This window comes from Pan paniscus, chromosome 1, assembly GCF_029289425.2.
Source record: "Pan paniscus chromosome 1, NHGRI_mPanPan1-v2.0_pri, whole genome shotgun sequence".
Classification (NCBI taxonomy): domain Eukaryota; kingdom Metazoa; phylum Chordata; class Mammalia; order Primates; family Hominidae; genus Pan; species Pan paniscus.
The window spans coordinates 29363868-29508046 of record NC_073249.2 but is presented as its reverse complement, the minus strand read 5'-3'; the positions used below and the strand labels follow the sequence as shown (position 1 = coordinate 29508046).

At 40.2% G+C, this 144179-nt stretch overlaps 2 protein-coding genes, 1 long non-coding RNA gene and 2 other non-coding genes across 8 annotated transcripts; 1 reads left to right on the top strand and 4 right to left on the bottom strand.

The window, feature by feature from the left end:
• Positions 1-2804: 2804 nt before the first annotated feature.
• Positions 2805-51187, bottom strand: SLC30A10 (solute carrier family 30 member 10). 3 transcript variants are annotated; one of them, XM_034947099.4, is made up of 4 exons: positions 49830-51187; positions 18664-18741; positions 9915-10154; positions 2805-7608 (listed from the first exon to the last, which is right to left on the bottom strand). In XM_034947099.4, exons 1-4 carry the CDS (start codon positions 50278-50280, stop codon positions 7109-7111), a joined length of 1269 nt encoding a protein of 422 aa, XP_034802990.1. In that variant the 5' UTR covers positions 50281-51187; the 3' UTR covers positions 2805-7108. The 3 variants fall into 3 exon arrangements, with proteins under 3 accessions (XP_034802990.1, XP_014198532.2, XP_054963991.1); XM_014343046.5 differs by lacking the exon at positions 49830-51187 and adding an exon at positions 19404-20772; XM_055108016.2 differs by lacking the exon at positions 49830-51187 and adding an exon at positions 19404-19702 and having other exon boundaries at positions 18664-18779.
• A 2382-nt stretch (positions 51188-53569) lies between these two features.
• LOC112438228 (small nucleolar RNA U3) lies at positions 53570-53779 on the top strand. The gene has a single exon (XR_003026691.1). It is a non-coding gene; the product is annotated as a small nucleolar RNA U3 (small nucleolar RNA).
• A 5734-nt stretch (positions 53780-59513) lies between these two features.
• Positions 59514-140455, bottom strand: EPRS1 (glutamyl-prolyl-tRNA synthetase 1). 2 transcript variants are annotated; one of them, XM_034947110.3, is made up of 33 exons: positions 139986-140332; positions 133823-133907; positions 128550-128649; positions 127128-127284; positions 126012-126151; positions 124013-124107; positions 118740-118866; positions 117875-118067; positions 115963-116134; positions 113621-113854; positions 112628-112712; positions 112084-112143; positions 111761-111781; positions 104466-104576; positions 100727-100863; positions 99631-99838; positions 98780-98892; positions 94684-94801; positions 90545-90904; positions 82153-82386; positions 80710-80972; positions 77772-77823; positions 76764-76973; positions 76346-76418; positions 74963-75042; positions 74338-74439; positions 73667-73822; positions 72998-73195; positions 72127-72300; positions 64171-64331; positions 63003-63081; positions 59972-60036; positions 59514-59870 (listed from the first exon to the last, which is right to left on the bottom strand). In XM_034947110.3, the coding sequence occupies exons 1-33, from the start codon at positions 140029-140031 to the stop codon at positions 59720-59722; spliced, it is 4560 nt and encodes a 1519-aa protein (XP_034803001.2). In that variant the 5' UTR covers positions 140032-140332; the 3' UTR covers positions 59514-59719. The 2 variants fall into 2 exon arrangements, with proteins under 2 accessions (XP_034803001.2, XP_003807230.2); XM_003807182.6 differs by lacking the exon at positions 111761-111781 and having other exon boundaries at positions 139986-140455.
• Positions 70170-72120, bottom strand: LOC134729175 (uncharacterized). Its single transcript, XR_010110059.1, has 2 exons — positions 70782-72120; positions 70170-70292 (listed from the first exon to the last, which is right to left on the bottom strand). It is a non-coding gene; the product is annotated as an uncharacterized LOC134729175 (long non-coding RNA).
• On the bottom strand, positions 81079-81182 carry LOC112438685 (small nucleolar RNA U13). Its single transcript, XR_003027062.1, has one exon. It is a non-coding gene; the product is annotated as a small nucleolar RNA U13 (small nucleolar RNA).
• Positions 140456-144179: the final 3724 nt, after the last annotated feature.

The following is a 144179-nucleotide window of genomic DNA, read 5'->3' as shown; positions in this document are numbered from 1 at the left end:
CTGCACTGCAGCCTGGGAACAGAGCCACATTTGATTGGCCAAAACTCGGTGACTGGCGCAAGTGTGGGCTACAATCTGGTTCCACTTCCACTAGCTATAGTTCATGATGTACAGAGAAACCTTTAGGCTGAAGTTAAATATGTAAGGAGGCAGCTTTAGGCTAAACTTGACTTAACAACAGTGAGTCCTTCTCTGATGGAGCTCAGCATCCTGGGCAGGACTGGAGATGCTAGTGGCTCAGTGCGTGTCAGGTGAAACGCTCTGTACAGAGCAACATAGAGCAGCTGAGGAAGATTTTTGGAGAAAATTGTCTTCTGAAAATATTCCATTCTTGGCATTTCCCCAATTTGCCCTCTCACACTCCTCCCACCAAAGCTTTAAGGGCAATTGCCTAAAGAATTAAAACTAAGCTCTCAATTCGGAAGGTCCTTTCCCTCTTTCTCCACTCGCTGAACCACTCCACAGCTGATTTCAAATGCCAGCTCTTCTGTGAAGCTGTCCTTGACTCTTCATTCTTTCTTCTTCACTTTCACCCTGTTGCTTATACTACCATTTAGTGCTGTTTAGCATTGATGTTTAATTAATTGACAAAATGGAGTTACCTAGATGGCAGGAGGCAGGATAAGAACAGGAAAAATATGAATGCCAGATTGAAAGTGTGAAAGAATAAGATCCATTGACATTTAAATCTGTTCTCATATGCATCGTCTCCTTTAATTCCTACAACCCTGTGGTAGGTACCACAGGTTTTCATCATTAGCCTCATTTATAAATAAGAAAACTGAAGCTCAATGAAGTTATAGAATTTGTTCGAAGCCTGTAACTACTAACACCAAGAGTTGAAATTTTCCTTCATTCTTGTGTTTGTTTCATTCATTCATTCATTCATTCAGTAAATATTTATGGAGCTACCACTATGTGCCAGGTACTGTTCCAAATACTGTGATAGGGGCTGAAGAACACAGTGGTGGATTATGTAAAGCCTTATCTAGTGAGAGAGACTGAAAATAAGTAAATGCATAACTTAATGTTACAACATAATAGTGGTATGAAAAAACTATTCTGCAGGGTAGGAGACAGAGGGTAGGTGGGATTCTCAGTGGAATAGAGAGTCTGTACTCTAACTCCTGGGTTCAGTCCTCTGCTTCATGCTACAGACTCTTATTGTTGAAAGAAACTGATAGTCATGAAATGTCGTGTAGCCCCCTTTTATTGCAGACGCTACCCAGGGGTTGGAATGTGCACATTTGAGCACCAGAACGCATCCAGCACAAGGTTATCTGAGCAATCACAGGCTATACACAGCTGCCCTTAAACTCCCACTAAGTTGCACGGCCTTACTTAACTTCACATGTGGACTATAAACTCCTTGAAGACAAGAATCACTTGCACACACTTTGCAATAAGTGTATGCTGATAAATCAATTAATTGATAAAAGCAATTGAAAAAACTGGAAGATTGTTCCTCTAATCCAACATTTATAAAGATTACAGTCAATCCATTGGAGAGATTTCAAATCCAGAGACCCTCTCCAAAATAAGCCAGGCCTCTCTATCTTCCCTGAATCCAAACAGCTTTCCCTTCTACACGAAGCCTACTGAGCCAAATCGGTCAGAGCCCAGGGCCAAAACGGTCTTTCTAGAAAACCAAATCAGGGCGGGGCATGGTGGCTCATGCCTGTAATGCCAGCACTTTGGGAGTCTGAGGAGGGTGGATCACTTGAGGTCAGGAGTTCAAGACCAGCCTAGCCAACATGGTGAAACCCCGTCTCTACTAAAAATAAAAAATTAGCCAGGCATGGTGGCAGGCGCCGTTAATCTCAGCTACTCAGGAGGCTTAGGCAGGAGAATCGCTTGAATCTGGGAGGCGGAGGTGGCAGTGAGCCCAGATGGTGCCACTGCACTCCAGCCTGGGTGACAGAAGAAGGGGTGTGAAGGAGACTAGCAAAACAGAAAAACAGAAATAGGCCCAAATTATTAAAACCAACCCAAGGAGTTACTGAATAATAAACTTACCAGGGTAAGTGACAAAGACAAAATGAGTTCTGCTACTTTCAGTTATCTGTTTAATTGCCACAGACATATCTCAGTCATGTTTCTATTTTTTAAAAAAATTTTATTTACAGCACCATTGAACATCTTTGAAAGGTATGCTCATGTACATACATTACTGGGGGATTCACATGCAATTATTAATGAGTTATTTAAACTTTATGTCTTAGAGTTTTGACAGTTCTCTCAAATGTGAGGATTGCAACTCTAGCAAAATTGCCTGTGAGGACAGGAGGAGAATTTTAAGCAACAAAACTCCACAATACTGTAACATAACCTCAGATCTCCAGGAAGAGGTCACTCTCCCTTGAAAATCATCCTTTCCGGATTGTTCTCATTAGAGTGCAGAGTAGGTGCAGTGTCTGGCATGGCTTTGTACTAAGAGGTGACAGTTGATCATCTAGCAAACATTCAAGAAAGTTCCATGTAAACAAAAAGGTACGAAATAAAACACATGAAAAGAGAAGCACCAGAAAATGACTCGTCTGCATTATCTAAACTCCAGATGGGTAAGAACATGCAGATTACATTGAGGATTATCTTTCAATGCAATTTCCACTTGAGAAACTATATTCCTGGTTTGACAACCTCATTTCTACCTGTGGCTACTCGAGGGTAAATAAACTAAGAAGCACAAATACGTGACACTTTATCAGGTGCATGACTTCTATAGAGCAGGCATGCAGTCCGCGATCATTCATCCAAACTCAAAATTCAAATCAGGTCATGTCTCTTCATTTTTTCTACATCAGTTTGTTTTTTGTTTTTTTTTTTTTGCAGTCTTTTACTACAGGAATGTGAAGATATATTTAAAAACAGAATACTTTGAAATCAGGAAATGTATTTTGCTCTCTTGAAGAAAATAGATATGATTTGGCAAAGGATAAAATTAGCCATAAATGATAAAGATTTTTTTAACATCTGAACTTGTCATTAGCACTAAGATGAGCTGCTTACCAGGAACTAAGAAGAATTAACAACATCAAGTTTAAAATCGATCATTTTAAATATGAAGGAGATTTAAACATCTCAACCCCATGAATCAATTGTGCTGATAACTATCCAGTCTCATTTGATAGTGGGCTCATCAAATTGAGGATATTCAGGAGTTAAAGAGATCAGCACAGAAGAGTGACACCAAATGCTTTTTCTTCATTTCATTTACTGTTATAATGACTGATAAGTATAAAGGGATTTATAAGGGCTTTTCATTTCAAATTACATTTTTCTTTAAATATCCAAAGTTCTTATGTGGAAACAACTGCAATTTTTATGAATAGGCTGGTCTTGCCTTTAAAAATATGTTTTTAAAGAGCAAATTCTGCAGAATTAATTATTAAAAAGACTATGGGACTTTGGAGAGGCTTTCATTAACATTGTCCCTAAACTATCCTTAGTTCTACCCAGTGGCTCAGAACTTGGGGCAATTTTTTTTCCCAGGTTATATGTGGCAATGTCTGGAGACATTGGTTGTCACAACTTGGGGGGACAGTACCGGCACTTATGCATAGCGGTCAGGGGTGCTGCTAAACATCCTACAATACACAACCCACACATCAAGAGCAAGAACACATCCAATTCAAAATGTCAGTAATGCCAAGACTGAGAACCCCTGGAGTAAGCCTCACAAAAGCTCTTATGACCTCACAGGGCAGCTGTCTTATTGTAATCCCAAATCTACCTCAGTGATTTCCTTGACATTCAAAACACCTCTCTCTACTGAACTTTAGAGTTCTTGATTTACCACCACTGGAATTTGCTCTGCCAATGGCAAAAAAAAAAAAAAAAGAAAAAAAAAAAAGAACTAAATATGGAGAATATTCTTAATTCTTCCTCAAATAATGTCTCCCTACTTTATTGATATTTTATCAAGAAGAGAGTAATTTTATTTTCTGTCAACAATGGAGCCTGTAGGTATTCATAATGGCCCAATATCATGAAAAAAATTAATTATATTTTCAAAAACAATGTTGAGATTCAGAAAATGAAGCAGACAGTATTTCCTATGGCCAATGCTAAAATAATGTGGAAAGGACTGTTTCTATAGAAACAGAAGTGCAGTAGGGCCGTGTAGAAGGCTAGGTTAGCACACAGGACAACTGGTCCCTGAGCTGACACACAAAATATGCCGTAGACTTAAAAATTATGTCAGTTCTGGCTGGGCGCAGTGGCTTACGCCTGTAATCCCAGCACTTTGGGAGGCCAAGGTGGGCGGATCACGAGGTCAGGAGATCGAGACCATCCTGGCTAACATGGTGAAACCCGATCTCTACTAAAAATACAAAAAATTAGCCGGGCGTGGTGGCGAGCACCTGTAATCCCAGCTACTCGGGAGGCTGAGGCAGGAGAATGGGGTGAACCCAGGAGGCAGAGCTTGCAGTGAGCTGAGATAGCACCACTGCACTCCAGCCTGGGCGACAGAGCAAGACTCCGTCTCAAAAAAACAAACAAACAAAAACAAAAAATTATGTCAGTTCTTTAAAAAAAGGCGGGGAGGAGGGGATTTTCTGTAAATAACCTAAGTATACAGGAGCACCAAACTGAGTGCCAGTGTTTTTCTAATCTTAAAGGAAAACAGTGCTGTTTTAAATCTATTTATCAGCTGCTACTGCCACCAAGCAGGGCTGATTTAAAGGGAAAAAGAAAACTCTTGTATTTCCTTGGGATAATTAAAAGGCAGGACAATTAAAGAGAGAGTGAAACCCAAGTGAAAATAGCATACAGCAGGCATCACGTGCCACAGGTGGCAAATGCAAGCCACTCAACCCAATACAAAATTATTGCACTTAGCATGATTGGACATTATTAAATGCAGTCAGCCAAACTGTCTTAAAAAGGTATTATTTCATATTGACTCCAGGCCATAATCTGGTATAACTGTCTATCAAGATACTTTTCTGAAGTTAGGTTTAATTACAGTGGAATTAAGTGCCTTTTCTTACCCAGAAAAATATTTTAGAGATTAAAGAACAGTGTTTAAATGCAAACTAATATCCATTCCTTCAGCCAGTTGCACAAAAACTGTGAAATTATAATTTTCCCTTTTAATAAAGGCAGAATGATGTGAAATCAAATTAGACCTTCAAATTTGGAAGTCAGAGAAAAATTTCTTTTTTGGCTCTAAGGAATTTCAACCAATGTTTATGTAGGAGAATCTGGCCCACTGATCTCCATGCTGAGTTTCTTAAAAGGATGCACTGTTTTGTGTGAGTACATGCCACACTTTTAATACTAAAAATAGAAATTCTTACTTATTAACCCCTTTGAGCTTATAAAGTGCATATAACCTAGCCCAATAAGCTCCTAGAAATAAAAACATTTTTAGGCATTTTTCTATTTACCTACTTCACAGCCAATTTAAACTCAGATAATACATTTTCAAGGAATAAAAAATTTCCTGGCCAGGTGCAGTGGCTCATGCCTGTTCTCCCAGTGCTTTGGGAGGCCAAGGCGGGAGAATCACTTGAGGCTAGGAGTTCAAGGCCAGCTGGGCAACATAGCGAGACCCTGTCTCTACAAAAAAAGAAAAAAATAATAATTTCCTATCCTACGGATCATAGCTGCTTATTTATTTTAGCCTTCAAATTTAGGACTAAGATATATTGTTTAAATATGATGTTTGTTCTAAAAAACTGTGGATGGTGCCTTCATTATCAACCCAGCACTTCTGAAAAATCCTGTGCAGATTCTGAACAGGACTTTACACACTAAGAGATGGTTATTTTCAGACAACCTTGAAGTCTACCAGAGATGATACTAGTTGTCTAGTGAGGCACTTCCCATTTTCTCATACCTGTGAGACTGTTCTGATTTAAATACTGATGTCTGAGCAATGTGTTAAATACATGACAGATGCTTCTCTACTACCAGCATAGTTTGGTTATGGGTCTGAATCCGATTATAAAAATTTTATTTGAACTTGGTAATATGGATCAGAGACATGAAAGAAAATTTTAAGTTCCTCAAAAACACATTAAAGGCAGCAATTAAGCTAATTCTCATTTCTCCCTTGGGCATCAACTTTTTCATTGAGTTACTAGTTGACAACTATAATAAATACTTTAAAAATATCTAATTAAAGAGAAGGCAGTCTAGCTTATTTATTTCGCAAGAATTAACACTCAGTGTTATGCATTCTGCTATCCCAGGAATACTCTTTTCTGGTAAATGCTGCATAGATCAATGCAATCGTATGAAAGAAAAGTCAAAGGAAATTTGGAAAAATAAGTAAATCATTATCAAAGCACTAAATGAAAACAACTCCAACTATACTGACTCTAAAAGACAGTATATGAGTATTTGTGTCATACTTAAGGAAGCTGAAATATTCCCTCACTTCCATGGAAAAAAATGTATTATATATTTAAGCATTTGAAACATTCTATAGCTGCAGTTCAGTTCACAGCAGAAAGTAAACATTAGTTTTCTCTCACCTCACAAAATGTAGAGATGGCCAACGCCCTCCTACTAACCTTTACCTCCTCTAGAATGTTCTGAGAATATTTTCTACCTTAATAGTTATTCATTTTATATTTATTCAAAAATGTATCAAAGAAAAAAGATATTTCTTCAGTGCCAGAAATACTTAACTTGCCTCTTTTATGATTGTTAAGGGGATTGGGAAAAATACAGCTATTGTGGTACTTTAGTTTTTTCAATGTATTTAAGCTATGATCTCACCTGAGCATTAGCTAGAAGTTCTAATCAGTTTAGAAACAAGAACTTCTTTGAACACTGTATCCGCAGCTATTGAGCCCCAGTCCCAGACTTTAATGTCCCTGATATATACACTAGTGCAGTTTGCTTTAGAAAATGCATGTTCAAGCTGAAACAGTCAAAGAGCAGCATGAGACACCCAGGGGAATGGAAAGGAGTTAGTTACATAAAAATTCACAGACACGTTTAACTAAAATCCCAAACAGCCAACCCCTAGTGAACACAGAGCATGCACGCTGCAAGTCTAGTCTGGGCCTACAACCCAGAAAGCTCTTTTTGTGAGCCAAGCTTGTGGTTCCAAAGTGCCTCGTCTATATGGTCTGATTATGTGAGTACCAGATTAAAAATGCGTGCTGTTGACATAACATTGGTCCTCCTGAGTTTTGTTAAGACTTTGTCCGTGGTCACTCAGACAGCCATCCAAAGACACTTCAATAGCCACTTCTCTTGCGTCTCTTCTACTGAGGCCATCACTTCCGTATGTGTCTAGAGAGGGCCCACCATTGTGCTCAGCACAGCCATTGACGTGGGCCAGAGGCAGTGCCCCGGGGGGACAACACAGCTGCTTAGCACAGCCCTTGGAGATGCAGGGTGAGTTGCAGAGCAACAGTAAGTCCTTCTGCTCCAGGGATTCCTTCAAGTCCACATTTTCAAACTGGATGGTCACATTGTGGATTCCCGCACGGTGGAAGATTTCTCGAATTTTTGTGCTGGCATCTTGATATCCCCTGTCCTTAGGATACTTGATGTGCAGGGTGGCAATAATCTTTCCACTTACAAGTTCCCAGATGTGCACTTCATGTACACTGCTAATTCCAGGCACAGCAGAGAGTTTACTCACTATAACAGAGAAGAGCAAACAAAAGCCAAGGTGAGCGCTGCATTTGAAACATGGAACTACAGGAGGGATATGGTTCCGTTAAGCATTCTCACCAAAATGGCTGCCTACTTACTAAGAACAGCTGGAAGAAATTAGTTCTACCTCTATGGGTACATTTGCCCTTAACCTTCTTTCTCCACACATTGTTAGCCCACACAAAGTCATTTAAGAAAGTAAGTCTAACAACGACAAGAAAAAAGTCCCCAGGGTTGCTGAGTATACAAGGGAATGGACACTTGAATGAACTTCCCATAGTAGTATAAAGTGCAATGCCTTTTCTTAAAAGGGATAATTTGGCAACATGGATCAAAAAAAACCTTTACTATCAATTCTAGTACTAAAAGTTTAACCTAAAAGAAATAACCAAATATGTATGTACAAGAATGGTTTGGACAATGCTCCTTGTGTTCATTAAAAAGATGGAACCAACAAGGAAATAGTTAAATCAATGATGTAATGGAATAGGATATAGTTGTTTAAAAGTAAGTTGCATATTTAAGGATATGAAGAAATGTACATAAGGTATTTTTAAGTGAAAAAGCAAATTGCTAAACTGTGTGTATGGTATGATCTTTCTTTTTACACCGCATATAGAAGAAAATATTAACAGTGGTAGTTTCCACGGTCAAATTATGAAAGATTTCTATTATCTCATTTAGGCTTCTCTGTATTTTCTATACTTTCCAAAATGAGTACGTATTTAGAGAGATGGTATTCAATGCTGATTTGAGCAAAGGTTTTGCAGTCAGCTAGTTTGAATCCTAGTTTAGACATTTACTAACTGCATGACGTTAGGCAATTACCTAACCTCCCTGTGCCTCAGTTTCCTTATCTGTATAATAGAAATGATAATAGTACCTTTTTGTATTATTTTAAGGATTAAAATGCATTATTATAAGTAAAGCACTTAGAACACTTACATTTCTAGCATGCAGTAAATGCTATGAAAATATTGCTATCGTTATTACTATCTTGCAGGGGTTTTTTTTTGTTTTTTTTAGAGACAGAGTCTTGCCCTGTCTCCCAGGCTGGAGTGCAGTGGCATATTTATGGCTCTCTACAGCCTCAAACTCCAGGGCTCCAGTGATCCTCCCACCTCAGCCTACTGAGTAGCTGGGACCACAGGCACACACTACAACCTTTACTTTTTTATTTATTTATAAAAAATATTTTTTTTTATTTTTCTAAAAATGAGGTCTCACTATGTTGCCCAGGCTGGTCTTGAACTCCTGGCCTTATGCAATCCTTCCACTTCAGCCTCCCAAAGTGGTGAGATTACAGGCATGAGTCACAAAAAGTAGCCCTCTATTTTTAAAAATATCTGTTTTTAAATATATTACTTTACTAAAAACATATCCAGTATATATCACAAATTTCTTTGTATATGTTTATCTTATTTCCTCAATTGGGAAATGAACTAGCTCCTGGGAAGGCAAAGGCAATGCTGTATGTCTGCTCTTCTGTCTCCTTCCCTCTCCTGCCACCTGCTCTGCCTGCAGCTCTGGGCAGTGTTGTGAGAGACACAGTGACTTGCATGCACGCATTAACTAGAAAGCAGGGTCTAGAATATGAATGATTTGTGTTTTTAGAATAAGGAGAATAAAATAAAGTTCTTGGCAGAAATGGCCTTATTTGAATTAAAATAAATCTTTGACACGAAAGTAAGTAGCCCAGGAATAGGTATTATCCAAGCGTTGCATTCTTTTCTTTTTTTTCTTTCCTTTTTTTTTTTTTTTTTTTGAGTCAGAGTCTCGCTCTGTCACCCAGGCTGGAGTGCAGTGGTGCAATCTCAGCTCCCTGCAACCTCCGCCTCCTGGGTTCAAGCGATTCTCCTGCCTCAGCCTCCCGAGTAGTTGGGATTACAGGCGTGTGCTACCACGCCTGGCTAATTTTTTTGTATTTTTAGTAGAGACAGGGTTTCACCATGTTGGTCAGGCTGGTCTTGAACTTCTGACCTCAGGTGACTCACCCATCTCTGCCTCCCAGAGTGCCAGGATTACAGGCGTGAGCCACCGCGCCCAGACCAAGTATTGCATTCTTAAAAATTTGCAGTTGAGTCAGAGAATCACGGATTGCAAAGGACCTTTGGTACTTGGAGCTGAGTCATCTTAATAGGCTATAAAACGTATGATGACGTCTCTACCTCCTGGTGATTTAAGGTGTTTCAGAATACATAACTCAAACACTGCTCTTAAATAATGCTTGTCCTTTGGCCTGAATAACATTAAATTGAGAGTGGTTCTGGATCAAAATTCAGTCTACTTACTCAGCTCTTCCATGTTGACTCCTTTTGGGACCATCTGTAGCAGAATGGCAGCGGTCTCCTTGATAAGCGGGAAGGCAGATGACAAAATGATGATGACCATGAGGACAGTCAGGCTGGGGTCAATGTAACACTGCCAGTTACACGGGTCCTCACTCTTCAGGGGAAGCACATAGAATATGATGGCCGTGATGACCACAACCACGGACCCCAGGGCATCTCCCATCACATGCAAAAGTACACCTGCCAGGAAGAAAGACTACTGCAGCACAGATGCAAATCTGGAAGCCACGTGACACTCACTGACTTGGATGTCCAGGTATATGAATATCTGTTACCATTTGGAGTTTTTTGGTTTTTGTTTTGGTTAGAACAGTAGGATGAATCAAAATAATGGCAACTACTTCTTAGGAAACAAAACCCCAGGCCACCATCTCAGGACTCAGAGTACCTTGGAAGAGCAACAGCCTAGGAAGATTCTGACCTGCAGGAAGAGTGACTGTGCCGTCTTACTGGGCCACATCGCTACCACTCACCACCCATCAAAGGGCACCAAGCTGGAAAACAGGGGCTGTGCAAATGATTTCTTTTTCTTTCAGACAAGCATCTGTGCTTTACGTTGTTTTAAACTTGTTTAAGGGGAGAGAGAACAAGTTGTATTAAAAGTGTTTAAAACAAATTGTCTTTTTTCTACCTTGATCCACTTTCCCCTTTCCCTGTAAGCATTTACCTACTTTGTATTTAGTCTGTGGTCATTTAAATGGCATTTGGTTTAAGAGGTGTTCAAGAACAGGGACTCTGGCAACATTTCCATTGCATAAAGAGCCATTTATCACAATAAAATAAAATTAAAATTCTACAGATAATACTAAAAATTGTGGGTGCCTTTAATTAAGGGAATTGTTTCTAAAGATATTGATTATGATATAGAACACATGCATTCCTCAGCAAAGATTTGAATGCCCAATTGTTAGCCAAAGACTAAATTGGGATTCAGTAAGTAAATTAGGTAAAAATTTGGTCAGAAAAATTATAAAATATAAACACAAAGTTTTGGGTTTTGGTTTTGGGGGATTTTGTTTGTTTTTTACAAAAAGCAACATCAGAATCTTGCAATTCAAAGTATAGTTTGCAAACCAGCAGCATCAGCATCACCTAGGAGCTTGTTAGAAATGATGCATCTCAGGACCAACCTCAGATCTGTAGAATCTGAACCTGCGTTTTAATAAGATGCTCAGGTGAGTCTGGGTGCGGTGGCTCACTCCTGTAATCCCAGCACTTTGGGAGGCCAAGGCAGGTAGATCATCTGAAGTCAGGAGTTCAAGACCAGCCCGGCCAATATGGTGAAACCCTATCTCTACTAAAAATACAAAAAATTAGCTGGACATTGTGGGGGCATCTGTAATCCCAGCTACTCAGAAGGCTGAGGCAGGAGAATCGCTTGAACCCAGGAGGCGGAGGTTGCAGTGAGCCGAGATAGTGCCATTGTACTCCAGCCTGGGCAACAAGAGTGAAACTCTGTCTCAAAAAAAAAAAAAAAAAAATGCCCAGATGATTGGAATGCACATACAAGTTTCCAAAGCACTGCTCTAGAAGAAAGGATATATATTAAGAAAGGTCTGCTTTGTCTCTCCATGTATTCCACAGACTTATGCAGTAGAATTAATAATAATCCAGATTACTAACAACTTACTCATGGCTAAGACTAAACAGTCTCATCTGGAAGGTGCTTTAATTGAGCTAATTCCTCCTCTTGGCAACAACTCCACAATTCTAAATAACATCATAGGTAAAATGGCATGTGAACACTAAATGTAATTTGAGGCAATTCCCTCAAATTTTCCCCAAAAAAATACAGGAATAAAAAGAATTCCCATATTTCCTTTTGGCTGAGTGTTTACTTATGATAATAAGATCTTGATTCAATATATACATTAACATTCTCATTTTCTAATGCTGTGCTCCTTTCTCCCAACACCCCACCCCCAAAGGAGCTTTTAACTCCCCAGTCCCTGTCCTGAACCACTGAAGGGAAACTCAAAAATACTTTGTTCCTCTACAAGGAGCTAAGAATCGAAGCTTTAACTTGCTTCAGGACAGTACAAAATGCTACCATAAAAATATGAAAGCCTAATATCTCCTATACACATGTGATGTCATGTTTACTGGGTGAGACAGTCTGTTATTCTCTGATTGTCTCATACATGTTAGGTCCATTTCCTCTGTAAGTAACATGAGGATCAGGGCCATACTCCAAATTGCCTTTGTTTATATAATAGCAATGTAGGCATTCAATAAAACAGTAGCTTCTGGTTGATTGTCATAAATCCTATGACATACAGTAACTCTTGTCTTTAATAATAATAACTATTATTATTATTATGCTAACTAACACATATGCTCCAGGCATTGTTTTAAGCGTATTATACTTACCCATTAAGTCCTTTTAAGGACTGTAAGGTGGTTACCCTTGTAAAAATAAGTAATGCAAAATCTAAGCTGTTGGAACTCAAAAGTATTTTGAGCCTTCAAGGAATGTGAATTACAGGGCCTGAGCTACGTGACAGGCAGCTGTAAGCTGTTGTATGTCTGAATTCAGTCTTTTTCCTTACCTGCATTGCTCTGTAAAATGTTGTAAATGGCAAAGGGCCCCAGGGAAGACCCCCTTCTCTCTTCCTGTTGATTTTCATTCTCCCTCTTACCTTTTTCATACAAGACATCATGGCTATTACAGTCCCTTAATATGGAATGTTAAATACACTCTTTTAAGTTGAAAAGGAAATGAAAACCAGCTATAAAGAAAACAAGCCGCGTGGAAAAGAAAACAAATTGTAACTAATTTTTTTAACCACTAAACCAGGCTTGTATACAAAATGTTGTAACCCTGCTAAATGTGTCTTACATATAAGCAAGAATTTAGCTTTTAACTTTGGAACCCTATCCCCATTTCTCTGGAGTGATGAGTCCCGGAATGGTCATTGCCAACTTTTCACTTGAATAAACTCTGGAAAACTGGAATCTGACCCTTTTGATTATTTATGGCTGGTACTCTCTTCATTTTACAAATGAGGAAACTGAGGCACAGAATACATAAGTAACTTGTCCAAAATCACACAACTAAAAAGTGTTAACTGGGGATATCAATCTGGGTGGTCTGACCAGAGATCTACTGTGCATCCTGCCTCATGTAAGTTCTAAAATTCAATTTCAGCTTTTCCTTCTGAGAAATCCCACTATTACTCCCTAAGAATTACATAAAATAGTAACTTTTGAACTTGTTTTTCCCATAATCCACAGTAAGAATTATGTTTTGCATCCTAGCACAGAGATACAAATTGCAACAAATAATTCATGGGAAAGCAAAACTCATCCTTATATATGACTTCTTAATATTATCTATTCTATTTCATTCAATTATAATTAATTTTCTACTAAACTAGTTCTAGGGCCCAAATTGTCGCAGCCTTCAGTTTGAAAAACTGTTTAAAGCAGTATCCCACTCAATTACTGACATTTAATAATGCAATGTATCTTCTGGCTGCCCATGCAAAGATGAAGAAGGCCTGGTCATGACCATTAACTACAGTGCACTGGCAAAATTCTGTGGGGTGTCTGTGAGTGTGTGTGTGTGTGTGTGTGTGTGTGTGTGTGTGTGTGTGTGTGTGTGAAAGAGAGAGAGAGACCGAGAGAGAGAGAGAGAGACCGAGAGAGAGAGAGAGAGACCGAGAGAGAGAGACAGAGAGAGAGAAAAAATGGGGTCTCCCTCTGTCACCCAGGCTGGAGTACAGTGGCACAATCATAGCTCACTCCAACTTCGAACTCTTGGGCTCAAATGATCCTCCCATCTCAGCCTCCCAAGTATCTAGGACTACAGATGTGTGCCACTGCACTGGTTAATTTTTTTACTTTTTAAAAGAATTTTTTTACCTTCTTGTTTGTGTGTGTGTGTGTGTGTGTGTGTGTGTGTGTGTTTTGCAGAGACAGGGGTTTGCTATGTTACCCGGGCTGGTCTCAAACTCCTGGCCTCAAGTAATCCTCTTGCCTCAGCCTCTCAAAATGGAAGATTCTGAGATAAATACATCGATAATCTCCTCAGGGAGGAAAAGAGTCTCCTGTGATGAGACATCTCAGGAAAGTCTTGTTGAGAGGTAGGTAATTTGGGCAGGACTCTGGAGAGGAGACAGACTTCAACAGGCAACCGCAGGAGAAGGCATTTCAGACAGAAACACCTCACGGGAGACTCGTGGGAAATTGAAGATGGAGGACGTGCTCGTGGGGCAACGCTGGAGGCTGACGCGCTAAATTTGGACTCACAGACCCTGACGCTGTTGCTATGAGCCAAAGACCTTATGAGAGTCAACCTCTTTGAGGAGCAAGATTCTCATCTGTGAAATGGGGTAGTAATAATATCTGCCTCACCTCCCTCAGAGGCTAGTTCTGTAGAGTATGTAAAAAAATGTCTGAAAACCCTCTGAGAATGACCAAGAGGTGATGATAATGATAACAGGCACCATTTGTTGAGTGGGTCCTCTGTGCTATTCTAACCACCCATGTGATCCGCACAACACAGTGATGTTGGTCCTATTACCTCCATTATATAGATGAGGGGACTGAACATTAAAGAGATGAAGTTCCTTGCCCAAGGTCACCTAGCTAGGAAAAGGGAGAGGCAGAACTCAAACCAGATCTGCCTGATCACAGGGTGTAAGTGCTTCTCACCTCACTACAGATGTACATTAAATGTTGATGGGTATGCTGGGAGACAGTGAAGAGCTGATGGGGGAGGTGAGGCCATGAAGGGGTGAAGAGAAGGGCAGAAATGTCTAGAAAGGAGTATTGGCACCGGAACAGCAAGCTCTGAATGTCAGCAGTGTTTAGACCATACCCTGTATGCGGCAAAGGCTTTGAGCAGACTCCGATGTGATCACATCTATGATTCAGAAAGATAAATCTGGCAGCATTATCTGAGACATAAAGAGCACCACTTAGTAGACAACTCAATCACCTGCTAAGTTACAATGCTCTCAAGGTAGGTTTGCAAAGACAGCAAACCTCTGTACTTGGCCCTCACTTGCTGCCTTTAGATTAAAACGAAACCCCCAAAAAACGGGCATATAACATAAATTGGCAATTTGACACAAGTTGAAATCTGATGTGTCCCAGCACTTAGGAAAGCCATCAGTGCTGTTGAATTTGTTGAATGACTGGAAATAGTGCATTTGCACTGGGCAAATGGTAATGAAAAACTGAGATCTTTCTTATTGGAATTACAAAGAAACATCTCATCAAAGGGGATTTCTTTTCAAGGGATGTCAAGATGGCTATTCATCTATTTATACCGAACTTTAAAAAGCTAATTGTCTTTCTGACATATTGTTACAACATTTTTAATACATCATGTTTGATCCTATTAAATAAAATTGACCACTACAAAGCACATTGATGAGCATTTTAAGAGGATTGTGTTTTTACCATACTTTACAGTAGAAGACAGAGTGTGTTCCTTAGAACTCATTTTTTTGCCAGGCACGGTGGCTCACGCCTATAATCCTAGCACTTTGGGAGGCCGAGGCCAGCGGATTACCTGAGGTTGGGAGTTCAAGACCAGCCTGGTCAACATGGCAAAACCCCGTCTGTACTAAAAATACAAAAAAAATTAGCCGGGTGCAGTGGCGCGCGCCTGTAATCCCAGCTACTCTGTAGGCTGAGGCAGGAGAATTGCTTGAGCCTGGGAGGCAGTTTGTGGTGAGTCGATACCACGACACTGCACTCCAGCCTGGGCTACAGAGTGAGACTTCATCTCAAAAAACAAAACAAACAAACAAAAACTCATTTTTTAAATTCCCATTGGAATAAGAGAAACAGTAAAGAAAGTGAAGAAATTGTTTTTGTTCACAGAGATCCCCGTAAGCTGTTACCTCTGCAGATGTGGAGAGTGGGACACAGTCCTGCTTTCTAAAGCAGTTGCTTAAATGTTAGAAATATAACCATTCAGTGGACTGTGTACTAGAGAAGCAAGCCCTCTCTGTCTGGAGTCTAGAGGCAATGTGTGATCATGGAAAGGGCCAGAAATGTGATGTAGGAGCCCAGGATTCCAGCCTTGTCTCTGCTATGAGCTGGGGTGACTTGGGGAAGTCGTCAAACTCTCCGCACCCTGCTTCCTCATCTGTGAAGTGAAAGGTTGAAGTCCAATTTCCCTAAGGTCCTTCTAGTTCTAACATTCTGTGATCCTTCCCTGAACTGTGGCTCCAAGATAAGAACACAGCACCAAAGGGGAGGCCAGCCTCACACTTAGCCGGGAATATGGAAAGGCTCCTATTAGCCACAGCACAGGTACTCATCAAAAGCAGCAGGAATGATCTCAGCTAACACGGAAGCACTGTGGATTGAGCCCAGCAATTCCACCCACTAATTAAACGATAATTGTATCCACTCAGTAAGATTAATGTGACTACCAGTTCACTCATTCATGAATGGTACCAGGGACAAAGTACATACTCAATAAAAATGTTAGCTAGTTTTCCTACTATAAGCCTAAACACTGTATATGTTTCATTTTTTTCAAAGCAATCCCATAAGGTGGGTACTGTTATTATCCTCATTTTAAAGATGAGGGGATTGGAGGCTTAGAGAGGTTCAATAACTTGCCCAAAGTCACATGGTTCTTAAGTGGCAGAGCCATGATTCACACTGAGGCAGTTTGAAGCCAAATCCCAACCTTTCAGCCACTGCACTATTCACCTCTATCAGAAGCTAAAGGTGCACTGGTGTCAGTCCCTGTAAACCAAAGGCCCAGCCAGGTATAGCAAGGCATTCTACTACTGACATTTTTCTACCAAGAAACTTCAATAGCTTAGGACTAAAATTTGGCAAGTTCATACAAGTTTCCCAAACAAAATCACCATAACTATGAGGGCCTACTCTTCTTCTTTGCTTCAATCCACCTACCTATTCTCTTTCTCAACTTTGTAACATAAGAATGAGGATAGTTGGCTGGGTGCAGTGGCTCACACCTGTAATTCCAGCACTTTGGGCAGCCAAGGTGGGCAGATTGCCTGAGGTCAGGAGTTCGAGACCAGCCTGGCCAACATGGTGAAACCCTGTTTCTGCTAAAAATACAAAAATCAGCCAGGCGTGGTGGTGCGCACCTGTAATCCCAGCTACTTGGGAGGCTGAGGCACAAAGATCACTTGAACCTGGTAGGCAGAGGTTGCAGTGAGCAGAGATGGCGCCACTGCACTGCAGCCTGGGAGACAGAGCAGGACTCCATCTCAAAGAAGAAAAAAAATGAGGATACTTAACAGAACAGGCTTTGAAAAGTTAAAGCCTCTGATGGTGAACTCCACCTTAAAATTCATGTGTGTGTGTGTACATATATATATATATATTTTTTTTTTTTGAGACAGAATCTAGCTCAGTCTCCCAAGCTGGAGTGCAGTGGTAAAATCTCGGCTCACTGCAACCTCCACCTCTGGGGTTCAAGCAATTCTCCTGCCTCAGCCTCCCGAGTAGCTGGGATTACAGGCGCCCACCACCATGCCTGGCTAGTTTTTGTATTTGTACTAGAGATGGGGTTTCACCATGTTGGCCAGGCTGGTCTCAAACTCCTGACCTCAGGTGATCTGCCCACCTCAGCCTCCCAAAGTGCTGGGATTACAGGCGTGAGCCACTGCGCCCACCCCAATGTATATATTTTTAAACTGGACCTTAAAAAAGAGAGATAAAGGATGAAGATTTTGTTTTCATTACAGATTCTCTTTTAAAAGCTCACTACTAAGCTCTTTCAGAGAGCAAATTCCCCTGTTGCCTTTAAATTTGTTTGATTAATTTAGAAATTTTTAGGAGCTCATATGTTATTGTTGTTATCTTCTGGATTTTCCCTATAGGTTCACTCTGAGAATTCCTTTGTAAAACAGATGTGAGACACTCAAAGTGAAGGTATCTCCTGAATTATTAATTTTTCATTGTATTATTTCCATCAAAGCCCCACTTACAGGCTTTCCCCAAACCACAGGAAAGTAGAGGGTTGCTTAATCCTTGTTGGAATTCTCAAAGTCAAAATTGGGGATTAACCCCTTCTGGGATCACTCTGAAGCAAAGTCTAAGCCCAAGAAGTTGGAAAGGAGAGATGTTGGCTACAGTGGTGTCCAGCGAGAAACACATCTCAAAAAGCCCTGGGCTGACCTTAGTCCAGTGCTTCCGACCTTGACCACATGGTGAGAGGCTAGCTAGGTGCTTGCCTTGGGCCTCACCAGAACACTCCCTTTGGTCCTGGGAGTGGAGGTTTTAGTGAGCCAACGGTCCCTTCACAAAAGCAGATTTCTGGCAGAAATAGCTGATGCAATAGGGTCACTCCAGCAATGCAAGATAGGGCACAACCTTGGATAGCAGCTCACCTACTCTTTTCCTACCTTTATCAAAATCAATTCAATTAAAATGGGTTGCATGATTTGTTAGCAATATCCACGGACCAGTAAAACCAAGTAAAGTAGTAACACAACATTAATATGTGCAGCTCTGGAGCAGGCAGTATTAGCATGGGTCTCAGTGGAGCTAAGATAAATCATTAGCAACCAGTTTCTCCCTCAGGATCAATGCAGTGATTACGAAAGAGAGTTGGGTCATAGTCTATGCATGTAACTGGCCTACTTTCAAACACACCTTTGCCTTATTAAAAATCAAACAGAAATAAACAACACAGTCCATGTGTGTCATAGAAAGGGATTTCAAATAGGCCCAAAGTCAATCCTACCTCTGATATTCAGAGCTTCAGACTTTTTCTCTTTTTTCATCATCTCTTCTGGCTCATTCTGGGTGTTGAAGGAATCACCTGCATTCAAAGAAGAAACCTTGTGTTGTGTATAAGTTCTACAAACAAACAAAAAAAAAACCAATGGACTCAAAATAAAGTTTTGTTATTTTAAATTTCTACTAGCTTAAGGGAGACCCTTCTGCACACCCACAGCTCAGAACAGTACATTTTGGCCTTGAAATAGCCTTGTGATCCACCTTTGGACTTCATTCACACATCCTTTCAAGTTAAAACAAAAAGAGGGTGAATGGGAGCCCACCTGCAGCCCCTAAACCCGTAACACCCAAGAAGACAAACGGATGGGCAAAGTGGGGGGGAGAACAACAAAATTCAGACAGCAAGTAATGAGAGGGAGGAGGGGTTGGAGAGTCCTGCCTGTTGCCCAATAATAGTGACTGATTTCCAAGAAAATCAATACTCATATACAGAGAATAGGGTAAGGGAAAAGAGGCCAGGGCTACCCGAGGATCCAGGAGAAAAAAGAAAGGATGGGGAATATGTTAAATTGGCAGAAGAGAAGTAAAGCGGGATTGTAAAGGGAATGGATTTATTAAAACAAAACAAAAAAAAACAGAAAAAAAGCATGCATAAGAAAAAGAGGGCGTGGGGTGAGAAGAAAGGGACCGGGTGGGAGGAGGAAGGAAGAGCCAAGCGGTCCAAAGGATGCAACCGAAAGGCACCTGCTACGTTTGCGAACACGGTCGCCCCCTTCTCCCGTTTCCTTTCCACCGAGGTCCCCCGGAGGGTTACGGCCGAGTCCGAGCCTGGGGCTGTCGGGTCCGCCGCGCGCCGCGGGTCCTCCGCGCCCTGAGGCCCCCCGAAAGCGCCGGGGGCACAGCCCTCCGCCAGCTGCTGCCGCTGCTGCAGGCGGCGACTGCGTCCCCGGAGGCAGCACGCGAACCAGGCGGCGCAGTCCTGGAAGATGAGCAGCCCCACCACGTTGACCAACAGCCCCAGGACGCCGACGATGAGCACCAGCTCGGGGTCATCGATGCGCTCGGGCCGGGCCAGGCGCAGCACGGCCTCCACGAAGATGGTGAAGCAGAGCGCGGTGAGGAAGACCGCGTTGCTCAGCGCGCCCACCACCTCGGCGCGGGCGTAGCCGTAGGTGGCGCTGAAGCCCCGGGTGGGGCGCCGGGCGATGTAGCCGGCGCTCAGGCCCACGCACAGCGAGATCAGGTCGGAGAGCATGTTGAAGGAGTCGGAGAGCAGCGCGATGGAGTTGCCCAGGTAGCCGGAGACCAGCTCCGCCACGAAGAAGGCGACGGTGAGCACCAGCATGAAGAGCAGCCGGCACGTCTTGCCAGAGTAGCGGCCCATCTCGCCAACAGCCCCGGGCGCCCGGCGCCGCCCAGGGGAGCGCAGCCCACCCCGCGCGCAGCCACAGGTGGGGGGCGCGGCGCGGATCCGTGAGGCCCGGTACCCGCCTCCCAGATTGTCTTGCCGGCCCTGCACCGCCGCTTTTTATAACGCGAGGCCGAGCGCCACCAGTCCCCGCACGTCCAGAGTCTAAAGGAGTGGCGGGGGCAGTATCTGAACAGCCCGTGCACCGCCTCCCGCGGCCCTTTTCCCCTCCCTCGCGGCCTGGGCCTGACTTGGCAGGTGGCCACGAGCCGATGTCTCTCTTTGTGGGACAGGACTGTGCAGAGAGGGGCGCTGCGGAGGAGAGGGGGCGTGTCTGGATGTCAATCTTCACAGACTCCCTCCCCATGCAGAGGTGGGATTCACCCAGACACCCCGCTTCTCCTGGCCCTCAGGGTCGCCAGTGTCCTGTTGACTCAGTCATAAGGGCCTTGGCTGCTGTGGGGTGTGTTGGCTTCTGTGGGGTGTGTTCGCTGCGGTGGACTGGGACACCTTCGCGTACGTGCCCATAGGCACCTTGCGGTGCAGATTCCATATTAACCAGGTGCAAGGCCCCGGAGCACAGGCTTGGGGCAACCTGCCCTTAAGGGTGCTTCCTGCTTTTCATTTCGTGAAATGTGACCTCATCCCCCACTCAGCCCTCCACCCTCATTCCACTAACCCCAGGATAAAGCTATTTAATCCTCTCTTGTTCCTCACAGCCATTATAAACGGTGCAGGATCGTTCCTATTACCCACTCATGGCACAAGATCGTCCCCGTTCCCCTTCAGGATCTTCGCTGTCAAGGCTTCCTTCCCTGGGTGAATCGCAGGCAGCCCTCAGGAGAGCAGACCCCACTTCTGTAAGCATGCACTCCTGCCTAGCACTCGAAGGCTGGTCTACTCTGTGGTAGACGCAAGTCCCTTGGCCGCCAAAGAAACCAGGGCTGACCTCCTCTGTGTACTTGTCTCATTCTTCATTGAAGAGAATATTCTACTCACCCCCATGTGTCCCTGACAGCATGACCTGATACGCAGTACTATCGACTGACCTACATGAAGGTTTATTCCAAATAAAGACTCTTTTTTTTTTTTGAGACAGAGTTTCGTTCTTGTTGCCCAGGCTGGAGTGCAATGGCGCCATTTCGGCTCACTGCAACCTCCGCCTCTCGGATTCAAGCGATTCTCCTGCCTCAGCCTCCAGAGTAGCTGGGATTACAGGCACCATGCCCGGCTAATTTTTTATTTTTTGTATTTCTAGTAGAGACAGGGTTTCACCATGTTGGCCAGGCTGGTCTCGAACTCCTGACCTCAAGTGATCTGCCCACCTCAGCCTCCCGAAGTGCTGGGATTACAGGCGTGAGCCACTGCACCTGGCCAAGACTCTTCTATTGACAACAGGCTGTGTTCCAAATAAAAGTTATCCAGAAGGTAACTGTCTCCAGGACTCTGGAAGAGGCTGAGGAAGGGACCCTTGAAGAAGGGTGTCTGCTGTTGGTCTCTTCCTGCTGTGGAGGTTTGAGAGGCCTGGCTCCTAGGTTTCTTTGTTGGTTTCTTTTGTTATCTCATTATCTCATCCCATAGAGGATTTGAAGGTGCAGTCTGGTCATCTCTATTCTCCTTCCCCATCCCTAGCCCCTGAACTTTAACCATTCCTGAAAAATACACATGTAGTTTTGGCTTGGAAATGAATAAAAATGTCTTATTCCAAAAACAACAAAAAACAAACAAAACAAAACAAAACAAAACAAAAAACACAGGTCAGGCGTGGTGGCTTACACCTGTAATTTCAACACTTTGGAAGACCGAGGTGGGAGGATCACTTGAACTCAGGAGTTCAAGATCAGCCTGGGCAATATAGGGAAACCCCATCTCTACAAAAAACAAAAATAAAAAAAATTAGCCAGGCGTGTGTGCCTATGGTCCCAGCTATTCAGGAGGCTAAAGTGGGAGGAAGGCTTGAACCCAAGAAGTCGAGACTGCAGTGAGTCGTGGTGGTGCCACTGCACTCCAGCCTGGGTGACATAGCAAGGCCCTGTCTCAACCCCACCTCCCCCCAACCACAGAACATCCTAACCTCTAGCCCTGTTCATTGTCCTTAGCCTTGTAAAACATAACCTTGTCTTTCAGTATTTCTGAGGTCCATAACAGCCATGCTAAAGCATCCTTGATCCAAGTCCCACCTTACACCAGATAAGCCTCCAAACTCAGAGCTTATTAAATATTTGCACCTCCAGGAAAATATCCCTATATTGAGAATTAGAGAAAATTGATCATTGGAAGTATTTTCTAAAAATCAACATAAAAATAATCAATAATGTAGAGGTAAGAAGATATAGACTATGGTATTTTTCACTAGTGTAAAATGGGAATAATAATAGTATAGGGAAGATTAAATGAGTTAATATGTGTAAAATGCTTAAAATAGTGCCTGGTACACAGTAAGCACTCAATAAATGTTCTATTATTGTTGTCAATAGTATTAATACTACAGCACATGTGTGATGGAATTACTGTTGAACAACAGATGACACACTCTAATAAACAAAAGAGATTTATGAGAGTACTGTAGCCATTACAGTTTCTGGCTTAGACTGTCTTCAAACTGTAAAGCTTCTGAAACATTTAATATGACAGCAAGCAAAACAGTCAAAATAAGTGAGGGAAGCCTGGTGGAACTAAACTTGACAAACTAAAGCATTCCTTGCTAATTGCATGTCTTTGTCATTCACCACTGAAAGAAAACCTGAAATCAGCAGAAATGTATCACTGGAGCAAATTGCCCAATTATTTTCCTAACCAAAGGCAGATAAGAATTGTGTCACTGCCCCAGGAGTGCAGTGGATGGAACCATAAAGCCAGTGGCTGAGGAAGCTGGAGGAGCTGGAAGTGGCAGAGGCAGCCTGCCTGGGGGCCCCATTCCTGACTTTAAGAAAGGGTAAGTGTTGCCAGATGGTGTCAATAAAAGGCACTGTAGAAAAATGTTTGTACTAAAACTACACACACACTCACACAGTATATATAATCTAAAGTTAATTGATAAAAATACAGGCTGCATTTTATTTTTATTTTTTTTAAGACAGAGTCTACTCTGTCACCCAGGCTGAAATGCAGTGGCCCAATCTCAGCTCACCACAACCTCTGCCCCCTCGGTTCAACTGATTCTCCTGCCTCAGCCTCCCGAGTAGCTGGGACTACAAGTGTGCACCACCACACCCTGCTAATTTTTGTACTTTTAGTAGAGATAGGGTTTCACCACGTTGGCCAAGCTGGTCTCGAACTCCTGGCCTCAAATGATCTGCCCGCCTTGACCTCCTAAAGTGCTGGTATTATAGGCGTGAGCCACCACACCTGGCCAGCATTTTATACTTAACAGCAAATTGTGAGGTTTAAATAGCTTTTGTTTATTGATCCCTTACTCTGCCCAACCCTGTGCTGAGAGTTTTATAAGCATCATCTCATTTCATCCTCATCACAGCCCCATAAAATAAGTACTATTTTATAGGAAAGAACCTGAGATTTTAAGTAACTTACCCAAGATCACACAAGCTGTAAATGATTGATAGATTTGAGCTCTGAACTAGGCATCAAACTCTAGAGCTTACACCCTTTGCTTCCAGATTATACTAACTCAATCTTCTTTTTTTTTTTTGAGACGGAGTCTCACTCTTGTCACCCAGGCTGGAGTGCAATAGCGTGATCTCAGCTCATTGCACACTCCGCCTCCCAGGTTCAAGCAGTTCTCCAGACTCAGCCTCCTAAGTAGCTGGGATTATAGGCACCTGCCACCACGCCCAGCTAATTTTTGTATTTTTAGTGGAGATGGGGCATGAGCCACTGCTCCTGGCCTTTAATGCTTCTTTTGTTCTAAACAAATGAAATGGTTTTTAAAAGTTCTCTTGGTATTGGTGCAAAACTTGATATGCTACAATTCATAAATTCAGAGATTATGACACTAAAAATTATTTTTATACTGGTATTTGACCAGAAATTAACAATTAGTTTTTTTTTAGAAACTGTAAAAGCATCTGTTTTTGTTTTTAGTTCTACTTGACAAGAGATGACATTGCCTTTGGAGAAGAGAATGGACATCTTTCCAAAGCACCAAATTCTTATTGTGGATGAAGTCAGCTCCTCATTGGTGAATTTATATAATGTGTACGTCTGTAACCCTTTGTACAAAGGTAATTTTTGTACCCCAAAAGTATGCATATTGACCCTCCAAGTTTTTTTAGAATCCATTAAACTTAAGAGATTCTTGACTTGAGTAACCATTCTTTTTTTCTTCTTCTTCTTTTTTTTTTTTTAGTCATGGAGGCATGAGATGTGCAAAAGATTAAAAATGAGGTAGTGAGGCCAGGCGAGGTGGCTCACGCCTGTAATCCCAGCACTTTGGGAGGCTGAGGTGGGCGCATCGCCTTAGGTCAGGAGTTTGAGATCAGCCTGACCAACATGGAGAAACCCTGTCTCTACTAAAAATACAAAATTAACCGGGCGTGGTGGCGCACGCCTGTAATCCCAGCTACTCGGGAGGCTGAGGCAGGAGAATCACTTGCACCTGGGAGGCAGAGGTTGCAGTGAGCCGAGATCCTGCCATTGCACTCCAGCCTGGGCAACAAGAGCAAAACTCCGTCAAAAAAAAAAAGAAGAAAGAAAAATGAGATAGTGGTCAATACTAATTTGAGTGGGCTATATTTATAAGGGAGTTGTGATTTGCAGCCCACCTAGAAGGAAGCAGCTCTAATATGAATGTAAAGCTGTGCCCATCAGCCTGCAGTGTCCTCACCCAAACACCACCTCCATGGTTTCTTCAAAATGCCACTTGTTCTTGCAACGAAAGAGTATGTCTCCTAATAGCCCTGGCCCAGGAAGTGTTAGGAGCACGAGCATAGCATCACGTGATACCACCTACTTACTGAGAAAATACCAGACTCTAAATAATTTTAATTTTGCACTCACTTTGAGAAAATTTAAAAGGCAGAGTAGCGCTGCAGTTAATAATTTGAGCTTTGGAGTCGGACAGATTTGGAACTGAATCTGGGCTGTGCTTCTCACTTGCAACTGCTCTTGTGACCTGGGGGACACGTTCCTTACTAAACCTTCTCTTTCCTCACCTGTGAAATAGGGATAATAATAGTATCTACTTCATGAGGTTGTCATGAGACTTAAGTGGGAAAAGGTATATAAATTGCTTAGGATAGTGCCAGGTTCATAAGAAAGGCTCAGTGAATATTAACAAAAAATAACCATCACCGGGAGTTTTAAATCCAAGTTTAGAGAGAGAGCAGAATATTTTCCTTCACCAAAGGATTCACTAAGGATTACTTTTAGAGAAAATACACATTTAAGAATTTGTTTACAGCTCCATCTTGGGAGCAGTGAAGTTTATGAAGACATAAGATAAAACATGTTTAAGTTTCTGCAATTAGAAGAGAAGTATAGGCCAGGCGCAGTGACTCACGCCTGTAATCCCAGCACTTTGTGGGGCCGAGGCGGGCAGATCACCTGAGGTCAGGAGTTCAAGACCAGCCTGGCCAACTTGGTGAAATGCCATCTCTACTAAAACTACCAAATAAAGGCCGGGTGTGGTGGCTCACATCTGTAATCCCAGCACATTGGAAGGCCGAGGCGGGCGGATCATGAGGTCAGGAGATCAAGACCATTCTGGCTAACACGGTGAAACCTCGTCTGTACTAAAAATACAAAAATTTAGCCAGGCATGGTGGTGGGCACCTGTAGTGCCAGCTACTCGGGAGGCTGAGGCAGGAGAATGGCGTGAACCCAGGAGGCGGAGCTGGCAGTGAGCCGAGATCACGCCACTGCACTCTAGCCTGGGCAACAGAGCAAAACTCCGTCTCACACACACAAAAAATACCAAAAAAATTAGCCGGGCATGGTGGTGGGTGCCTGTAATCCCAGCTACTCAGGAGGCTGAGGCAAGAAAATTGCTTGAACCTGGGAGGCGGAGGTTGCAGTGAGCTGAGATCATGTCATTGCACTCCAGCCTGGGTAACAAAAGTGAGACTCCATCTCAAAAAAAAAAAGAAGAAGAAAAGTATAGTTTGAAAGACAATAGTTCCACATATACAAAATATAGGAACCAAAGTTACCATCTGTTGATCGCATGGATGTCAAAAGATGACATCAATTTTTATATAACACCAGGATGATGCCTTTTTTTCTCGAAGTATTTCAGAATGCATTAAATTTAAGAGATTCTTGACTTGAGGTGAACGCTATTATTTTTCCATGAGATATGGAATGATAAAAGCTGGGTAATGGCTAACACCACTTTGAATGGGCTGCTGATAAAGGAGAAATACTTCCTTGGGCTATTAGATTCATTTGAGAGCAAAGAGGCCAACTGTGGTATCTGGGGTCATCTTGTCATTATTGACACTATAGCACTGCTCTCTGTGTTTCTTACCATCTCCAGGTCACGAGGACAACCCCAGAGACGCACTCATAGAGAAACCCTGTGCTTGGGGTTTGTCAAGGGGACAAGGGTAAGTGAAAACACGAAAATGAAAGGGGTTATGGCTACTAGGAAGAACAGGGGAAAGGGTTAAAGGCAGAACTGGCAGTTTAAGAAACACTTTTCATTCAGAGTTCATCATCATTTACTGATATCATTTGGGGTCTGAATCCTCCTGATGGGTGAACAGTGAGGGGAAAAAATCAGCTTTTAGACTATTTCCAATTCAAATGGAAGCAAAAAGAACTACAAGTTGCAAGAAATAGAGAAAAACCCCCTTGATGTTGATTCTAGACCTAATTGTTTTAACTGTAAGTTAAATTGTGTTATTTCGTAAGTTACAACAAGGTTTCCTATGTGTTCTTTGGTGCCATCAGAAACAATCCAACACAGATGGCAACCTTCTTCACTGCTAGATTTCGCCTTAATTTTTAGACTATATGAACATGAAAAAGGCCTTTTGCCCAAGAAATTGTGGAAATAATTTTGTGTGAAGGGGAGAGAGGGTCAAAACCAAACATATTAATAAATGTCCTTAACTTTATTTGCCAAGTGCACTGGTTGAATATGTAGTGGGACAACATAGGCTTTGGAGCCATGCACATCTAAAATCCAATCTTGCTTCTGTCAGCTCTTCGCAAGTGAGCAAGTCACTCAACTTCTGAGCCTCTATGTTTTCATTTCTAAGCTAGATATAGAGGTATCACTCTCTTTGACAGTAGTTATGAGAATCAAATGAAAAAGCTTATGTAAAGGGTCTTGCATAGTTCCTTTAGTGGATAATCAACAAACATTGGCTCCTTCCATTGATTTCTGGCTGTCGTCATACCCAAAACTATTGTTGACTTCCAGTTGTGGAATCTCCTTCATAGTTATCTAGAGTATCCTACTTTTTATAAAATCATGTATGTCCCCTTAATCCAAATAATCTACTTAGCTAATTATCTTAAAACAAATTAGCTATTGACTAATAAAATATTATATGAATATAAAACATTGATTAATAATGTTACAAATATAAAAATATTTAAAATAAAACATTTTGTAAATCTAAACCCAAATCCCCTAGTTTTATCATTGACATCCTTCTTTTGCCATCATGACCTACCTGCTAGTCATGTGGCAGAAAAGTAGAGAGAATCAGGGTATCTGGACTGGGAGACACTATTACTATCACAAAATGAAAGGCTGTTTTGAATATTGAAATGAAGTCTGGAAGAGAACTAAGATTCTTGACCTCTGACATGAAGTTATTGTACAACTTGGACCAGTTACAGAATTTCTGAGCCTTAGTTTCCTAATCTGTAAAATGCAAAGAATAGCCTCATACTACTTAGTGTATCTAGTTGGTTTGAATATCAAATAAGATAATGAAGGTACAAATATATAGAAAAATAAAAGGCATTATTGCTGTAATTATGAAGCCATGGACCCACAACCAACATGAGTTCTAGAAAGCAAGCACTGTATTTGTGGCCACCAGTATTTAAATGTGTCAGCTTAAGTTTCAGATTGCCTGGACCCCTCTCTGAACCCCTCCCTGCTTTCTTGTGGTAAGATATCCTGTCCCCTTTGTCCCCTTGGATACAGAGGTAGGCATGTATGCCAATCACAGTCCCTCATGCCCTGGTCACAATGCTTGGTTCAAGAGATGGGCACTTGACCCAAGATGGGCCAGAGTTCTTCTTTCGGAATTTTTCAAATGAACCTGGGAGAGAGGTTTCATTTCTTGTCTGGTCATTAAACATGAGGATGTGACTTGGAGCCCCTGGTAATCCTGTCTTCCCCTGCTTCTTTCCAATATCCTTCAAACTGCCATAGGAGAGGAAGCAGAAAGAGCTGAGAGACAGTGGTAGAGAATCTTTGCTTTCCTTCTTCAATTACGCTCCTAATTTGACTTTTGAATGCTGCACCTTCCTGGTTTTCCTTATATTTCATTGACAGTTTCCAAAACACTTACATTCTATTGTGTACCTGTAATTCTGAAAGTGGCTTAGCCACAGTTCTATATTTAAATTGATTTGATGCTCACCAACAGTCTTTTCATACCATGGCTTTCCGATTTCTGAGCTCATCTTGATTCACATTTTGGTTGACTGGATTTCATCTAGTCTTTTTTTTAAAAAAGAAGAGCTCTTGGGTTATCTACATATATATATATTTGTTAATGTCATGTTGCCATTCATAAATGAGCAAAACTTAGATTAGATGGGTATGAAATTCATAGGTTCGTGTTTTATTTTATTTCTGAGAACTGTATAGACATCTCATCATTGTATCTTGACATTGCATGTTGCTGTGGAAAAATCTGAATACAGCCTGATATTTGTCCTCAGGCTTTTTCTGCCTAGATGCCTGTAGGATTCTTTCTTTATTTTTGATATTTAGCAACTTCTCCAGAATGTATGTATGAATTATTCCATGTCAACTTTCCCTTTTGGTATGCAAATTTTTATCATCATTTAGTTCAGAAAAAAAATCTTCTATTATATCTTTGAATTTCTTTCATGGGGCACTTGTCTGCTTTCTACATCAGGAAACACCTAGTGTGTATATTATGCTGCATGTCTGCTCTTTGTTTTCCATATCTATTATCTGTCTTCCAGTTGCTTTAAATTCCTTTATGAGGCCAGGCACAGTGGCTCACGCCTGTAATCCCAACACTTTGGGATGCCGAGGCGGGCGGATCACTTGAGATGTGGAGTTCAAGACCAGCCTGCCAACATGGCAAAACCCCATCTCTACCAAAAATACAAAAATTAGTCAGGCATGCTGGTGTGTGCCTTTAATCCCAGCTACTCGGGAGGCTGAGGCACAAGAATCGCTTGAACCTGGAGGCGGAGGTTGCAGCGAACTGAGCTCGCGACACTGAACTCCAGCCTAGGCGACAGAGCAAGACTTAGTCTCAAAAAACTAGAATAATTCCTTAATCAATTTCTCCACCCTGTCTTCTAGATCATTGATGGTTTTCAGTGGTGCTTATTTTATGCCTCACTGCTTCCTATATGAGTTTCATTTCTGTAATGTTTGTTATCTTTTCCCTAGCCACCAGAGTTCTGACAGTTCATGTTCATTGTTTTATCTGAAAATTTCTTCTGTCACCTGGGGTAATTATTATTTTTCTTCAATGTATTTTTTCTTCTGCCTCTTTTGCTGGTTCCTTTTTTAACTTTTTCTTTGTAGTATCTCTATGTAGTTACCATGGTGGATCTTTGCTGATTAGCATGCATCTTTGAGTGGGGCACTTATATCCAAATCTGCTAACAGTGGGGGAAGGGGTTGAGGGAGGGAACAAAATATGCTTCTTCCCATCAGGATAAGTCACTCTGGAGATGGTCTACATGGTTCACAATGGAGCTGCCCAGTGCAGTTTTTGATTTGTGTTAGGGGAACACTGCATTCCCCCAAGCTTCACATTTCCATGAGGGCACCTCCAAAGGACCATCACTCTAGACATCTTTCTACCACTCCCCTGACTTTTCCCAGAGGCAGGATCGCTTCTCTGTCCAGTAAGCTTGGGAGAAAGAGTGCAGCATGCTCAGCTATCCTCTTCTGGGACTCCTTTTTCAAATTTGCCTTCCCCAGGGACCTGCAATCCTGCTACATGAGAGAAGCTAACTGGGGCAGGTTTTGCCCTGTGGAGGGAGGCCTGGGACTGGGTGAGGAAGTTTAATTCTGGGGTGGACGATTAGGAAGCTCTTTGCCACTACACATCTAAGCCATATCCTTCAATATCAGTAATCAGATTAATATTTTATGTTCAACTGTCATCCATATCTTATGTTATCAATTGCTTCCAAACCTAGAAGAGTAAGAAATGGGTATTATTTATGTGTCCCTGAAGCCCTAACATATTGGTAAGTTGGCAGGAACCTTGAGAAAGATAAAGATGAGTATCTACAGGCCAAAGTAACCCATGGAGATTGAGCCTGTGGTAAGCAGCTGCCAGGTTTTAATGCTTCAGTAAGAGTGAGTCAGGCAGTCAGGCAGTATTTCAACCTTGGCAGGTCGCAGCAGCTTATTGGCTACAGAAGAATGCTGCTGTCGTAGCTATGGGGCTGTTTTAACAGACCTTAGTGAGCATGAGTTTTTAAGACCAATTTTTATTACATGCTGCAGTATTACTGTGCAAAGAAAATGAGAGAGAGTAATTTGCTCTCAGAAACAACAGGCAGACTAAGCTAGAGGATTGGAGAGCTTTCTTGGGGCTAGAAAGATACAAAAAAGAAAAATGCCCACATATCTAAATACTCTTAAAAGGGGGATGAATTAGATGAGACTGGGGACTAGCAACCAAATAAATCTTTCAGAAGCAGGAGGGCAATATTTCAGATAGTTGCCTGGGATTTGGAATGCATCTCTACCATCAGTGGGATACAGATCCAGGCAGCTATTAAAAGCTACCCTCTCAAAGCTGTGAATGCCATCCAAAATAAATGCAATTGGGGAATACAACAGTTATTCCATAACTGTCCTATCATTATATGTTGGGTGTGTGGAGGGCAGGTCATGGGTTTCTTTTTTTTCTTTTTTTTTCTTTGAGACCAAGTCTCACTCTGTCGCCCAGGCTGCAGTGCAGTGGCCATGATCTTGGATCGCTGCAACCTCCACCCCCCGGGTTCAAGTGATTCTCCTGCCTCAGCCTCCCAAGTAGCTGGGATTACAGGCAACTGCCACTGCGCCCAGCTGATTTTTGTATATTTAGTAGAGAGGGGGTTTCACCATCTTGGCCAGGCTGGTCTTGAACTCCTGACTTCATGATCCACCCACCTCGGCCAGCCAAAGTGCTGGGATTACAGGTGTGAGCCACCACGCCTGGCCCATTTCTTTTTTTACTTCACAGATCTTCAAATCAAGAGGGAGATAACTCAAGGAGCTGTACCTGAGTAATTGTCCCAGAAGAGCCTCTTTAACCATGGACCTATTCAAGGTGACAAGATCCTGGACTTGGAGCTCATGCCGCATGGACTGAGATTTTAGGGATCTTGGGGAGGAGTGAGAGTCTTTTGCATGTGGAAGTGATGAGAATCATAGCCAAGGGGCAAACCGGGCAGATTGTTTTTCTAAAGATGGCCATAATCATATCTCTACTCCACGTTCTCCTAGTCCACATGTTCTTCTACAGGGTGACCTTGATACGCCTTGCATTCAAAGGCCGACTCTATGTGCTTGACACTCCTTCCATCTTGTCACTTGCTTGCAATCCACAGACTCGAAGATTGAATCAGAAAAGGCAATGGAGCTTCTACTTTGTTTGATGGAGCACTCATGCTTGAAACGCTGAGCCACCATACCCAATGTCCTGAGACCACCCTAGTGCAAGGAAGCCAAGACACAAGGAGCAGTCATGTGTAGGTGGTCCAGCCAGCAGTCCTATACATTGAGACCTTCCAGCCTGGATGCCAGACCTATAAGTGAATGAGCCTTCAAGTGACTGCAGCCTCAAGCCATCAAGTCACCCCTAGCCTTTGAGTCTTCCCAGCTGAGGCATCAGACATCGTGGAAGCACACAGCCTGTTCCCACTGTATGCTTTCCAAATTCTAGCCCACTGAACCCCTGGGTTCATAAAACAATTGCTATTTTATGCCATTACATTTGGGATGGTTTGTTATAGAGTAACTGGAAGAGAGAACCACCATGTGAAAGATTGGGAAGCCGTACAAAGGGTCTATAAAGTTTGGAACTATAAGAGAGGAGAAGACAATGGATATTGGCATAGAATATTTAGGGTATTATTAGATGAGCTTCAAAACAAAATAGTTATTGTGGGGCAGGGTTTTCCCATGTCCTGAGTGAACAGATTAAAAAACAGACAAAGGTAGGATTCTCCTGACAGGCACAGGAAGGCCGAGACATACTGAATGGGATCTAGGCAGGACAATAATAGTTTGAGTCCAGGCCTGGGTCGATTTTTGGTTTAATTGGAAAATGCCTTTCAAGTGAGACTATCTAACTCAGAGAGGTGAGGGTTGATCAGATTTGTTTGGACAACAGTTGCCTTTGGCAGACCCATAAAACCCTGACTTCATTTCTCTCACTGAGAGTAGAAAAAAAATCTGTTTGAATAATAAATATCTGACCCAGAAAACCATGACAAAGTAAAAGGAAGAAAGTCCAATGAAAACGCCAGCCTACAGGAGGTAGAGAAGGAAAGAGACCAGCTTACGAACTTGATTAAACCATTAACAACCTAACTGAGCCTTCCTGAGAGGAGAAGGAGAACACAGAAGGAAATAAAACACAAGAAGCACGTTCCAAACTTCAGAATGAGACATTCAGTTGAATGATATGCTTGCAACCTTCAAAAGCTGTGGAAAGATAATGTTTGGAGGAGCATAAAGCAGAAACAACAAGACAAACTTGAAGCCTTCGAAACAGCTTCAGCTCAGGAGTTTGCTAAGGCTGAACTTCAGATGAATGTGAGCATGAGGGAGCAGCAGGATTAGAAGCAGGATTCACAGGTCTAAGCAGTGCTAGAGCTACAGGCAGTCGCAGCAGTGAGTGTAGACGGTGCCCAAGTGTAGACAGAGCCCAAAGCAGGGGCTTCAAGTGGAAATGGAATTAAGGACCTTCCCTCCCTTCCTTCCTTCCTCCCTTCCTCTCTGCCTTCCTCTCTTCTTCCCTTCCTTCCTTCTTTCCTTCGTTCCTTCTTTCCTTCCTTCCTTCTCTCCCTTCCTCCTTTCCTTCCTCCCTTCCTTTCTCCCTTTCTCTCTATCTCTCTCTCTCCCCCTCTCCCCTTCTCCCTCTCTCATCTCTTTCACATGCTGACTGGAAATGTACCACAAATAAAATCTGCAGCCCAGGATGTCACTGCTGCACATATCTAAACTCTGCAAGCAAGCACGAATATTTTCAATGTCACTCGCTGGGAAAGGATACCATGTGTTTACCATATAGGAAAACTTGGTGCCATAATCGATCTCCTGTTGTGAAAGCTCTGCCAGTGGAACTAAGTACCCAGGTATTGGCCCTGGCCAGGTCTGGCAGATACTGGCTGGTATCTTTGAGAGGCAAAAACCAAGAAGACTTCTTTCCTTTCGGAGTCTCTGCTGTGGCCATAAAAAGCAATAAAGATGGCCTGGTTTATAGTAAGTGCTAAATTCTGGGAATCTAAATTTTCCTATAAGTGTTCTAGTTCTGGGATAAGGCTTCAGACTTTTTGAAATCTTCAGAAAGTGTGGCAGAAAATAAAAAATGTACTCAAAGGCCAAAAATGAAGTAAAAGTCAAAATCCAGAAAGGTAGGTTGAAGTCAGAATCTGACTTAAGAGCATCTGTCCAATAAAGACAAATGCTCTAGCCTTGAGTTTTGACAGCCACATGATCATGGATGTTATAAGAGACAAAACTGAGATCGATGCGAGATGGAGAGTTGGACCAGAGATCCCCTTACAAAGCTTGACTCCTTGGTCAAAGGTTGAACCAAAATGAAATGAACAATCAAATAAACAAACAAAAACCCGCTGCCCCAAAGGCAACAACAAGGAAACTTGAATCTGTTAGCCTTGGTTGTGGACATAGGGAAAACTACCTCCCATGGGAAGTTGAAACTATAATGTGGTCTTCATGTGGTAATGCAGTCTAAAGTCATGCTACGTATGTAATAATAATAACTCAGGCAAACAATTTTTTAAGTATTTACAAGTTGGTAATGCCCTCAGGCACCTGACAGAAGCAAATGCAAATCTTCTTGGAAAAATGTACCAACAATCTATTCTTCAAAGAATTCCCTCAGAGAAAGCTTTGTTGAACATTAATTCACAATCAAAAATCATGAAATGGCTGGGCAAGGTGGCTCATGCCTGAATCCCAGCATTCTGGGAGGCTGAAGAGGGAGGATCACTTGAGGTCAGGAGTTTGAGATCAGTCTGGCCAACATGATAAAACCCTGTCTCTACTGAAAATACAAAAATTTGCCAGGCATGGTGGCAAGGGCCTGTAATCCCGGCTACTTGGGATGCTGAGGCACAAGGATCACTTGAACCCGGGAGGCAGAGGTTTCAATGAGCTGAGATCATGCCACTGCACTCTAACCTCAGTGACAGAGCAAGACTCTGTCTCAAAAATAAAAATAAAAATAATCATGAAATACACAAAATGTGAGAAGGTAAACCACCTTGAGAGAAGCAGCAAAAATAATAAACAGAATCAGACACGCAAAAATTGCAGATGTTGAGAATACCAGATACACAATATAAACTAAGTATGTTTAATAGAAGGGAATAAAGGAAGGACTGGAAAGTATAAGTAAAGAACAAGTCATCATAAATGAAAAGTAGATTAGTTGAAATTAAAAACTCAATAGAAGGTGCCCCTGCTTCTTCTAGTCAGGATGCTATCAGTGAAGTCATAATGGAGACCCTGATCTCCCGCACCTGCTCAGCACTAATGAAGCACCCCCCATCTCAGGGTGTCAACAGAGGCCAAGTGGGAAACCTGGACTTCCATTCTCATCTTAAAATAACAAGCAGCACCCCTTCCACCAGCACAGTGTCAGAGGAGACCTGCTCAAACAGAAAATTTAATAAGATTGACAGTCTCAAAACTCAGAATGTCCAGGATTCAACAGAAAATCTACCATCATAGCAAAGCCAGGAAAATCTTAACCTGAGTGTGAAAAAAGACACTGACATTGAGGTAGCAAAATGTTACAAATTTTCTGGCAAGCAGTTTTAAAGTAGACATCATACAAATGCTTCAACAAGCAATTACAAATACATTTGAAACAAATAAAAATACAGAAAGTCTCAGCAAAGAAATAGAAGATAAAAGGAAGAATGAAATAGAAACTTTAAAAATGAAAGCTACAATAACTGAAATAAAAACTCAATGGGAGGCCAGGCACGGTGGCTCACACCTGTAATCCCAGCACTTTGGGAGGACGAGATGGGTTGGATCACAAGGTCAGGAGATTGAGACCATCCCGGCTAACATGATGAAACCCCGTCTCTACTAAAAAATATAAAAAATTAGCAGGGCATGGTGGTGGGCACCTGTAGTCCCAGCTACTCTGGAAGCTGAGGTAGGAGAATGGTGTGAACCCAGGAGGCAGAGCTTGCAGTGAGCCGAGATCGTGCCACTGCACTCCAGCCTGGGTGACAGAGTGAGACTCACCTCAAAAAAAAAAAAAAAAAAAACCTTCAATGGCGCTCTTGGCAGTGAATACAAAATTTAAAAATTAAAAAAAAACAAACTGGCGGGGCGTGACAGCTCACGCCTATAATCCCAGCCCTTTGGGAGGCCAAGGCAGGCAGATCATGAGGTCAGGAGATGGAGACCATCTTGGCTAACACGGTAAAAACCCGTCTCTACTAAAAAATACAAAAAATTAGCCAGGCATGGTGGTGGGCGCCTTTAGTCCCAGCTACTCAGGAAGCTGAGGCAGGAGAATGGTGTGAACCTGGGAGGCGGAGCTTGCAATCAGCCGAGATCGCACCACTGCACTCCAGCCTGGGTGACAGAGCAAGACTCTGTCTCAAAAACAAAACAAAACAAAACAAAACAAAACAAAACAAAACACTAAATGGATGGGCCCAGTAGCAGAAATGGGGAAGACAGAGGAAAGAAAGTATTTTATCTGAACAACAGAGAGAAAATAGAATAAAATAAGTCTCAGGGACCTGTGTAACTATAACAATTATAAATAGGAAAAGATAAAGGGAGGTAAGGTTTCTACATTTTATTCAAACTAGCAAAGTATTGACAGCATTAGCCAGTGATAAGTTATGTATGTGTAATCTAATACCTAGAGCAACTACTAACAAAGCTCTATAAAGACATACTCAAAAGCACTACAGGGAAATCAAAATGAAATTATAAATAATGTTCACAGAAGCCAGGAAACAGAAAATAGAGAAATAAAAAATAGAAGGAACAAACAGAAAATGAAAAGTAAAATAGCAGTCTCAAGCCCCAACCTTCAATAATTGCGTAAATGTAAATTGTCTAAACACACCACTTAAAAGACAGAAAATTGGCAGAGTGGCTAAAACACATCTCTAACTATATCCATACCATGGAATCCTTTTCAGCAATAAAAAACAACAACTGATACATGCAACAAGTCAAATTAATCTTAAGAGCATTATGCTGAAAGAAAAAAAGCCCATTTCAAAGGTCACATATGTGTGATTCCATTTATTTAACATTCTTGAAATAAAAATATTATAAGGACGGAAAACAGATTATTAGTTTCCAGGGCATAGAGATAGGGAGTAAAGGTAGGAAGGGTGGCTATGACTACTAAAGGGTACCATGAGGGATATTTTTGTAATGATGATTTTGGTGATGGTTATACAGAACTACACTTGTGACAAAAATCTCGTAGAATTATATAACTCATTGTATGAATGTAAATTTCTTGGTTTGGAAATTGTACTATCATTCCATTGGGGAAAACTTGACAAAGGGTACATGAGACTTCTATGTACTATTTTTGTAACTTACTGAGAATATAAAGTTATTTCAAAATAAAATTTTAAAAAACTGAATGGGCAGGTTAATGAGAACCGAAGTTAAAAAGCAAAAACTAGAAATAAATGAAGGTAAATCTGAAAAACCACGTAGAATGCAACACAGAACAACAAAAATGTGAAAACAGCAAAATGTGAAAAAAGAAGTTACAAAACATGGAGGACAGAATAAGATCAAATATTATCTAATTAGCATTGCAGAAGGAGAAAGTACAAGGAACAGGGGAAAGCCAAAACTAGAAGAGATAATGTTTGAAAAATCTTCTGGAATTTATGAAAGACATAAATGCTTGGATTTAATCCCCAGATGGGATTTTTTAAAAAGAGTCCACATATGGAAATATGATTACAAAACTGAAGAATATCAAAGACAAAGAGAAGATCTTTAAAAGGTGGAGAACATGAAAGTCTTGGTGCTAAACTTATGCAACTTTGGATGCCCTGAAGGAATGGCATCCATTCTAGTGGAAAACAATCCAGACTAAAACTGCTGAAGGAACTCCAACTCCACCAGGCATGAAACTATACTCAAACTGAGACTGTGCCCAAAAGAGGAAGCTTGGGGGTTTTGTGGTTTTACTTGCCTTCGGTCTTGCCTTTAGATTAATAACCAGTGGTTTTGATTTCTTTGGCTATTAATACATAAGTTCAAAGATATTTAATTTTGAAATTTAATATTCTGTTATAATTTGATAATAGGAAGGGATTCATATTGCTAAAATTTGGGGCATTTTTATATTGCTGACATTGAATTGTTAGCATATCTTGATACTATCACTTTGTGTCACTATATAATTGCCAATGAGCAATATTGAACATTTGGGGGCCTCAGAGTTAATTTAACTAGTATACTTACTCTTCTAACCCATTTCAGTCATTGAGGGTATCTAAATTGCCAAACCTGTTCCAAAGGATGAAATCCAAAGGAAGCAGTGGTTGATATTGGGAGCACAAGCTTTATGGAAATGCAGCAGTACAGTCCTGATAAACTGTTCATCTAGTCCTTCCAGGGGAGCCAGGAGTGAAGGGAACATAAATCTGGAGAGTGTTGGGGGAGACTGCCATTCCTCTTGTCTTGTGTTTCCATGAGACAACCACCAGTGTAGCCTCCATTCCCTCCCCAGTCCCCATGTAAGTAGTCACTCTGAGGGTGGAAAGGTCTTCTCTCACTGGCGGGTTAGGTTGAAGAAATGGATTAAGCCTGGCTCAGCCCTTCCTGGGCTTCCTCCTTCCAACTGCCTGCCCACTGAGAAGGCACATTCTCTCTGTTCCTGGGCCCACCCCTGCTCTTCCAGTTATTGTGCTCTGCTTGTAAGAGGACAGGTGAGTTTACTCCACAGAATTAGTATTAGGAAGCCAATTGTGACATCCAAGCTACATTCTCCAAAACAGCTTTTACCAAAAACACTGAGCTACTATTTTCATTGCTATTGGACTTTTATTCCTTATTTCTCAAGTAGTTCCAGATTTATGAATGAAGTTGTTTATTGGCCCCCAAAAGTCCCAACAATGTGCTCAACTGGCTCTGGTCAGCATGTGTGGAGCTAGTTGCTAGTTCTCCTCTTTCCTCTCCTTCATGACCTTAAGAGAGTTTCTTCAAGTAAAGAATTCTACAGAAAACAGATGGTCCATTCAGCCAGTTGCCCCTTCAACCTGACTTCTCTGCTGTTCCTTTGTAAGGAGCCAGCCCCTACCTCCCATTGACCTGATGTAAGGATCATCTTTATTTTATTTCCTATTAAGCTGATACATTTTTAAAGATCTCATGGCAGATGAAGAACAAGAGCATAGGTATACTTTATCAAAAACTACATCCTCAGGGTGCAATGGCTCATGCCTGTGATCCTAGGATTTTGGGAGGCCAAGGTGGAAGGATTGCTTGAGGGCAGGAGTTCGAGATCAGCTTGGGCAACATGGTAAGACCCCCATCTCTACAAAAAAATGAAAAAAAATGGTTGGGTATGGTTGGCAGGCACCTGTGGTCTTGGCTACTTAAGAGGCTGAGATGGGAGGATCACTTGAGCCTGGGAGGTTGAGGCTGCTGTGAGCTGTGGTCATGCCACTGCACTCTGGCCTGGGTGACAGAGCAAGATCCTGTCTCAAAAAAAAATTACCTCCTCAAAATTCTCTAAAGACACCTATTCAGGTGTAGACAGTATATATCAGGACATGGACTATGGAAAACAATCTAAGGATAAGGAATCTCCAGATATTATTGCCTCTCATTAAAAAACGATGTGGCCAGGTGTGGTGGCTCACACCTGTAATCACGCCTGTAATCCCAGCTACTTGGGAGGCCAAGGCAGGAGAATCACTTGAACCCGCGGGCAGAGGTTGCAGTGAGCCAAGATTGTGCCATTGCACTCCAGCCTGGGCAACCAATAAGAGTGAAACTCCGTCTCAAAAATAAATAGATAAAAATAAAAACCCCATTGTCTCAGCCCAAAATCTCCTTAAGCTGATAGGCAACGTCAGCAAAGTCTCAGGATACAAAATCAATGTACAAAAATCACAAGCGTTCTTATACACCAATAACAGACAAACAGAGAGCCAAGTCATGAGTGAACTCCCATTCACAATTGCTTCAAAGAGAATAAAATACCTAGGAATCCAACTTACAAGGGACGTGAAGGATCTCTTCAAGGAGAACTACAAACCACTGCTCAATGAAATAAAAGAGGATACAAACAAATGGAAGAACATTCCATGCTCATGGGTAGGAAGAATCAGTATCGTGAAAATGGCCATACTGCCCAAGGTAATTTATAGATTCAATGCCATCCCCATCAAGCTACCAATGACTTTCTTCACAGAATTGGAAAAAACTACTTTAAAGTTCATATGGAACCAAAAAAGAGCCCGCATCACCAAGTCAATCCTAAGCCAAAAGAACAAAGCTGGAGGCATCACACTACCTGACTTCAAACTATACTACAAGGCTACAGTAACCAAAATAGCGTGGTACTGGTACCAAAACAGAGATATAGATCAATGGAACAGAACAGAGGCCTCAGAAATAATACCGCATATCTACAACTATCTGATCTTTGACAAACCTGACAAAAACAAGCAATGGGGAAAGGATTCCCTATTTAATAAATGGTGCTGGGAAAACTGGCTAGCCATATGCAGAAAGCTGAAACTGGATCCCTTCCTTACACCTTATACAAAAATGAATTCAAGATGGATTAAAGACTTAAATGTTAGACCTAAAACCATAAAAACCCTAGAAGAAAACCTAGGCAATACCATTCAGGACATAGGCATGGGCAAGGACTTCATGTCTAAAACACCAAAAGCAATGGCAACAAAAGCCAAAATTGACAAACGGGATCTAATTAAACTAAAGAGCTTCTGCACAGCAAAAGAAACTACCATCAGACTGAACAGGCAACCTACAAAATGGGAGAAAATTTTTGCAACCTACTCATCTGACAAAGGGCTAATATCCAGAATCTACAAAAAACTCAAACAAATTTACAAGAAAAAAACAACCCCATCAAAAAGTGGGCGAAGGACATGAACAGACGCTTCTCAAAAGAAGACATTTATGCAGCCAAAAAACACATGAAAAAATGCTTACCATCACTGGCCATCAGAGAAATGCAAATCAAAACCACAATGAGATACCATCTCACACCAGTTAGAATGGCAATCATTAAAAAGTCAGGAAACAACAGGTGCTGGAGAGGATGTGGAGAAATAGGAACACTTTTACACTGTTGGTGGGACTGTAAACTAGTTCAACCCTTGTGGAAGTCAGTGTGGTGATTCCTCAGGGATCTAGAACTACAAATACCATTTGACCCAGCTATCCCATTACTGGGTATATACCCAAAGGACTATAAATCATGCTACTATAAAGACACATGCACACGTATGTTTATTGCGGCACTATTCACAATAGCAAAGACTTGGAACCAACCCAAATGTCCAAAAATGATAGACTGGATTAAGAAAATGTGGCACATATACACCATGGAATACTATGCAGCCATAAAAAATGATGAGTTCATGTCCTTTGTAGGGACATTGATGAAATTGGAAATCATCATTCTCAGTAAACTATCACAAGAACAAAAAACCAAACACCGCATATTCTCACTCATAGGTGGGAATTGAACAATGAGAATACATGGACACAGGAAGGGGAACATCACACTCTGGGGACTGTTGTGGGGTGGGGGGAGTGGGGAGGGATAGCATTGGGAGATATACCTAATGCTAAATGACGAGTTAATGGGTGCAGCACACCAGCATGATACATGTATACATATGTAACTAACCTGCACATTGTGCACATGTACCCTAAAACTTAAAGTATAATAATAATAAAATAAAATAAAATAAAAATAAAAATAAAAAAGAGAAAAATTGGTGTATTTCATAATCATCAGAGACAGTTGTACACAATGTTTTCAAAAAGCCACAATGACTATCATCTCCATCAAAAGAACAAGAAAGAGGCAAAAAATTAGAAATATAATGTCTCCATCTTGTAAACAGCTAGCCAATAAGAAAACCAAAATAATAAGCTTACTTTCACCCTACCTTCCTGAAAAATCAAGCTTCTCAGCAAAGAAAATGGGGAGTATCATTATTCACTAGACAGGACTGCAGGAAAATGTTCAAGAGGCAAACCATCTGTTGACAGAAGAGAGGTGCAGTAATACAAAGTCCAGCTCTAACATCAACTTTGGGTTAGCCATAAAACGGTTGATGCCTCAGTTTCTTCATCTGTATCTTGGAAATTACAGTCTCCTATATGAGCCACAATTGCATTATTTCAATGAGCTACATATTGACATTGCATTACCATTAAAGCAGTTTAAAATATGTAGTTTTAAAAGTACAAGTAATGGCCTGCTACAAAATGCCATCTTGAGCCCTGAAAGATGGGGAAGCTAACATTTACAAGAGCCTTCTTAAAAATCTGGCTGGGCGCGGTGGCTCACGCCTGTAATCCCAGCACTTTGGGAGGCCGAGGCGGGTGGATCACGAGGTCAGGAGATCAAGACCATCCTGGCTAACACGGTGAAACCCCATCTCTACTAAAAATACAAAAAATTAGCCAGGCATGGTGGCGGGCGCCTGTAGTCCCAGCTACTGGGGAGGCTGAGGCAGGAGAATTGTTTAAACCTAGGAGGCAGAGGTTGCAGTGAGCTGAGATCATGCCATTGCACTCCAACCTAGCTGACAAGAGCAAAACTCCGTCTCAAAAATAAATAAATATAACACACCATGAAGGTGTTGTTATTTGTCAAAAGAAAAACAGATTCTTATGGCTCACTGCAGCCTTGATAAGAAGGTGCATCTGTCCTCAGGCTCAGGTGATCCTCCCACCTCAGCTTCCCAAGTAGCTGGAACTATAGGCACGCACCACCACATCTGGCTAATTTTTCTTATTTTTGTAGAGGTGAGGCCTCGCTGTGTTGCCAAGGCTGGTCTCAAACTCCTGGGCTCAAGCAATCCACCCACTTCGGCCTCCCAAAGTGCTGGGATTACAGGTGTGAGCCACCGCCCCTGGCTGTAGAGTGATTCTTTAAAATAGGTGTAATGATACCTAAGATAAGGCTCAAAGTGCTTAAGTATCTTTTCCAGTGTCAGAACCAGTGGATGAGGGAGGACGTTCCAGAACATGTATTTTTCTTTTTTTAAGTTAATTTATTGTGTAGTTATTTATTTACTTTTAGAAACAGGGACTTGGGGGCCGGGCGCGGTGGCTCACGCCTGTAATCCCAGCACTTTGGGAGGCCGAGGCGGACAGATCATGAGGTCAGGAGATCGAGACCATCCTGGCTAACATGGTGAAACCCCGTCTCTACTAAAAATACAAAAAATTAGCTGGGTGTGGTGGCAGGTGCCTGTAGTCCCAGCTACTCGGGAGGCTGAGGCAGGAGAATGGCGTGAACCCAGGAGGCAGAGCTTGCAGTGAGCCAAGATCACGCCACTGCACTCCAGCCTGGGCGACAGAGTGAGACTCCATCTCAAAAAAAAAAAAAAAAGAAAAGGAAAGAAACAGGGACTTGGTCTGTCACCCAGGCTGGAGTGTAATGGCATGCTATCATAGCTCTTCGCAACCTCAAACTCCTGGGTCCAAGCTATCCTCCTGTCTTGGCCTCCCAAAGTGCTGGGATTACAGGCATGAGCATTGTGCCCAGCTGAAATATATATTTTGTTACTGGTTCATCCCACAAGAGATGCCACTAACCCATCATCAAAACAACACATGTTTTGTACGGTTTGTAGAAATAGTGATGGATCTGCTGTAACCATATATATGATTAACAATAATAAGAGTCTTGGCAAGGATAAGGTGGGCTGCCAGTTTGTGGATGTGAAATAGAGCAGAGACCTTGTCTGCCAAGGAATCTTACTAATATTTCATTAGTTCCTCTTCCCTTCAGCCCTTGGACAATCACTACCAGCCACCACCACCACCACCAATGTTACCATTTATTGAGTGTTCAGTGTATTCCAAGTACTGTGTTGAGTACTTTACACAAATAATATAATTTCATTCTTGCAACATCTCTAAGAGACAGATATTACCAGATTTACAGATGAAGAAACTGAGGTTTAGAAAGTTTAAGTGACTTTTTGGAGGTCATCTAGCTACTGGAATTAGGATTCAATTTATGGTATGTTCATTTGCACATTTTAATATGCCCTTTTGTGATTATTGCCAAATAACTTTCCACAGTCCATAACTGTTTTCCTCTCTGAGGGGAGCCAAGTAGAGTAGAGTCTTTAATTAAGGGCCTGGACTCAAAGTTTTAATTTCTTTGTACCCTACTATTAACTAGCTGTATGATTGTGGATTTGTCTCTGAACCTGTTTTCCTTGTCTAAACAATGGAAATAAATAGCAAGTATTCTCTCTAGCTAATTATTTTGTAAAACATACAGTTCTTCAAATGTATGTGATATGATGCTGTAATTATTCTCTCTATACTCTGACAAAGACTGACAATGCACAGATGTCAATATAAACTCATTTTTCATTAAAATTTACCTGATATCAGTCATAGCAGCCTCTGCACATTGGAAAAAAAAACTTACTAAGAACAAAGAGATGGTCTCTTTAACTTCTTTTGTCTTCAGTTGAATTTGGTTTCACAAATGTGAAATAGCACCTATTTTTCTATCTTCCTTTAATCTTTCTTATTTACTCCCCATAACTGATCCAGACCCCTTCACGGGACAACAAGAGAAGTGAGAGGTTAGGCAAGCTGTCAGGAACGTAGCAAAAGAGCTGTGAGGGAATTTATTAGGCCTCTACCAAGGGACAGATACTGCGATCTGTGGTGTGTGCATTCTTATCACTGAATCCTCATGTGGAAGTTAATTGATCAACAGCTGTGACGGTGCTTGGAAAACAATGGTTACTGTCAGATATAGATAAAATGCAAAGTAAAGCTGGTGGGAATTAAGCATCATGTTTCTTTAACTTATTTAATAATTATCACAAATTCCCAATCATTACCATTCTGCCTCCGATCTAGAAAGGGAACTCAGGTAACCTATGCCTAGAAAACCTTCCCTTTTCTAGTTTGAAAAGCCACCTTCAGGCCGGGCACGGTGGCTCATGCCTGTAATCCCAGCACTTTGGGAGGCCTAGGCGGGCAGATCATGAGGTCAGGAGATCGAGACCATCCTGGCTAACATGGTGAAACTCCGTCTCTACTAGAAATACAAAAAATTAGCCGGGTGTGGTGGCACAGGCCTGTAACCCCACCTACTCGGGAGGCTGAGGCAGGAGCAGGAGAATTGCTTGGACCAGGGAGGCAGAGGTTATAGTGAGCCCGAGACTGTGCCACTGCACTCCAGACTGGGTGACAGAGTGAGACTCCGTCTCAAAAAAAAAAAAAAAAGAAAAGAAAGAAAGAAAAGCTACCTTCAATTATGCAGCTTCTCAAATTTTATTTTATTTTATTTTATTTTATTTTATTTTATTTTATTTTATTTTATTTTATTTTTGAGACGGAGTCTTGCTCTGTTGCCCAGGCTGGAGTGCAGTGGCCCGATCTCGGCTCACTGCAAGCTCCACCTCCCGGGTTCACACCATTCTCCTGCCTCAGCCTCCCGAGTAGCTGGGACTACAGGCGCCTGCCACCACGCCCGGCTAATTTTTTGTATATTTAGTAGAGATGGGGTTTCACCGTGTTAGGCAGGATGGTCTTGATCTCCTGACCTCATGATCTGCCGGCCTCGGCCTCCCAAAGTGCTGGGATTACAGGCGTGAGCCACCGCGCCCGGCCTCAAATTTTATTTACTCCATAGTATTTGCTACTGGTAGAGAGACAGCAAATTCCCCTTTGCCTCTCCTAAAATTCTTGGCCTTGCCTACTCTGCTTGTCACTGAATAAAATTTCCTCTATGACAAAAGGAAACCTGACTTGTTTCAGCGGCTACAGGACTGTCCACGTGAAAAGCCCCTGTCAGGCTATAGTACTGAGTCTTAACTAGAAGCTTGCATGAGCAACTAATCAGCAGTGTGTTAAAACCTTCTGCAACAATACACTTTGCTGGATGCTGTGCTGTCACTGCCTCTAGCAAGTTGGTTGGAGAAACATAATGCCAGAACCATGATTATGAGAAAGAGAGGGAGAGAGAGGGAAAGCAAGCACAATTTGGAATCAAAACAAAACTTAGCCGGGCACAGTGGTTCACACCTGTAATTCCAGCACTTTGGGAGGCTGAGGCGGGTGGATCACTTGAGGCCAGGAGTTCAAGACCAGCCTGGCCAACATGGTGAAACCCCATTTCTACTAAAAATACAAAAATTAGCTGGACATGGTGGCGCACGCCTGTAATCCCAGTTACTTGGGAGGCCGAGGCACGAGAAGTGCTTGAACCGAGGAGGCAGAGGTTGCAGTGAGCCAAGATCACACCACTGCACTCTAGCCTGGGCAACAGAGTGAGATTCCATCTCAAAAAAAAAAAAAACAAAAAAACTTAAATTCAAAGGAAAGGCATTTTTTTTTAAGAAAAAAATACTTTAAAATAATTAACAGATATTTCTGATATAAATGTATCATTTGTACATGATATAAATGGCAGGCCCCATCTATCCCAGACAGAAAAAGATGCAAAATAGAGCAGAAGCCATCCTACTAGAAAAGTGAGCTGTACAAGGTTACCTTTAGCTTAAAATAAAAGCCAGTGTACAGCAAGGTTATTCGTACAGTACAAGGCAAGGGCATGGAGGATTTTAGTAGCTTGATTCTAAAGAAACTTCAGGTCTGAAAAAATAACTAAAAATAAGACTTAAACATGAAAGATAACAAGAAAATCAAGGAAAATCAAATAAAGTAAGCAAGGAATAGGAAAACGTATAAACGTTAACAAAATGAGTCCCTAAGCCTAGAGAAAGAAACTGGCTCATGACAAGTATCTCCTGCGATCTGGACCTACATGTTGTTTTCACCCCTTCAACCTTTCCCCTACTCCCTTCCCCGAAACATATGCACACACAAAGCCATCGACCATTGTGGACTTTAACCCTATTTTGTTTGTTTGTCTTTTACTTAATGCTCGTATTTTTTACTTTTTTCACTTTGCCTCTCACTTTAGCCAAAAATACTGGCTCTACCATCACCTGAACTTCCTCACACCTTTTAGAGTCAGGGGTGGCCTCCCACCAGCTAGATCTGGATCTAAGACTTTCAAGTTTTCTCATCTCAGCTAAATCTTCCAGACATTCTTTTCTCGCAGGTTTTAAAAATTTTCTGGTTCTGTATGTCTCATTCTCCAGTATAACTTTTTTCATGAATCCCAGGGATATTTAAAGTCTTACCTATATATAGTTTGTTCTATTATATTTAATTTAAAGTTAGTGGTCTTGATTTTTTTTACTTTCGATGATCTCAAACATCAAATATTATGAATTCAGTTTCCACACCAGATAGATAGGCAGAACAAGTAAAAGTTCCACAAAACCTGGGGGAGACTGAAGGCTTGTTAAGCAAAATCTCTAGTTAGAGATTCCACAAAAGAAGTGATACATTACTGGATTCTGATCATGAAGCCAGGCGGTACCAGGAGTTGTTTTATAGGCACTGCCATGTGCTATAAGCTAGGGTTCTAGACTTACAGAAATTCTTTATCCTAAGTTTAGGTTGAATCTTTTGAAATCAAGAGTCTTTCCCTCTCATAGTTTATAACTCCTTTTATAAATATGGATGGATTAATCATATTTGTTCTTAAAATGTGAGCCAATTGATATCAGGTTAATGTCAATTTATGAGGTTCATCTGATGCAATATTTATTCTTTTCTTTAAACTAATTTAGATGATGGGAAGAATACCAAAATGTATGGTTCAGAAAAGGTGATACATAACTGCAGACATAAATGCTAACAAGCCAAACAGCTATCCTAAAGGAATTTGGCAAGTTTAAACACTAAAATTTCTTTTCTTTTTCTTTTTTCTTCTTTTTTAGTGACAGGGTCTCACTCTGTCACCCTGGCTGAAGTGCAGTGGTGTGATCATAGCTCACTGCAGCCTCAAACTTCTGGGCTCAAGTGATCCTCCTGCCTCAGTCTCCTCAAGTCTAGGATTACAGGCATGAGCTGCTGTACACAGCCTAAAATTTCTAATAGAAGAATTTTACAACACCAAAAGCTGCCAAAATAATAATGGTAACATAGAACATGGATCTTAAAGCGTGAGTCACACGTGTATTGTACCTATCACTTATTTAAACTAGAACACTATATAGCATCAAATACTTCAAAACAAGCTAGATACTCTAGAATTAAGCCAGCAGAAACCCATATGGCTGGACCAGACACTGTGGCACACACCTATAATCCCAGTGCTTTGGGAGGCCAAGCAGGTGGATCACTTGAGCTCAAGAGTTCGAGACCAGCCTGGCCAACATGGCGAAACCCTGTCTCTACTAAAAATAAAAATTAAAAAAAAAAAAAGAAGAAAAGAAAAAAAAGAAACCCATATGGTTGGAGTGAAACATTTGTCTTAAGCCTCTTGTTATCTCAGCATGAACATACACATTGGAAAATACCACTTCCCAAACGAAAGCTTAACTAAGACCTATCCAGTAATAATTCAATTTTATAAAAATAGAACTATGGTGTGTACCAAGTTTCATACTGGTCAGAGTCAGACCGTTTACCTAAATTGCTTTTGTTATATGCAGGTAAATGTTGTATGTCAAGAATAAAGGCAAAATCAGAACTGTTATGTGACAATAAAAAATATAATGGTAATGTCAACACTAATCATTTGAAATCATCTCTCTTTCCTTAAATTTATACCTAGCAATAAAAAATATATATTTGTCTTATATGAAATATGTGAATTTCATGATCTGGAAGCTCTAGTAGTAATTTTCACGATGATTGATGTAGCCATAGCATAGGGTCTCAAGTTAACAATGAATTTTCCTTTACAAAAGATGAGGCCCAAATTCAGTGATTCATTAACTCAAATAAAAATCTAGACTCTAGTTTCTAATTTATTTTTATGTTTACCACATCCTACAGATACTCTCATAACATATGTTCTACCAACAGGAAAATCGACACAGAGGTAGGATAAAGGACCGGCTCCAACTGATGTAATTTATAATAGTAGCAAAGACAGGGAATCAAATAAAAAATGCAGCTTAGCCTCTGAGGTCCCCAGACTCAGTTATATAATGGCCCAGCTACTGAGAGAAAACTCTTCAGCATCAAATAAGGAAATATTTGAAAATTTTAAAAATTCATATGAGCTATTAGAATTAAATACTGGATTGCCATGTAGTTTAAAGGCTTGCATTGTGATTTAGAAAATAATTTATATTTATCAAGTGCCTACTAAATACTAAATAAGTTACTTAGCATTTCTCTCAGTCCTTATTAACTCCATATTACAGGTAGGGAAACATGCTAGGTGAAGTAACTTGACTATTGCCCTGTGCTGGAACCATAATTTGAATCTATTCATGCTATATGACTTCTTTTATAAAAGCACTAAAAATTTCTCTTCTGTAAGAACTTTCTGATACATATATACTTACAAACACCTCTTGTGGCAATAAATTAAAGAAACATGATTCCATCTAAAAAAAATCAGCTTTTAGATATATTGTTCTCTTCCAAGATTTAATTCCATTCTTTTGACAGATAATCTAATAAGTTTGGTACTCACACTTAAGTCTCTCCTAAAGATTCACATGTAAATTGTCCTGTTTCTCAAACAGAACAGACGTATGCAATAAATAAGTGCAAATTTTCCTTTCAAAAACTAGCCCATTTACTGGACTATCTTCTTTATTTTTTCTCTCTCCATTTTACATACCATTCCTCAAATATATTCCTAACAGTTAATCAGCGTACCTGATTGTCTGATACTGTGCTGTTTGTAAGTTGGTTATGTAGCCCAGTACTTTTAAACATATTTTATGGAGACATTAACTTTTTTTTTAATTCAAACATAGCCATGTCACATATGGGTAAACAACAGTGAATCGCTTAAAGAAGACTGCCACATCCACCGTCTTTCCAATTGCTCTCTCTGTGGCTACGATTAGTGCCTTTACTTCCTCTCTGCGTGCCTGAAGACACTTTTTCATTCCCTGTGAGTAAAAATTCGAGAAGTCCTCCCAACATTGAAGCAAACTGCTGCTACCCTACTCACAAGGAACCTCAAACTAAAGCCAACTCTTCTGAGAAAGGTCGATTGTAAAATCACAGGGACAAAAGGCTGACCCAAAGACTCGGGCCCCTTTGGATAGCACCACAAAGGCCCCCTCAGACAGCACCTGCCAGGACTCTCACCAAATTTACTGCCACCCTCTGAGTAGCTATTTACCTGCTTCCATGTCTCCCTGGGGCTTGGGTGCTGCGCAGTAACAGCAGTCCAAGAAGATGACATAGTTAAGAACATTGAAGAACAGACCGATAATTCCAGCACTGAGAACCAGTATCGGCTCCTCTGTCTTCTGGGGATTGATGTACCTTTTGATGGCTTCAACCAGGATGCTGAACATCAGTGCCACCGCAAAAATGGTGTTCCCAAATGCTCCCACAACATCTGCCCGAAGAAAGCCGTAAGTGCTCTTCTTGTGCTGTTTTATGTTACTGGCCCTTACACCAAAAAAACCTATGATCATGGACACAAAGTGGGAAAGGACGGCAAAAGCATCGGAGGCCAAGGAGAGGGAGTTGCCAACGTAAGCGATCACTAGTTCCATCACAAAGAGGAGGATGCTAACGACGCACATGAGGATTAAACGGAAGCTTCTTCCGGAGTATCGCCCCATGGCGGCTCGGTGCCCTGGCAGTTCCTCTCCCTTTCTTGGGAAGGCTGAGCTGCTAGGGAAGCAGCTATAGATTCAGTGGTTACAACTCCTGGGTAACTCTTCCCTTCAGCCCTCCGGCGCTTGTCATATTTGGAAATCACCTTTTATAGGTTGCTATAAAGCCATAAAACAGTTTAAAGGGCAATTAAGCAAGAGATGTCACGTGAGCCAGGATTTATGGAAATACAAGACACTGGCTTCAGATATGGACTTGAGAGACTGTTTTGTTTGTGCATGTGTGTGTTTAATTACAGACGTCAAGAGCTTTTGTGTCCTTGAGTCATGTAGAAGCTCATCAGTGGCGGTGGCCTTTCCAGCTTCCATGCTCCGTGTGTGCAGCAACAGCTCAGGTGAAGCAAGTCATTTGACATAAGCAATTACATCTTGTCCACCTGGTGTGCAGTTCTGAATGTCATTTACTGTGTGAAGTAGGGAATATTCGAGGGGTCACCCTACTTCCAAACATTCTCTATAAGACAAAAGAAATATTCCTCATATTCAGGAAACCTTTAAACTGGAAGAGCTGAAGACATAATTCCAGTTAGTTTCCAGGAAGACAGACAGGTAATAATGATTTCACTGATGCAAGGAAGTTTTTGTTTTTATTTTTTAAAAATGTTATCTGTCAAACACTCATAGCCCTTAGAGACCTATCAGTTCCAAAATGACTGAAACAGCAGTGGCCTCTATTGTGAGCAGCCTGACTACTGTCAATCTTTTAAAGAAACACAGAGTGATATTACAATCTCTTTTTCTCCCAAATGTGATGTTAATTTTGTATGTCAACTTGACTGGTCATTTGGCCAATGACATGCAAGACTTTCTGGCTTTGTCTGTGAGTGTGTTTCTGGATGAAATTAACAGTTGGATCAGCAGAGTGAATGAAGGAGATTGCCCTCACTAATGTGGGTGGGCCTCCTCCAATCAGTTGAAGCCTGAGTAGAACAAAAATGCTGAATAAGAGGTAGCTCTTCCTGCCTGACTGCCTTCAGCCTGGGACGTTTGTTTTTTCCTGCCTTCAGACTCAAACTGAAACATGGACTCTTCCTGGGTCTTGAGCGTGTGGGTCTTTGATTTGGGCTACACCATCGGCTCTCCTGGGTCTCTTGCCTACTGATTCACCATCAATCTTGGGACTTCTTAGTCTTTTAATCATGTGAAATAATTCTTTATAATACATCTCTTTATATATATATTATATATATAATATATATTATATATAATATATATTATATTATATATATTATATATTATATATATTATATATTATATATAATATATATAATATTATATATATTATATATAATATATATTATATATTATATATATTATATATATTATATATAATATATATTATATATATTATATATAATATATATATATTATATATACAAATATATATAATATATATAATATATACAAATATATATAATATATATTATATATACAAATATATATAATATATATTATATATACAAATATATATAATATATATATTATATATACAAATATATATAATATATAAATATATAAAAAATATATAAATATATAAAAAATATATAAATATATATATAAAATATATATATAAATATATATATTATATATATAAATATATATATTATATATATAATATATATAAATATATATAAAATATATATAAATATATATAAAATATATATATATATAAAACTATCTGTGTACCATGCATACACATTCTCATTGGTTCTGTTTCTCTGGAGAACACTGGCTAATAGTCTGACTTTGACTAAAACCTGATAATTTAGACAGTAGCCCTAACAGCTTCCATAGTATCTCATAAATTATCTCCAATTCAGTTAATATTCTGACAGTTAGACTTCTATTGTGAAAATTATTGCTCTAAGAATAGCTCTTTCATCCATTCATGCCACAAATACTTACTGAGTGCTGACATGCTGGACAGAGTTCTAGGCTCCAGAGAGACAGCAGCCAACAAAACAGGCAAAAATCTCTGCCCTTATGAGGCTTGTATTCGAGTGATTGATGGGGGGAGATAAATGATTAACAAAATAAATTATGAAATGTATTGAATATTAAATGGTGATAAGTATGATGAAGACACATAAAGCAGGGGAAAGAGAGGGATGGATTGTAATTTTAAAGAAAATGGTCAGGGAAGAATTTTAAATAAATTTTAAATAAAATGGTCAGGGAAGAATTTACTAAGATGTTCTTCGAATAAAGATCTGAAGAAGGTAAGAAACTAAACCACACAGACATCTGAAGGAAGATCTTTCTGGGCAGAAGGAACAATGAGCATGAGAATTCAAGGGACACCAAAGAGGTCAGCAGGGTTGGAGAGGAGTAATGGCGAGGATGAGAAAGAGGAGACAAAGCCAGAGAAGTGATGGAGCAGAGGCAGATCATGTGGGGCCTGGAGATGGGAGAATACTGAGCAGAAGAATGAGGAGGCCCTGTATATGTTTTAAAGGAATCGCTGTATGTGTTTGAGATCACATGAAAGCAGAGAGACCAGTTAGGAGGCTACTGCAATAATCTAGATGAGATTGTGGTTTAGACTAGGTGTAAAGTGGAAACACCCAGGCAGGACTGGCTACATAATTCATGGGTTCTACTGCAAAATGAAAAAGCAGGTTCCATTGTTCAAAAATTATCAAGAATGTTTTATTTTTTTGAGATAGTCATGCTCTATCGCCCCGTCTGGAGTGCAGTGGAATGATCTCTGCTCACTGCAACCTCTACCTCCTGGTTTCAAGTGATTCTTGTGCCTCAGCCGGCCAAGTAGCTGGGACTCCAGGCATGAGCCACCATGCCCAGCTAATTTTTGTATTTTTAGCAGACACAGGGTTCCACCATGTTGCCCAGGCTGGTCTGGAACTCCTGGCCTCAAGTGATCTGCCTGCCTTGGCCTCTCAAAGTGCTGCGACTACAGGTGTAAGCCACCATGCCCAGCCAATTATCAAGAATTTTTAAGCCAGGCGTGATGGTGTGCATCTGTAACCCCAACATTTTGGGAGGCCAAAGTGGGAAGATTGCTTGAGGCCCAGAATTCAAGATCAGCCTGGGCAACATAGCAAGAGTCTGCATCTACAAAAAATTTTTTTAAATTAGCCAGGCATGGTGGCACACTCCCTGTTGTCCCAGTTACTTGGGAGACAAGTAGATGGGAGGATTGCTTGAGCCCAAAAGTTTGAGGCTGCAGTGAGCTATGATTGTGCCAGTAAACTCCAGCCTGGGTGACAGAGAAAGACTTTATCCCCCCACCCCGCAAAGAAAAGGAAGAAGAAGAGTTTTTAAATGGCACAGCCCTGGAATCCACAAGGAGGAGGTTCAGTATTCTCTCCTGAGCGTGAAGTTGGTTCTTGGCATTGCTTCACTGCAACTGCTATTTGCCATTGATGATTGTTCTTCTCTTCCTCTGAGAGAGTAAGAGGGAGAGGATGCATGCAGTCTGAGTGGTTTCTCTTAAAATAAATAAATCAATAATAAATAAAATGGTGCAACCACTATGGAAAACAATATAACAGTTCTTTAAAACTTAAAAATAGAATTGCCATATGATCCAGCAATTCCACTTCTGGGTATAGAAACTTGAAAAGATTTGACAGCAGGGCCCTGAAGAGGTATGTACACCCCATGTTCATAGCATCATTCACAATAGCCAAAAAGCAGAAGCAATCCAAGTGTCCATCAACAGATGAATTTTTTTAATGGGGTCTACATACATACAAGCACATATTATTCCACCTTAAAAGGAAGAAAATTCCAATACATGCTAAAACATAGATAAACCTTGAGGACATTTGCTAGGTGGAATAAACCAGCCACAAAAAGATGAATATTGTATGAGTCCACTTATATGAGGTATCTACAGTCAAGTTCAAATTCACAAAAATGGAAGGGAGAATGACGGTTGCCAGGGGCTGAAGGGAAGGTGACACGGGGCAGTTGTTTAGTGGCTACAGAGTTTTGGTTTTGCAAGGATAAAAAAAGATGAGACTGGGTGCACAACTATGTGGATATACTTAACACTACTGAACTGTACACTTAAAAATGGTTACGATAGTAAATGTTATGTTATATGTATTTTACCACACTCCAATTTTTTTAAATTATTAATAATTTCAAGACAGCAACAGCAGAGCACTAAACCAAGCACAGAGCCCGGTGCAACTGCTCAGGTCGCACACACATGAAGCTGGCTGGTATCCAGGAGATTTTGAAATTAAAGTCAACAGCATGTGCTGAGTAATTAAACATAAGGTAGGAGAGAGGCAATAGTCAAGACAGCACTAGGGGCTGGGCACGGTAGCTCATGCCTGTAATCTCAGCACTTTGGGAGGTCGAGGTGGATGGATCACTTGAACCCAGGAGTTCGAGACCAGCCTGGGCAACATGGTGAAACCCCTATCTCTACAAAAAATGGAAAAATTAGCCGGGCATGGTTGTACCCCTGTAGTCCCAGCTACTCGGGAGGCTGAGGCACAAGAATCGATTGAATTCGGAAGATGGAGGTTGCAGTGAGCCGAGATCACACCACTGCACTCCAGCCTGGCGGCAACGGAGTAAGACTCTGTCTCCAAAACAACAACAAAAACAAAGATGGCACTAGAGTTTTGACCTGGAAGAGTGATATTGCAACTGAGATGAAGGCAAGACGAAGTTGACTGTTGCAGGAGCAGCATGGGGCGAGGGGTGGAAATGATGTTAAGTTTGGATATTATATTTATAAATATCCAAGTTGGAAGCTAGTTGGGAGTTGAATGACCCTGGAGTTCAGGGGAGGGTGAACTCAAGAGTTGATAATTTATAACATTAAAAGCCATGAGACTGGATGAGGCCACCAAGAAAATGTGAAGAGAAGAAAATATGAAGAGGTGAGAAGGAAGGACTAGAGAGATAAAAGGAAAAATAGAAGAGTATAGTGTTTTGAAGGCCAAGGAAGAATGTGTTTCAAAGAGGAGGGAGAATCAGCTGAGTCAAGTGCTGCGAGGGCAAGCAAAATGAGGGCTGGAAATGCCGATGGGATTGCACCTTATGGAGGCCATGGGTGATCTTCACAAGAGTGGTTTCAGGGGAGTGCTGAGGGTAAATGAGACGGGGGCTCAAGAGAATGGAGAAGAGAAATTGGAGCTGGCAAGTGTGGATAATCCTTTCAATGAGTTTTGCTCTACACTGAAAGGGATGTGGAGTCAAGAAAGGGTATTTTTAGGTTGGGAAAAATAACAGCATGTTTGTAAGCTGATGGAAAGAACCAGGAGAGAAAGAAAACCTGATGATACATAGGGGAGAATTGCTGATGTGCCACGACTGAGAAGGCAAGAGGGGATGAGATTTAGTGCACACGTGGAGGGGTTGGCATCCACTCTGAGAACAGACAGTTCACCTGAAACAGCAGAGAAAGTGAAATGCATGGACATGAGTAGGTGGGTAGATGTGGTGGGAGGTCCCAGACGTTCTATCCTTATTGCCTCTGTCATCTCAGTGAAAGAGAAATCAAGATGATCAACTGAAAGTCAAAAAAAGGAAGCATTCGTATTTGAGGAGAGAAGGGTATGAAATAATTGTCTAGAAGAGTGAGAGAATGAATGAAGGAAATATGGTACAATTACATATTTACCCACATATAAAGTAATACTGATATTATCGTCACCACCAGCTCTTGTATCCCTCAACCTCCTCATCAACAGATATTTCATCACAAAATTTGGTTTTGGTGACATACTTCAAATGTATTTTGAAATATCCTTATTACATGATGCTTTTTAAATATTAATAAAATATTTTCTATCATTTCAGTACTTTTGATGTTCCAAACTCATACATTTTCCAGTAAAATTGAACAAAGACATTGGTCTAAAATTGCCTACTGACCACAAGAGGAATATGGTTCTACCTGTTATTTTAAGCCTGATGGTGTGGCAGAGTGATTTTCCAGGCCTTATCTCAACTACAAAGTTCTCAGTGTGTTGCCACTGGTGACGGGGATAATCTCATGATTAGATAAGACCCTCCTAGTCAGGGTCACCCAGACTATGGCCTCTTACTGACAACACTCAACCCAATTCAGTGCCCCATCTCACTTTCCACCACTGAGTGATTGCCTAATTTGGCATCTCAAACAGAACTACTGCAAGGACATACAGCCAAGAAAAAGAAAAATCATGTTTTGCTTTACTCACTAGTGTATCCTCTGGCGCTGTGCACAGAGCAGGCACTCAAATTTGTTAAATGGCTAGCACTTTCTAGACATAGTAAAAGTGACAAGCAAAGGACCAAAGTTATGTTTGAAAATAACAGGGTAGTGGTAGCTACTTCCCCCAACTTTTTGATGGTACTGGCAACCCCTGAACACCACAGTTATATGGCAGATAACTAATATTAATAACTAGAGTCAGACGTAAATAGGGTGATCTCTCCACTCTCTGGTCAAAATGCCTTCCTCCTTGCTTGCTTGATGAATGTTCTGATGCTGCTATTATCAAGACTTAAATCCTCTTCACTGGCAAGCCAACCGTTATTGTCCAATTCTCATTAAGGATTCATGTGATTTACTGGCATAATGAAAAACACACTCTCATGGATGAACTAGAAATTGCTAAGATGTAATGTAGTACACTGGCCCCAGTGAACGGAGTAGTAGTAAATATGCCTTGACCTGCTTTCTTTTGGCTACAATAAACACGAAGCACATAATCACAAACTGTCAGTCATACATCTAGTTTACAGCTGTCACCTGCAAATAAAATCGTGTTCATTTCATTCAGGTTCATGTACTCTTTTGAAAAGCGCACACTCAAGAAAATATTTTGATACTTTAGCTGAACCTCAACTTATGAAAAAAGGCCAATGTGCCAGAGGTACATTTTGAGTAAAGGATTCCCTGCTTAACAAAAGTACTTAATGTAGAGTTTCTTTAAATAGTGACTTCCTTTAAAGCAGCAAACTTCAAGCTTTTCTGTCATTAGTGCTACTCATCTGAAGTTTCAAAACGTAATATTAAGGATTTCTCTTTGCACCAGAGATGGCCACCTCCTCCAAAATGGCCAGTGGCTACAGGGAAAAATGTGAATAATCTCTAGTGTACTTTTTGGGCTTTTATCATGGACTGGTTAAAAAAAAAAAGCCTTGTCCCCTAAAAGCATTTATGTTGGTTTGCAGAAAAACAATTAGCAGCTAAAGTAACTACTATAACTAGAATTATATATTAGAAGCAACTTCCAGTTGACCCTACATAATGGTCATAACCAACAACAGCTATTTATTATGTGCTGGGCATTGGTTTAACTGCCTTCCTCTATGAGGTAGAGTAACTGAGATAGCTGTTAGACTTTTCTCCATTTTATAACTGAACTTAGGCAGTTTATGTAGACACTTAGAAGGCAAAGCATTCTGAACTGCCATAAATGAATACAAAATTATGATTCTGAGTATAAAAATGTGACTATATATATTTCAGTCCATTGAAATCAATTTCACTAACAGGTATATGAATGCACATATTCAAGACATGAGTCTTGAAAGCATGCTCTATTTAGTCTGCTTTCAACTGACAATTTCCTACCAATGTTAAGAACAGTTCTTGCTTTCTCATACAGTGTGTGCTTTTGTTCTTTTCCATCTCTTGTTCTCTCTACCTGGAATGTCCTTCCTCCTTCCTCTACCTATTGAAATTGTACTCATCCTTCAAAGCACAGCTCAAAATGCAAGTCCTTTTTTTTTTTTTTTTTTTTAAATGCAAGTCCTTTCTGATGCATTTTCCTTTACTGGTGTATTTATCACTACCAAGTGTAAAAGCATTTTGGAAGAGATTTACCAAGTGGACTGGAAATATTGGTAAAAGATTGACCAAGTGGACTAGAAATGAGGGAGGAAAGGCATTTTCCCAGCAAAGGGCACAGGCAGGAAATAGCCACGTTGTTTCCAGGAAACCCCAAATGGTTAGGTTGCAAAGGACTTTGCTGGATTGAAAAGGAAACTAGATGGGCTAGTTTAAATTTTATCTTTTAAGTGATGGTGAACTACAAAGGGATGTTAAGGGGAAGAAAAAATTCTTAATAAACTGTTAGGAAAAAGAAAAACAACACTGTGAAAACGTGGACTGGACTGGAGATGACTGGAGTCCATTGCAGTAATCAGCACAAGAGGTACCAAGGCCTGCAGGCAATCCACAGGTTTTTGAAAGGGAGTACCCAAGAGGAATTAGAGGTAATAGCAACATGTTTTGCTGGCCGAGTGAATATGGATGATGGTGCTGGAGGGACAGCCCAGGGGGGCTCTCAGTTTTCTGGTTTGGGTTATGACGAACGTTTTGGCAATGCCAATCTTCTGGGCAGGAAATACTATAGGAGGAGGTCTGGCGGTAAAGAGTGAAATGAGCTTTTTGGGACATGTTGACCTGAATGGCTGATGGGACACTCAAGAGAATTGAGTATGCAGTTGGAAAAGATCTAGAACTCAGACATACAGATAAAAATATTGGAGTCATTAGCCTATTAATGCTATTTGAAACTGTGTGATTAGATGAGGCTGATTAGGCATGAGAAGACGGCCAAATATGGAAGTTTAGTAAACCAATGTCAAAGACGCATACCCAGGAAGAAAAGTCAGTGAAAGACATGGAACTAAAAAGGGTCAGAGATGTAGGAGGGCAGGTCATAGGAATAATTTTTTTAAAAAAGTATCAAATGCACCGGAGTGATATGGTAAGACATGAAACTAAGAAGTCAACATGAGCTTTGCTCAGGAGTACCCTTCATGATCTCAGTGAAAACAGTGCTATGGTGGGGGCAGAAGGGTGAGGAAAAGTAGAAAGTTTAAAGAAGGGAGGAGGGCTTATCACTCTTTCAGACAGAAACTGTAACCCTTATTTCAAAGACCTGATAGTAACTAGAGAAAGACAGAAGTTCAAGGGAAATCTTTATTATTGTTGCTTTTTCCATTTGTGGGTTTGCTTTGTTTTTTAAACAGAAAGATTTAGGACAATTTCAGATTCTGTATTAGGAGCTATGGAAAGAAAGTGCTTCGAGACTTATCAATGTAGGGTATAACTGGCGGTTCAGGGTCTGAGACATGTTGGGAGTGCTTAGATCAATAACAGATATCTGGCTTTCAATTGTCTTCATCTCTTTGTAGAAATTTCCTCATAGTACATAATGCACATTTTTCAGAAACAAATGAATACAAAAACCATATTAGTTCATGATATTTATTACTGGAGTTGTTTACAGAAAAGTCTTTTATCCACTGTTAACTTAGGCATAAGAATAATTGTCTTGTGTGACTTCATTTTAGAACTTCTACTTTTTAAAAAATCATAAAACGGTCTGTATCTGAGAAGATACTAATATCAATGCTTTAAAAAGTGAGAGGAGTTGAAGAGGGGGCTTTCGTTCATCCCTCAGTAGCTGCGACCAAATAAGGTGTAGTACTTGGCAGGGTTCTTGCCACAGACACATTTGGCTCCAGGCTGCAGTTCACAGAGTGGTTTGAAGGGGATGCAAAGGCTTTTAGCTCCCATGGATGGAGCACCAGGTTCAAGATCTTGATCCCTGAAATTAATAACAAATAAGAATTCCACTCATTTATGCTGCAAATTGCTATTCCTTTCCATTGCAATTTTTCAAAAATTTTGCCAGTTAATTAGGTTTACCTGGCAGTAGTCTTTTTGATCCAGTCCTCACAGTCAATTTCCCCACAGAATGGAATCTGAACAATCTAATTAAGAAAAGGAAAAGTAATCAGTATTTATAACTCCTTCAATTCTATTCTGCAGAAGGAACGTTTGAGTTCTATATTAAACTGGCAAGCAAAAAGTATAGGTCTCCCAACCTTTTTTCAGGCTATGATACCTTTGCAAACCTACTAGGAACTTTGCTCAGTTATAAAAGATAGGAAAGAATGTTTTTCCACTATCCAAAACCCACGCTCACAGCACATCAAGACACAACAAAGACATCTTTGCAGTACCCTCAAATCTCCCATAAACTGGCTAAAACACAGTGGCTGAAAAGAAGTTGAACTCCAGTTATATCTCCCTCATTTCAAACCTGGACTACACCTGCTCTACCTATCTAAATAGTTATCAGGAGGAGAAAAGGAACATCAAAAATAGCAAACTGATTTTTAATGTGTTGTTAACAGTAACAATTAACAATCACGCAAATTTCACTTTATGCCACAGTGTTCCTAACATGTTATATAGGTAAGTGGATCATTTTTAAAGTCCTAAAATCATTTTGTGTAAGGAAAAAAAAGAAAAAAACCTTTCAATTTTTCATTCTTAGACTACATAAAACAAAGGCCGAATCAAGATACTTAGGATTTTATTTTAATTTTGAAATTTGCCATGTGTTTGAAAATCTCTAGCTCTGGGTTTTCTTTTAATAAATTGTGGATGTCAGACTAGACAAGCGTTAAAAAAAAATTTTTTTTTTGAGACACAGTCTTACTCTGTCACCCAGGATGGAGTACAGTGGCACAATCTTGGCTCATTGCAACCTCTGCCTCTTGGGTTCAAGCAATTCTCGTGCCCCAGCCTCCTAGTGTAGCTGGAATTACAGGCGTGTGCCACCATGCCCAGCTAATTTGTGTAATTTTAGTAGAGACGGGGTTTCGCCATGTTGGCCAGGCTGGTCTCAAACTCCTGGCCTCAAGCAGTCCACCCACCTCGGCCTCCCAAAGTGCTGGGATTACAGGTGTGAGCCACCGGGCCCAGCCAACAAGTATTAAAATTTCTCCCAGTTGTGAATGCTAATTTTTAAAGCATGTCTACTTCAAAATGAGGTTTGTCTTCAATAACAATTATGTAGTAGCCCTATAAAATATTCCTGGAGAGTTAATGAGGGGAATAGCAAAGTTGTGAATAATCTCCACATATTAGAAATACAGTGTAAAGCAGCTGAAAATCTAGAGATCTATGAAGGTGGAGACCCAAGAGACATTGGCAGTAACAGCAACATGCTTCCAGCTTCTTCAGCAGCTTCTCATCAACTGCTCTCAGCCACACAAAATCATAAATTAAAGTGAAAGAAAAAACACAGTGCTACAGATGTCTACCCACTGTCTAGCCTTCTATTAAAAGTAGGAAGTTTGAGGCCAGGTGCGGTGGCTCACGCCTGTAATCCCAGCACTTTGGGAGGCCACGGCAGGTGGGTCACCTGAGGTCAGAGTTTAAGACCAGCCTGGCCAAAATGGCAAAACCCCATCTCTACTAAAAATACAAAAATTAGCTGCGTGTCATGGCAGGCGCCTGTAATCCCAGCCACGTGGAAGGCTGAGGCAGGAGAATCGCTTGAACTCGGGAGGCAGAGGTTGCAGTGAGCCGAGATCATGGCACTGTACTCCAGCCTGGGCAACAAAGCAAGACCCTGTACCAAAAAAAAAAAAAAAAAAAAAGCAGGAAGTTTGAGTCAAGTGAAAAATTACAGAAACCAGAAAGGTGAAAAATTACAAAAGCAATAACCCAATAAGGATAGAAGGCTAAATACTGAAGAATTATAGATCTAAAGAGGATTTTGATATTATCTATTTTGTACTCATTTTACAGAATAGTAAAATGAAAGCCAGAGAGATTAATTTTCCCAGCTCAGGAAATAAGAGACATATTAATACGTTATGACCATAAAAATTAAAGCTTTACATAAATTCATGCTCATTCTCAGCATGAATTTAAAACACAAAAAAAGATACAGAGGAAAATGCATTAAACCTAGTCAGAAGAGTGATCTAAATTCTGTATAGTTTGGGGTATTCATTTAAGACACTGGCCCATGGTTTTCTCACTTGTAACCTGAGGACACAGGATTGGTTGTATATTCAAACATGTATACCAGAATACTAAAGTCCATAAGTGATTCATTCCAATAATTAAATAACTTCGCAAATCTGAAATTCTTCTTTATGAAACTTTAAAGTTTCAGCTCGAAACAACTGCATATACCCAATATATAAAATCAATTAAATCTTAAAGAGCCATTAACTACCTAATTAGGAAAGCCTATGGAGTTCTAAGGAGCCAGGTAGCCCCTCATTATGAAAAACAGGCTTAGAATAAGCAACACTTTTCTTCTCATTATTCAGAAAGTTCAATCAATTGAGAGCTGAGTATGTACAGTCAGGGAATGGAAAGAAACTGACTTTTCGCCTTGTTTTAGGCAGCCGCATATGACAGCTCTAAAGCTAGAACAATGGTTACTTTAGGAACTTACAAGAAACTGAAATAACACAGATTTTCAATAAAGAAATAAGGAGACATACAGAATTAATGTTCTTTAGAAAGTAGCATATCAAACATGGGGAAAAAAAACTTACATAATCAGTTCACAAGTATTACCCCCAAAATGGTATAATGTTGTAATGCTTTAGAAAAGCCAGTAGAAAACAAAGACTATATACATATATATACACACACACATACACACACACTATATTTATATATGACATATATAAATATAAAACAAAGACTATATATTTAGATTATATATTTATATGACATATAAATATAAAACAAAGACTATATATTTAGATTATATATTTATACATATATATAAATGTTGAGTAATGTACTATCTTTTTATGTGATTGGCTTAAAAAGGTATTAATACCATGCATAAATTCAATGAGCCTTAAAATACAATTTACTGAAATATTCTTATACTGAAAAGTTTTCCAAACTCTCTGACCTTTCCAGAATCGAGTATCTTCTGAAAGTCTTCCATTGTATTAGCCACAACCATATGAGTCTTAAGGTCTTCAGAAGCCCTACCAAACAAAATTAGAAAACAATACATAATTGTTCTCACAAATATGACAAAGTTTTATGAAACACATAAGCACAATTTAATGAAAAGACAACCTGGGAGTCAGAAGGACTCAATTTGAATCTCAAGTCTATCACTCATAGTGACCATCAGTATATCAGAGTTACCTTATCATTGCACTATTGTGAGCCTTAAATGCATGGGAAATGTGTTAAGCACACAACAGGTGATCATAACTTTTGTTACTGCTGTTAAATCTCTAATGACCAACATTCTTTTCCTGGCATTAACACATTACCTATGGGAGTCTATGTTATTTTTTAAACCTCCCTGGTCTTAAATATTTCCAGATTCAGAGGAATATATATATATCTTTTATCAATATATAAGTGCCCTTATATAAGATGCAGGCATTACCCTCTCCCAAACTGCACCTCCATCCTCAGTGGTAGTGGGCCTTCCTCTCTGCTTTCTGCTCCAGGTAGGCAGAGAAAGAAAACAGGGTGCCACACTAAGCCACTAATCTTCTGGTGCCTCTGCCTTGACTACCTTGAGATCTATGATTCTAAATGACTCTCTCCATAGGTGAGGGCGGCCCTAAGGCCTTCCTCTATCCCTCATTCCCAACCCCAGTCGGAGGTTCTCAGCCTTGGCTATATTATAATCCCCTGGGGGAGCTTTTAACAGTATAGTTTCCAGGCCCTCTCCAGTCCAATTAAATTAGTATCTCTAGGAAGGCACTGGTATTTACTAAAGCTTCCCAGGTGCTGCCAATGTGTACCCAGCAGATGACAGTCAATGCCTGAAGCCCTCACATTTATATCTCACAAAAGCCTAGATTTAAATTAACCCAAATTAGTCCAGGGGACAGAAACTTCATTGTTGCAAACCTAGTAGGAAGCAGGTGGCACTTAGAAAAATAACCATAATACAAGTAAAAAACCCAGAGAGTGGCAAATTAAGTAGCATGGGGGTTCAGAGGGAGGGAACAATTGCTTCCAATTGGGGCAACCCCAAAAATTCCTTGGTAAAGATCTCAAAGGTGGTGGAAGATCTGGAGAGAGAGACATAAGCAATTTTAAGAAACTACCTTGTGAAAAGGGTGACCTGGATGTCTTCCAAAATAGCTTGAAGTTTAGTCTCTGCCTCATTTTCAGCAACTGTCAGCTTTTCTCCAGTATCTCGTCTGACGGCTACAAACTGACAGCTCTTCATATCACGTGGTCCAACTTCAAGTCTAATGGGAACTCCCTATAAGATAAAAAAGGCAGTTAAAATGATATATGAATGTCTCCAGTTGAATATACAGATGTAATTCATGGCTTTATCTACCATAAACTATAAAAAACCCAAAAAACAAAGGCAAAGCCAAAAAAAACAAGAGAAAAAAAAAACAGGTAATACTGCTGAGATACTGTAGAAACCTATTCCAGTAAGAAGGCATAAACCTAAAAAAAAAATCTACTGCCCCAGAAGTTCTTCATGGAGAAACAGAGTAGTTTCTAGATCAGCATTCCCAACTTTTCTCACAAAATAGCATCCAGAAAACGTATTTGCATAGGAATGGGGTTAAACAAAGACTTTTTGAGGCTACAAGCCACTGAGGGGATCAGTAACATGACACAATTTTGACTCATTCCTGATACAGTGGTATTCTCTGGTTGAAAAGTCCTCATTCTGGGTACTGTTATCTTTAGCATGCATTATGATCACCCGGAAGGATTGTTAAAGCACAGATTTTGGGGTCCTGCCTCCAGAGTCTTTTATTAGAGTAGGTTGGGGATGCGACCTGAGAATTTGTTTTTTTTGTTTGTTTGAAGACAGAGTCTCACTGTTGACCAGACTGGAGTGCAGTGGCATGATCTTGGCTCACTACAACCTCCGCCTCCCAAGATCAATTGATTCTCATGCCTCAGCCTCCCGAGTAGCTGGGATTACAGGCACCTACCACCATGCCTGGCTAATTTTTGTATTTTTAGTAGACATGGGGTTTCACCACATTGACCAGGCTGGTGTCGAACACCTGGCCTCAACTGATCTGCCCGCCTCAGCCTCTCAAATTGCTGGGATTATAGACGTGAGCCACCGTACTTGGCCAAGAGTTTGTATTTCTAACAAGTTTCCAAGTGATGCTGACACTGCTGGTCCTAGGACCACAGTTTAAGAACCACTCCCCTATACTCTTTGGTTTTTCCAAAGCAACTTAAGGACAGACTATATGCAAGTTTACGACTTGGGAATGTTCAATCTTGTGAATGTGTATCCCGTAAGGGGATTAAAATCCTTAAGGCTTAGGGAAACACCACATTTTTAGGGCCCAGAACCTTATCTGATAAATAGTAGATTTTAAGTAATTTTTTTGAATGAATAATCCTCTAAAATTAACTTGGGATTTTCCTGAGTTACATGCTTCCATATACAATTTAGATGATGGGTGGTCACCCCAAAAATGCCATAGGAAAAATTTTAAATATTACTCTAGAAGTCCTTATTTACCCCTAGGGAAGACTTATTTTACAAAATGATATTAAAAAAAAAAACCACAATGGAACCAACTGTTGTATGCTAAATATTACATTATTTTATTGCTTTAGTTATTTATCCAATGTATTATACTGGATGTATTACATGCATTTGTAAGATACAGTGCTAAGTGCAATGAGATTTACAAGATGAATAAGAAATACATCTTGTCCTCAAGAAGCTTCATGCTTTGTAGGGTAAATAAGGCACACATATAAACAACAAAAATTAATACAGGAAGTCAGCAGTGAGAGAATATTCCTCAGCTGGAAGAGAGAAGAAAAGTTACTGGAGAAGGTAAAAATTAATAAGTAAATTATTCATCCGAATTAAAAAACATTCTATAAAAAACTGTCCTATAGTTACAAAAATGCCTATGTCATAAATGACAATGAAAGTCTGAGGAACTACTTCTGATTAAAGAAAACTAAAAGGCATGATGGCAAAATGCAATAGGACTGGATCCTACACTGAAAAAGGAGAGGGCCACTGGTAGCCCACAGCAGGGTGTCTGAGCCTGAGTCAGGCAAGAGAGCATCTGCACATGAGAACAGCTTTGTATAGGGTGACAGAGCCCATGAGGGATAAGGAGCCCATTCACGCAGAGGAGGGGGTAGCAATGGCAACGAGAGATTGGTGGCATACAGGGTGACTAATCTAATAAATTCATGTACTAAGGATAATTTGAGCTAGGTTTTTCATTGTCAGAAAAGGGAATTACAAGCACAAAATGGAGAAAAACTAGAATGCATCCTGTGGTGGTTTTTGTTGTTGTTGTTTTTCTTGAGACGGAGTTTCGCTCTTGTCACCCAGGCAGAAGTGCAATGGTGCAATCTGGGCTCACTGCAACCTCCGCCTCCCAGGTTCAAGTGATTCTCCTGCCTCAGCCTCCTGAGTAGCTGGGATTACAGGCACCCACCACAAAGCCCATCTAATTTTTCTATTTTTAGCAGACAGGGTTTCACCATGTTGGACAGGCTGGTGGTGAAATCCTGACCTCAGATGATCCACCTGCCTCAGCCTCCCAAGGTGCTGGGATTATAGGCATGAGCCACCACGCCAGGTCCACCCTGTGGTTTTTTATTGCAATTTGAAGTATAGATATAAACTCTTGGTTTTCAACATACATAAATAGATACGGAAATATGGTGGTAAAAGTGTACACGTATCTGTATGTGTGTATGGATATCTACATATATATACATATTCAGTAGCTCCATCTACTGAGAAGGCCCGGGAGAAGTGATAGCTCAAAAGCAATGAGCATACCCAGCACTAAATACCATTCTCCACTCAAAAGAACCAGAGCTTCTTAGAGATATGGCTAATTCCTGGGCCAGGGTAGAAAAAGTACAAGAGATTCAGAGAAGGACTGTGTGGTAGATAGAGCTCCCTCTCCCCTCTCCCCTCTCCCATCTCCCATCTCCCCTCTCCCCTCTCCCCTCTCCCCTCTCCCCTCTCCCCTCCCCCCTCCCCCGTCTCCCCGTCTCCCCTCTCCCCTCTCCCCTCTTTCCACGGTCTCCCTCTGATGCCGAGCCGAAGCTGGACGGTACTGCTGCCATCTCAGCTCACTGCAACCTCCCTGCCCGATTCTCCTGCCTCAGCCTGCCGAGTGCCTGCGATTGCAGGCGTGCGCCGCCACGCCTGACTGGTTTTCGAATTTTTTTGGTGGAGACGGGGTTTCGATGTGTCAGCTGGGCTGGTCTCCAGCTCCTAACCGCGAGTGATCCGCCAGCCTCGGCCTCCCGAGGTGCCGGGATTGCAGACGGAGTCTCGTTAACTCAGTGCTCAATGGCGCCCAGGCTGGAGTGCAGTGCCGTGATCTCGGCTCGCTACAACCACCTCCCAGCCGCCTGCCTTGGCCTCCCTAAGTGCCGAGATTGCAGCCTCTGCCTGGCAGCCACCGCCTGGCAGCCACCCCGTCTGGGAAGTGAGGAGCGTCTCCGCCTGACTGCCCATCGTCTGGGATGTGAGGAGCCCCTCTGCCTGGCTGCCCAGTCTGGAAAGTGAGGAGCGTCTCTGCCCGGCCGCCATCCCATCTAGGAAGTGAGGAGCGCCTCTTCCCGGCCGCCATCACATCTGGGAAGTGAGGAGCGTCTCTGCCCGGCCGCCCATCGTCTGAGATGTGGGGAGCACCTCTGCCCTGCCGCCCCGTCCGGGATGTGAGGAGTGTCTCTGCCCGGCCGCCCTGTCTGAGAAGTGAGGAGACCCTCTGCCTGGCAACCGCCCCGTCTGAGAAGTGAGGAGCCCCTCCGCCCGGCAGCCACCCCGTCTGAGAAGTGAGGAGCGTCCTCCCTCCTCATCTGGGAGGGAGGTGGGGGGGTCAGCCCCCCGCCTGGCCAGCCGCCCCGTCCGGGAGGTGAGGGGCACCTCTGCCCGGCTGCCCCTACCGGGAAGTGAGGAGCCCCTCTGCCCGGCCAGCCGCCTCGTCCGGGAGGGAGGTGGGGGGGTCAGCCCCCCGCCTGGCCAGCCGCCCCGTCCGGGAGGCGAGGGGTGCCTCTGCCCGGCCGCCCCTACTGGGAAGTGAGGAGCCCCTCTGCCCGGCCAGCCGCCCCGTCCGGGAGGGAGGTGGGGGGGTCAGCCCTCCTCCCGGCCAGCCGCCCCGTCCGGGAGGGAGGTGGGGGGATCAGCCCCCCGCCTGGCCAGCCGCCCCGTCCGGGAGGGAGGTGGGGGGATCAGCCCCCTGCCCGGCCAGCCGCCCTGTCCAGGAGGTGGGGGGGGCGCCTCTGCCCGGCCGCCCCTACTGGGAAGTGAGGAGCCCCTCTGCCCGGCCAGCCGCTCTGTCTGGGAGGGAGGTGGGGGGGTCAGCCCCCAGCCCGGCCAGCCGCCCCGTCCGGGAGGGAGGTGGGGGGGTTAGCCCCCCGCCTGGCCAGCCGCCCCATCCGGGAGGTGAGGGGCGCCTCTGCCCGGCCGCCCCTTCTGGGAAGTGAGGAGCCCCTCTGCCTGGCCAGCCGCCCCGTCCGGGAGGGAGGTGGGGGGGTCAGCCCCCCGCCCGGCCAGCCGCCCCGTCCGGGAGGGAGGTGGGGGGGTCAGCCCCCCGCCCGGCCAGCCGCCCCGTCCGGGAGGGAGGTGGGGGGGTCAGCCCCCCGCCCGGCCAGCCGCCCCGTCCGGGAGGGAGGTGGGGGGTCAGCCCCCCGCCCGGCCAGCCGCCCCGTCCGGGAGGGAGGTGGGGGGGTCAGCCCCCCGCCCGGCCAGCCGCCCCGTCCGGGAGGGAGGTGGGGGGATCAGCCCCCCGCCCGGCCAGCCGCCCTGTCCGGGAGGTGAGGGGCGCCTCTGCCCGGCCGCCCCTACAGGGAAGTGAGGAGCCCCTCTGCCCGGCCAGCCGCCCCCTCCGGGAGGGAGGTGGGGGGGTCAGCCCCCCGCCGGGCCAGCCGCCCCGTCGGGGAAGTGAGGGGCACCTCTGCCCGGCCGCCCCTACTGGGAAGTGAGGAGCCCCTCTGCCCGGCCACCACCCCATCTGGGAGGTGTACTCAACAGCTCATTGAGAACGGGCCATGAAGACAATGGTGGTTTTGTGGAATAGAAAGGGGGGAAAGGTGGGGAAAAGATTGAGAAATCGGATGGTTGCTGTGTCTGTGTAGAAAGAGGTAGACATGGGAGACTTTTCATTTTGTTCTGTACTAAGAAAAATTCTTCTGCCTTGGGATCCTGTTGATCTGTGACCTTACCCCCAACCCTGTGCTCTCTGAAACATGTGCTGTATCCACTCAGGGTTGAATGGATTAAGGGCGGTGCAAGATGTGCTTTGTTAAACAGATGCTTGAAGGCAGCATGTTCGTTAAGAGTCATCACCACTCCTTAATCTCAAGTACCCAGGGACACAAACACTGCGGAAGGCCGCAGGGTCCTCTGCCTAGGAAAACCAGAGAACTTTGTTCACTTGTTTATCTGCTGACCTTCCCTCCACTATTGTCCTGTGACCCTGCCAAATCCCCCTCTGCGAGAAACACCCAAGAATGATCAATAAAAAAGAAAAAAAAAAAAAAAAAAAAAGTACAAGATAAGCCTACAACATCTTGTGCCAAGCAGCAAGGAAGTGCTTAAAGAATGATGGAGAATGCCAAAAGGACACAAAACCAGCTTTAAGGGATCCTAATGGTCAAGCCTGAGACACTTTGAGCATCAAAACAAATAACCTTAGTAACAGATTCTATAACCCAGTGCTTAATACTGGAAACCATGGATCCATAAAATATGAATTAGCTAATAGAAAGGCTAATAAAAAATGTGCTGTGTCAAGATCACAATAATCAAAGAAAACCTGAGAAATGACTGCAGACTGAAAGAGACTAAAGATACATAATAACTACATGCAACACAGAATTCTGAACGAGGTCGTTCTGCTATAATGAAACACTAGTCAGACAGCTCCTGAAAGCTGAATGGGGGTCTAGAAGTAGACTATAGTAATGTATGAACACTACTATACTAACTTGTACTGTATTATGTAGGAGAATATGTTGGTTGTACTATGTTGCTTGTGCTGTGATTATGTAGGAGAGTATGTTTGCAGGGTGATGGAGCATCAGGTTAGCATCTTATTTTCAAATGATTCAAGCAGGAAAATTTAATTATTTGTATTGGACTTGCTTTATTATAAGTTGGTGACTGTTGCATGATAAAAAAATTTTACAACCCAGGTAGAAGAAATCGCACAAGTAAAGACACAGAGGTGGAAAAACAGGCTGTCTGTGAAGAAGAGAGAAAAGGGCATATGAAAGGGGATAATGAAAAGTGAAAGTTGGAAAGGTAATCTGAAGCCAAATCATGGAGGAGGCAAATATTTTGTTGATAGTTTTTTTCTAAAACTAGTTACAAATTTAACTTTAAAAGATTCGTGTTTTGTTTCAATAGCAACACAGAATTATCTTACTCTTTCCACATAGTAAAAAGAAAAGTAGTTAATTCACTCAGATTATTTTCCCCTTTATACTTTCATAATATAGGAAGGGGTACCAAAGAAGAATTACAGGAGTTGCTGGGTTCTGGCCTCACAATCAAACAATATTATAGCTCATTTATTAATCTGAATAAGTTTCAAAATGCACATATACATCGCTCACACACTTTGGTCAATCGCTGTCAAATAAATATAAATCCAGATCTCCTAAAATATTTTTTCTTAGAAATTCTTTGACTAAATGGAATTAAAATGGCATTAAAAAGTATAACTAATACCTTCCACTAGATAGTGAACTCTCTTTCTCAATGTTCTTTAACTTGAGGCGTCAAGTTTAGAACTTAGGTGCTTTATTTTCTTTCCTGAGGAATACAGACAACGAAGCTGTAGAAGACCCAACTCATACTAAGAATACCTCCCCAGCATAGTGTAGGCTCACTAGGGTACTAAAAGAAGAGTGACAAAGACAAAGCCAAGTCAGTCTAAGGATGAGAAATGAATAAAAGAGGAAAGGGTACAAAGAATTCAGGAATGAACGTGGATGGTTTTTTCTTTTTAATCCCGCTAGTAGCCAGCAGTAAATTTCTCCTTTAACATTTTATAGCCCAGGTTAAGTAGAAATCAGTTTAGAGAAACTGCTACTGGCATCACACAATAGCTATTTATAAGTAAGCAAAAAGGAGTGCAATTAAAAAGGAAATGACATGAAAAAAAATCATGTTTAGAAAAGCATATAAAGAAGCTGGTATATTACATAAAAGGGAAACAATTATCAATATAATTACCATTCCTCAGCACAGGAAATTTACCTCAGGGGCAATTTGAAACAAATAAGATGATAAATATTAGCAACTTTGGGAACCCTAGATGTATAAATACCTAATAATCCCAATATTGCTGAGCTTCCATAGTTTGAAAGCATGCAGCTGCAATCTCAATACATTCTCTCATACTGTCGCCTATAATATCAATTTATATAGTCTCGATTCCTAATTTCTAGATCCAGTAAGATTCCCTCTTTCAGCATAAGAAAAAAATATTATAAGTTTATAAAACAGAATTAAGGCCACAGATAATCTATTAATGACAATGTGCAATAAATGAAAGTTATATTACAAACAATAAAGCAGAATTTAGACTGGCTTTAATAAACAAAATAAAAATCAACAAACTGGTATGAAACAATGTGGTGTGAAAACTCAAGAATAAAATTAATCTCAAATGTTTCACTATTAGCTATAACAAACACAGCTAAGTGATGTCCATGTACTGTTATTCTGGTGGTCTTACTATGTAAATAACTTATTTATTTTATGAATTCCTGGCATAAACATTTTAGTATACCAGCTACGTGAGGGTAATCATAAACAAGCGCTCAAGATCGTTTTTATTCTAACATAATAAAAATAAGCTTCCACAAAAACTATTTTAAATTTAGGTATCACTATTGCAAAGCTATGAACTGTGTCAGTGCTCAACAGTTTAAGTGAAGAAGAAGAAAACTCACAACTATCAAAATAGAGGAAAGTAATGAGAAAGCTCAAGTTTTATAAAAACATGCAGAGGAAAATCTAAACTCAAATTGCAGATGTTGGGGGTAAAAGATAAAACTTAGGAATTTACCTTGAGCTCCCAGTGATTGAATTTCCAACCTGGAGAATAATTATCTCGTAAATCAGCTCTAACGCGGATGTTAACCCTGAGTAACCGCCTTCGATAATCATTGCATTTTGCAATCAGCGCTTCTTTGTCTTCTTCAGAAAGTGCATTGGTAATGCCACAAGGAATAATCACCACCTAGAATCCAGCACAATGTCCCAAATGTATGCAAAGAAACAGATATAGAAGTAATGAGCTCTCAGAAGTTGAAACCTACCAGTGGCTATATTATTAACACAAATCAGCTGTGTGATTTCTAATCTTATATATAATGTCTACTAATTACCTGCAAATCACTTACCCGTGCTAAATGCATTTTCATCTGACCTACTATATTTCACTTAATCTATTTTTCATATGTGTGTGTGTATATATATATATATATATTTTCCCCCCCCAGCCTCCCAAGTAGCTGGGACTATCAGTGCATGCCACCACACCTGGCTAATTTTTTGTAGACTAGATTTTGCCATGTTGCCCAGGCTTAGTCTCAAACTCCTGGGCTCAAGCAATCTGCCCGCCTTGGCGTCCCACAGTGCTGGGATTACAGGCGTGAGCCTGCATGCCCAGCTCATTTAACATACTATAAACCGTTTTTAAAAAATGAGTTCTAAAAATGTTTATATAAGTAGCTTAAAAATTAAAAGAGTAAGAAACAATAAATAAATAATACACACAGTTACAAAACACTAGGGTCCAGACTGCATTCCACGTTGTTTTTATTATCAGAGAAGTCTGCCTGAATGATATTCAGAAAATCACCCTTTCAAATTTCCTTTAGTAAATATGGCTTGTATTTTATAAAATGAGTGATAAACAGGAATATTTTCCTTACCTGAACACATGCTACACGGGGTGGTAATACTAAACCCATGTTGTCCCCATGAACCATGGTCATAACACCAATAGTTCGAGTTGTCAGGCCCCAGGAGTTTTGATAGGCAAATTGCTTCTCTCCTGGTATCTTTGGATCTTCAAAAACGATTTCAAACATTTTGGAAAAATTCTGCCCTAAATGATGTGATGTTCCTCCCTAAAATAGAGAGAGAAAAATAAGCTTCATTTTTAATAACCTATTATGCCCTTGAAAATGATTACTATAAGATCACATGCTTTAAAATGGCACTATACTTTTTTTCTCCCTTTTTTTACATTAAATAAGGTTTTTAATTATAAGCATAATTACCATAATAAGAGATTAAGATTAGTCAAAAAATACTATTTACAAGCATTTTGCTCTGGGCAGCCCCTTTTATAGCAGTAATTTTACCTACAACAGTTAAAAAGGAATTCATATTTTAGTAGTAATTCAGGATACATACTATGACTTAATGAACCATGGAGACAGAGGAATGGGATAGATTTGTTTGAAATTATTATACGAAAGTACATGAAACACTTATTTTTTAAAAGAGTCTACTTCTGTGACGACAGAAGAAATTATTGGATCTGTCCATGGACTGTGCTTACAGTGACCTACGAATCCTGTGTGGCAGTTTGATACCTGGATAGCTCTTCCACTAGCAGATATAAATGCTTCTATTGTAGTTGTATAGTCTCCTCCTGCAAATTTTTCCTTTTCCGTCTTTCTTCCTTTTACAACAGGAATTGCCAGGAGTTCTTCATATACCTGAGCGTATAAGTCAAGTATCTGCAAGACCTGTAACATTTTAAATGTAAATGTGTTCAAATTTAGGGTACATTTATTCATTAAGATCTATAAAACTGCACTACTTAAGACTAATTGTGTGGGAAAAGCAATCTGAACAATAAAAACCTCTTTTTATGAAAAGGTTAAAGCAGCCAGTGTGAACTTATTAAGAAAGATATTCAATGAAGCAATGTAAAAAGAAGTCAAATAACTTTTTAAAATGTATATATAAGTTTAGAATATGAGAAAATAAATGTTAAGAAACATATACAGTATCAAAATGCAAATTTCCTGAAAAATAATTTTTTCTACACATTAAAGTCCAGAAGTATTTTCACCTAAAAATTTAAAAGAGCCTATTTCCTTAATAATAACATTCCAATAAGCAGTTACTTAAATCCATGAACATTTGAATTAATTTGATTTTGCTTTTAACAGGTGTTACATACATTTTAAATAACAAAATTGCAGAACCTGAACAAAAATAATGGAACATAGTTAATATGGAAAATAACTTTTTATACCTCTTCCGCTGCCTCTTCCATGGTTGCAAAAGCACTGTGCCCTTCCTGCCAAAGAAATTCACGAGTACGTAGGAAAGGCTGAGGGTGCTTGAATTCCCAACGCTGGAAGAGGCAAGAAAACAATTTAGTCATTATAAAGAGCTTTTCAATTTTTTTTTTTGGAGACAGGGTCTTGCTCTGTCCCCCAGGCTGCAGTGCAGTGGTGCAATCATGACTCACTGAAACCTCTGCCTCCCAGGCTCAAATGATCCTTCTACCTTAGCCTCCCAAGTAGCTGGGCTACAGGTGCATGCCAATGCAGCTGGCTAATTTTTGCATTTTTAGTAGAGATGTGGTTTTGCCATGTTGCCCAGGCTGGTCTCAAAATCCTGGGCTCAAGTGATCTTGGGAGGTCCGCTCGACCTCCCAAAGTGCTGGGATTATAAGCATGAGCTGCCACGCCCAGCCACTTTCCAATTTTTATTACCATTTTATATAATAAGTAATCAAAAATTACAATTTATCTTAAACACTTCAAAAACAGTTCCATACTCCCAATCCTTTGAAAATAAAAACAAAATGTGCTTCAAAAAAAAAAAAAAAGAACATGAATAATAATAGAATACAAGAGGGGGTGAATACCTACCACCACATTGCACCACTGATTGAGCTTGATGGGCAGGTCTCTGTGTGACTGTACCCATTTTGCATATGCAGGATACATTACTGAAAGACACGGGAAAACAGAGACAGTCATTTAAGGTTTTAGGGATGTAACAGCTAAACCAGCAAGATAATTAATAGGAATTAAAATGTAATAAATAAATTTGAAAAATAAAATGTATGTTTGTGTAAATATATTTCCAATGTTTATAATAAGTGAATAGTATTATCTATTTAATGAAGTGTATTACTCAAGGATACAAATCGAAACTTGATCATATTTTACATTCTTCACAGATTTTACATTCTTCACATAACAGTTAATGTACTTTGACGGTTTTCACATTTTGTTTTTAAAAACACAAATAAAGGTCATGTTCTATGTTAAGTTCTCTGCATTCATTGACCTGTTCAATTCTCACATTCAACCCACAAGAAGGTATCATAACTCAGTTTTAAAGACGTGGAAAGCTGAGTTTATAGAAGCTAAACAATTTGCTGAATCCAGCAGTTATGTATGAGAAGCAGAATTAATTTATATCTGATGCATCTACTCAGAGTATGAAAGCTCTTGCAATGAAGTGCAAAGTGAAGACACCTGTCTTAGAATAGCCTGCTCATGATCTATAATTAGTAAACCAAAACAAACAAAACTTTGCCAAATAGTCTGAGAGAAAAAAACTGGTATCACAATATTAATAATGTATTATACAAAAGTATCACTAGAAATATCAATAAGAACAGACAATCCTGAACTCTACAGATGAACGATCACTTTGAAAGACACTGTAAAGCCCAAAACCTCAAATTTTCCAAGAGCATTTCCATTTACCATACGTAATTTCAGAAAAATCATTTAATCTTTCAGAGACTTTTCTTTACCTGCAAAATGGAAATCACAGTAACTTTCCCTGCCTTCCTCACAACACTGTTGTAAGAATAACACGAGATGATGTAAAAGTACTTAGCAACCTATGAACACCCTACATGAATGCAAACCTAAATGTATTATTAAAATTTAAAAATAATTATGGCATAAAAATTGCATTTGCAATATTATAATCAATTCCAACAATAAAAATTATTCTAAGAATAAAACTCCTTGAAAAGTCCTAAAAATTTACAGCATAAAAATGAGTATTTAAATTAAAAATCCTATAATTTAATGATAAAGAGCTCTACAATGAATATTAGAGAATAAAACTCTAGACAACTTAAGTTTGCATTCAATCTTCATCAACACTCATGAAATGTTATATCGTCAACAGAGATTATAGCTATCACAAAGCAAAAGCTGAGACTCAACTCTAGAGGCTGTCTCTAATGTTCAGTGAGCATTCTCCTGCACTCCAATGCCTATTCTCACCTGTTTCACTAGTAGGACGAATGGCAATTGGTTCTGCCAGCTCGGTTTTGCCAGATCTTGTAACCCAAGCAACCTAGTAAGAAAAAATCATTTTTCATACATTTTTTTTCAACAGCATTTTGGAGCAACAGTACAAATGCAGGCAAATTTCCTCTGTTTTAATTTTTGCTATATCAATTTAGGCAAGTTAAAATAGTCGCTGCTGTTCACTGTGAGGAAAGGTACGCACTTACTGACGTTCTAAATATTAAAAGTCAGTTAATTAATGTAACAAAATCATTACTTGCTATAAAGGTAGAAACAGAACTTTTTAACAAAAATGGCTTTATATTTTTCAAAATTGGTTGTTAAAAGTTGAAAATATATTTTCCAGTTTGTCAGAGAACATTGCAAAAAATAAAAATGCAAGCTCACTTACCTCTGGGGCAAAGTCAGCAACATGAGTCTTCTCTTTCTCTAATGCACTTTGAGACACAAACATGGGGAAGTAGCAGTTTTCAACACCAAGTTTCTTGATCTCAGCATCAAAAAAGTCCTTGATGGCTTCCCAAATGGCATAGGCCCAGGGACGAAGAATATAACAGCCACTTACGTCATGGTATTCAATCATTTCTGACTTTGTGATGACCTTTTTAAAAGAAAAATAGTCTTTAAAGCTTACATTGAACCAAAATTCTAGTATAAGTGGCAAGAGTATGATAACCAAAATTCAAATCTGGAGGCTTCTACTGTTGATACATCCCCTTAATGTGGGAGGTCATAATGGAAGTAAAACAGACCTGACTATACTGAAAAACAACATATAACAGGGTTCCAAACTCTCCATAAAACTTGAATTCCACCGGGCATTGTGGCTTAGGCCTGTAATCCCAGGACTTTGGGATGCCGAGGTGGGTGGATTGCCTGAGGTCAGGAGTTCGAGACCAGCCTGACCAATATGGTGAAACCCAGTCTCTACTAAAACTACAAAAATTAGCCGGGCGTGGTAGCGTGTGCCTGTAGTCCCAGGTACTCGGGAGGCTGAGGCAGGAGAATTGCTTGAACCCAGGAGGCGGAGATTGCAGTGAGCCAAGATCGCACCACTGCACACCAGCCTAGGCAACAGACTGATACTCCCGTCTCAAAAAAAAAAACTTGAATTCCAATCCTGCCTCTGCTATTGACTATATCTTTGTGGCTTTGAATTAATCCCTTTATCTCACCTAAAAAAAAAAATCAATCACTATCTCATGGTACTACTTTTCAATTCAAGACTTTATGTTAACATGTTGAAAAATAATGTCATGTTAAATGACTACACTGTGTATTATTAAAGGCATTATACAACATTATTACTATTGCCTTTGTGCCCGTATTTTAGAATCTGAACATAAAAAGCAGCCATTGAGAGCCTTAAAACATAAAAATCAACTGAATGCATACTCACCTGAGAATACCAATCAGCAAGATTTTCTTCTTTTTTTGCCTCAAGACCCAACCTGCAGATGTGAAAAGTAAAAGATAAATATCTTCATTCAGCAACTGCTTTAGGTTGAATAAAAATAAACCTCTAAAGTTCAAAATAGATTAGTCTTTCTTCAGTATGAGTTATTTCTGTATTTGTAACTCTTCTATATTCATTCCCAAGATAACGTTGTTGTTTTCTTGTTTTGTTTTTGAGACAGGGTCTTACTCTGTCACCCGGGCTGGAGCACAATGGTGTGATCCTGTCTCACTGCAACCTCGGACTCCTCAGCTCAAGAGATTCTCTCACCTCAGCCTCCCCAGTAGCTAGGACTACAGGTGCATACAACATCTGGCTTATTTTTTTATTTTTATTTTTTGGTAGAGGCAGGGTCTCGCTATGTTGCCCAGGCCAGTCTTGAACTCCTGGCCTCATGCAATCCTCCTGTTCTGGCCTCCCAGAGTGCTGGGATTACAGGCATGAGCCACCATGCCTAGCCCCTAAGATAATGTTTTTAACCTAAAAAAACAGTAGAAATGCTGGGCACAGTGGCTCACGCCTGTAATCCCACCACTTTGGGAGGCCAAGGCAGGCAGATCACCTGAGGTCAGGAGTTTGAGACCAGCCTGACCAACATGGAGAAACCCTGTCTCTACTAAAAACAAAATGAGCCAGGCGTGGTGGCGCATGCTTGTAATCCCAGCTACTCAGGAGGCTGAGGCAGGAGAATGAATCGCTTGAACCTGGGAGGTAAAGGCTGCAGTGAGCCGAGATTGCGCCATTGCACTCCAGCCTGGGCAACAAATGTGAAACTCCGTCTCAAAAGAAAAAAAAAAAAAAGAAAGAAACAAAAACAGCAGAGACATCTCTTAAAAAGTTGAGAGATATTGTCCACAAAATCTAGGAAAGCCAAATGTAACAAAAGCTATGATTCTATGCAGACATCTCTTTTACAAGATTCTTTTTAAGGCAATGTATTTGTAACAGAGACACAGCCTGTTCACACCTATTCTCCCACTAAAAAAGAAGAATCTTATGCCAGTTAAAATTATAGTAAGATCACTGTTTCACTGAAAGTAACACCTAAAAAGTAATAAAAACAATGGCTATAAATACACACACATATATGTGTGTACTGATGTGTGCATATTAGCCAAATTTATGTAAGTTTTTCTTTTTCTTTTTTTGAAACAGTCTCACCCCATCGCCCAGGCTGGAGTGCACTGGTGCAATCTAGACTCACTGCAACCTCCACCTCCCAGGTTTAAGCGATTCTCGTGCCTCAGCCCCCCTCCCCCACCCAAGTAGCTGGGATTACAGTTGTGTGCCACCATTCCTGGTTAATTTTTTTGTATTTTTAGTAGAGGCGGAGCTTTGACATGTTGGCCAGGCTGGTCTCAAACTCCTGACCTCAAGCGATCCACCCATCCCAGCCTCCCAAAGTGCTGGCATTACAGGTGTGAACCACCACGCCTGGCCTCAAGTTTTTCTTTTAACTAGAATAAAAGTTGCAGAGATAGATGCTTGTAAAATAAACTAGGTCTCCAATAAAAAAACTATTTCAGACAATAATCATTTTCTTGAAATATCAACAATTATTCAGGATAGAGATGGTCTCTTTTTGGAGTTTAAAAACAAGGTTTTACTGGCTAAAAATTTTAATGTATTTGCATTTGCATTCTCCATTGTTTCACTATGACATACCTCAACAAAATAACTCTGTGAAACCTAGCACTTTCACAGGCACTAAGAAAGTAAAAGGTGAGAAGTTCTACATTCTCTTCTACCCTGCTATAACTCTGGTTATTCAGTTTAATAGTCAAAAGGAAAAATAACTGTTGCATTCTCTTGTTTAAAGAAACATTGTGTATATGACATGAGAGCTAAGAGGCAGCAAAATTTGATACTCAGCTAAACAAATGTAAAACCAAAGTATCTCAGTAACAGCTTTTTCTTCTTATTAAGCCATTAAGGGAAACCCATCACAAAGTTCACTGTAATTGTGGAAACAGACAAAAAATTACAATTATGTGTCACTTAATGACATGAATACATTTTGAGAAATACGCTGTTAGGTGATTTCATCATTGTGCAAACATCATAGCTTGTACTTACACAAACCTAGATGATATACGTACATTTTTATATGGAAAACCAAATATCCCAGCAACATTACTGAATATCAATAATTTCCCCCACTTGATCTGTGATGCCAATATCAAGTGCCATATGTCAGGTTTCCATACATGCTCCATTATAATCTTATGGACCAATGTCATATATGTAGTCCACTGTTGACTGACACATCATTATGTGGTGTATGACCATACATTATTTATACAGATTGGAAGATCCTTAAAGAGCCCTCTATCCAACCATTTTGTCTTTAGTCAGTTTTGTCTTATATTTAAACTATCAATTTTTAAATTGAGAATGAAGCTCTCACTTAGTCCCCACAAAAGATCTTCATTTGAAAAAAATCTGCTTAAGGTGCAAAACAATGTGTATAATTAGGCTACCAATCATGTTTAAAAAGGAGGAGAGAAAATATGTATGTATGTGTGTGTGTGTGTGTGTGTGTGTGTATCTGTATTTACTTGAATAATAAATGAAAATCGCTCAACAGATACAGAAGAAACTGTTAACAGTGGCTACTGACTGATTACAGTGGTGGGGAAAACCGGAAAGATGGGAAACACGCACAGGAACTTCTTACATTCTGAGATTCTTGAACCAAACAAACGTGTTACCTATTTTTAAAACTAAATGGAAAATCAATAAATGCTATCTGCTGACATTGTAGCTTTAGCGTTCTCTAACTTAATGTGATGGTTAAACCAGTCAAAATTTGTTTTAAAAACTATTAAGAGTTGAATTAATTCACTGCTTTGCTTCAAATGAAGTTTCTGCGATTCATTACCTGGTCTGTTTCTTAGGCCCCTGCCCTTCTCCTGCTCCACTTGATGAGAGCCCACCTCCTTGGTTTTTAGAAGGGTCTTTCCTTTGGCCATCATTTTGTTTCTGAGGCTTATTCTGCTTTTCAGATTTATTTTCTTTTTCTTTCTTCTTCTTATCTTTGTCCTCAGCTCCAGTGGCCGACACAGGCTTATACTCTACTCCTATCAAAGACTTGTACTGTGCCTTTAGCTGAAGGAGTTCTTGAACAGCTATATCTACTTGATCCTTTAGTTTAACAAAAGAGGAAAAAGAGAAGACAGTATTTAACTCGAGTCATTGTCTAAGCACACTTAAACAAATACAATGCTCAAAGCTTTCTTTTTTCCGCCAATATCAGATGGGGAATGTGCCCAGGTGGTGATAAGGTTTGAGGGAGGCATATCTCACATATGAGTGTGAAAACCCAACCATCACACTTAGGAACTACAAAAGGATCTGTCCAAAGTTTAAAAGTAGATCTGCAAACACAATTAAAGACAGGGGTTTGGGGACAGAGGGGTTTGGGGTAGGTGTTACACCAACTATTGAAATTATAAAGATTATGATAAACAGGGATAGAATTGTGCAAAACTGTGACTGGAAAACAGCACAGTCTATAACTGCATTATCCAAATAGTAGTCATGTGGCTGAATTTAATTTAAAGTAAATAAAATTAAAAATTCACTTCCTCAGTCACCACAATCACATTTCAAATGCTCAATAGCCACATGTGGCTAATAACTACTGTATTAGACAATATTGTTATAGCATATTTCCATCACTGCAGAAAGTTCTACTAGAAAGCACTGGTATCTAACATGTATTCCATAGGAATCTAAGTTAAGAGCCATTAAATTACATAAGTTGAACATTTCACAATTATAAAGATGAGATAATGGTTATCAAGTTCTAATAAATTTCAAAACTACAACAACTGTCTTCCACTCATGTGAATCTGTACAGAAAAACCTACTCCTAAAAAGATAACAGAATTCGCACTTAAAGAACTAGCACAAACTACTAAGAGCTCAAAATAAAACCTACTATTTCAGTTTGACAGAGCTTTAGGAGAAAGAATGAAAAACAAGGTAAATATTAAGGGCCTTCAATGAGGTGAGCACTGTGCTAGGGTCTAGGTCACTATTCTGGATCTTACAGATTGGAGGGAAACAAACAATTTAACAATTAAAATACAGTCTGTTTAAGTACTATGTCAGTGATGGGCAGTGTCATATGAAAACATCCAGTCAAATCTAGTTGGCGTAAGAAACAATCAACAAAGTTTCTCTAAAAGGCAAGGTAAGAGAATTAAGAACTGAAATGAGTAGAAGCTAGCCAGATTTGATGGGGTAGAAAACACTTGAGGCAAAGACAATACCCTGAAACATAAAAAACAAAAGCATATAAACAAAATAACACACTAACCTTAGGGGCTTTTTCAGTTTTAAGTTTCCGAACTACTTCCCCTTGAGAAGCTACTTTGTCAAAAAGTACTTTCGCTTCTGGTGTTTCTAAACCAGCAGGTTCAGAATTTCTGGTTGGGCTTGAATCCGAACTTTGAGATAATGGGGGCTGACCAGGTACGTACTCCTTCCCAGTTTTTTCTTTATACTGAGCCTTCAGGGACAGTAAGCATTCTACAGCTTCATTTATTTTAGCCTAAAATAAAAGAGAGAAAGAGATATTTATAAAACTTTGGAAATTTCAGGAAATTTCAATGCCATTTAAAAATCTTTAATTATCAGCAAATCATTCCCATAAGTTAATCATGGGGAAACCTATGTTAAATCATCAGCCTACAATAAGTGATAAAGCTAAATTAAAAACATAAATTATATATAAGCTGAAGAAATAAACAAAAATACAATTCAACATACAACAGTGTAACTTTCTATTTTACTTAAGTAAACAGACAAATAATAGAACATCTAAGTAAACTGTCAGTGTCAAGACCTAGGTCTATAAATAGTGAAGTCAGAATTTACAAAATCAGAACAAAGATCAGATCAATGGCTTTGCCTATACAAACCTTACTTTCCACAGCTTATTAAACAGAAATTAAATACAACTTTGGGGAAAAAAAGGAAGTTTGGGTCCAACTAATGAATAGTTATATCAATTTTAAAAACTGACAATGAGATGAGAAAGCATGTTGAAGTTTTTAGACACTTACCTATATATTTTAATCTGATACTTCAACATAATAATAAAAAAGAATGATATACTCAGCCCCACCGAGACACTTGTGACTCTCTAGCAGAGAACGATAGCAACACAGGCAAAGGGCCCAAGCTGGACACCTTACCTGAAATGGTGCTACTATCTCACCACAAACCAGTGTACCACTGGGAACTTGGAGGTATCAATCAAAATAGATAGGAAAAGTGTCTCCAAATCACCCTATCCAATTTTTACTGCTACATTCGAATAATGCTCCAGATAGCTAAATGAAACCAGGCAGAAGCCATGAAGAATATTCAAATGGGCGTCAGAGGAATGCAGGATACCAATGGTATACCTTCAAAAAATTTGCATCTATGAGGCAGCAAAGCACATTTCCTTGTCCAGCTACTTTATAACGTTTTCTGCCTATTAGAGTGTCATACCAGGTACCACACAAAGGTAGTAAAATTAAGAGAAAATGTACAAAGAGAAGATGAGAGTAAATTGTCTGATTTGTCCTCCTGTTGTGTCTCTTGTTTATTCTGTTTTTAGGAAAGAGTTTTCACAGCAGAAACTACTTTATCTCAAGAAAAAGGGCCAAGTTAATCAGACATATGAGAATCAAAGGGGAAAAAAAGGGAAATTTCCACCAGCTAAAATAAAAATGGAAAAGAAGGAACTTCCCTGCAACTATTTCTAGAAAAATGACTATTTGATGACTATTTGAAAGGAGCTCCATTTTACACTATAAGCAGGTATTCATTAGAGCTTAAAGTCAGATGGCACACTTTTCACACGGAAAAAAAAAAAAAACCCCGTTCGCCAAGATTATAATTTGAAACATTATAAAGGAGAAAATTAAGGTGAGCAAACCACTCTGTTATTCAATGAGATACTCTTAATAAAGCTATGTATTCATATATTTCCCCTCCCATTAGGAAATGGAATATTCTAGATAACTAAGTAAATTACTCAGGTTATTCTTCCAAAAACAGTAAAATTATACTAATCACCACTATGCAATCTTCCCTGATGATTTAGAAGGTACCTAAAGATTCTTGAGAGAATTTGAATTATGATATGAAAAGTATCATTATCATTTTATGGTATATTTAGTCTGTGCCAGACACTACACTAAGTGCTTTACATGGTATCTTACTTAACTCTCAAAACAACCCTTAGAGAAGTTGTCAAGTTTAGAAAGATTAAGTTCCTTCCCCAGAGTTACACAATAAGTAGTAGAGCTAGTATTTGAATCCCGGGTTTATTCCAGAGGCTGTGATCTTGACCACTACGGTTTGCTAAGGATTACAGAAAACAAAGATCTAAATGTGCATTTTAATCCTAGTAACATGCTAGGAAAGCTGCTTTTCGAAAGAGATGTTTGACTATTACTTTGAATTTGTCTCTTAGAATACACAATGAAGAACAGATGGGTGGAGAACAAATCATCTCTTAATATACTAGTTTTCTGGATCAAAAGGCATTTACAAAGAGAAATTGGGTGGTATACTATGATTTAGTACAATATCATACAACAGCAGAAGCTGAGAGAGCATTGCTAGTAGATTTTAAGTTGTTAGTGGACAAAGACTGTTTTAAACTTACCTAACATATGCCAATACAAACAGAAAAGGTTTTCAGCAAATAATTGCTGATGTGGATTAATGAGAAAAGAAACAACCTATACAAAAGACTTTGGTAAAGGTTTAAGATGGGAATTGGAAATAAGTAAAAGTGATGCTAATGTTATGACTAAAAACTGGAAAGTTAAATAAAATGGAGAAAATGGACAATTTTTTTTATTACATTCTGATTACATTCAGAATGAGTACACAAACAGCTATTTTTTCAGCAGCCACTAGATGGAAACATTTCTCCATGGGGAAAGGAGTGACCTTAAAAAAAAAAAAAAAAAAAAAAAAACCTGGAACATTATCCATTTGAAATACTAGAACCTTTCCAAATAGCCTGGATATCTCGATTCTAAATGAAAAAACTTTTTTCAAAAAATACTTTTTTCAAACTTGTTTTTTCCAATTTTATTACCACTCACCTTTGCTCCTTACTAGCATATCTAAGAGAACTATATCTACACACGTTGGTAATGATGACTCCTGAAAGCAGAGATTCTCACTTGGTTGGGAGGGGGATGAATGAAAGGTAATCAGAACAGAAAATCCTTCCAAGTGAGTGAGGGAAGAGAGTGATGATGCTTGTATTATATTTTTTAAAGTCTGCTAGGAGACTTAGTAAACTAAAAGTTCACAGGTTGCAAAGAGAGGCATTTTAAGAAAATAATTAACCAGTTGTGCATAGCTTAAATACCTACACCTGTAAGGAATAACCGATTACTGAAACCTGATTCTAGGAGCCAATACAGCACAGGGTAGAGCCCAGATCCTGACATCAAACCTAAATTAGAACACAACACCTGTTCTCCTGCTTATCAACTGGGCTGATTCGTTTACCTAAATCACAATTTACCTGCTATTTTTCTCTGATACAAATCAATTAACACAAATTCTGAAGATTTTCCAGAAGATCCCCAAGCTGATGTAAGTCTTGTGAAGTATCCTGAACCATAATCTGATGTAAGATGTATTTATATTTGTTTAGATCAAAATCAATTTTGCATTAAGTACTAAATAGATATAGCTGGAATTCACTACACACCTCCCAAATAAGAATTACAAACAACATCAAGAAAAAGATAGGCTTTTTTCTTGTTTCCTTCCCTGCAACATTTATCTTTTGGCCTGAGACATCTTAAAGCTATCTGGGGTGAGAGTGCAGGGTGGCGGCTTCCTAGAACAACCTGCTTAATGGACAAAAGGGTACAGGGATGTATGTCCTTTCCTGATAAACTGTGGTTTGGGTTTTAAAAAACAATAACATTGGTGTAAAAAATAAAAGAGCAAAGATTGGCAAGATGAATTATTGGGGACATAAAATACAAGGTGCCGTGAATTAAAATGCTGCAACTACAGAAGCAAATGGTGATTCAACTACCCTCCACAAAGACTGGGTATGGCATAGAGAGAGAACATTAGTGACAAAACAACTGTGAATTATTTTTATTTAATAATCATTTTATTTTGTTGTTACTTGATTTTTAAACAACTGTTAACTACAATGGTTCTCAAAACTCTTTCTTCCATGGAGGGATCAGCAAACTTTTTCTATAAAGGGCTATATAATAAATATTTTAGACTATGTGAGTCTTGGTTGCAACTATTCAACTCTAACTGTAGCATGAAAGCAGCCATAGACAATATGTACACCATGAGTGTGGCTGTATTCCAATAAAATTTCATTTACAGGCCGGATGTGGTGGCTCACGCCTGTAATCCCAGCACTTTGGGAGGCCGAGGCGGGTGGATCACCTGAGGTCAGGAGTTCGAGACCAGCCTAACATGGTAAAACCCTGTCTCTACTAAAAACAAAATACAAAATTAGCCGGGTGTTGTGGCACGCACCTGTAATCCCAGCTACTTGGGAGGCTGAGGCAGGAGAATTGCTTGAACCCAGGAGGCGGAGGCGCCAAGATCTCACCATTGCACTCCAGCCTGGGTGACAGAGCAAGACTCCGTCTCAAAAAAAAAAATTCATTTACAAAGAACAGGCGCACGGCCAGGCCCAGCAGCTCACATCAGTAATCCCAACACTTTGAGAGGTCAAGGAGGGCGGACAGCTTGAGTATAGAAGTTCAAGACCAGCCTTGTTAACACAGTGAAACCCCGTCTCTACGAGCAATACAAAAATTAGCCAGGCATACTGGCATGTGCCTGTACTTCCAGCTACTTAGGAGACTGAGATGAGAGGATTGCTTGGGAGGTCGAGGCTGCAGTGAACCATGATCAAGCCACTGCACTCCAGCCTGGGCAACAGAGCAAGACCCTGTCTCAAAAAAAAAAAAAAAATTGTTTTAAAGTGCTTTAGTTTTTAAAGTAACTTAGTATTCAGTGTTATTATATCTTTGGCGTATTCTCTGTTATGCACCTCACACTACACCAACTTGATCGATTATTTTATGCAGCAACCTACTGAGCAGGAGAAAAAGAATAAGAGGAGCAAAAGATGGTAGACTTGATGGACTTCAAGTTTTTATTACTTGCCCGTCTTTTTGCTTATACTTTGCCTTTACACTTAAAAGTTCTTTCATAGAAGCATCTATCTGATCCTGAAGCAGGAAAGAGAAGATTAAAAACAAAACAAAAAACAGAGCAAGAAAAGTCTAGTTGAAGCTGGTAACCTAAAACTTCAGCTGGTCACCTTCCTTACCATTTAACATGACATAGTAAAATAACCACCTTTGTAGAAAACTGAATAGTTAAGAAGCTTAGGCAAATTATTAATGTAAAACAAGCACAGACTTGCTAAATAATGATAAGCTAGTAAAACTATAACTCTCTAGCGCTTTCAATGGAGGACCCCACTGTCACCACCTCTCAAGGTAAATAACATGGGAATCGGTCAATATTTTAATCTAGGCTTTGCAAATTTCAGGAAGTTACTTTCATATTCAGTTTCTCCTCTGTTGCTATAACAAGCAAATAGAAAAAGTAGCATTCTTTGAATATTTTTGTACATGGCTCTTGGGAGGACTAAAAAGTGTATAGTACACAGTGCCAGATGCAGGCTAAATGCGTTCCATTCCTAGTAACTGGGTTCGTTCTTTAGAAGAGAAGAAACATTTACTACTATTAGCATTCGGAGAAAAAATATACGCAGTACAGCAGGTCCTTGAATAACACTGTTTTGTTTGATGTCATTTCATCATAACGTTTTAGAGAAAAAAAACGTGATTCCCAGCCGAAGCCACTGTCTGTGTGGAGCATGTGCATTCTCCCCATGTCTGTGTGAGTTTTCTCTGGGAACTCCAGTTTCATTCCACATCCCAAAGCTGCACACATTAGGTGAACTGGTGAGTCTAAATGCTCCCGGTCTGAGTGTCGGTGTGTGTGAGTGTGCCCTGCAATGGAATGATGTCTTATCCAGGGCTGGTTCCTGCCTTGAGCCCTGAGCTACAAGGATGGGCTCTGGCCACCCAAAACCCTGAACTAGAATAAATGGGTAAATAATTATCTTGTCTTTATTCATCTTTCTTAAATGTATATACGGCTCACATTTGTTTCAATTAGAAGTGTTTGGGTCTTTATTAGAGGTCTGTGTAATGCAAAAATAATCTTAAAAAGAAAAGACAAAATATTAAAAAAGAAAAAGAAAAAATGAAGACAACAACAACAATAAAAAAACACAAGAAGTTTGTGTAATGCGATGTTTTTGAGATCAGAAATATGCCGTGGTAACTTCTTTTTTTTTTTTTTTTTTTTTTGAGATAGAGTCTTGCTGTTGCCCAGGCTGGAGTACAGTGGCACAATATCTCAGCTCACTCCAAGCTTTCCCTCCCGGGTTCATGCCATTCTCCTGCCTCAGCCTCCCAAGTAGCTGGGACTACAGGCACCTGCCACCACACCCAGCTAATTTTTTGCATTTTTAGTAGAGACAGGGTTTCACTGTGTTAACAAGGATGGTCTCGATCTCCTGACCTTATGATCTGCCCACCTCGGCCTCCCAAAGTGCTGGGATTACAGGCATGAGCCACCGCACCTGGCCTACTTAATTTCTTGTTTATCTCAATTAGCCTATTTTTGTTATACACCATTTTGCTTAAAGTCTCAGTTTCCAAGAACCTATGAACAATATTAAGACTTACTATATTTTGAAACATAGACATGGTATACAGTAGGCATTCAATAAATGTAAGTCAGACTAAACTGAAGTCAGATTTATTTCAGTATCACATTAGTATTAAAATACCTAATAAAAGTACCTGCCCAATTACCAAAGAAATTTAGATCTTTTTACCTTAAGCTGACTTTTCATAACCTCAACAGTGTTATTTTATGAAAGCATGATGTAACCCATTAACCCAAAAGGATGGGTGATGGATTCATAGTTGACTGTCACTCCAAGTACAACGGTTGCTTCTGTTACTATTCCACCCATAATTAAGCTGACCAAAAATTGGCACAGAATCTCAATATATTCTACTTATACAATGAATAAATTTGAAGACCAAAGCCCTTCCCTCCAAATTACACCTAGAAAGGAGTACATATTTAGTGTCCAACAGATACAGTACAAAATGCTGCCAACCTCCCCATGAGGTAAGAAACATCTGGAATTTATATCCTAAACTCATACATCCAGCAGCATTTATTCCTTGAAGCAAAGCTGTTTTAGATAATCATGGTTCTGCGGGATCTCAACAGGCTATTTAGGCTGCTGCAAAAGTAACTGTGGTTTTTGCCATTAAAAGTAATGGTAAGAACCGCAATTACTTTTGCACTGACCTAATAAAGGATTTCTCAACAGTTCACAATGGAGAGACAGAAAAATATTAACTCCTGGGGCAAGACCTCAAAATGTGAGGTCAAATATTCATGAATCAAAGTATCTTAGGTGGCAGGGTTTCATGTCAGATGCCAGCAACTTGTTGATAAGGTGAGGAACTTACTGAATTCTCCAGCCTGAGCCTAGGACCCTGACAGGACAACAGATCTGACATTTTAGAACAAATCCCCTTCCCGCCACATAAGTCAAGCCTAGTGGTGTACCATACCTCTCTGTGTATGTGCCACAGCCTAAATTCTACAATTTTTGGCAGCTCATCAGGGGCTGAATTGTTTTTCGTTGCAGTACTATTTATCTGATCATGTCTTAAACTATGCTGCTGTTTGAGGAGAACTACGTACCTTCATTATTAAATACGATCTTTCACAGTCTATACAGATGCCATTCCCTTTGTCTCTTACCTACATCAAGTAAGCCCATTTCACACTAGGTGCCACACCTACTTGGCTAAATGTTTTGCCTAAGGACATACTGAAACAAGAATATAATTTATACTTCAGTCAAAATGTCATATAATTTGAAGGCTCTGCTATGAAAAGCTGGAGATAATCACAGGTCAAAAACCTCTTGACAATCCATCTGTTATTCCTTGAATACACCTTGTACCTCCTGACCTCTACCTCTGCTGGTACTGTCCTCTACACTGGGAGTTCTCAAAGCATGGTCCCTGGGACAGTAGCATCTGCATCACCTGAGAAACTTTTTAGAAATGCGTATTCTCCACGTGCTCTGAATCTACTGCAGAAGAAAGTCAAAGGGCAGGGCCTAGCAATCCATGTTTTAGCAAGCCAGTAATTCTGGTGCACAGTAAAGCTTGAGAACCATGGTTCCACACTTAAAGAGTGCCTTGTTGTGATCTTTGTTCCCCCATAATGGCTGCTTCTACTTCAGGATGATTTTAAATATCCTTTATAAATGGTTTCCACCTTTGTTGCCACTTAAGAACACAAACCCTTTACATAGCAACTTATACATATCACAAAGGATTACAGTCACATCACATAAGAGTACACTGAGTCTGTATGTTTCCTTCCCCAGTAAGTCACCCCTCCACTAGATTATGAGCTTCTTATATATATTTTCAGAGCTTGGCACATAGCAGGTATCAATCAATGTTGATTATTACATCAAAATATGAGCAGTCGATGTTTTATAAGAAGATGAGACTACTCTAAGCAGTTTGAATTCACACACTTACTGAAAATGTGGTCTTGACTTTCTCTAACATACTGACCTTAGGGGCTTTTTCAGCTTTTAGCTTACGAACCACCTCCCCTTGTGCAGCAACTTCATCATACAGAGATTTACTTTCCAGAATACTTGCTGAGGAATTAGAAGAAATATTCTGTCCTATTTCAGCAGGAGGGTTTCCAGGTTTATATTCCTGGCCAGTTTTCTCCTTATATTCAGCTTTCAAAGACAAAAGCTGTTTTACAGCTGCATCTACATCTTCCTTTGGTGCTTTCTTGGCTTTTAATTCACGAACCACATCTCCTTGAACAGCCACTCTATTGTAAAGGACCAAGGAATCCTCAGATGTAGTACAATTATTATTCAGAGAAGGTGTTGGTCTTTCCTTAAAAGGAGCAGAGGTCTACCAAGAGAGAAAACCAAAAGTAAAATAATTAATTCATATTAAATGTTTTCCCACAAAATTATTTCAAACTGATTGTTTTATAAAACTTTAAACTTCAATCCCTTAAAAAGCTTAAATGAATAATCTCCTAAGTATTTATCCTAATGAAAAATGGCAGGCGTAAACAAAGATAGAGGTACCTACATACTCACTGAAGCATTTTTACTATAGTAAAAACCTGAAAATACCCTAAATCTTTGTCATTAGGGGACTAAAGAAATTATAACATACCCATCAAGTTTGAGAATAAATCACTGCTCTACCACATACTCACTGTGCAACTTTGAGTTATTTTAAGCTGTTTCCTTACTATAAAAGGGGGATAACCATACTTAACCCATCAAGTTGATGGGAAAATAAAAAGTAATCTGTGTAAAGCCCTTAGTCACAAAGGCTGAGAAAAAGTGAATATCAATAAGCATTAGGTATCACTATTAATTTTTTTAGAGATGAAATACATCTAGATTGTTGATAAGGCAAGAGCTCCATCAAACTCTGTGATATAATTGTAACTCATTGTTGTGGAACAGTTTCATTTGTGTAAAATTATAAATTTACAGGTATCTATTTGTGTATAAAATCTAGAGCTATGTTCACTAAAATCAACCCTGAAGAGTGAATAAAGATACTATTTTTATTCATGCTTTCTGCTGCCTAGACTGCATTCTTCCCTACTGAAACCCTTCTAACATTAAAACCCAGCTCACATTATACCTTTCTTTCAGCTTTTTTCTTTTAAATGATCTGCCACTTAATTTTTCAGAATAATCTTATCCATATTCACAGTCTTATGTATAAATTCCAAAAATTTTCATCTCTATTCCAGAATTCTGTCCTGATCCCAGACCCAGCATTTTCAATGTCTTCAAGACATCTTTACCTAGACACTTAACAGGTATCTCAAGCTGTATCAGAGTTGCATTTTACACGGGCGTTAGGCTCTCAAAGTGGGCATGTCAGTAAAAAAAACCCATCGCTCAAAATTCCTTCCCCATAATTCCTTAAATCACTCATATTTATTTTTAGTGAGATTCTATATATACACTCAAACACTAATATGCATATATAAATGCATATACATTAAATAAATAATACAATTCATGTAGCCACCCTATATCAAAAATATATATTTGTTCAGCTACATTTTTTTTTTTTTTTTTGAGACAGTGTCTTGCTCTGCCGCCAGGCTGGAGTCCAGTGGTGTGATCTCAGCTCACTGAAACCTCCGCCTCCCGGGTTCAAGTGATTACTGTTCCTCAACCTCCCAAGTAGCTGGGATTACAGGCCTGCACCACCACACCCAGCTAATTTTTACATTTTTAGTACAGACAGGGTTTCACCATGTTGGCCAGGATGGTCTCAATCTCCTGGCCTCGTGATCTGTCCGCCTCGGCCTCCCAAAGTGCTGGGATTACAAGCTTAAGCCACTGCACCTGGCCTGTTCTGCTACATTTAATTTGCAACATAAATCATCTCATTCATGGTTAGTAAACAGGGGAACATATGAGTGTAACACCAAAAAAAAAAAAAAAAAATCACACTGCCTTGTGTGTGATTTTTTCCCTGTGTATTCCAGTTTTATGTCAAATAAAGAAGCATGCAGGAACAAGCTTTTCATAATTAAAGAGAAAACTTTAGAAATACATTGACAATCTGAAGAAAAACCCAAAAACCTTTCGTATAAGTGCCTTCCTTTAATGAGGATGATGCTTAAAAAACATTTTTTACCATAACATTAAGCCCTGGATGAGAATTTAATTTTGATAGTATCAGCCTCTATTGGAGAAAAATATCCTCAAAGATCTACACATCACAGGGAAAAGCATTATTATCCTTCAGGTTTAAAGCTGCAAAGGATCTCTGACTGCAAAGTTGGGTATAAGTGGCAGTCAACTGTACCTGAATATTGAATTTCTATTCAAAAGTGTGCAGGTTTCAAAGCATGTCCACAAATTTTTTGACTTTCCTCCCACCAAGAAGGGGGATCTCTGTGCACTTTCCTGAATCTGAGAAAGCTTGTTACTGATTTGACCAACAGAGTACAGCAGAAATGATGTTATGTGAGACTTACAAGTCTAAATCCTAAAATGCAATGCTACTCCCACCTCATCTACTGGACACTCACTTTTGGAGGCCTTAAATGATAGTTAAGAAGTCTTATTACCCTGCCACTGTCATGCTAGAGAGGCCACTTGCAGCTATTGCAGTCAACTATTCCACCTGAGCTCCCAGCCAACACCAATATCAACTTGGCATCCAGGTGAGGAAACAATTTTAGAATCCAGCCCAGGCCAGGTGCAGTGGATCATGCCTATAATCCCAGTACTTTGGGAGGCCGAGGTGGGCAGATCACCTGAGGTAAGGAGTTCAAGACCAGTCTGGCCAACATGGCGAAACCCCATCTCTACTAAAAATATAAAAAAATTAGCTGGGCATGGTGGTGCCTGACTTTAGTCCCAGCTACTTGGGAGGCTGAGGCAGGAAAATCGCTTGAAGCCAGGAGGTGGGGGTTACACTGAGCCAAGATCATACCACTGCACTCCAGCCTGGGCAACAGAGCAATACTCTGTCTCAAATAAAATAAAATAAAAATAGAATACAGCCCAGTTGAGTCTTTGATGACTGCTACCCAGCCACCATCTGACTGAAACCGCATGAGATACATAGGTTTTTAGTGGTTTGCCTCAACTCTGTTTTTCTTGAAACATCGGCTGTTATTTTCAGTATGTGATTTTGCAGAACATGAAGTTTTTCAAGAACACATACTAACTTATAGCATAACACCAGTTATCTTTCTAGGATATGTAAAAAATGATAGGCACAGATGGGAACTGGAACCAATGAGGGAAGAGCAACCAAATTTCCCATCTCATGCTTACTCCATGAGTTATTGAATAATATATAGTAGCAATTTTCAAGGTGTGGTCCACAGACCCCAAGGGGTATATAAAACCCTTTTAAAGGGGATCTGCAAAGTCACAGCTATTTTCACTATATTACGATGTATTTTGTCTTTTTCGCTCTCATTCTCTCATGACTGTTTGTACAGGTTTTTAGAAGCTATTAAGTCAGATATTAAAGAGATCTGTAAAAATTTAAAACCATACCGCTCTTTTAACTAAAATTTTTATTTTGGAAAATTTTTTTTAATAAAAACTTTTCGTATGTTAACATGTAACTGGATTTATTATTTTTACATGAATTAAATCCTTTTAAAACTTCTCAATTTTTAGTATGATAAATGCTGATAAATATAACCCACATAAGCAAATCATTCTTAAGAGTATAAGGGGTCTGGCCAGGCACGGTGACTCATGCCTATAATCCCAGCACTCTGGGAGGCCGAGGTGGGAGTTTCACCTGAGGTCAGGAGTTCAAGACCAGCCAGGCCAACATGGCAAAAGCCTGTCTCTACTAAAAATACAAAAATTAGCCGGGCGTCATGGTGCACGCTTGTAATCCCAACTGCTCAGGAGGCTGAGGCATGAGAATTGCTTGAACCCGGGAGGCGGAGGTTGCAGTGAGCCCAGATCGCGCCACAGCACTCCAGCCTTGGGTGACAGAGTGAGATTTTAAAATCTTACATGAAAGGATAACAACAAAATGCAAAGAGCAAGACTTAACTGTCTTCTTCAGTCTCCACAGTAAGAAAGATAATCATCTGTAAAGAAATATATTCTAAACCCTGGGATAGAAAGACCATTTATTTTTATACACATATCCGTAAAAGTCATTACCTCATTTTTTGTGGCTTCTACTTTGGTCTTTTCCTTTGACCCTGATGTTGGCATTTCCTTTGTGTGCCCATCAGGAATGTATATCAAAACACACGGGGCTTCCTTGCAACTATATGGGCTAAAAAGAAAATAAAGGGACAAAATAGTTTATTTGAACAAAATTATCTGAACAGCAATAAACACTGAATTCCTAGATAAATTCAATGGCACGAAGTTAATGCTTTTCTTTCTTTTTTTCTTTCCTTTTTGAGACAGTCTCACTCTGTCGCCCAGGCTGGAATGTAGTGATGTGATCTAAGCTCACTGCAGCTTCCACCTCCTGCGTTCAAGTGATTCTCCTGCCTCAGCCTGTAAGTAGCTGGGATTACCAGCCACATGCCACCACACTAATTTTTGTATTTTTAGTAGAGCCTGGTCTTGAACTCCTAACCTCAAGTGATCCGGCCACCTCAGCCTCCCAAAGTGCTGGGATAACAGGTGTGAGCCACTGCACCTGTCCAGTTAATGCTTTTTGAAGTACAAAATAGTCCATTGTCTTACTATTCAAATCAGAGGCTCTTCAGAATAGTTTTACAAACAACAAATGCATAAATAAAAATTGACAGTCTTGGCCGGGCGCAGTGGCTCACCCCTATAATACTGGCACTTTGAGAGGCCAAGGCGAGTGGATTGCCTGAGTTCAGGAGTTCAAAACCAGCCTGGGCAACACGGTGAAACCCCATCTCTACTAAAATACAAAAAATTAGCCAGGCGTGGCGGCGGGTGCCTGTAGTCCCAGCTACTCCAGAGGCTGAGGCAGGAGAATCACTTGAACCCGGGAGGCAGAAGTTGCAGTGAGCCAAGATCACACCACTGCACTCCAGCCTGCGTGACAGAGCGAGATTCTGTCTCCAAAGAAAAAAAAAAATTGGTCAGCCATGGTGGCTCATGACTCTAATCCCAGCACTTTGGGAGGCCAAGGCAGGTGGATTACCTGAGGTCAAGAGTTCGAGACTAGCCTGGCCAACATGGTGAAACCTGTCTCTACTTAAAAAATACAAAAATTTAGCCAGGTATGGTGGCGGGTGCCTGTAATCCCAGCTACTTGGGAGGCTGGGGCAGGAGAATTGCTTGAACCCAGGAGATGGAGATTGCAATGAGCTGAGACTGCATCATTGCACTCCAGCCTGGGCAACAGGAGAGAAACTCTGCCTCAATGGAAAAAAAAAAAAGAAAAAAAAATTGACAGTCCTTATTACAAACTTCCAATCTATGAACTTTCGTCCATATGAACAAACTATGTCCAGGGCAAAATTATATCTGCTATGCCTGCCACTAGAAAGGGCGTTAGTGAATGTTAATGATACTCTTGACTTCAAGAAAATTTGTCTACATACCACACCTAATCTGCTTATAAGCAGAAAAATTTCTGTAAAACATTCATTTATTTTAAAATATTTAAGGGTGGGTATGGTGGCTCACATCTGTAATCCCAGCACTTCGGGGGGCCAAGGCAGGTGGATCTCTTGAGCCGAGGAGTTCAAGACTAGCCTGGGAAACATGGTGAAACCCTGTCTCTACAAAAAATACACAAACTAGATGGGTGTGGTGGCACATATCTGTAGCCCCAGCTACTCAGGAGACTGAGGTGGGAGGATCACCTGAGCCTGGGGAGGTCAAGCCGCTGCACTCAAGTCTGGGTGAGAGTGAGACCCTGTTTCTTAAAAAAATAATAATAATTTATAAGAATTTCTCAATTTCAAAGGGTATAGTAATTAGCAATAATCTATTGCCACTTTTTGGCAATTATGAATAATGCAGCTGTAAACATTCATGTACACATTTTTGTGTGAACATGTTATTTTTCTTTGGCAAATATGCAGGAATGGAATTGATGGATTAAACTCCGTGTTTAATTTTTGGAGGAATCACCCAACTGTTTTTCCAAAGTGGCTGAACCATTCTACAACCCTACCAGCAATACATATGGGTTCCAATTTCTCCACATTTCTAACCCTTGTTATTGTCTTTTTTTATTTCAGCCATCCTAGTGGTATGCAATGATATTTCATTGTCATTTTCATCTGAATTTCCCTAACAACTAATGATGCTGAGCATCTTTTCATGTGCTTACATTTGTACATCTGCTTGAAGAAATGTCTACTTAAATCCATTGTTAATTGGGTTCTCTTCTGGATACAAGTCCTTTAAGAGACATATGTGCAAATATTTTCTCCCATTCTGTGACTTATCTTTTCACTTTCTTTGAAACACAATATATGTTAATCTTGATGAAGTCCAATTTATTTTTTTTCTTGGTTGATTGTGATTTAGGTGTTATATCCAAAACAGCATTGCCAAGGTTACAAAGATTTACATTCACGTTTTCTTCTAAGAGTTTTATAGTTTTTAGCTCTTACATTTAGGTCTTTGATAAATGTTGAGTTAATTTTTGTATATGATATGAGAAAGTGCCCAACTTCACTCTTTCATGTGTAGCTGTTCAGTTCTTCTAGCACTATTTGTTGAAAAGTTCAAAAACTTTCTAAGAATAAAATGAGAACCTACTCTGTTATTTTAGTTGGTGGTACCACCACCATTACTAAATACTTAAGGAGGGCTTAACAACTATTAGGCACTATGCTACACTGTATGCATGCGTGAGCTTATGTGACTAAAGGAAATGTGATATTAAAATGAATAAGGTTACTCATATGACGAAAAAGCCACAAGGCCATTCCAGGAAAAGGCATCAAGTGCTTTTGAAAAGCCCCAGGCAATTTGGTACATATGTTAAAAAGAAGGGATCAGGGCGAGAAAACGCCAACACCTATGGCTCAAGAGACGCCGTAACATGAAAAATCTTGCATATCAAACTCAAAAGTTTAGCTTTTACTCTGAAACTAACAATAATGTTTGTTTGTTTTTGAGAGAGTCTTGCTCTGTCACCAAGGCTGGAGTGTGGTGGTGCAATTATAGGTCACTGTAACCTTGAACTTGTGGGCTCAAGCAATCCTGCCGCCTCACCTGCTTGAGCAGTGAGGATTACAGGTGTGTACCACCATGCCTGGTTAATTCTTTATTTATAATTTTTTGTAGAGATGGGGTCTCACTATGTTGCCCAGGCTGGTCTTGAACTCCTGGCCTCAAGTAATCCTCTTGCCTCAGCCTTGCAAAGTGCTGGGATTATAGGCATAAGTCATAGTGGCTGCCCTACTAATAGAGATTTTTTAACAGTAGAGAAATGTGATAAAACTGTTACTCTTAAATTTTCAGACTGGTGGGCATGTGAAAACTGAACAGAAAAAGGATGAAATTGGAGGCAAGGAGATACCTGAGAGCCTGTTTTGGCAATCAAGGAAGCCTGAAATAAGGCAGAGTAGTGGATCCACAGAGATGGACCAGATGGGCAACACAAACGACAGAGTTTGCTGAGTGAAAAAAGGGATGAAGGGGAAGCATAAATCAAAGATGACACCTAGATCCTGGAATTTTGAACACGTTGAGTTTGAAATGCTTGAAAGAATCTATTCACAGGTATCTAAAGCAGTTAGATTCACAAGACTAAATCTCAGGAGAGGCGTTTTGACTACACAGTTACAGAGATATCACTTAAAAAAATAGCAGAGACAAACAGAAAAGAAAAAAAAGGGACAAAAATTTACATAGAGTTCTCCTTCTAATAATCCTATTACTTCATGGTTAAAAAAAAAATACAAATACTGGTTATTTTTTTCCCTCTAAATGTATGCTGTTTGTACCATTTATCTAGTGAAAATACACTACAAAGAAAAAGATAATGGTAATAATTTTCACCCAAAGATAGGTAATATACAGACTGAAATTTTGTTCTTTATACTTGGGCTACAGGAAAGTTAATTATAAGAGGTTTAATTTCAGAAATGAATAATTTATTAATGTTCAATGTGCGTGTTGTTTCAAAGATCACTTGTTAAAATAAATTACTTGTCTAAAATGTTAAATATAAAACAAAACTGAGAGACTGAGAAAGAAAACTGTTAGGTACGTTATTTTAGTGAAAGTTCAATTTCTAAAATATTACTCACTATAACAACTTTAAGCATTTTCATTTAGACGTTCAGTTACATTTACTTACCTAACAGGTTCATAAGGTTGATCACATATGAAGAATCCTCTTCTCTGGAGTTGTATAATATCTCCTTTTTTCAAATCCTTAAGGCAGGGATCCCCTAGCATTAGCTCTTCATGCTGTAAAGATGATATAAAACCAAAGTATACTTTCTCAAAATCATAGTAGTAAAATAACTCTAAAATGCAAGCAGTTTCCACTAACTAAAATACTCCCATTTTAAACAGATATGTTAAAAAGTTCACTACTTGAGGACACACAATGAAACGGTGAAGTGTTAAATGACAATTCAATTTATCACATTTTTAAAAGTTAACATTCATAAACTGGCCTCAAAAAACCTTTTAAATAACTTGATTAGCATTCCAGAAGAAATAATTTCCCTGCTATAAATATGAAATATGATGCAAGAAGCATGTAATAGACTTAGGTGAAAGGCATGCTGGCGTAAGGCTTAAATACGAGGGTCAGATTTGAATCCCAACTCTACTATTTACTGTTTGTCCTCAGGTAAGTTACTCAACCTCACTGTGTTTCACTTCCTATCATCTATAAAATGGAAACATTACTTACATCGTTTTTGTTTTTGTTTTTGTTTTTTTGTAGAGACGGGGTTTCACCATGTTGCCCAGGCTGGTCTTGAACTCCTGAGCTCAAGCGATCCACCCACCTTGGCTTCCCAAAGAGCTAGGATTACAGGCATGAGCCACCATGCTCGGCCAACTTACATCTTTTGATTTAAATAAAATTCTACACATCTTATCCATTTTATCTGAGGATCCGAAATATATAAAATTAATTTTTTTAATTCTAAAGAAAAATTTAAAAGGTGAAATATGGTTTCTTTGGAAGGTTACCTTACTGTTCTTGTTGACATACTGCTTAAAGTCCTCGTCTTTTCCTAGCACTGGCTTTGTGATCAAGTGCTCATAAGTGACACAGATTACTGGAATAGGAAGAGCATGTGTAGTCTCTGCAAGCCAAGTGATCTTAGTGGTTTTCTTGTAGTCTTTGTTTTCCAAATTCAACTTTGCATCAAGAGATATGATTTTTCCATCTGCATTTCTAGATATAAGATTAAAAGTATTCAAAGAAATATTAACCACAGCTGCCATAAATTCATTATTTTGTTCTATAATAATTTTATATTATTATAAAATAATTTATTGTTTTATTTTGTAATAAATGGATAAGAAATTTTCTTTGGAAAAATTCCAAATCAAACATTTATTTGAGCTTCTAACATGCCAGACATATATTGGTTAATAAATATAATATAATCACTGACATCGAGATACTAATAATCAACTAGAGAACAGATTCACATACAATTGATGAGGAACATGTATATATTTATTAACTTAAAGTCACCTGCATCAAGCATTATAAAATTTGAATTACTATGTTTAAAAACATTTGGCAGTTATTTGCAATCATATGTAATAACTACGCAATTAAGATCTCAGAGTTTGCATAAATCAGTCTTAAGCATACTATGTTTCATTTATAGAATCTGAAGATCATATTCCTAAGTGTAGCACACTATAGTAACTAGAAAGTCAAATTAATTATTAACCAATCAGTTTTAAAGTAAATTTTAGTATAAAGATTATGTTATACATATAAATTCCGTCTAAAAGATCCCCATGTCATGCAACTGTATAGAGTCCCTTTTTATCATGTAATTTCTCATTAAAGCATTACAACTATTTTTTATATCCAGATGTAGTAATTTTCAACACCACAAATAAAAGACATCTTGATAGCCTGTTAGTAAACTGAAAGATATATGGAAAAAAATTTAACTTGTGTCCAGAATTTGCAGTAGCTTTGTCTGGGCAGATTTACTAGTCAGCAACATGTATGGGTCTGAATTTGGTAATGTTTAATAAGTAAATACAAATAAAATACTTTTCTCCTATGTTTATTTGAAAACAAACAAAAAGTTCTTACTTGTGTATTTTTGTAATGTTGAGGTTGCCCCAATTTATAAATGTAACTATCTCACCCTCCGAAAAAGTCTCTGCATCAGCACCTTCAATGAAAACTTTGGGACTATACCACACAGGCTTCAAGCCAACCTCAGGATTCTGATTGATAAAGAAAAGCAGAGTGTCTGTTGAAACAACAACTTACTGAACCCAGTATGCAAATTTATACATTCATTCTATTCTTTAACCATACAAAAGTCTTCTGTGTTACTAAACTGTTAGCAGTTCATTGCTGTATTAGGAAGAAAATGCTTTACTCTTTCTCCATCTATGTATTTTAACATAAACATATTCCCAATTCTGTTCTTAGCATTTAAACAATACATACTCGGCCTCAATAGAAATCAATAGTTTGAATTCCAGCTCTGTGACATCAGATGAGCAACCTGACCACTAATGTTAATGGAATTAGATGAGGTAGCTTGCCCCTAAGATTACTTCCAGCCTAAAAGACTCACTGATTTCACAGCTAAGACAGTATACTTTATCATTTAGTATCTCTTCAACTAGAATCTGTTTCCTATCCTTAGAATCCCACTGCTTCGCCGGGCATGGTGGCTCACACCTGTAATCCCAGCACTTTGGGTGGCCACTGCTTCGCTGGGCATGGTGGCTTACGCCTGTAATCCCAGCTGAGGTGGGCAGAGCACGAGGTCAGGAGATCGAGATCATCCTGGCTAACACGGTGAAACCCCGTCTCTACTAAAAATACAGAAAGTTAACTGGGCGTGGTGGCATGCACCTGTAGTCCCAGCTACTTGGGAGGCTGAGGCGGGAGAATCACTTGAACCTGGGAGGCAGAGGCTGCAGTGAGCCGAGATTGCATCACGGCACTCCAGCCTGGGCAACAGAGCGAGACTCCGTCACCAAAAAAAAAAAAAAAAAGATAAAAGAATCTCACTGCTTCTGCAGCAAAGGAGAAAATAAGTCATTCTTGAGCAGTGGCTATGGGACATTATAGGACAACAGATGCCACCTTAGCAGGAAATTACGGACCTTTCAGATTTTAGAAGACAAACTTTAAAGAAAGTATTATCTATATAGATATAGATAAGTAAATTTTCTGCCTTTCCAGTGTGTATGATATGGAAAGAAAAAGAGATGCGGAGAATAAAAAGAACGCCATAATTTCAGTTTTTATTTGGCAGAATTAAAAAAAAAAGTAAGAAGATCTTTTGAAATAAACATTAACCAGCATGTGTTTAACAACTGTTCAATGAACTCACCAATGCATTTCAGAAAAATTAGTATGTTTTAACAACAGATAACATACTAAGCTCAGAATAGAATACTGACAGGCTAAATAAAAAATACTTTGCGACGGAAATGTTATAATGAAAATTCCACAGAGCAAACTGAGTAATCCAGTCACAATTTAAGAGTGTGCTTCCTTAACAATTAGTTCTTATTTTTAACAATGAGCAGTACTTAGTAATTTAATTTTTTAAATTTTATTTGAGGTAGGGTTTTGATCAGTCACCCAGGCTGGAGTGCAGTGGTATAGTCATAGCTCACTGCAGCCTTGAACTCCTGAGCTCAAGTGATCCACCTACCTCTGAGATTATAAGCATGAACCATAATGCCTGGCTAATTTTTTTATTTTTCGTAGAGACAGAGTCTTGCTATGTTGACCAGGCTGGTCTTGAACTCCTGGCCTCAAATGATCTTCCCACCTCCACCTCTCAAAGTGCTAGGATTACAGGCATGAGCCACCAACCTAGTAATTTAATCTAAACTATCAGACCACAATTGTCTTTTAAAAAATAAGCACCCTTCAAAACTTTTATTCTCATGATTCAAATTTTAAAATATTCAATATGCTTCAGATTTATACTAACTGTATGGTAGGTGATATGGCAGGTCAGATACTACTACTTACCTGGTCAAAACAATCAGATATAAAGAAAGACAAAGCCAAACCAATCAACTAAACGCGCACCCCAAATCTTATTAGGATTCAAATCTTTAAAATTAAAAAGTAGATAATGACATACATGGGAAGACAATCATATAAAGCTACAATTTAGAATATGTATAGCTCTTTGCAATGCACATCATCTTATATGTGAGTTAGTCTACGAACACAGTTATAAGCTTGGCTACTAGTATATGCGTTAGTCTGTGAACGTAATTTTCAGTATATAATAAAGTTATTTATAGACAACTTGTAAAGCTGAAATAAAACAACTCTTTTACCAGCCTGGGCAACATGGTGAAACCCTGCCTCTACAAATACCAGCCTTGGCAACATGGTCTAAACCTGTCTCTACAAAAAAGTACAAAAATGAGCCAGATATGGTGACATGAACCTGTAGTCCCAGGTATTCAGGATGCTGAGGTGGAAGGATCACTTGAGACCAAGATAGAGGATGCAGTGAGCTGAGATCAGGCCACTGCACTCCAGCCTGGGCACCAGAGCAAGGCCCATTTCAAAATTAAAAAAAAAAAAAATCTTATTTTGCTTCAAAATTGTCAACTAAGCAGTCATAAGGATCTGGGATGACCACAGCTTAACAAAAAAGTACTCTATGGTACTTGTATTTAAGATTTCTATTCAGGGCTGAGCACAGTGGCTCATGCCTATAATCCCAGTATTTTGGGAGGACGAGGCAAGCAGATCATTTGAGGCCAGGAGTTCAAGACCAGCCTGGCCGCCAACATGGCAAAACCCCATCTCTACTAAAAATACAAACATTGCTGGGTGTAGTGGCGCACACCTGTAATCCAAGCTACTCAGGAGGCTAAGGCATGAGAATCACTTGAAGCCGGGAGGCAGAAGTTGCAGTGAGCCAGAATCATGCCACTGCACTCCAACCTGGGCCACAAAGCGCAACTGTCTCAAAAAAAAAAAAAAAAAAAAAAAAAAATTCTATTCAGAATTTAGATGGACCCTTCACTTATACTTTCCAAACAGAGGAAATGACAGTGTAAGAGACTCTGAAGTCAAGCTGTGATTCAACAGTAGTAGGTCTAATGTTTTGGCTTAAAGACAAAGGTGACAGGGAATACCCTAGTTAATAGAGAATGCACTTCAGATTCCATATAAAGATAGGAGCTTGAATTATAACTCATCTTTCAGGATTACTCTAGGAAGAGATAAATTCTTATTACACACTAATATGCTAACTCTACACAATAAAAAATAAGCACCAACTGAGCATAACAGTTGTGTGTGATGTACTGTGGATTGTTACTAAAATAAACTTTTTTAAGGCAAAAAATCCAAAAAAGATTTACTTCGATTAGTATCAAATCCTGACAATGTTGAATAGAAAATCATCTCAGCCGGGCGCAGTGGCTCACGCCTGTAATTCCAGCACTTTGGGAGGCCGACACAGGCAGATCACGAGGTCAGGAGATTGAGACCAACCTGGCCAACATGGTGAAACCCCATCTCCACTAAAAATACGAAAATTAGCTAGGCGTAGTGGCGGGCACCTGTAATTCCAGCTACTCAGGAGGCTGAGGCAGGAGAATGGCGTGAACCCGGGAGGCAGGGGTTGCAGTGAGCCGAGATCGCCCCACTGCACTCCAGCCTGGAGACATAGCAAGACTCCGTCTCAAAAAAAAAAAAAAAGAAAGAAAGAAAGAAAGAAAATCATCTCAAAATCATGCCACTGCCATGAAAGCACATTTTCCTTTTTATTTCCTGCTCCTTCTTTTAACAGAGAGAAACACATTGGTGAAACTGTAAGAGTGACCTTTGGGTGTTTGGCTACTTCTTTCATCTCCTCCTGAGCTTCAGGTACATTCACTGGGATCACTTCTTTCTTCAGTAATGCAACATATCGTGGAGCCACTGGGTCAATAACCTGCAACAAATACATCCTCATGTTAAAACACTGCGATATCTTATAGAGCGCCATAAGCAAAATAAATAATAGCACAGGAATACTAACTGGCTTTCTTGTTACTGCATTTACTAATTTTTTTTCAACTGTTAACTCTTTTCTGATATTTACCATTAAGCAGAAAAAAGAGAAACAACTGTAAACCAAGACTACATGAAGGATTTAGACTTCTTTCACAAGAATAGCTACTGGCAGGTGAAAAGAAACCAATTAAAGCATAATATTAGAGTTATTTTGAAAATAATTTTAAAATCTGGTATTAGAAGGCAAGGAAAAGTTTTCCAGTGGGGTTATATCTTAATCCTAAAGGTAAATGTGATATTCAATTTTATAGTTTGGACAAGTCCATTTTAAGAGAATACGGATATTTTTGTTTCAGTATTGTTTTCTTTAATCAGTGTTAGGGTAACACATCACCATCAAAAGCAGAATAGCATTCGGTCACTATAATAAGGCAATTCTATAGATTAAAAGTATAAATGACATTTCTACTGGTTTACATGCTATATGTAGAGGCCAGTATATATAGACCAGTATATTCTCAGTATATTCCCAGTACCTAGCTAGGGTCTGTCTCATATAGGTAATCAATAAATATTTGCAGATTGCCTGAATAAATGGTCATACACATTATGCTGTAACCTATTCTACTTCCAAATCATCAGTAGCATCCCCTTCTGGAGCTGATGTATTTTTCTCACTTCACTGTTCAGTGTAAAATTAGTCATGATGACCAATCACAAGAGCAATGTTTAGACACTATATATAAAGCACATGTGAGAAAAATGTAGATGAAAGCAGAGTCAAACAGCTAAGTAATGGAAGTTATTTTTTCTCATTAGAAGAATGCAGAAAACAGTGGTATAATTAAATTTGTTTTTATTTTTCCATTGTTGCCATTATTGGGTTGGTTTTTTTGTCAGTGTTGAAGGTAGTTTTCAGCTTCTAAAAAGAATGATATCGTGGAAATTCTGAATGAACTCAGAGAGGAAGCCATCCTCAGAGAGGTCATTCACGCAAAGTTTGAAAAGCTATTTAACTTCTCCTCATCTGCTAATCCTCATCTGCTTATATTTCATGCTAATACTAAATCAGTACCAGCCTTTCTCAAGTTTACTGTTTCATTCCTTCCTTGAGGCTTAAAGTTCATTCTTACTAGCTAAGGATTTCTCCTTTCAGCTTCTACTGGGCTGGAATAATCAAAGATTTAATTCGTGACTGACTACTCAGTTCAGTATTTAAGTCAGTAAGATATAATTTCTTTAAAAAAGCTAAAACTAGACAACCCTGCCTAAGAAACTTAGTTCATTGCAGCTGTTTCCTCCGCTGCCAAAAGGAGCAGAAGGATGTTTCCTATACTTGACTAATTTTAATCACCACTTGGGGCAGTTGTTAGCACAGATTCTGAGACAACTTGGTCTGAAGTAAATTTCAGAAATCTAATTTTTAACAAGCATTCCATAGGATGGTTAGGATCAGGCATATTTGGGAAACTTGGATTCAAAGACTTAAAAGGTATTTTTAGCTCTAAAAATATGCAATTCTAAAAGTCTCTGGATCAGTGGTTTTCAAATTACTCCAAAGAGTCCTAAATATTTCAAAGAGGTGCCCTGGTAGCACTAAGTGGAGGTGGAAGGACCAGAGGGCCTCCAGATCCCCTTCACATACTTCAACCAGAACAGCTAAGTTTTTGTTTTATTTATTGCGGTTTAATTCTGGTAGCACTAAGTGGAGGGGGAAGGACCAGAGGGCCTCCAGATCCCCTTCACATACTTCAACCAGAACAGCTATGTTTCTGTTTTATTTATTGGGGTTTAATTCTGCTAGCACTAAGTGGAGGGGGAAGGACCAGAGGGCCTCCAGATCCCCTTCACATACTTCAACCAGAACAGCTATGTTTTTGTTTTATTTATTGGGGTTTAATTTTCAAGAAAACTTTCACTGGAAGGAAGTCTCCTGATTTGTGGAGTGGGGAGAGAAGTCTCTACATACTTTATTAGCTGGGAACAGATGCAAGGGGTTGAGATGAGAGTTGGGAAAAATTATATTATACTACTGAAATACATACATTTTAAAACTAAAGCAGTCAATAAGGGTTCATAGAGATTGACAACAGCTCTAAAATGAACATCTTAAACCTGTGACTCTTCTGCCTTGACTGAAAACTTAAAATCTTAACACTTAAATAAAAGCAAGAAGAAAACTAGTGAGGTTAATGCAAAGTAAGCTCTTGAAATGTCTCCTACCACTATCAAGGAAAAAACTATTTATAGATATATTCCATTTAACTATGATACAGAAAAATAAAGTACTAGTTTCCTATCAAGATGAAAACTCAGGCTGAGAAAACAAGGATCACGGTATTGTCAAAGGGATATTGAGATAACTAATCACCCCACATCTCTTTCCCCTTCATCCATTTCTCCCTTCTTTTCTTTACCACGTACAATTCACTCCTAAAATAAGGCTCTTTCTCCAAAGAATCATGCAAATAAATCTAGCTTATTTTTTTTAAAACAGAACCTGCTTTGAAAAAAAAAACGCTAAGTTAGTGAAGAGTAGGAGAATGTCCAAAGAATGATGATTCAGCTCTGCCAGTAACACTTACTTCACAACTCCACGGCGCTAAATTTAGTTCACTGATGCTTCACTTAAATCTTACCTGCAGAGCTTGAGAAGAAAGACAGAGCAAGCTAGAAAACAACAAAGCAGTAATTAGAGATTGAGAGTGCCATGAACTCTAAATAAGAGGGGTATGTACCTCAAGAGTTGAAGGGAATGGGTTTCAGTGTATGAAGACATCATGAAGGCCAGCAATAGAAACAAAAAGTAATGATCACAATGATTTCCTTTTTACTACCAGTTGACTAAAAACAATGCTATGTTTTAAAGATGGTGTTTAATGATTAAAGATCTCACAGGATTTAGGAGAAAAAAGGCAGACTGAAAATACTCATCAACTTTCACTCTTTCCCAACCCCCAACTTAAAAGAAATGAAAGGTTTTGTTTTGTTTAAAGGAACAAATCCAGAAGGATTAATATAATAAAAGAAGAGAAGGCTGGGCACAGTGGCTCACGCCTGTAATCCCAGCACTTTGGTAGGCCGAAGTGGGCGGATCACCTGAGGTCAGGAGTTCGGGACCAGCCTGGCCAACATGGTGAAACCCTGTCTATACTAAAAATACAAAAATTAGCTGGGCGTGGTGGCAGGCACATGTAATCCCAGCTACTCGGGAGGCTGAAGCAGGAGAACTGCTTGAACCCAGGAGGCAGAGATTGCAGTGAGCCAAGATCACGCCACTGCACGGTAGCCTGGGTGACAGAGCGAGTACTCCATCTCAAAAAAAAAAAAAAAAGATAACAGCAACAAAATTCTGGAAGCTGAAAAACATAGAAGCATCCCCTCCCCACTCCATACAACCAGGCAACTGCCTCTCCCCTACCTTGACAAAAGACTGGAAGTTTACTCTGTGAATAAGAGGGTATCTAGATTCTGGCAGATACCAGAAAGAGCCAAAGGAAAGGGTACTGCACGAGAGACAACGGGAATAAGTGAATGTATGATAGTAGATTTATAAAACCCTCAGCAGTCTTCCCCCATTTGGCTCCAAAGCCTGGCAGCCAGGTCTTCACACTTCAGGAAGGCGATTCAATGAAGCCCCTCTGGGAAAACTGCCTAATCCTTGAGAAAAGATATAAAATTACTGACATGGAATTTCTCCAACAAACTAGCCCAGCCAGATCATTGTACAGTGAAGCTCAGTTGAAAGCCCAACTCTCATTCTTCAGGCTTCCAATCACTCTTTATTTCCCCACATTAAACATAAGCAGATAACCAAGGCTCTAACCAGACATCTGAGAAATACCTTTAACGTGAAAGAAACCAAAATAAACAAATTGGGGAGAAGAGACACTACTCTGCAGAAAACCCTACTATTCATACCATGAAACAAGAATAGGGAGTTATTTTGAAAATTCAGAGAACAAGAGAAACACTGGAACTATAGTAGCATAAATAAAATTCAACAGAAAGGTGGGAAGATAAAAATTAAGTAGATCTGTGATAAACTAAAAGACAAGAAGGAAAATAAGACAGAACACGAAACGAGAGTACCAGTCCAAGAGGCCCAACATTCTTCCCAAGAAGAGTTCCAGGAGAAGAAATACACAATAGAGAAGAAAGAAAAAGAATTCAAAGCCGGGCACAGTGGCACACACCTGTAATCCCAGCACTTTGGGAGGCTGAGGCGGGTGGATCAAGAGGTCAGGAGTTCAAGACCAGCTTGGCTGAGATGATGAAACCCCGCCTCTACTAAAGCTACAAAACTTAGCCAGGTGCAGTGGCAGAAGCCTGTAATCCCAGCTACTCAGGAGGCTGAGGCAGTAGAATTGCTTGAACCCAGGCAGCAGAGGTTGCAGTGAGCCGAGATCGTGCCACTGCATTCCAGCCTGGGCGACAGAGTGAGACTCCGTCTCAGAAAAAAATAAAACAAAACAAAAGAGAAAAGAAAAGACAAGAGAAAGAAAATAAAAGATGGAAAGGGAAAGGGAAAGGGAAAGGGAGAGAATTCAAGAAAATTTCCCAGAACTGAAGGAATGAGTTTCCAGACTGGAAGTCACATGTTCTTCCAATGATGCGGATGAAAACAGACCCTCACCATGGCCTATCATCATGAAATTTCAGACTAAAAACACAGGTCAGGTACAAGGTTTCAAAATTTTCTTCATCCCATCCTCCCCTTGTCAGGGAGCTGGACTGAGTCTCCAAAGAATAACGTATTACCTTCAGGAAAACAAGAAGGTAATATATAAAAAAAAAAAGAAGATCCAAGAATGGGGCAATGTTCTGTAATGTCCATTACAGAATAAAAGCAAAGGGAATCCCTAGGAAGATGCTGAAGAGACCTAGGAAGATAGCTATGCTTCAGAAACCAATGGGCCATGAATCCAAATCAGGTTACAGAGCAGCACAGAAGGCTCTGGCAAATGTCTCCAAAATGAAACTGAAAGTATACCTAAGGCATCTGAATATCTTGGTGGGAAATTTGCACATCTTGTGGAGACAGAAAAGTATGCAGGGGGGCTTGGTGGCTCACACTTGTAATCCCAGAACTCCGGGAGGCTGAGGTGGGCGGATCACGAGGTCGGGAGTTCGAGACCAGCCTGGCCAACATGGCAAAACCCCGTCTCCACTAAAAATACAAAAATTAGCTGGGTGTGGTGGTGGGTGCCTGTAATCCCAGCTACTCGGGAGGCTGAGGCAGGAGAATCATTTGAACCCGGGAGGTGGAGGTTGCAGTGAGCCCAGATCGTGCCATTGCACTCCAGCCTAAGTAACAGGGTGAGATTCCGCTACAAAAAAAAAAAGAAAAAGAAAAAAAGAGTACGCAGGGGTGGGGAGAGGAAAAAAAAATTAATTTTCTTTTTTTTTTTCTTTTGAGACAGAGTCTCACCCTGTCACCCAGGCTGGATTGCAGTGGTGTGATCAGGACTCACTGCGGCCTTGACCTCCTGGGCTCAAGTGATCCTCCCACCTCAGCCTCCCAAGTAGCTAGAACTACAAGCATGCACGACCAGGCCTAGCTAATTTTTTTTTTTTTTTTTTTTTTGGAGAGATGGGGTATCACTATGTTGTCTAGGCTGGTCTCAAAATCCCAGGCTCAGGCAATCCTCCTGCCTTGGCCTTCTGAACTGCTGGGAGTAGAGGCATGAGAACCTGGCTTTTTTTTTTTTTTTTTTAACAGAAAAACAAAAACAAAAAGAAACAAAAAATAAGCAAATGAGAGGGAGAGACAAAGCAAGACAATCAACTACAAGCAAACCAAAAAGTTAGGAGAAAAAGTAAAAGGTCAAATTATTTATCTTCCATCAGGGGAAGTCAACTAATATGTCTAAACATAGCTAAAAAAGTAGTAACACATATATTTCATTCAGCAATATAAGCAATAGGCCGGACACAGTGGCTCACGCCTGTAATCACAGCACTTTGGGAGGCAGAGGTGGGCGGATCACAAGTTCAGGGGTTTGAGACCAGCCTGGCGAACACAGTAAAACCCCATCTCTACTAAAAATACAAAAATTAGCCAGGCATGGTGGCACATGCCTGTAGTCCCAGCTACTCAAGAGGCTGAGGCAGGAGAATCGCTTGAACCCGGGAGGCAGAGGTTGCAGTGAGCCTAGACTGCGCCATTGCACTCCACCGTGGGCGACAGCAAGACTCTATCTCAAAAAAAAAGAAATATAAGTAATAAATACCAAAAGAACTATCTAGAAGAGATGAAAGTGCTTTCTCCAGGGAGACTATGAAAGAAGATAGAGAGAGGAATGTGTTGTTCATCTTAACAGACCCTACAGAACTATTTGACTATAGTAAAATATATTTCAGATATCTGAAGTGTCCATGTTTAACTTTATTAAAACTTAAAATCAGTAAAAATTGTATTGTTAATGAAAAGTACACCAATGTTAACTTTGCCAGCAAATTCTACTCATATTTATTATTAGTAACTGCAGCAACAGAAAGAACCAATTAACAATTCCTTTATGTATCAAAAACTAAACACGAAAGACCAAAATAAAACAAATTCAAGACACATGCGAAACAAGCAACTATATCTTGAGGCAAGACATCAGCACCATCAAGCAGCAATCCCAAATAAGAATTTACAGAACACAATCACAGAAACCATAATTTAAAACATGGCATTTGAATGATTTGCCTTATTATAGTGTCCAAGCATCTGCTTTCCAATTAGTAATTAACAATGTCAATAGGCAATGTTCCTCATTTGACTTTCAGTTAAGAAACAGTTAAAAAAAAAAAAAAGCTGGATTCAGTAAGACAAAGGAACTGTAATTAATGAAACTTCAATACAACTCAATGAAATATATACTTTTAGAATTCTATGTCCTCTCAGCACACAAGGGAATGGGGTAGAATAGAGTTATCCCAATATTCCCCTTGGCACTAAGAAAACCAGAGGACATGGTTTTTAACACTAGGAATAATGCATTTTCAATGCGTTTGTATAAGCAACTCTTTTATATAAATGTGATTGTGCTTCAAAGCCATATAACATCTCAGGTTTTAACATGTAATATGCTAAAAGCTATGTTTAAGGCAAATAAAAGCATTAAGTAATACCTTCTTACAGAGAGCTCGCAGCTTGAAAGCAGAAAAATGAAATGCAGAGTGTTCATAAAAAATTTAAGGAAAAAAATATTACTGTTCCCCATAATTCCAAGTTTGTTTGTTTCAATTATTGTTACTTATTTGGAATAGTTAATAGGCTTAATTAATGCTCTTCATGTATTTAAAAAAGGAAAACATTCCATTTTCCTGAAAGTCTGCAAAATGTTAATATTCTTCACAAACTTTTCTCTACCATGAGCACAGTAATGACTTCTACTTGTACATTATTTGGGACTTAAGCATGAGAAAAGAAGACAGAGAGTTAAAATACATACCTTTTTGTTAAACGCCCAGATTTTGTCCCACTCCATGTTCACGACTGAACGTGAGGAGCCCTAAAAAACAATAACAACATGATTTTAAGGGCAAGCAGTATTAATTAGAACTTTGCCTTTATTTCATGCTAAGCATGTTTAGAAAAAAAAAAAAACTCGATAAATACTTTCAAGTTTACTTCTAGTGAAATATAAAACTCAGTGTATACAAACTAATTTGGTTACCCTTAACAGTTCACTGTAAAGGTTCAGTCTACAGACTGCTCACAGTCAAGTCATATAATTCACTGCTAAAAATACTTCAGCTGCCTTTCTCCAAATCTAGCTTAGGAGTTTAGGACATTTTCAATTTTTCACTATTATAAGCAGTGATAAACTTTAAAAAAAAAAAAGTTTGTTTAAAAAAAAAAAAAAAATCTGCCCTTGGATCATAAGGCACAAACAAGGAATAGAAAGAACAACAGAGATAATAAAGACTAAAGGGACAGTAATAGAAGTACCTGAAATTTCAAACAGACAAGCTGGAAAAGAAACTGTAACGCACCTGAGCAGCAATAAACTGTTTCAGTCCTTCAACTGTCATCCCTCTTCTCAGTACACCACGAACCGTAGGAAATCTTGGGTCATCCCTGGAAATATGTAAATTTTAAGTACCAAGGAAATTTTGTAATGTGTAGATGTGGAGAGTAGAAGATACTTAATGAATAATAAATCATATTCAGCTTGTTAAACATTTGTCTAAGAGCTAGTTATACTAATTAGGTAGTATGCAATACTAGTGAGCCCAAGTTCAAGGAACAGGATAACTGCTGACCTGTCAAATACTGCAGTAAAATAAATGCACTACTGGAAACAGTAGAAGCACATTTGAAAAAAAAGACACAATGGTGACATTTTCAAATATGGAAATCCCATGCATTCATACATTTTTATTTATCAAACATTTTCAAGGTCCCTATTCCACATAGGACCACAAGAATCAGAAAAAAGATGGTATCCTGTCATTCACATATGAATATACTTTATAAAGCCCTTTGGAATAAAACAAAAATATATGTAGGAAATTAATATTCTGCAGGGATCTGCAAACCTCAGTAAGTATGCAGTAATACCCTTTTCATGGAGCTCAAGATAAACTTTTACATCTTCACTTCGACTCAAGGGTATTTTAACCTTCTTGGGACCTAGCCAAAAAGAAAAACCTCAGCCTCAGCAGAGAGTAGAGATCAGTAACCAAATATACCAAGAACCAGAAAGTCAAAACTGTTCTTCTATTAAATGCTAAGACCTGCAGAGGATGTGCCCTCATGTGTGTTTTTCATTCCATGATCCCCAGTGGGCACTCCATTATTTGTGGCATTAAAACAAGAAGGGGAAGCCCTAATGCACTGGCTGAGAAGAAGATAAGAATCAGGAATTCTACAGGCCTACCCATTCCCCCTCCTCCCAATCACCTTCCCTATCTCTCAAGCAGTTTAAAAATCACTGATCTACTATGTCCTTACTTCTTGTCAATTCTAAGTAACATTAAACATACCATCCATCTACTAGTCCTTCATTGACGAACCATGTGAGTTTTCTTTTGGATAGCACTGTGTTGTTGAGATTTAGCCGACTATATTCCCAAATATATGGTTTTCTTATGCCTAAAGCTTCAATAATCCAGTAAAACTGCTCATCTCTGTCATGGTATTCTGTTGTTCTCAGGGCATGTGTAACACCTTCGATGCTGTCAACTATGGGGCAGGCAAAATCATATGTTGGATAAACACTAGAAAAAAAGAAAATAAAATAAATAAAACATTTTACCCTTTCCCTCTTAGATTAAGCATTATAAACAACAATACTAATTTAAAATGTAATTCTTTACAAGTTAAGAGATTCTTAAAAACCAAAAGGTTTTATGACTTAATACTCAAAGTGTATCAAAACATTATCAGCCTTTGAGAACAATGAGTCAGTTGTCAACTTAGCAGTCAAACAAAAAAGCAAATTTGCAATCTAATACAAAATTAGGTATTGGCTTGGCAAATTGTATAATCATAATATTTCTGTAATGGCCAATGTATAACATGGTAGGAAGCAATAAACAATACCTGTAATAATTTTAAGGAAATTTAGCTTTTGAACATCTTTTTTTTTGAGACGGAGTCTCACTCTGAGTAATCCCTTACTCAAGTAAATCCCTAAAAGTCTTAAAAGTACTCAAACACACTCAAAAACAGTGCTCCATTCACTGTGTAAAAAAAAAAAAACCGACAGAAGACCAGAAAATCATTAGGTCAAAATTACATTTAAGATGAAATAGTCTAAAAAACAGTTTCTGACTAAGATAATGTATACAATTTACATGCAGTATCAATTTGAATTTATATATATATATATATATATATATATATATATATATATTAGTGCATTATGCTTTCTTTCTTTTTTTTGGAGACAGTCTCGCTCTTTTACCCAGGCTAGAGTGCACCGGTGCGATCTCAGCTCAGTGCAACCTCCGCCTCCTGGGTTCAAGTGATTCTCAGCCTCCCGGGTATAGATGGGATTACAGGCATGCGCCACCATGCCCCGCTAATTTTTGTATTTGTTTTAAAGTAGAGATGGGGTTTCACTATGTTGGCGAGGCTGGTCTCAAACTCCTGGCCTCAAGTGATCCACCCACCAAGGCCTCCCAAAGTGCTGGTATTACAGGCATGAGCCACTGCACCCAACCAATGCTTTCCTTTTTGTTTGTCTAGAGACAGGGTTTCACTCTGTTGCTCAGGCTGGAGTGAAGTGGCATGATCACAACTCACTGTAACCTTGAACTCCTGGACTGAAGCAATCTTCTTGCCTCAGTCTTCCAAGCAGCTAGAACTACTGAAGCGTGCCACCATACCTGGCTAGTTTTTTTTTTTAATTTATTTTTTGGTAGAGACAGGTTCTTGCTATGTTTCCCACGCTGGTTTCAAACTCCTAGCCTCAAGAGAGCTTCCTGCCTCAGACTCCCAAAGTGTTGGCATTACAGGCATGAGCCACTGTGCCCAGCCATTATATATTATAACTTTTAAGATACAACTTGATTAAGATGCTACTGCATTATGCTTTGCAATTATTTGATACTGAAAATGTGTATCCAAAGTCACTTCTCCAAATGTATTGAAAGGATTTGCTTAGTAAAACAAGGAGTAATCCTGAGAAAAATGATATGTATGCACATATAATCACGTGTATTTGTCTATATATGGACAGACATGTCAGCACCCATGAGTTTAAAGTAAGTCACATCAGCTAACCAAGTAATCATTTACATTTACCATTCTCTTCAGAAATTTTAATTCAGCATTTATGTGTAGTACGCTTCTTCAAAGTATTAAAAAATATTTTTTATGATTTATTTTATAAAGTAGGGTTTTTTTTTGGAAAAGGTCCATTTAAAACAAAGATTCGTTAACCTACAAATCCACATTGAAAACTAATCTAAACACATGTTACTTTCTTGTATTGTTCATATTTCTGGAAGTTTTCAATACTATTACTTTTAGGAATCAATTTGTGCAAAGTAGACTCAAAGTTTATTACAGGAAGCAAAGTATCTTCACCTAAAGATGTACATCACAGTATACCTAATCAATACAAAAAAAGCAACTCTAGGCAGACTCAGGACTTTCATAGATGGAAGTGATCTTAGAAATAATGTGGTAGAACCTTAATTGACAGGTGAGTAAACGGCCCGTGAAAGGCTACATGCCCTTACAGAAGGCCACCAGCCAGTGAACCCATGGATGAACAAAAGGCCAGGTTTCTTGACTATTTTGCTTGTACTCCATGTTTAAAGAAGATCAAAACAAAAGCACAGAAGGCTACCTAGCATATTGAAGGAGATATACTTACTTGTATTTATTTCCAGTTCTTGGATGTGGTTGAATTTTGCAGCGATAAAGGGTTGGATCTCTCATGCATCCATTGTTACTACTCATGTCAATTTTTGCTCGCAAACAACAGGACTGACCAAACTGGCTCCCTTTTTTCATTTCTTCCCACATTTGTAGATTCTTCTCAATAGCTATAAAATGATAATTATATTACGGTTCACTAATCTGGTTAAATTCAAATTATTCTCATAGTGCTATAATTTGATATAAATTTTCATGTTCTTGTTTTATAACCACCCTGTGTTAGTTTAAAAACACTGTAATATTTCCAGTATCCAGTACCAAGAGCAAATGCGTCATTTTTTAATGAAAGAAGTTTCACAATACATTTAGCAAATACAAATACGTTTTAGAAAAGGTAACATCAATACATTCCACTCATGTGGTATCAATTAAGCATAAGAAAAAGTACAAGGCCTGAAGGCTCCGCTCACCTAGTGTTTCCCTTCCCATCATGGCACAATGGGCCAGCCCCTTCTCTTCTCATCTCCCTGAAATTTAACATTCTGCCTTTAAAGCAGAAGCATTCTTATTTTGCCACCTCATGCCTAAGGGACAGAATGGTTTGGTCCGGCCCTAAGGTCCCACAGGCATTGGCACTACAGACCGTGCCTATCTAAAGAACACAGCTCAGGTTGAGAGTCTGAGCTCATGGGCTCCCTGAAAGCCCCTTCATCATCCCAATGAGAAGCAGGACACTCTTGGATCCAAGAAAATAAGAGGTGATAGAAAACAGTGACACAGGAAAGAAAAGAGTTTAATACCAGAAAAAAGGACTCTATATTCCAAGTGGCTATGGTTCCCTCTATATCACAATATCTAGCAAAAACCTGCCCTGTATGCATACAAACTGTTAAACAATAATTTTCTGTGGAAGCTACTAGAAATGTAAGACACTTGCCCTCAAATAATCAAGATAGGTCTAAAAGTCCATTGGTTAGCCACCTCTGAAAATGTAGAAAACCTTTTCAAAATAAAAAAGACTCATTATAACTATTTTAATTTACTAATACTTCCCAAATGTGGCACTCCAGGTTTAATTATAGTGAAGTTCTGACAACATAATTACAGAATGAAAATCACCCAATTTAGAAGTTCAGGAGAGAAGCCATGAATAAGAAAGATATGCTCTTCAGTCAAGTGATATTTCAGAGATACAGGTTAGTACTGAGCTTGTACTATATATTATATTCATATTTACCCACATGCCAAAAGGAAGACTTGGGTGACAAAATTATCATCAAACATTGTATTACAGAAAGGCTAAGTATTTAAAGTAAGAAAACTGTAATATGTTGCAGAAGGAATCCTTCAAATTGAATGAATACAATGCAAAAGACTACACATAATAAGTGAGATACTAAGGGCATATTCACATGCAGTTGTGATGTTAATAAAATAACAAGAACATAAAGATAGAGGAAGAAAAAAGATTTCTAAGACAAATGAGTCATATACCCAAATGTATTTAAAGTAGCAGCTTTTGCCAGATACGGTGGCTCATGCCTGTAATCCCAGCACTTTGGGAGGCCAAGGCAGGCAGACCACAAGGTCAGGAATTCGAGACCAGCTTGGCCAATATGGTGAAACCCCATCTCTACTAAAAATACAAAAATTAGCAAGGTGTGGTGGCGCACGCCTGTCATCCCAGCTACTTGGGAGGCTGAGGCAGAAGAATCACTTGAACCTGGGAGGCGGAGGTTGCAGTGAGCCGAGATCGCGCCATTGTACTCCAGCCCAGACAACAGAGCGAGACTCCTTCTCAAAACAAACAAACAAACAAAAAAACTAGCAGCTTTCACAAAAAAGAAATCACATTCTACTAAAGAAGCACAATATAATCAATTAAAATATAAAACAATGTGGCTTACGGTTTTTTCTATGTTTAGATTCTATCCTCTGCTCACGTTCTGCTTTCATCTGTTCAGCAGGAGTATCATCCACATAAGCCTTCCCTTCTTGAATTAGCTTCTCTGCATACTTCATTATAGTTTCAAAATGATCTGAAGTATAAGTAAATTGATCTGGTTTGATATGCAACATTGCAACATCTTCCAAGATAACCTGTAGTAAGAAACCAAAATAACCATCAGTATATCTTTTGCATTTTTTCGTGCATTTTCAACCCTTGATACTGCATTTAAGCAAATGTAATATAGACCATCAGTCTTATTTAGCCTGAAAATGGTTGTGGAAGTTACATGATATTAGATCAAAAAAGAAAAAACAGATAGATACTCATATTAGCCTCCAAATTTCCAGCTGAGAAAGCTGATCTCACGATGGAGTTTTCCATTTACTTTGGAAAAGCTGGTCATTACTGGGAGAACTGACAATCATTTGCCCTCTCTTTGAATACACTGCCATACTTCTGAATAAAGATAAGAGGCTAGGAAACCTTCACATTTTCCAATACCTACTTAGTGTTTATTTCATTCATAAACTTAAGATTATATGACCAAAAAACCTGCCTCCAGTGACCATTTAATAAATTGGTATTATAGGAAAACATATCATTCAGGTAAACTCTATAACTGGGGAAAGGAAAAATAACTCTTAAGTTTTTTGGTATGGGAGCTCGACATTTCTTGGCTTAGGTCTCAGATATGTAATATATAGATAGGGAAAAAAGCAGCTATGAGAACAAAATTTATTTTTATACCATGAAGGTATTAGGTAATCCTGTAACTTTAATTCACTTTTCTGGCAAAGGGTCATCACTACACTTTTAATTACCTTCTCAAAATCTTCCTTTTCTTTTTCAGGATTTGTGTCATCAAATCTCATGATCAGTTTCCCTTTAAAGTTAACCTGGTAGTGCTGGTTCAGAAGAGCAGCTTTTGCATGCCCAATGTGTAAGTAACTAAAACAAAAACATTTCACAAAGAAACTCATTAACATGTTTTAACTAAATACTTAAACTTAACCTTTTTTTTTGAGGAGATGAGAACTAAACAAAAGTCCTTCTAATTGGTACCCAAGTCATATTTTATTTTCTAACAAAAAGTACTGTGATAGAAAATCTGACCCTGACAGGAAAAAAAAAAAGACTATACCATATATAAAACAATTATAAGAAACAACTTCAAATGTAAAATCTCACAGAGGGGACAAGGTATTTACAAACATTGCAACCTTAAGGAGACTCTCCTTTTTCTTTTTATCAAAAAGAATGATCATTTAATTAAAGTAAAGCTGCTTCAAAATTGTTTCCAACGCTACCTTCCACTGTTTGTCTTTAATAAGACCTACTACTACTGAGAACTGGGTGCCCACCTATGCCACTGGAGAGAAGCTCTTCTGAGACTGTCACTGTGATGACTAAATGAAAAGAGCACATGACAATTAGTAAAAGCCGCTTTACTTCTCTAGGCTTTGGTTTTCTCAGATGCCAAAATAAAAGTTGTTTTTTTTTTTTTTGAGACGGAATCTCGCTCTGTCGCCCAGGCTGGAGTGCAGTGGCACGTTCTCAGCTCACTGCAGCCTCCACCTCCTGGGTTCAAGCGATTCTCCTGCCTCAGCCCCCCAAATAGCTGGGACTACAGGCACGCGCCACCACGCCCAGCTAATTTTTGTATTTTTAGTAGAAACGAGGTTTCACCATGTTGGCCAGTATGGTCTCGATCTCTTGACCTCGTGATCCGCCTGCCTTGGCCTCCCAAAGTGCTGGGATTACAGGCGTGAGCCACCGCACCCAGCCAAAAGATTATTTTTTAACTTTAATTTTTTAACTTCTATTTTAGGTTCAGGGGTACATGTGAAGTTTTGTTATATAGGTAAACTCATGTCACGGAGATTAAAAATAAAAGAATTTTAACTAAATAATCCCAAAGGTCTCATCAGCACCAACACTCAGTGAATCAGAATCTACAAAAACACTGTTCTGCTGTTCCTATGAGCAGCTGACAATTGTAAGGAAGAATACAGATCAGAGACACTGTTGACAATATCACACATCAACACCCTCCTTCTATCAAGTACATGAGTAAAAGAAAATATGTTACACCACTATGTTGAAATACAGTTGATTGGGCTGACAAGGCATGAAGCAAGGAAGTTTAATTAGCTTTCACCAACTTGTATTAGTTTCAAATTATAATGATGGCAGCAGAGGTACAGTTTTTGTTGTTGTTGTTGTTTTGTTTGTTTTTTTTTTTGAGACGGACTCTCGCTCTGTCGCCCAGGCTGGAGTGCAGTGGCGTGATCTCAGCTCACTGCAAGTTCTGCCTCTCAGGTTCACACCATTCTCCTACCTCAGCCTCCCAAGTAGCTGATACTACAGGTGCCCGCCACCATGCCCGGCTAATTTTTTGTATTTTTAGCAGAGACGGGGTTTCACTGTGTTAGCCAGGATGGTCTCAATCTCCTGACCTTGTGACCCGCCTGCCTTGGCCAGCAGTTGTACAGTTTTAAGACAGTTACCTGGTTTCCCACACAGGTTTGATCTCAGTTGATATCCATATGGGAGGGGGAAAAGTTTATGAAATTATATTATTTTATAAAATAAAATAATATAAAAATTCATAAAAGTTTATGAATTTACATTATTTTCAAATCAATCAAGTTTTAAAAAGTCATTAGCATGCCAGATCAATGATTCAACTTTAAGAAGGGCTTGGGCCGGGCATGGTGGCTCACGCCTGTAATCCCAGCACTTTGGGAGGCGGAGGCGGGCAGATCACGAGGTCAGGAGTTCAACACCAGCCTGGCCAACATGGTGAAACCCCGTCTCTACTAAAAATACAAAAATTGGCCAGGCACGGTGGCTCACGTCTGTAATCCCACCACTTTGGGAGGCCAAGGCAGGTGGATCACGAGGTCAGGAGATCAAGACCATCCTGGCTAACACGGTGAAACCCCGTCTCTACTAAAAAAAATACAAAAAAATTAGCCGAGAGTGGTGGCAGGCACCTGTAGTCCCAGCTACTTGGGAGGCTGAGGCAGGAGAATGGCGTGAACCCGGGAGGTGGAGCTTGCAGTGAGCCAAGAATGTGCCACTGCACTCCAGCCCGGGCGATAGAGCAAGACTCCATCTCAAAAAAAAAAAAAAAATTATCTGGGCGTGGTGGTGGGCGCCTGTAATCCCAACTACTCGGGAGGATGAGGCAGGAGAATTGCTTGAACCTGGGAGGTGGAGGTTGCAGTGAGCCAAGATCGCGCCACTGCACTCCAGCCTGGACAACAGTGCGAGGCTATGGCAAAAAAAAAAAAAAAAAAGGAGGGTTTATATACAAAGGCTAATGCAAACAACTACAATGCAACATATTTAGGGCTATTCAAAACTTTATACATATAATAAAGGGCTGTAGGCCAGATGCAGTGGCTCACGCCTGTAATCCCGACACTTTGGGAGGCCAAGGCAGGCGGATCACCTGAGGTCGCGAGTTCAAGACCAGGCTGACCAACATGGCGGAACTCTGTCTCTACTAAAAATACAAAAAATAAATAAATTAATAAATTAATTAATTAAAAATTTTTTAAAAAGGGCTGTATGTGATATCCCAGATGAAATCTTAGATCAGAAAAGAGATACTAGGGAAAAACTAACAAAATCCCAAAAAAGGATGGAGTTTAATAACATATTAATATTAGTTAATTAGTTGTGACAAATGTACCATAATAATGTAAAATGTTAATGTTAGGAAAAACTGGGTGCAGGGTACATGGGAACTTTCTGTACTATTTTTGCAACTTTGTGTAAATCTAAAACTATTCTAAAATTAAAAATTTATTAAAAATAAAACTAAATGAAGGGCCATAAGTTCCCAGGAAGAAAAATACTGTGGTGTACTTTTAACTTGAGGGCGTTGCACCCAATAACATGTTATAACCATTGTCAAGAAAAGATTAACAATTAGTACCTATTATTTTACAGTTAATGTGCTTGGCTTTAAAATATAGAAATTAATTTAAGAAAGGTGATGAGATCAAAACATTATTTCAAAAATGTTATTTCTAAATCTGAAATAATGTGCGCAGGTCTAACAATTCCAAACCTCAAGAAAGCTAAGAGGACTATAAGTCACAAGACAACTAAAATCATCAGTTAAAGAGTGACTCTATATCAGAATCGCTAAAACACACACACACGCACACACACACACACACACAAAAGAATCATGCTGCATGAGTTAGAACTGATGCTGAATTGGGCTTCTGCCACATGTTAACAGATACATGTAGTATAATTTTTAATTATATGGATTCTAGAGCCAGATGGTAGAGGTTTGAGCTTGGCAAGTTACTACAACATATGAATCTGTTTCCAAAACCATTTGTAAAACAGAGATAACAACAGTGCCTCCTCAGAAGGCTGTTGGGATTAATAAGTTACTATAAGTAAAGCATGTGGTACCACCTGTACATAATAGCTGCTATGTATATGTTAGCTAAGAATAAGAATAAAAGACTAAGCCAAGCCTTCTGGCCTTTCATTTAAGACACAGAAAAGAAAAAATGAAAAAATAGTAATTAAAGAAAAACTCTTTAACAGTATAAGAAGAGATGATGAAAACTATGCATAGTAAAAAAACCTAAATACTGATTTATATTCCTAACCCCAAAACTGTCTCATGAGCGCAGTCTCTGACATAATTTACAACAGGTAAATATATATTATACTGTAAATATACAAACATGGGGAACTCACTATTCCCAGAAGTGGCAGTGACACAAAATATGAAAAGATTTAAAAAAGACAAATGTTCAAGTGGCGCAGCTATAAATGGCCACTGCCAAAAAAAGGTGGCTTTTAGACGATCAAGGTCACTATCCAACAGGACAATCATGACCTCTCATACCAAGTGCACAGTAGCAGAATACTAGATGGTAGGAACCCAAGATGTCTATAGATATTAAACCATGTAAGGTAAGTATTATTTATGACTGAATCCACTTAGTCAATTACCAATCAACCATTTAATGATCAAGTCTGTGAATTTTCCACAGTCATCACTTCTGTTTCATCTCCTTCTATCTACCCTTTATTTCACCCCCTGAATCAGCAAACATAGAAAAGCAGAGACAAAATGTGAAATTCTAAAAGCAATTTTACTGTTAATGATGCTTATGAAATAGTTTGGAAGAACTATTAAATACATAGCTAAAAGAAAACTGTTTCTGTATCTTCCAGTTTCTACTGTGTACTATAGAAAGGTGAGAACTTCATTATGGTGATAGAATACAAAATCTGAAAAAATTAAATTTGGAAATCTTAAATTTGGAAAAAATAATCACCTCAATTACAAAACATGGCAGAACATTTTCCTAATGGTTAATTTTCTAAGTGAGGCTAACTGCTTTAATAAGAGGTATTTTATTATATTAACATCATTGGAAGGATGCTATTATAAAGCTTGTCCAGTATACTTCAAATAGGATGACAGGTGTGCGAAGACAAAGACTTCCTTCTCAGCCTTGGGGAATGGTGGGCAAGGGCTGAAGCAGCCCCAGCCTGGTGATCACCATACAGAACAGTCTTTTTCTCTAATGAGCTATTCAAATACTACTTTCCATGGGTGCCAAGAGATAAAGGGGTTGGGAAACCTAATGGAAAGAAAGGAATAGGAACAGGCTTTTCAGGACTCCCCTTCATTTGGGGAAAAAAAATAACTTAAAGACCAATGCTATTATAACTTCAACTGCTAATTAAAAGGACTGCTCAGGGTACACATACAAATCCAATTAAATGAAAGCCCAAAAATCTAAAAATAAAATGAAATTTAAGGTTTTTTATTTTTGGATATTTTGTTAATTACATAATTAAAGTTCTGTCAGGATAAAACTAAAATGTCTCTTTTACTAAGTTGACAAACTAAAACTACAAATTAAATCAACATTAACTATTAATAACATAAAAACTGTTAAAACGTTTAGAATTTTAACTCTCACAATTAAAATCTTATGTTCTTCTATATTATTAACCTATTAATACTTGAAGTATTTAATCACTGTTTTAAAGCTTTCCCACTAAATATATTCAATTATAAATGTGAGTTACATTTTCTTACCCACTAGCCTCTGGAGGAAATCTGACGGTAACCTTTCCCATCTCCGCACCTGGAAGCTCAACAAATTTCCCAACATCTTGCTTTTTCTCAGGTGCCTGAAAAACACAACCACCATCACAACGAAAAGTCTTATGGTTAAATGTCTAAGAACACACTCATTCAACAAATGTGCCAGGCACTACACACACTGGTTATGAAAAATATGATGACTAGAACATCATCCCTACACTTGAGGGTACAAAATCTGGTTAAGAATATAAATAAAACCAAATACCAGTAATACAGATATGTTCAGGGTGCTGTTCGGGCACTCAGTTGAAATTAATCAGCAATACCTAGGTTTATCAGGAAAAGCTTAAAAGGAGTTAAGAACCAAGCTGGACCTCGAAGATAAGTAGAAATGTATCAGATGGAGTATATGGGATGCTGGGCACGGTGGTTCACACCTGTAATCCCAGCACTTTGGGAGGCCGAGGATGGCAGATCACTTGAGGTCAGAAGTTTGAGACCAGACTGGCTAACATGGTGAAACCTCATCTCTACTAAAAATGCAAAAATTAGCTGGGCCTGGCAGCATGCACCTGTATTCCCAGCTACTCAGGAAGCTGAGGCAGGAGAATCGCTTGAACCTGGGAGACGGAGGCTGCAGTGAGCCGAGATCATGCCACTGCACTCCAGCCTGGGTGACGAGCAAAACTCTGTCTCAAAAAAAAAAAAAAAAGTATATGGGGTATTCATTCTAAGTAAATAAATAACAGAGTAGGTAAGGCACAAAGGCAGGAAAAAGTGCAATGTCCATGAAAAGTTAGGAATGCATATTGGGTGGGTAGGGAAGGAAGCTGAAATAGATTAAGTCAAAAACACAGAGGACCTTTTAAGTTTGGCTTTTAAGTTTTAGGCAATGAGGAGTCAGTCCTCAGGGATAATAGGACCGTGGATTTGTGTTTTCTAAAGTGATACCCTGAACTAGAGAAAGATGAGACAAAAGGAAGTTTATTTATGAGATTATGGTATTAAACCAAGCAAGGAAAAATTAGACCTCAACAAAGTGCAACAGCACTGAAGACGGACAGAAAACAAATCTACACACATGAGAAGTCATAACAGGACTCGTTGAGTAAATGTGAAAAACAGTGAAGGATGAGTAAAGATTTGTAGCCAAAACAACTGAGTGGACTGGGCTATCTTTATCCAAGTAGACAGTAGTTTTCAAATTTTACATTAGAAAACCTTAATTAAATCAAAACTTTACAACACATTCCTAAAGTGTAAAACAGATCGAAGTGGAGCAACTCTGGTTGAGAAAAGGAGCTTTTGTACTGTACACTATGTCACATTTTCCTACAGAATCAATGAAAAAGTGCTGCAGAATCCCAGGACTTGATGCTCAATGGTTCAAAAACCAGGAGATTCAGAAGAAAGAAAAAATTGCAAAGGTGTAAAATTAATGAGGTTTTATTTATATGGAGTTTGGATTGCCTAAGGGACATACACTGGATGATCAAAATATTTAGCTATATAATTATAAAGATTAGGGCTTTATATAGATGAACAATTAAATGTGAAACCAAGACTTAAAAATGGCAGATTCTTGCAAGAAGATCCTTTTAAATTTATTAAAAGAAAATAAACTTTATGAGTAGGAATAATTGTCTTTTCAGACCTAGGGCCTCAGACAGACTGAAATGTCATCTTTTTTTTGTTTGAGATAGAGTCTCGCTCTGTTGCCCAGGCAGGAGTGCAGTGGCGCGATCTCGGCTCACTGCAAGCTCTGCCTCCCAGGTTCACACCATTCTCCTGCCTCAGCCTCCCGAGTAGCTGGGACTACAGGCGCCCACCATCACGCCCGGCTAATTTTTTTTTTTTTTTTTTGTATATTTTTAGTAGAGATGCGGTTTCACCGTGTTATTCAGGATGGTCTCAATCTCCTGACCTTGTGATCCGCCCGCCTCAGCCTCCCGAAGTGTTTTTTTTTTAAAAAAAAGAAAAAAAGGCTTACCACTCGAGCCTTGGTTGTTGAAACATCCCACTTGGTACCTACTGACTGGAAGGCCTGCTGGGCTTCAAGAAAGCCAAACCAACGTTTTACATGAACTGGAGCTTTCTTCTGTTTCAACTGTTCTTGCCAGGCAGCATTTCCTATGAGCAAAGATAATTTTAAACTATTCAATAAATCTGCAGCTTCAAAAGCAAAGTTCCAGTTGTGACTAATTGAAGTAATTGAGATGGCTTAAAGTTGTGCTTCTAAAGAAAATGAAATGTTAAATATCTGGATATACACTGAACTGTTTTCTAAAACAGTTAGCTCTCTGTGTCCATGGGTTCCATAACCATAGATACAACCAACTGAAGATGAAAAATATGCAAAGCTGGGCATGCTGGTTGCTTGGGACCTGGTGAGGGTGGATGATTACAAAGCAGCATGAGGAACTTTTGGGGGTGGTGGATGTATTTATTATCTTTATTGTAACCATAGTTCCACAGCTGTGTGTGCGTGTGTGTGTGTGTATGTATATATACACACACATATATGTCAAAATTTATCAAAATATACATTTTTAAATAAGTGTGATTTTCTGTATGTCAATTATACCTCAAGAAAGTTGTATTTGAAAAAACTGTCTTTCCAAGTTGGAAAAAGCATATTCTTACTTGTTCCAAACTAGTTGTAGAAGAAGGAAGTGACCTCCAAGAAAAACCACAACTCCACATCATCCCACTACTCCCTAACCTCCCAGTCACACACTCACTGAGCAATAATGGCTTTTTTCAAGTCAGAGACAAGTGTCTGGAGTAAAATAATAGCTGAAGTAGGAGAGGTGCTAACATAAATGGGATGGGGACTTCTTTATCAGGAATAAGATCAGCTCCAAAGGCAAGAAGGAAGTTGGGGTTGTGAGACAGACGATGGCAGAAAAACACAGGGAATTCCCGTAGCTGGATAGGAATAAAACAGCCAGGGAGGTCATTCCCCTGTAATAAAGTCCTAAGTTACTGTCTAAACATATATATACACACACATATACATACATGCATACATACAGAAATATGTATAATTTTTATCCAGCAAAATATTAAACGATTAAAACAGAGGATTATTAAGAATTATTGATACCTTTTAGGGTGGCCCAAACACATAAATCTGCTAAACTCAAGGAGTTTCCAACTAAGTATGTTCTCAGAGACAGGCAATGATTGAGTTCATTAATTGCAGAAGTAAAGGAATCACATGAAGATAATTTTGTAGCACTGAACTCCAACCAGTGATCAATCTGTCAACATAAAAGATAGAAAAGAAATGCATTTCAACATTTCAACTTATAAAAAGAAAGACCATAAAAAAATTCTAGTTAACTAGAGCAACAGTACACTCTTACTATGCTTTTCCTTTCTCAAATTATACAATTTATCATTATGTGGACTAAATTCTGATTGCCTAAAATCTAAAATAGAACTTCAATAAATGCCACATTTATTTTGCTATGCTTTCTGCTTTTTTTTTTTTTTTTTACAGGAGTGTGGCAGGGCACTTCAGGAAAGAACAGGAAAATAAGAATTTGAGAATTGGTGGCAGAAATAAGTAACCAACCTGAATGAACCGAAGGGATGGTACCTAGCCAAACAGATTCATTTACTTGAAAAATTTAAAAGTTAGTACTTAGAAACCATTCTGTGTACTTTGAATTTTATGAGATTTAGGAAGGTTAGAGCAGAATACAAACAGGAAAAAAAGCAGCATCTAAAAAGCAGTACCATCATCTACTGCATAATGACATTTCGGTCAGTGACAGACTGCATATATGACAATGGTCCCATAAGGTTATAGTTTTATCTATGTTGTCTATGTTTAGATACACAAATATGTATTGTGTTACAATTACCTACTGTATTGAGTATTGTAACTTGCCAGTATAGGTTTGTAGTCTAGAAGGAATAGGCTACACTGTACAGCCTAGGTATATAGTAGGCTATCCCATTTAGGTTTCTGTAGGTACACTCTATGATGTTGACAGAATGATGAAACTGCCTAATAACACATTTCTCAGAACGCATCCCATTGTTAAGAGGCACATGATTGTATATAAATTTAATTTACTACTGAAATAATTAATTAAACGAGGCATACACTTAGAAAGAAAAGAAAATGGGATCCAAACTATGCGTGTTACCCTGTTCAAACTTCTTAACTTTTCTAGGCCTGCTGCCTTATCCGTAAAGTAAGAAAGTTGGATGAGATGATCTATAGAGCCCCATCTGGCTATGAAATGCTAGGAATCTGTGAAGGCCAAGATGGCACTAAATGCTCCCAAAAGAACAGCTGGTAGGGGATTAAAGGTTCAAACTTAGGAATTACAAAAAAAGAATTTTTTTGTGACAAAAAAAACAAGATGAGCATTCTGTACCTTGGTCTATATAATTAACACCCCGTTAATATCCTTAAGTAGAATAGTTCATAAGCCAACAATAAATGATGAGGTTCCCATAAAAAAACAGAAGCATAAGACAAAACACACACAACAAAATGTTCATTGCTTACCTCAGTATGTTCCATCAGATTAGAGCCATATAACCCAGCTGTAGTTGCAACTCTAGCCAAGTAGCGAAGTATAGAATTCACATCTGTGAATATCACATTTCTAGAATATAAGCACGAGATAAAATATTACTGCTGCTCTAGCAAATCAGTAAGTCATGAGACTTATGAAGAAATGTAAAAATGGAAACTTTATTATATTTACCATGTATTTTCTACTATAGTAAAAAATAGATCTGCTAATCGTTCGTTTGTTTCAGATGCAGTTTCACTCTTGTTGCCCAAGCTGGAGTGCAATGGTGTGATCTTGGTTCACTGCAACCTCTGCCTCCAGGGTTCAAGCAATTCTCCTGCCTCAGCCTCCCAAGTAGCTGTGATTATAGGTGCCTGACACCACGACAGGCTAATTTTTTGTATTTTTAGTAGAGACAGGGTTTCACAATGTTGGCCAGGCTGGTCTCGAGCTCCTGAACTCAGGTGATCCACCTGCCTCAGCCTCCCAAAATGCTGGGATTAGAGGCGTGAGCCACCGCGCCCAGTCTGCTAATTTGTTCTTTACATGTCTATTCAGAGGTGCAAATATGAAAATATAACTGGGATGTTGAGAATAACAGTGATTTAAAATAAATCAAGGCTGGCCAAGCGTGGTGACTCACACCTGTAATCCCAGTACTTTGGGAGGCCAAGACGGGCGGATCACTTGAGGTCAGGAGTTTGAGACCAGCCTGGCTAATATGGTAAAACCCCGTCTCTACTAAAAACACAAAAATTAGCCAGGCATGGTGGCATGCACCTGCGCTCCCAGCTACTCAGAAGGCTGAGGCACAAGAATCGCTTGAACTCACAGTGAGCTGAGATCACACCACTGTACTTCAGCTTGGGTGAAAGAGAGAGACCCTGTCTCAAAAAAAATAAATAAATAAAATAAATCAACGCAAAGGAGCCAAGAATATATTGCTAATAAAGAGGCTAAGAAGGCAGATCAAACCTCATCCAAACCCATCACAAGCCAGGTGTGGTGGCTCCTGCCTGTAATCCCGGCACTTTGGGAGGCCGAGGCGGACAGATCACTTGAGGTCAGGAGCTTGAGACCAGCCTGGCCAACATGGTGAAACCCCGTCTCTTCTACAAATATAAAAATTGGCCGGGTGTGGCGGTGGGCACTTGTAATCCCAGCTACTCAGGAGGCTGAGGCAGGAGAATTGCTTGAACCCGGGAAGTGGAGGTTGCAGTGAGCCAAGATCGTGCCACTGCACTCCAGCCTGGGCAGCGGAGCAAGACTCCACCTCACAACAAAAAACAAAAAACCACACACTGTTGGTGGGAGTGTAAATTAGTCAAACCACTGTAAAAAGCAGTATGGCATTTTCTCAAAGAGCTAAAAACAGAACTACGATTCAATCCAGCAATCCCATTACTGGCTATACACTCAGAGGAATATAGTTCATTCTACCATAAAGACACATGCATGGAAATGTTCACTGCAGCGCTGTTCACAATAACAAAGACATGGAATCAACCTAAATGCCCATCAGTGACACACTGGATAAAGAAAATGTGGTACATATATACCACAGAATACTATGCAGCCATAAAAAAAAAAGATCATGTCTTTTGCAGGAACATGGATGGCACTGGAGGCCATTATATTTAGCAAACTGACACAGGAACAGAAAACCAAATACTGCATTCTCTCACTTGTAAGTGGGAGCTTAATGATGAGAACACATGAACACAAAAAAGGGAACAACTGACACTGGGGCTTGAGGGTGGATGTTGGGAGGAGGGAGAAGAGCAGAAAAAATAACTATTGGATGGCTTAGTATCTGGGTGACAAAATAATATGTACAACAAACCCCATGACACAAGTTTATCTACATAACAAACCTGCACACGTACCACTGAACCTAAAATAAAAGTTCTTAAAAGAATAAATTTATTTTTAGCAATGAAACAAAAATACTGCAATCATAAAACAACAAGATACTAAAAAAAGAGTATCCAGAATGTAAAAAAACAGAACACTCAGATACTAAAAACATAATAGCCAAAATTAAAAACCTCAATAGAAAAATGGGATAATAAAGTTGAGAAGTTGAGGAACTTTCCAGAAAGTAAAGGAAAAAAAAAAAATGGGCCAGGCATGTTGGTACACACCTGTAGTCCCAACTACTCAGGGGGCTGAAGCAGGTGTATCGCTAAGCCCAGGAATTGGATGCTGTAGTGTGCTATAATTGCACCTGTGACTATCCATTGCACTCCAGCCTGTACAGCATACTGAGACCTCCATCTCTAAAAATAAAAATAAAGAGGCCGGGCGTGGTGGCTCACGCCTGTGATCCCAGCACTTTGGGAGGCCGAGGTGGGCGGATCACCTGAGGTCAGGAGTTCCAGACCAGCCTGGACAACATAGTGAAATCCCATCTCTACTAAAAATACAAAAATTAGCCGGGCATGGTGGCACATGCCCTGTAATCCCAGCTACTTAGGAGGCTGAGGCAGGAGAATCGCTTAAACCTGGGAGGCAGAGGTTGCAGTGAGCCTGGATTGTGCCATTGTACTCCAGCCTGGGCAACACAGCAAGACTCCGTCTCCAAAAAAAAAAAAAAAAAAAAAAAATAGAAAGATGGAAAATGGAGGTGACAACTTAGAAAAATAAAGGACTAATCCCAACATCCACGTAAAGAACTGAAAATAGAGAGAAAAACATTTTTCAAAGAAAAAATGTTTTCAATTTCCAAAAGCAGGATTTCCAAGTTTCCACAATGAAAGAGGCAACCAAATGCCCAGCAGAACAGATGAAAAATAGACCCAAACTAAAGCATATTATTGTAAAATTTGAGAATACTGACTCCTAAGGAAAGATTCCTCCAAACTTCCTGAAGTCACATAGAAAAGTTCAGAAATCAGAAAGTTTCAGAAGAAAATTACAAAGCAAACAAACACCAATTATTCCATGGAAAACTAACAGTTTTACATGAAAAGCAATTATACTATGTGGCTCAGTAGTAAATAAAACTTACACGGTCATTATAATGTAAATACAGAATGGTAATCAAATGACAATTATGGTACAACTACACTGGGAGAAAGGGGGAGATAGAGAGCAGAAGTTTATGAGTATGGGGTGACTGTGTGTATGTAGTGGCAACAGGGGAAAGTGTTTCAGCTTTATCTTTTTTTTTTTTTTGAGATGGAGTTTCACTATTGTTGCCCAGGCTAGAGTGCAATGGCACAATCTCAGCTCACTGCAACCTCCACCTCCCGGGTTCAAGCGATTCTCCCGCCTCAGCCTCCTGAGTAGCTGGGATTACAGGCATGCACAACCATGCCCGGCAAGTTTTGTATTTTTAGTAGAGATGGGGTTTCTCCATGTTGGTCAGGCTGGTCTCGAACTCCTGACCTCAGGTGATCTGTCTGCCTTGGCCTCCCAAAGTGCTGGGATCAAAGGCGTGAGCCACCACACCCAGCTCAGCTTATCTTTTTTTTTTTTTTTGAGACAGGGTCTCCCTCTGTCATCCATGCTGGAGTGCAGTGGTGCGATCCTGGCTCTACTGCAACCTCCGTCTCCTGGGCTCAGGTGATCATCCTGCCTCAGCCTCCCAAGTAGCTGGGAGTACACCCAGCTAATTTTTGCTTTTTTTTTTTGTAGAGACAGGATTTTACTATGTTGCCCACGCTGTTCTCAAACTGCTGAGCTCAAGCAATCCACTCGCCTCGGCCTCCCAAAGTGCTAGGATTACAGGCTTGAGCCACTGCGCCTGGCCACATACCCTGTTTCATAGGGGAGCAGAAAGATAGGGAATGCAGATAATTCTTTTGAGCGAAAGTAAATCATCAGAATAAATGGACCAGGAAGTGGGCGCAGGGAGGTGAGAGAGCAACATTAAAGGAAGAAAAGAAACAGAGTGGCACAGGAACAAAGACTGTCTTATTACACGTGTAAAGTCACCTAGGCAATATCTTGAAGCTGCCCTCAGAAGAGCAGGTGAAGTCTGTCTGAGCTGGGATTGACTGACCTTTCCAGATTATTTGATGAGATCCACAAGGAGGGGACTTAAGTCAACTGCATTTCTTTTGGAAAGATGCTTTCTTGGCCAGATGAGGAAATTCTAGAAAGTCCCTCTCTATATGATGGGGGAAGTGGGCATGTTGGGTTGTGAAAGGAAACAAGGTTAGAGGTACCCTGATTCTGAGGTAGCTTCTAAGGCCTCTCAGCATGTCAAAGCGCCAGTCTTTGGGGTATTGCTTTCTGAAGCAACATTCCCCTGTCTGAAACTTCCCTAGAAGTTTCAGTTAAAAGCTGAGTTGGTGGTTGTACAGGAAAAAATCAACAGCTGGGCGCCAAAGGATCCCATTAAACCAGTCACTCATTTCTGGGAATAGGCCAGTCCAATTAAATAACCCTGCCTCATTTCAGGAGCTGGTGTTGCAGATGGGCTCTCAAAGCTAGACCTCTAGTTCCTCTTAAACAGACTACATGGGGAATCAGTTTGCTGAAAAATTTAAGTCTCTAGATTCAATTCTTTTAGAATAAAGAAAAGTATACTTCTTTCTAGGGACAATCTACTTAATTAGTAAGTAAAACAAGCATACAACATTTAATGCTGATTTTTCTTTTTTTTTTTTGAGACAGAGTCTAACTCTGTCACCCAGGCTGGAGTGCAGTGGCGCGTTCTCGGTTTACTGCAACCTCCGCCTCCTGGGTTCAAGCAATTCTCCTGCCTCAGCCTCCCAGGTAGCTAGGATTACAAGCATGTGCCACCACACCCGGATAATTTTTGTATTTTTAGTAGAGACAGGGTTTCACTGTGTTACCCAGGATGGTCTCGATCTCCTGACCTCGTGATCCGCCTGCCTCAGCCTCCCAAAGTGCCGGGATTACAGGTGTGAGCCACCGCGCCCGGCGATGCCGAATATTTCTTTAAATGCCATTCTGAGGCCAAACGTGGTGGCTCACGTCTTTAACCCTAGTGCTTTGGGATGCTGAGGCCGGAGGATGGCTTGAGGCCAGGAGTTCGAAACTGGGCTGGGCAACACAGTGATACCCCATCTCTACAAAAAACATTTTTTAATTAGCCAGGTGTGGAGGCATGTGCCTGCAGTCCTAGCTACTCAGGAGGCTGAGATGGCAGGAACCTGAGTCCACAAGTTCTAGGTACAGTGAGCTATGATCATGCCAGCCTGGGCAAAAGAGGGAGACTCTGTCTCTAAAAAAACTCTAAAAAAAAGAAAAAGCCAATCAGTACTGAAAATAAAAAGATGAAAACACTTACTCAGAAACATGAAGAATATTCTCTTTCCCTTCTTCAACGGAAATGCTGACATCGTCTTTCACGTGTTCTACTGCCAGCAAAGCTCCTATAAATAATATGAAAAGATTTTTTATCTTTAAAAGCAATGCAGTATTTATAACTTGAATCATAAAGCAATCAGGATGAGTCAACAAACCAATATTAAGTCCTATAAGGAGTGAACTTTTTTCTCAGTAGTCTGTAGACAGAAAATATAGTCTTTTGTCTCAGAGCAGCAACAAATCAGAATCCAGAATCCATTCACTAGCATATCCAACTGGTTTTGAATTTGTTCAGCTTTCAGTTAGAGACACTGAAATTAATCTGCTTCTCCCTTCGGAGACAAAAAGAAATTAGCATAGTGCCAGCCAGGCATGGTGGCTCATGCCTATAATCCCAGCACTTTGGGAGGCTGAGGCAGGCGGATCACCTGAGGGCAGGAGTTCAAGACCAGCCTGACCAACATGGAGAAACCCCGTCTCTACTAAAAATACAAAATTAGCTGGTCATGGTGGCGCATGCCTGTAACCCCAGCTACTCGGGAGGCTGAGGCAGGAGAATCGCTTGAACCTGGGAGGTGGAGGTTGTGGTGAGCCGAGATTGAGCCATTGCACTCCAGCCTAGGTGACAAGAGCAAAACTGCGTCTTAAAAAAAAAAAAAAATAGTATAGTGCCTTATATAAAAGCTTTTGTTAATATGTTGACCTTGGATTTTTAAAAAACTAAAAAAAAAAAAAGAAAAAAGCTATCGTTAATAGTATTTGAGTGACTATTATGTCTTAGTCACTATGCCAAATGCTTTACAGTTAGAATTTTTCATCTTTGGGGTAACCTGTAGAGTTAGATTCAAAGGACATGATATCTCATGCCTATAATCCCAGCACTTTGGGAGGCTGAGGTGGGAGGACTGCTTGAACCCACAAGTTCAAGACCAGCCTGGGCAACATAGTGAGACCCCGTCTCTACAAAAAAATACAAAAATTAGCTAGGCATAGTGGTACACACCTGTGGTCCCAGCTACCCAGGGGGTTGAGGTGGCAGGACTGCTTGAGCCTGGGAAGTCATGGCCACAGTGAGCCGTGATTGCACCACTGCGTTCCTGCCTGAATGACACAACGAAACTGTCTCAAAAAAAAAAAAAATGAGAGATACTTTCATCCCCATTTTACAGAATAGGAAAGTAAGGCTTAAAGGAGTTAAATAACCAGCCTAATGTCCTTGACAAAATATATAGCAGTCAGGATCTGAATGCAAGCCTCATGTAGTCCACAGCTCAAACTCTAAAACAGTGTAATATGGCCTTTTGACACTTAATTGATTCACTAATCCTCTGTCCCTTAATTTGATTAAGATAGACAGGCCAGGCGCGGTGGCTCACGCCTATAATCCCAGCACTTTGGGAGGCTGAGGTGGGTGGATCACCTGAGGTCGGGAGTTCGAGACCAGCCTGACCAACATGGAGAAACCCCATCTCCACTAAAAATACAAAATTAGCCAGGTGTGGTGGCACATGCCTGTAATCCCAGCTACTCAGGAGGCTGAGGCAGGAGAATCGCTTGAACCTGGGAGGCGGAGATTGTGGCGAGCCAAGATTGCACTATTGCACTCCAGCCTGGGCAACAAGAGTGAAATTCCATCTGAAAAAAAAGATGGACAACTAGCACCCAGATACTGGTTTATAAACACCATGTTCCACTGGAAACAGGGCTGTGGCAAGGAAGGTGCAAAATAAACCTGAAAAATCTTATTGTGTTAGAAAGCAAAGGAGTACTCAAAGATAGAGAACACATATGTCGAAAGGACATAGAGTCTCTACTAAAAATACTAAAAATTAGCTGGGCGTGGCAGCACAGGCCTGTAGTCCCAGCTACTTGGGAGGCTGAGGCAGGAGGACCACTTGAACCTAGGAGGCGGAGGTTGCAGTGAGACGAGATCACGCCCCTTCACTCCAGCCTAGGTGGCAGAGCAAGACTCTGTCCCAAAAAAAAAAAAAAAAAGCCATGCGCAATGGCTCACACCCGTAATCCTAGTACTTTGGGAGACTGAGGCAGGCGGATTGCCTGAGCTCAGGAGTTCAAGACCAGCCTGGACAACATGGTGAAACCCCATCTCTGCTAAAATACAAAAAATTAGCCAGGCGTGGTGGCATGTGCCTGTAGTCCCAGCTACTTGGGAGGCTGAGACAGGAGAATTGCTCGAACCTGGGAGGTGGAGGTTTGCAGTGAGCCAAGATCGTACCACTGCAGTCCAGCCTGAGCAACAAGAACGAAACCCCATCTCCCAAAAAAAAAAAAAGAAAGAAAGAAAGAAAGAAAGGACACACAGTCCAGGTTGGAGGGGCTTCCACTGGCAAATCAGGGTACTGACATCGAAATAAATGAGATCAATTTTAGCAAACCCATACAATGAAATTTTATCCAGCAAATAAAAAAATAAACTACTGGCCGGGCGTGGTGGCTCATGCCTGTAATCCCAGCACTTTGGGAGGCTGATGGGGGGCGGATCACGAGGTCAAGAGATCGAGACCATCCTGGACAACATGGTGAAACTCCGTCTCTACTAAAAATATAAAAAATTAGCTGGGCGTGGTGGCGTGCACCTATAGTCCCAGCTACTCGGGAGGCTGAGGCAGGAGGATCACATGAATCTGGGAGGCAGAGGTTTCAGTGAGCCAAGATCGCACCACTGCACTCCAGCCTGGTGACAGGGTGAGACTCCATCTCAAAAAACAAACAAACAAAAAACAACATCAACAACAACAAAAGTAAACTACTGTCATAGACAAAAAGATATATGAATTTCAGAAGTATTATCTTAGGCACATATGAGAATATAAGAATATATATAATATGATTCAATGTATATGAAATTATAGAAAAAGCAAAACAAGAGTGACAAAAAGAAGATGAGTCGCTATTAGGTGCCAGGAGTAGGGAAAGGAATGACTGCAAAGGGGCATGAGAGGACTTTCTGAAGTAATGGAAATACTCTACATGATGACTGTGGTGTAGATTACACACTGTACACATTTGTCAATCACTTAAAATTGGTGAACTTAATTGTATACAAGTTATAATTCAATAAAACTAATTTTTAAAGATAAAATAATTTTAAATAGAAAATGAAAATAATACAAATTGTAACTTCTTGAGTATTTTTGCTATGATTTTTTTAAATGGGAAAAAGAGAAAGCTCTCCTCACAGAAAAATGCCAACTAATACATACAGAAGGAATGGTAGAATGGGAAAGTCACTATCTCGCAAACATCATAAAATCATAAAAATCAAGTTAGGCAGGAAGTATCAATGGATACTGAAACTAGTGGGTGAAGATCTGATGCAAAGTGGAACATTTACATGATTCCAATGCATCTGCCCATTAAAATTAAGGTTAGAATCATCAGTAATGGGAAAATTAAATTCATGCACCAACTGATGGGCTGCAATGAAGAACAAGGAATAACTACGCTATTCCTGCCAAAAACACAGAGCCTGGATCTAGACACCAGGAAATATCAGACAACTTAAACAGGGGATATTCTTCAAGTTAAGTGGCCTGTAATCTTCAGAAAGGTCAAAGCTATGAAAGCCAAGGGAAGACTAGGAAACCATTCCAGACTGAAAGAAACTGGAGAGAGGTGACAATCAGATGCAAACAAAGCATAATACGGGATTTTGATCTCAACACTATGGAGGGTCTGGTTGTAACAAATAATGATAGAACGAGGATGGGGTCTGTGCATTAGATGGAAGCATTGTATCCAACTGTATTTCCTGATTTGGGTGCTTGTGTGAGATCACCTGGAGTTTCCAAGTTTGCTGGGGATGTACACTGGAGTTATGCTGAGATATTGAAGCCTCATATCTACAGTATGCTCTTGGGTGGTATGGGGGAAAAAGGTCTTTGTTCTAGCCTTGCATCTTTGTTTTAAGTTTGAAATTAACATTAAATATATAACATGATGAATGCATACAAAATAGGAAAATTCTAGCAATGCAACTATTATTTTAAAATGTTTCATCTAATTATATTACTTAAAGATAAAATGTAATTGAATTAAACTGGGAATAATTAAATCAAAAATTAAAAAGGGAGAGGAGCAATTAGAAAAATGATATATTTGATAACTGGCATACAGTTCAAAATGACAAGAGTTTCACAGAATACTGGCAGAATTCTGAGTTCTGTAATACACTACAGAAACAGGCCACCTTCAGGGTGATTTTCTAAGTAACAAAAAATGTATCAGGAGGCTGGGCATGGTGGCTCACACCTGTGGTCCTGGCACTTTGGGAGGCCAAGGCGGGCGGACTGCTTGAGGTCAGGAGTTTGAGACCAGCCTGGCCAACATGGCAAAATGCTGTGTCTACTAAAAAATACAAAAATTAGGCGGGCATGGTGGTGCGCACCTGTAAGCGCAACTACTCGTGTGGCTGAGAACAAGAATTGCTTGATCCTGGGAGGCAGAGGTTGCAATGAGCTCGGTCTCAAAAAAACAAAAACAAAAACAAAAACAGTATCAGGAGCTTTAACTATAGTCTCACTTAACTCTGGCAACCAATCCTATATGGAAGACATTATTCTCCCTTTCTTAAAACAAGGAAACTATGGGAGAAGCTAAATAAGGAACTTGTCAAGGTTTCACAACTAATAAGTGGCAGCCAGGATTGGACTCAGGTCTGCAGAAACCAAATGTCTTTGCTCTCAATCATGAAGGCACTCTAATGCCTTTCCAGCTCAGGAATCAAACCCATTCCTTTTAGAGTTCATTGATTTGTTGTGCGGTTAGTCCATTACTGCAACCAATATGCCAAAACATTACCATCTTTTAAATGTTTAAAATGGCTATTAAGTTGTGTTTTTGTTCAACAACCTTAAAACATCACCAAAGTTGAGAATATAATGAATAATTTCATCAGCCCCACGTGGTCAATTGTATATAAAGGTATGGGCTTCTTCAACATTAGAAAGTACTGTGTGTGTATTATCATACATATGCATTAACAAATATTAGGTCAGGCTGGGTACTGTGGCTCACGCCTGTAATCCTAGTACTTTGGGAGGCCAAGTCAGGATGGCTTGAGCCCAGGAGTTTGAGACCTGCCTGGGCAACACAGTGAAACGCCAACTTTCCAAAAAAGACACAAACAGAAAATTAGCCAGGCATGGTGGCACGCGCCTGTAGTCCCAGCTACTAAGGAGGCTGAGGTGGGAGGATCATCTGAGCCCGGAAGTTCGAGGCTGCAGTGAGCCTTGAAAGCGCCACTGCACTCCAGCCTGGACGATAGAGCAAGACCCTGACTCTCAAAAGAAAAAAAAAAAATCGGCAAACTACTTAAATTCTTCTGTGTAATTTCCCAAAGTAATGAAAAAGCAGAAATTCTAAGCAATCTACCAACAATAATCTTGGTCATGTCGAAAAAATAATTCCAAACAGAACTTAAGATGTGTCAGTAAGGTGACAGATCCAATGTTTACTCTGAAATTTACTACACATCCACAGGGTGCAGTAAAAGCAACCGCATCAGTCTACAGTGTACCTGGGTGTTTTCCCCAATTACCCTACCACATTTAATTAAAAATAAATGCAGCCTCAGTTGAAATCCTAAATGCTAATACGCTCGTCTGGGTTATTTCTTCTGAACTCGATAAAACGTAAGGAAAATTTGACTCAAGTGAACTGAGGATTTCTCCTGAGAGGAGGGAGAGGACAGGAAAGGAGGTAAGAAAAGGAGTTGGGGGAAAAATGCTAAAAGAGAAGCGACGACAATTGGATTTTAAGTTTTAAAATCTTATTTCCACGAGCAACTCTCGCTCTCCGGGGGAAAAGGGGAAAGGTGAGTTGACTGGGAGTTCATGCCTCTGAGAAAAAGATCCGAAGCGGAGCCTCGTGTTGTCTAGCCCGGGCTCACACTGCGCCTCCCTCCATGCCCGGGAAAACCATCTTCAGGAGCAGATGCACCTGCCGGGGACACGGGGCGAGGGGTGCGGAGCCTCCTCCACGTACAATTCTGGGGCGAGGGGCAGGTCCAACATCCCAGATGGTGACCACCACTGCGCAAAGCCGGGGCGCAGCGACCTTCCACGCCCTGCACCCTCCCTGGCTGATGCAACCCACACAGGTCATTGGTCTCGGCCCCTTACCTAGCGGAGGGTCTCCTGAATTCACGGTCAGAGAGAGCGTCGCCATCTCCACCAGTCCGCTGGTCCACCTGTCAGTACGCCTGGCTCGTGCCAGAACCACGCAGGACCCCGCGAAAGGAAGAAGATGCAACGTGTGCGCGTACCCGACGCCGCCGCAGCCTTCGCTCCGCCCCTGCGCCGCAGCTACTGCCGACACCGCGCACGCCGCGGTGCGACATCGTCGCGCGCCGTCTTCGTCCCTGCCCGCAGGCTCCAGAGCCTGCTACCCCTCCTCTTGGCCGCCAGGGTTAGAACGGCCTGCGTGGCCTTTCGTGCTGCGGTGGGAAAGACGCTGAAGTGGACGGGACTTTACGACACTTCGTCAAGTCAGCAGGTCGTAAAACAGCAGGTTGTAAAACCGTCTTTAAGATGGGATAGGCGTTTATGTGAAGCACGAAACAAACGCATGCACTGTCTTTATGTAAAAAGAAAAGTCCTGGAAGCATACATACGATAGCCATGATTACGTTGGGAATGGGAGAAGTTTTTCTCGTTGTTTATTTCATACATTCCCCCCCGTTTTTTTTTTTTTCCAAAACAAGAACGTATTTTCAAGAGTTATTTGCGTGTTGAAAATAATGGTTAAAGGAAATATAAAAGACTCTAAAAATCACTGCAGGCCGGGCGTGGTGGCTCACGCCTGTAATCTCAGCACTTTAGAAGGTGTAGGCGGGCGGATCACCTGAGGTCAGGAGTTCGAGACCAGTCTGGCCAGCATGGTGAAACCCCATCTCTACTAAAAATACAAAAATTAGCCTGGCATGGTGGTGGGCCCCTGTAATCCCAGCTACTTGGGAGGCTCAGGCAGGAGAATCGCTTGAACCTGGGAGGTGGAGGTTGCAGTGAGCCGAGATCGTGCTACTGCATCCAGCCTGGGCGACAGAGTGAGACTCCTTCTCGAAAAGAAAAAAAAAAAAAAATCACTGCAGAGGCCGGGCGCGGTGGCTCAGGCCTGTAATCCCAGCACTTTGGGAGGCCGGAGGCGAGCGGATCTCGAGGTCAGGAGTTGGAGACCAGCTTCACCAACATGGTGAAACTGTAGAGACGGGGGTCTCTACTAAAAGTACAAAAATTAGCCGGGAATGGTAGCGCGCACCTTTAATCCTAGCTACTCGGGGAGCTGAGGCAGGAGAATCGCTTGAACCCGGGAGGAGGAGGTTGCGGTGAGCCGAGATCGCGGCACTGCACTCCAGCCTGGGCGACAGACTGAGACCCCGTTTCAAAACAAACAAAAAATCACTGCAGATAGGCGCAGTGGCGCGCTCCTGTAGTCTCAGCTGTTAAGAAGGCTGAGGCAGGATCGCCTGAGCCCAGGAAGATGAGGCTGTAGTGGCCTCGCCGTGGACTTGCCTGTGAGTAGCCACTACCCTCCAGCCTGGCCGACACAGGGGGAGACCTGATCTAAAAAACAAAACAAAAAAAACCTCCGATGCCGCCCCCAATCATGGAGTCCACAGGTGTTTTTTTCAGCGTCTCATCTGATTCTCCCTTTCAAATCCTTTGTGACGGACGTGCATGCATGAGCTCCAGAGATACTCCAAGGTGTATACACACATTCGTGTGTGTGAGCTGCACCCATATTTCAAGGGCTGGTGTTAAAGTACGGGGACCCGGGATGGATTCCAAGAACCATCTCAACCACATCCTCGCCTACACTTTTTCTTAACCTCCCCAAGACATCCTTGTTTTCATTAGGGAGGGCCCCTTAGATTACATCTCCCATGAGACTTGAGGCCAGGCGCGGTGGCTCATGCCTGTAATCCCAGCACTTTGGGAAGCTGAGGCGGGCGGATCACCTAAGGTCGAGAGTTTGAGAGCAGCCAAGCCAACATGGAGAAACCCCATCTCTACTAAAAATACAAAAAAATAGCTGGGTGTGGTGGTGCATGCCTGTAATCCCAGCTACTCGGGAGGCTGACGCCGGAGAATCGCTTGAACCTGGGAGGCAGAGGTTTCGGTGAGCTGACATCACGCCATTGCACTCCAGCCTGGGTAACAGGAGCAAAACTTCATCTCAATAAAAAAAAAAAAAAAAAAAGAAGCCTACTTTCAGGATAGTGGGACTTACAGCAGAAAGTCTTAGGTCTTAGAGTTACCATCTTGTTGGATGCTTTTACTAGTTCCAATCATTTTTTAGTTATGTTGGATTTTCTAGGTAAATATCATTTTCTTCCTATCCAAAATTTACATGACCTATATCTTATCTCTTTCATTGGCTAGAACTTCCAGAATGATGTTAAATGGGAGCAATAATAGTGTCGAATAAGAGAGTATTTGCTTTGTTCCTGACTTTAGTGGGAATGCCGCTAATGTTGCATTATCAAGAATAGTGTCTGTGGCCGGGCACAGTGGCTCGCACCTGTAATCCCAGCACTTGGGAGGCCGAGGTGGGTGGATCACCTAAGTAGAGGACTTCGAGACCAGCCTGATCAACATGGTGAAACCCTGTCTCTACTAAAAATACAAAATTAGCTGGGTGTGGTGGTGCATGCCTGTAATCCCAGCTACTCAGGAGGCTGAGGCAGGAGAATCGCATGAACCTGGGAGCTGGAGGTTGCAGTGAGCAGAGATCATGCCACTGTACTCCAGCCCGGGGCAACAGGAGCAAAAAGTCCGTCTCAAAAAAAAAAAAATGTTAATGAAAAGTGTCTGTAAGCCAGGTGTAATGGCTCATACCTGTAATCCCAACACTTTGGGAGGCTGAGGTAGGCAGATCACCTGAGGTCCGGAGTTCGAGACTAGCCTGGTGAACATGGTGAAACCGCGTCATTTTACTAAAAATACAAAATTAGCCTGGAGTAGTGGTGCATGCCTGTAGTCCCAGCTACTCAGCAGTCTGAGGCAGGAGAATCACTGGAACCCAGGAGGCAGAGGTTGCAGTGAGCCTAGATGGCACCATTGCACTCCAGCCTGGGCAATAAGAGCAAAACTTTGTCTCAAAAAAAAAAAAAGAATAGTGTCTGCTAGGTTGGCTGCAATGGCTCTTGCTGGTAATGTCAGCACTTTGGCAGGCCCAGATGGGAGGATCACCTGAGACCAGGAGTTTGAAGGTACAGTGAGCTATGATCGCGCCACCGCACTATAGCCTGGGTGACAGAACAAGACCCTTTCCCTGAAAATAAAAATAAAAAAAGAATAGTGTTTGCCGCTGGTTTCTTATATATTCTTAGGTTAACAGGGTTTTTTTTTTTCTTTTTGAGACAGAGTTTCGCTCTCGTTGCCCAGGCTAGAGTGCAACGGCATGATATTGACTCACTGTAGCCTCGGACACCTGGGTTCAAGTGATTCTCCTGCCTCAGCCTCCAAAGTAGCTGGGATTATAGGCACCTGCCACCACGCCCAGCTAATTTTTGTATTATTAGCAGAGATGGGATTTCATCATGTTGGCTAGGCTTATCTCGAACTCCTGACCTGAGGTGGTCTGTCCGCCTCGGCCTTCCAAAGTGCTGGGATTACAGGCCTGAGCCACCGTGCCCGGCCCTGGATTCTTTTTAAAATCAAGAATGGGTATTGGATTTTCACTCCTTATTATTGTGTACATAAACAGGAGATACAGAGATGAAAGGCGAAGTCCCTGTCCTCAAGAAGCCTTTTTTTTTTTTTTTTTTTTTTTTGAGATAGAGTCTCATTTTGTTGCCCAGGCTAGAGTGCACTGGCATGATCTGGGCTCACTGCAACCTCCGCCTCCCTGGTTCAAGCAATTCTCTTGCCTTTGCCTCCTGAGTAGCTGGGATTACAGGTGTGTGCCACCATGCCCAGCTAATTTTTGTATTTTTAGTAGAGACGGGATTTCACCATGTTGCCCAGGCTGGTCTCGAACTCCCAACCTCAGGTGATCTACCTGCCTCAGCCTCCCAAAGTGCTGGGATTCTGGGCTGGGATTACAGGTGTGAACCACCACGCCCAAACTTTTTTTTTTTTTTTTTTTTTTTTTTTAGACAGAGCAGGCTGTAGTCCAGTGGCATGATTATAGCTCACTGCAGTCTCAATCTCCTGGGCTCAAGCGATCTTCCCACCTCAGCCCCCCAAGTAGCTAGAACTACAGGCATGCTCACCATGCCTAGCTAATTTTTTATTTTCTGTAGGTATGGGGTCTATGTTGCCCAGGTTGGTCTTGAACTCCTGGACTCAAGCAATACTCCTCCCTCAACTGCT

Bases quoted from the DNA above. Each gene is read 5' to 3' on its own strand.
- SLC30A10 (XM_014343046.5), bottom strand. From the start codon at position 20,043: ATGGGCCGCTACTCTGGCAAGACGTGCCGGCTGCTCTTCATGCTGGTG. The intron at 10,155-18,663 runs GTAGGATTGACT...TCTTCCTGGCAG, and splicing joins TGAAGCTCTGAATATCAGAG to GTGTACTTTTGCATGTGATG. The intron at 7,609-9,914 runs GTAAGTAGACTG...TCTCTGTTATAG, and splicing joins AGTCAACATGGAAGAGCTGA to TGAGTAAACTCTCTGCTGTG.
- EPRS1 (XM_034947110.3), bottom strand. From the start codon at position 140,031: ATGGCGACGCTCTCTCTGACCGTGAATTCAGGAGACCCTCCGCTAG. The intron at 126,152-127,127 runs GTATCAATAATT...CTTTGCTCATAG, and splicing joins TGTTTGGGCCACCCTAAAAG to GAAATGCTGCCTGGCAAGAA. The intron at 76,419-76,763 runs GTAAGTGAGCTT...TTTTCTTACTAG, and splicing joins TTGCTGACTTTGCCCCAGAG to GTTGCTTGGGTTACAAGATC.